Raw genomic sequence first — 120,633 nt, 5'->3', positions numbered from 1 at the left:
TATTTACTGTATAGATATGGATATTTTCAAAGTAAAGTCCAACATGTGTACAATCATATCAGTTCATTTCTGTATTTTTTCAGAGTACTATAAAAACACTTTGCTCAATAAGTTCAGAGAGAGACTGATATGCCTTCGTTCAGGACCTCTCTGAATACCTACATACTGAATATTAAACATATTTACTGTATAAATTTGGAGATTTTTCAAAGTAAAATCCAACATGTGTACAATCAAATCAGTTCATTCCTGGATATTTCAAAATACTATAAAAACACTTTGCTCAATAAGATCAGAGAGAGACTGATATGCCTGTGTTCAGGAGCTCTCTGACTACCTACATACTGAATATCAAACATATTTACTGTATAGATTTAGAGATTTTTCCAGCAAATGGACCATTCAGAGCGGTTTCATCTCAGGTTTCCTGTAGTTTTATTGTGTTGTTCTGTTTATATTCAGTCTCCCTCTTGCTGTCATCACTTGTTGATCCAGGCCAGGATGTTGTGAACTGTCCCTTTAACTGAGGGGCAGGGCCGCATCACTGACCGCGGCACCCGAACAGATCAGTGCGCCTGCGCTGCACACATAGTGGAGCGGCGGAGGAGGAGTGGAGCGGCCGTCGATGCGCATCTAGGACACAGAGAGAGGTGAGATAAACTTCACCTCCTTAACAACACATGGCTTTGAACGGAGTAAAGAACATGTCGGGTCCAACGGCACAGTCTCCATCCGCCTCTTTGTCCTTTAAACCGTGTGTCCTCGGTTAAACGGCTCCGGGAGGCGCTGATCCCACTAATCACTCCCCTCCCTCCGCGTGTCACTCCGCGGGGCGCTAACCAGCAGCAACTCCAGCCCGCGCACACACGCACGGATGAGGCCGGCTACCAGCAACATGGAGGCTGCAGCTAACGGTGTCTCCACTTGTTGGTGTGTGTGTGTGTGTCTGTGATGATGGTGTGTAACGGGGCGGAGGCGGCGCTTTGTTAGCCCTGGATCCGACTGCTGTGGATCTATTTCGGGTGGGGGGAGTGTTGCTTCCCAGTGGCCTGCGGACGCCATTGGTCACCACCAGCGACTCTGTGGTCGAGCAGGTTTCACGTTCCCAGCAGGAAGAACACAGATCATATCTTTTAATCGATTACTCTGTGCTCGTCAGATGTTCTTATTCTGACCCTCAGCTGACAGGTGATGCTTTCAAACCACACAGCTGCTGCTGATAAGCACTGGTTCCACTTTGTTTCCGTTTACGATCCAGCTCGAAAGGGAGTCTCCTAAATTTGTATTTACTATAAGGGATTTGTCTATTTAATAACCTGTTTTTAAAATGTATTGCCTTAATATGGTCCTTTCCATGTAAAGCACATTGAGCTGCATGCAAGGCTATGTGAATTGTCATATAAATGTTTGTTGTTGTCATTATTATCATAGACATTTTCACTGTTGTAGAGGCTCAAATAGTTCTTAAAAATGTGACATTAACCTTCTGTCCTATAGTTTTCAAGTTGCTTGTTGTTTGTTTGCTTTTTTAACTGCTTCCTATTGTTTGCTTTCTGTTTTTAAACTTGTAGAGCTCCTCGTTACGGTGCCATAGGAATACAGTTTATTATTATTACTACTTCTTACTTCGATCACTTGTGTTTATTAGTTTTAATAAGAGCACTCCGGTTACTATTGCATGACTCATATCCGCAGGTTGTACATTAAGGTGTGTTTGGTTTTCTGCAGAAAAATCGTCCCGAACAGATTCGCAGGAATCATGGGGAGCGGTAAGTTTGTGAACATTATTATTATTATTAATAATCTACCTGTGCCCACAAGCAAAGACACTTGCATGAACTTCATAGCTCAGATTCCTTAGAACTGGACCCTCCCACTTCCTTTCTTCCACTTTTTTCTTTTCTAATGTGTGTTTTCTCAACACCTTCAAACAAAAGTTAGTCGCTGAAATGTGAAAATCGCCTTTGGCACAAAAACCTTGCTCTTTTTCCGGAGTATGTCTCCATATCTGTTTATTTACTTGTTTATTTTGACCTTTCAAGTCTTGTGCTGATCACATCCCTGATCACACAGACTCCTTTGCTTGTTAATTCCCTCGCTCGTCAGACCTTCCCAGGGCAGTTTTATGTTCTTATTCTGGGAGTGTGGAACAGAGGAGCGCTCTGTCTCACTAACTTCATGGAGGATTTATATGCTGACATCAAAGAAACGTTTGTTTTTATGCTGAAATGTGGGCACTGGGCAGCGCTCAACTCTGCTCTACTGCCTTTGTTCTCCCAGTTTTGGCCTTTCTTCTGCGTGTCTATCCTCTTTTCCTCCCATTGCCTCACTGTTCTCTTTTTCAGTTCTCTATCTTTGCTTAATCCCTCTTTTGTTTCCTCCTCCTTACTTATACACACTTGCCCCTACTGTTGCAACGTTATCTGAATTCATGCATTTTTGGCGGACCATTTAAAAACTTGCATCCTTTCCCTCCTTGTCTGCCCTTGTCTTCTGTCTCCCCGGCCACTCCTCCGCTCTCGCCCTCCTCTCTCAGTGTTCCTGCCGGCGGACACAGCCCACTCCGTGCTGCGGCGGCTGCGCAGGGCCAACTTCATGCTGGAGGAGATGAAGCAGGGCGACATCCAGAGGGAGTGCCGCGAGGAGATCTGCACCTATGAGGAGGCCCGCGAAGCCTTCGAGAACGACGAGAAGACGGTGAGGGGGCGAGAGAAAGCATCACGTCAGAGCCTGCAACTTTTCCTCGCCAGAAAATGACATACACACCGGAAAATACACATTATTACACACCCGCTACACAAAACCCACCAAAGTGAGCTTTGTTAGTTAATCATTTGGTTGTTGAGTGACTCATCAGTTGTGATGTCTATACAGGGATATTAAATCCAGCAGGTAGTCATGAGATTTCCAGGCCAGCCTGTGACTGGGCACACAAATATTTGCCAGCGTGTGTGGTCATTAGACAATAACAGGCGCCAACACACCACTATCCACCGGAAAGTACAAATGCCCGATTCTACTGATTATTTCCTATTTTAATACTTAATCTGAACAGTTGCTGGAAATCTTGAAAAACGAGACCCCCAGCCAGGGCTGAATTACACAAATCAATATTACTACTGGTGCCGTGTAACTGACACCAACCGTCCTATGAAAGAAAATCCAAACTATCCCTTTAATGTGTCACGTATTAAATCCTCTGCCAAGAGTGGTAGCCTGTGGAATGTGGGTGTTTTTCAGGATGTGATGATTATCAGCAGGAAGAACCGCCAAGTACATGCTGGAGAGGGGGGCGTGTTTGTGAAACCATTGTGAGAGGCCAGAGAGCAAAGTCACGCAGATGGACGTGCACAATCATGTGGTCCCTGTGTGTATGGCTGTTGTTGTCTGCGGCCTTTCAGTTGCAGTTATCCACACAAAATGTATTGTATACTGTGAACTTGGCTTTTGGAAACAGTTTTGTGCATCCTGCATGAAAGTAGTTGAGATTTGCCTTGAGAAAAAATACATCTAAACTTGACTGTGTGTCTTTGTTCTGGCTGCAGAGACGGTTTTGGGAGGAATACGTGCGTGAGAGCAGTCCGTCCGGAGGGCTGGAGACGGTGGTCGGTGGAGTCCACTCTCTCTACCTGATTGTGCCGCTGATGCTCGTTGTGTTTGTCATCGCCGCCGTCGCCATCACCGTGTGGCGCTGCCACTCCCGCAAGCGCTCGCAGCGCAGCCCCAGCCTGGGACACTCGCATCACGACCACGTCCTGTCCGTGGTCTCGATGGACCATTGGGGGAGGGATTACCACCATGGTGACCAGTCAGAACTCAGTATCCACAGCAGCCCAGCTTATCCAGGCTCAGAGATCACATCGGGGAGAGGAAGTGCCGGAGATCCGCCGCCATCCTATGAGGAGGCTGTTGGCCACACAGACGTCCAGATAGAGACGGAGCCCCCCCCACAGTACGAGGACATCGTCACCAACAGCGCTTCTAGTGTCAACGGCCGTGGGAAGTAGACCTGCCTTTCACTACCACCCCAACAGAAGCCCTAACCTACACTAAGACTCTTATCCTCTAGCAATGCCAGTGTTGTGGCATCACCAGCCTTTCCCATTCTACACAAACAGAGAACACTAATGGTCAATGGATTAATGCAATCTTTGCCAGAGCTGCTGCAGTTTGCACTAACCTTTATTCAGTGAGGTGAAGTGATGGCAGGACGGATCGGGTGAGACTGCAATACCAAAACCTGGAGTGAAGATCCTGAAGTTGTATCTATGCTGTCACACTCTAGTAAATTAATTTAAATCTACAAACATAACAAATGTTGCATCTAGCGTGAAGGGGAAAACAGTGATAATTGCCATAATGAAGGAGCTGTTCTCAGTGTACAAAGGGATTGGGCCGATGCTTTATTGAAGATTAGTGCCAATTAACAGATGTTTTTAATGTTTAAATTTGACCAATTTGTTGTCAAAACAAGTACTGACTGTTTCCTCTTGCAGTTGTTTATATTGCAAAATTGTACTTTGCAAGATCCAGAACCAGCTTTTAATCTACACATCAATTTCAGTGAAACCCACACTAATTTAGATTTTTGTCCAGTAGGGGCAGAAAAAAAACAAATTCAATCAACCTCATGAACAAAATGTCTTTACACCTCCTTATTTTTCCCACATCCCGCCATCTAAAGAAAAGGACTGTTATCTTACCATCTAATACAGAACATCCCAGACAGTGTTTTCACAAGATAATCACTGTAAATTGTTTAATTTCGTGGTTATCTGCAATATTATTTTTGGGATTTAGACTAGATTCTAAATTGGATAATAATTTTGTGAATTACATGCTCTATTAATAATCGTGAAATGAGAAATTAGTATTGTCCCATTATGCTACACCTGCCGCTCTGGCAGAGAGTTTGGATATCGTGATTCTGTTGTCCTGTATCGTGATATCAAGTTGTTTGATTCGGTTTCAGGATCATTCCCCCCCTAACTAAGTCCCAACTTTTCCGCAAATTTGCTCAAGAACCGGAACAGTTCAGCTAAAGTTGCACAACTCGTGATCGCTCCACATTACTGTCTTTAATTTGATCCATTGAAACAATAAATATCACACAAGGTTAAAACCATCAAGTTGCCAAACTAATGAATTGGCCCAACCTCCTTTTACACTTGGGAATGTTTTTGAGTTCAAAGCAAGGCCATCGGTTGTCAGGGGGGTGCTTGAATACATTTTGTGAATGTGTGTCATGTGTGCGTTTCTTTTTGTCATGCATGCAGCTGGATCTGTACTCCTGAGGTTGGATCAGGCTCTGCACAGCTTGTTGTGATCTCTTGTTCATGTTTGTGCTGCTGACAGTTGCTCAGAGGCTGCTTTAACTGTGAAATATGTCCCCCCCCCCCCCCCACACACCTGTTCCCCTCAAGCAGTTGTAACTGTGTTGGATATGGCTATGTTGTCTTTTGCTAAACGTAAAGTGAAGATTCTACAAGTAGATTTGCAGCTAAATGGTTAATGGAAGTTTTGAAGTGACTTGCACAGGAATTTGGGACAGGCCGCAATAGAGACCGGCTCTAGGGTTTTCAGTTATCAGAGGAGTGAGGCTATTTAATGTCACTATGGACAGAGTCCATGTTTAGCATGTGTACTGTATCTGTATATGTATATTCTGTGTGTGCAAGTAAGTTACAGTGAGATTGTTGTACTCGACTGGAAAGCAGTGAGAGCGAAACCAATGGAAGGATTAAACACTCGGCTGTGAGTAAAGGAGGCACTTTGTGTTCAAGCTCAAAATGAGCTGCTGACTGAAACTGGGACAGCCAGACGAGCTCAGCGTGACTCTCAGCAATAAACAGGTCCCTGTAATCCTCTGGAAAACAAGTGCTCCTGATCTATATGCAATGCTGCTGCATAAAAACCAAATATATCTGACTTCCACCTGATACTGACGACTGTCACATTTCCTTTTCTGCACCTCACACACTTTGAGCACTGGTGGTTGTTATTTTACTTATTTTGTGAGTTGACCTTTGAACCTCAGCACTTGCTATGACGTTGCTATTTTAAGGTTGTGCTGGTAGAGGGTAGCCATTTTGGTAAGGTCAGTTGTACTATTACTTACAGAGCACTGTTTTTTTTACAATGCCTTATCAAACAAACAAAATATTGTATAACATGAAGTGCAAGGGAACTTGTTATAAATCCTTTATCTGCAAAAGCTTGAATTAATTTGTAATAAAACATTTAAAAATATGACTTGTAAATGTTTGTGTCTCAGGAGTGTGATCCAGTGTGTGAACATGTATTTGTGAGTTTTAAACAGCTCAAGTCCTCTGGAGTGGACTCTCACAATGATCATCATTTGACGAACTATTCTTTGATCCTGCTGAGTGCAGCCTGAACCATTTTATGGTAGACCAAGGAAAATTGGCCAATTTTCACAGAATCAAAGTTTATGTTTGCGGATATGAAAACTTTTATTTTACAAATATTGTATTTTGTTTTACAATAACTGTTGAAAAGATGTACATTTAAGTTTTTGCTTTAAGGAAGTTAACTGAGAAGCTTATAAAAACATTAATATAACTCAGTGGGAAAAGGATCTGAAATTTGATGTACTATTGCAGTATAAAACGTATTATAATTTTATCTATTAATTATTTGAAAAGATATGTCTCTCGATCATTTGTGTTTTAAAGACACTATTCTGTCTTCAGGGAACCACCTAACCTGTTTTCCCACATTCATCCTCTCTTTGGAACTCATTCCAGAAATCTAAGAACTGTTGCTGCTGTTTAAACAAAGCAGGAAATGACTTTACCACGAATGACCAGCCAGCCGCAGTGTGGGTGGGACTCGACGTGGTGCAGTTTAATTCCTCATATTCAGCTTGATGGTCAGAAATAACCCACCGTGGTTAGCAGATGCACTTGCACATCAAAAGCAGACTCATTTACAATTGATATTACTTTGAGGCACACGTACAAAACACTGTGGCTCAGTTTTTCCTTGTTTTCCCTTTCAGTGCCTTGATAAAGGAAAACAGTGTGTGGAGATAATTCTGCTTCAGGTAGAACAAGGCACAGAAAACACACAAGAGGCTAGTGTTTGACACAAACACGTCTTAAAAGCAGCTCAGTCGCTGTTTCCCAACACAAGGTCTCATTAATACAATATTTAAATCCCCTGTGAACAAGTGTTAACAAGGGTGACTCGACAAAAAGCAAAGAGAAATGTACCTTCAAGCTATTACAAATAAAGCTATTTTTTGGGGTTGAACAGCGTTAACTGCAGCTGATAAAGTCAAACAGGTGACGCCTTTGTCAAATACAGCAAAGAAAGTATTCTGCATGTTTTGTCAATATTGGAACGTGTGAACGCCGCGATCAGACCCAGTCCTTAGGGCTTCGTAACACCTCCAGCATCTCAGCCTCCCGGCTCCCTTTGGCAGGCTCGTGCATGTACTCCCACCTGAGGAGGAAAGGTGAGTTTGTTACCAGGCGACGCAGACGGAGATCATTACACCACACAGGCGCCAGGTAACCGCTGCCCTGGAGGAGTCTTACCTGGCGGTGAGGGGGAGCGACATGAGGATGCTCTCGATTCTGGAGCCGGGCGTGGCCAAGCCAAACTTCACCCCCCTGTCGTACACCAGGTTAAACTCCACATATCTACAACAGCAACACATACACACAAAACATGCTGTAGACACGTTGAGAGCAAACTATCAGAACATTCTGCTTTAAGGCATCAAAGACACATTTTACGGACTATTACTACCCACAATCCTTTTGGTTTACCTCATATTTGTGGATCAAATTATGTTCCACAGAAAATACACTGAATGTTCTAAAATTAAAACAAATTATAAAAATAAAAACAAAAACGAATTGATGTTCGGCCTGTTGCAGTTTATGCCTCTTACCAGTAGGAGGTGCAGCAGGCTCTTAGCACCCTGTCTTCCACTATCCTTGAATGTAATAACTCAGGTTTACTTTCCTGTTGGGTTAGGGTTAGTAGCTGTTTGGTGCGTTTAGGTTTTGCTAAATAGCGCTGATATATTAGTATAGCATCTACCTCTGTGTGGCTATTTCTAAAAAAAATTATGAACTTACAAAATCTTCTTTATAACACTTTCTCTAGCCGCAAGATATTTTCTTCCTCACCTTCCTCGTCGTACCTGCTGCCAGTCCTTCTCCTCGTCAGTGAAGGCATCACTGAGGTGCTTGTGTACGATAGGCAGGTAGCACGGCACCACAGTGCGAGCGCAGCTCTTCACAAAGTTGAACGCTTCCTCCTGACTTGGCGAGTCCAGGTCATCGAAGAAGATCCCTCCTATCCCCCGAGTCTCTCCTCTGTGGCCGATATAGAAGTATCTGTCACACCTAGAGGACAGAGGGGTTGGAATGTTAACTACTTTCACAGCTCAAAAGGAAACGTATTCTTAAATATGCTCATTCAACCAATCTCACATCTGTACATTCATTATATAGCTATAGTTAGCTTAGCTTAGCATTTACTGTGCATTCGCATGATGCTCGGAAAGTCCCAATTCCCAACTTATCAAGCTGTTGTTCAAAGTTCGGTCCAGTGTTCATGTGCTTTGAGGTTCGAATAGTGGAAAAAACATGGAAGCTGTTGTGTTCACGAGGTTTGAGCTTTTAAACAACCCGCCTCTTTACAATATATGCAGAATGAAAGAGAACAAAGACAAATAATGTGTGTGTGTGTGTGACCGATGCATAAATCATTTTAAACATGTACGTTGATAATAACAACATCTGTATTAGCAAAAAATGCATGGTGGTAGGTGCAGATGGCAAATGAAAAAAGAGTAAACGCTTGACAAGTGGACATTAGAAGCTCATATCTAGTAGTGGTGGGGGGAAAAATCGATTCTGTTCAGTATCGCGATATTTTGCGCCCGCGATTATATCGATACTGTAGCACAAAGTATTGCAATATTAAAAAAAATAATAATAATAATAATAATTTTTTTTTTAATATTTATTTACAATTATATATGTAACAGCCCCTGGCTGGCAAAGCATGACGAGGAGAGTTTCAGAGTTTAAAAGCTACCTAGTGTGTATGCGGAAAGGATGTTCTCCAATGCAGGAGATATAGTAACGGCCCAGAGGAGCACTTTAACGTATGAGCATGTTGACAAACTCCTTTTTCTGAACAAAAATGCTAATATTCCCAAATGAATTTAACATTTTGGGTCATGACCTTGCAGGTCTCAATTTGATTGAAGCTCTAGGTTACTCTTATTTATATGATTGAGCTCAGTGTTCATGTGAGAGGTCTCCTATTCAGAAAATAATTACAAAGGTCCTGTGTCCTGAATGTTCAAGGACAAAGTTTTTGCACTACCCCTTCTTAGTTTTTGCACTTCAGTTAAAGGGACTCTTACCTTTGTTGCATTTTTACACTTTTTTTGGATAAGGTTAAATTGGTATTAATAAGGTAATGACACTCTAAAATGCAAGACAGACCCACCAGGAGTAAAAACAAACAATTATTTCACTCTCATAATATTTAGTGAAAACTTCAACCAATAAAATTCTTCGGACCGAAGGACCTTATTAGCCGACAGACCTGTCTGTTTGCTGCATGGACATGCAGGTTTTCCGTCTGCTTCTTGTGGCGCATTCGGGCCCGCGTCATCAATGTATATAACTTACCGGTGCTTCTGAATCCGAATCCATTGCTTTGGTAAACAAAAACTCACGTGCGTGCGCGGAGACAGTAGGTTCTAAGTCTGCTTGTAAATAAAGTTTCTTCAAAAAAACACCGCGGATGGGAACGAGGGGGTGGGGCATTGGAGGAAGGCGGGATGATTTGAATGTGCTGTAATTCTCAAATGCAACAAAGGTAAGAGTCCCTTTAATGTGTAGAAGACAATGTTGTTCACAGAATTAAATGTGACATTTGAAGTGAGTTGAGCAGTCTTATTTTCCTCATTTTTTGTAATGCCTTTGAATAATATGGGGGACATGAATCGCAATATATCCAGAATCGAATCGCAATACTATTGAATTGTGGCCCAAATATTGCAATACTATTGAATCGTGGCCCAAATATTGCAATACTATTGAATCGTCACATTTTTGCCAATTCCCACCCCTAATATCTAGAGCTGATTGTAAAATTGTGTCGGTTTATAAGTGATGACATCAGGACCTTGTGTGTCAAAACTTTCACAGACTTTCGCGCGTTGTTCAAACTTGAGATGGCGTTCACATGAATTTTCCTAGTTGTGAACTAATATTTCAAATTATCTCGAAACAATATGAACACACAATCCCAGTGGAAACCAGAGGAATCCTCTGCCAGCTCCTCTAAAGCTCTGAAGCTGAGCCTGAACTAACTGGCTACTGGTGCAGCTTTACATTTACCAGACTAATGTGTAAGTGGTGTTGATCTTTCCATCTTCAGCAAGCAAGCAAAGCTGTGTATTTCTCACAATGTCACACTTTTTCTTTTTAAATATATTTCAAGTGAAGAGGACAACAACATTTACGTATTACAAGCCACATCAGATAAACCACACCCTTTCCCTTCATATCCTCAGAGGTCATTAAGTGGCTAACGTCGCGGCTCAACGGTTTTTCTGCAACTGCAAACTTTAGGCTCCTCTTATCATCATCTGACAGTGAGGTTACACCCACTGTATGGAGTGCAGATGTGTACGTGCTGAAACACACACACACGCACACACACTGGTGGAAGTGATCTTGTGTTGAACCGTACCATTTCTTGAAGTCGGTGTAGTACTGCGAGTGGTGCTTGTTGCAGGCCTCCTTCAGGGTGTTGTGGAAGTGAAAGGCATCGTCTTTATTCACATAGACTGGAGTCAGGTCTGTGCCTCCACCGAACCACCACTGCTTGTTGCCTGAAGAGCGCACACACGCACACACACAGATGAGGAAGTGAAAACAAGGGTAATCATTCATTCTTGTCATCAATCGTGTCACTGACACCAAGACCCAGCTGCTGTCATCTAGGAGCGGCAGTCTCACTCACCGTCTGCCTCCTCGATCTCGAAGTATCTGTAGTTGAAGTGCACGGTGGGTATGTGGGGGTTCTTGGGGTGGATGACGGAGCTCACACCCATGGCACAGAACGGCAGCTTCCCTGAGAGAAGACACCGTGCAGACGTGTTATGAGCCAGAACTCTGTGAGCGTGTGCAACGATCACTGAATATCTGAGTGTGCTGCACAACAAACGACGAGGTGGATGATTAACCAGGATGAAAGTACTCACCATCTTTCCCCTTCAGGACTTTGCCTCTGCTCCTCATCTGCTTGGCGGCCTCCTCGGTCAGGTTCCCAAACACCACTGACACGTTGACCCCCGCTTTCTCAAATAGCTTTCCATCCTGCATCACACAGCTGATTCCTCCACCACCTGAGAGACACACACACACACACACACACACACACACACACACACACACACACACACACACACACACACACACACACACACACACACACACACACACACACACACACACACACACACACACACACACACACACACACAGGGTCAAGACGGATACAAAAGAAGAAGTTGTGGACTGTCAGTTTCCACCAGTCCTTGTTATTATCAGGAACATAAATGATCAGCTGAGATCGGTTCCCCCTCCTCACCTTCCTTCCGGTCCCACCGGTCCACCTTGAAGGTCCCACCGTCCACCTCCTGCAGGGCTTTGCAGAACTCGGCCTGCGTCTCCATGATCAGCATCTCCATCCTCGTCCGCATCTCCTCCTTCCTCCCCTGCAGCACGTCGATGTCGCTCACCGGCGCGGACATGAAGCCCCGGCACCTCTCCAGGATGTCCCCCTCCACCTCCCGCTCCTCCTCGGCGGCCGGAGCCACTCGGGTCGCCATGTGTGCGCTGTGGAAGTGGCTGGCGTTGGCCACGAGTCCCGCTACAGCGGCTGTCACCGCGGCGGCTGCACCGAGCACCAGGGCTCCCCTCCTCCCGGTTCTCCCGGCTCCGGCTCTGCCTGCGCTCCCCTGGGACATGAACCTCAGCCCGGTGCCTCTGGACAGCCATCTCGGTCCCGGAAGCAGGGTTCCTGCCGGGCAGCGAGCGGAGGGACCCGGCCGCAGAGCCTCTCTAGCAGCGGGTAGAGCTTTTAACCGTGAACTCAAACACCGTCTGGCTGTTGTCTGCCCCGTGTACAGGACGATGGACGCCATTTGTAGGAGAAACTCTCGCTGCTTCCCGGTGAACCGGCTCCGGGGGGGGGGGCAGCTCACTTCTGCGGAGACTCGGACTTGATCTCCGGCTCGTACTCCCTGTCAGGCTTCAAGTCCGGGGGGGGGGGGGGGGGGGGGGCGTGTCGTACATTGGAAGTGACAGAGGCAACACGGGAATTGTAGTGTTCCGCCATTCATTGCGCCCCTGCGAACTCAAGACCCAGAAGGCAGTGCGGTTGAAATCAAATGTGGCGTTCAAGTGCTTCCTCTGTGCTCCGTCAATCGCGCTCACCACTGTCAATGAATCCTGTCCGAGCAAGACGTAGTTTTTATCTCAGTTAAATGTACTCAATTAATTTCATTACAGCATTCTGATACAACCGTAACTATAAATGTAACTGTAACTATAGTCATGTCGATAATGTTAACTATAACCATGACTGTAACTATAACTAACTATAACGATAACTATACTCAGAGCATAGTTTTACCACATTTGATATACATAATACTTGCATCATGGCACATCACATCATCACTCAAAGTAGAGAAAAAATTATTCTTAATCCATTTTAAATTATTCAGTAATTTCTTCTCATCTGTACAATACAGAATAAACTTATACTTAAATAAGAAAGATATATTTGAATAAATGCATAATAAAAAATCCAACTGACACATTTAATCTTTTTTTAATCCAAACCTATTGATTAAGTTTGTGTGACCCTTGTAATAAATAATACATCTTTAATTTCACATGATACTGTAACAGGCCTTAATATTTAATGTAATAGCTCCAGAGTTAGAGCTATGTTAGTCCCACATATTGTTGTTTGCTTGAGTTCCTTTAGGTAACATCTTGGGTTTTAAAGCGTTTAAATGAAGAATTTATTGTCTAGTCTGTAAAACGAGGTATTCGTGACCGCGCATGCGCAGCTCGTAAAGCGTGTTGTCGGTATCCATGACGACGGCTCCATTAAAAGCTGTCAGGGCTGCGGAGGGAGCAGCAGCGGATTATGTGCTCAGGTGTTGTCCTGCTCCGTGTGGCCCACATAGATGGAGAACTAGTCCCCAAACCAACCCGGCTGGAAGTCCTCTCTCTCCGGCCTCAGGTGGACAGGAACGCCGCTACGCAGGGACCAGCTGCTGGTGAGTTCAAGAGCCCCTGTGGGCGACCCCAGTTTATTACTGATACTTATTTCCAGCAGCCAAAACTCTGATTATTATGACTTTTACTTGAGGAAACTGTGTCTGCAGCTCAGCCTGTTTGTCTGTCTCTGTCCGGGTTATTTTTATGAACCTGAGAGCTGTAAAAATAAACCGGATTACAGAGTCTGTGTGTCACATGTTGTCTGGTAGCCTGTGAGTGTGGGTCTGAGTTGCAACACTAACACAATTACAAGAGCTGAAGTAAATACAAGCCACAGGATAACAGATGGGAGATCGTGTCTGTGTAGCCAAGGCAATAACAGTAGTTTACTACTAATTCTGCAGTACTGCTTTCTGTCCTGTAGGTGGAGACCAATCCCACTTGTATATAACTATATATTTACAAGTAACCTATAAAGTAAAATAAGATAAGATAGAATATATATATATATATATATATATATATATATATATATATACTGTGATGTGGTGGGATTGGTATGAGTATCATTTGCAGAGATGAACCACAACTATAGCTGGACTGATTTATGTGCTACTGATGAAACTATACTTCAACAGTCCCCTGATGATTTAAATTCTGGATTTTTGTTTGGATATTAAAAAAAAACAATACTGCACACCCTTATAATCATCAGTCCTCTTATTATGTCAGGTTTCTTTTCATAAAGATAAATTAATATTTATATGAGAAAACCGAAGCAAATTATTAAAGAAAATCCTGGATCTGCCTCATGAATATTCAGAACGTGATCCTTTATTTTCTGGCTGGTCGATCTAGCTCTTGACTTGAAGTTTTTACTTACAGCTCCAGCAGATGGTGTGACAACCAGTCCTTCAGATGTGTCTCTGATCTAGTCCCAGTATGAGTGAGGTGGTTTGTAAGTCCCAGGAGGAGTATGAGGACGACTTTGAGAAGGATCTGGACTGGCTGATCAGTGAGGGGCAGGTAAGAAACACCACTGGGCCGACTGATTCCATTTCCTCTCATTTTTATTTATTACATTGTGTCTTTGTTTCATCGCTTCTACTTTCTGCAGACTGAGATCTGAGCAGGTCCCTGACCCTGCTCTGTGAAAGTATGACAGGAGGCAGCATTGAGTTACCCGAGCTTGCACATCTCACTATTCGCATGTGAAACCTGCTCTGTGGACATATAGTGACACACTTTCTCTGTGCCGCTGCTGGATGCAATATTGATGAACACACTTACACGTGTCTGTTATCGCACCAGCGCACCTATTGACCTGCTGAGTATTGATGCCGCTCATTCATTTACAGTCAAACCTAATGAATGAATGCCTTTGTCCTTTCCACCACACAGGGTCCTGACATTGATGCCCCAGACATTGAGGACAAAATTGACAAAGAGCTGGAGGAGGATGAGAAACGGCAACGAAGGAAACGGAAGGAGAAGAAAGGCAACAAAACCGAGGCGGTGGAAGAGGATGAAGATAGGTGGCCCTCACCTATGGAGCCATTGGAGTACGACTCTGACAGAGACAGCCCCAATAAGTCATCACCTGTAGTACCACCCCCTCCAGGGGCGGATGAGCAGACAGACGAGGAGAAGAAGTACATCCTGGAGAAGATCCAGCAGGCAAACCGAGAGCTGCAGGACCAAGAAGCTCCAGATATTACCAGGCGCCGGCGACTGCATTTCAAAGAGACGCTGGTGGACATGGTGGTGCCTCCGCTGCAGTTTGAGAAAAATGGCAAAAGTGGTGAGGTGGAAGGGGGGAAGGAGAACAAGGACAAGAAGGATTCAGAGGCAGCGACTGTGTCAGGGAAGTTGTCTGAGCTCAAACTTTCCCCCCGGGAGGAGAATGTAAGGTCTGGAGGACCTGGCAGGGCTGTGGAGAGCAGTGATGGAGGGCAGGGGATGAAAGAGGGCAGAGTCCTTGTTGAAAAAGATGGGAAGTTTGACCTGGTCAGCTTGAAAGAGATGGAGAGTCAAGGACTTCTCCCTCCCATCACAAGCAACTACAGCGACTATTCACGTACTTCCCCACGCCTCCAGGAGCAGACTGTGAGCTCCAGGAAGAGCCACAGCTCCACCTCCTCCTCTCCTCGGTCTCATTCTGGCTCTTCCCCTTTCAAGAATGGCTTCGATCCCCTCCGGGCCCCGAGACCTCCAGTGCAGCCCCGGAGCAGGCCCAGCTCAGCCAACCACAGAGGCAGCCAGAGGAGAGGCATCAAGCGGCGGGTGCAGTCGGCCACCGGGACCCCCTGCCAGGCCACATACACCCTGTCCCCCCAGCAGAAAGAGCTGCTGCACAGGATCCAGGAGAGGAAGGAGACGCTGGCCAGAGAGGTAAGAGAGAAGTCCCACAGCTGAGCAAGTAGAGGTTCACACAAAGTTTTAATTATTTACTTAAAGGTTCAGTGTGTAAGATTAAGGTGAGAGGGATCTATTGGCAGAAATGTAATATCAAATAACCCTAGTGATGTTTTCACTAGTGTGTTTCATCTAAATGTACGAACTGTTGTTTTCATTACCCTAGAAAGGGCCCTTTATTTTTAAATACCTCTACTGAGGCCTCCACGTTTTTTATTTTTACAGTAGTACAAACTGGACAAACTAGTTTTTAGGACCACTGAAGGCTGCCACAGGTTCTGTCATTTTTGGAAGGGGAGGGTGAGGTCAGGGGTATTCAGCTGTAACATGCAAGTTCACCACTAGATATCACTAAATTCTACACATTGAACCTTTAAATCTTATTTCCCCGTCAGGCAGAGCAGAGGAAACGTGAGGAAGAGGAGCTGAAGAGGCAGGAGAACGAGCTGGCGTTCAAAGCCTGGTTACTGAGGAAAAGAGAGCAGCTCCAGGAGGAGAGAAGGATCCTCCGAGCTCAGGAGATGGAGAGGACCAATTCTAAGGTATGGCCACAAGGGGGCACACTAACCAACTGCACCACAATACATTGTAGATACTGGGTAGGTAGAGCTTTATGTGGGCTGAAGAAAAAGGTTCGGTTTTGTCTGGTCATTTTAACATTTTTGTTTTTATCAGGCATTATAGCCACTATCCTTTCAGTTTACCGACCCTTGTGTATTTCTATATGTTAACTATTTCAAATATGCTCGGCCTTTATTTCTTTAACCGATAGGAGCAAAGCTTTTCTTTAGTATATCAACATGAATAGAAATATTGATACTGAAAAAAACTTGCAGAGAAAGGAGAGGTCAATAAATGAAGCGCTGACAATAGTTTATTAATTATAACCAGATGAAGAGAGGTGGATATCCGTGCTGAATTATCATAAAGAGAAACCTACAAAAACCCAAACCTCAGTCACAGAAAATAACGAGATCCATTTTAAAACATTGCACAAAGACATCCCACGTTGTCACTCTCTTATTTTGGACTTCTTCACCCAGAAGGACTCCTCACAGGGCGACTCGGAGGAGGCGTTCAAGCTGTGGCTGCAGAGGAAGCAGGAGCAGCAGCAGAAAGAGAAGCAGCTGGTGGAGCTGAAGAAGCTGGAGGAGGACGATAGTTACCTCCTTCACAGCCGAGAGGAGTGTGAGCGTGCCTTTAAACTGTGAGTTCACCTTCATCTTTTTCTCCATTTTCAAGATAATAATCTGTTTTTCAAAGCCAGCCAATATTGAAGTATTACTGTCATCTGGATACTTTCCACCTATTAAAGCCTCTGGTCCAGACTCACTTGTTGCTGACTTGCTGGTAAAACTGCCTATTATCCTTGAGCAGGCAAATGGCTAGTGGGTGGAAATAACAGTCCACAGAGCACTGATGGAAAAATCACAACTGTCATCAGACTCCGTACCACAAAGAGTAATTTTCTGAATTATCGGTAGGGGTCAACAACATTTACTCACAGACATGTATTACTGAGCTGAGATTCTGGGGCACAGCAGGGCCTCAGTTTTAATCTGCCGCAAATTGCACACACTCATAAATATCAGTCATTATAATGTTGAAAAACGCCCTATTCCATAAGGTAATGGATCCACAACAAATTTGTATGGGTTCTTCCCTGACTCATAGCACACCCTTCCACCAAGTTATGTGGTAATCCGTCCAAATAAACCAACCAACAAACTGACAGGGGTGGAAAAACCTCCCTGGCAGAGGTAACCAGTAAGCAGAGAGAGCTCCCGGAATGATATATATATATATATATATATATATATATATATATATATATATATATATATATATATATTCTTTTAACTCAATAGTTCTCTTCATTCTCTATCATTAAAGTGTATCATCTGTCCTCTGCCATCAGGTGGGTGAGACGAAAGCGGGCGGAGAAGCGGGTGGAGCAGCAGGCAGCTCGGGAGCATTCTCGCAGGTTGGTGCTGGAGGGGCGGCGAGCACGACGCATCCGGGACCTGCAGTGCACCGTCAACGAATCCAAGTCCTTCAGATTCACAGAGCAGCTGGTTCACCACTTCTGACCCAAACGCACCTGGACAAGTTGGATTCACACATCCTGACATACAAGTGAACTCAACTCTGTTCTTACCAGGGCCGGGTCTAGGCAGGGGCAAGAGGGGGCCTGGCCCCCTCAAATAAATGTTGTGCCCCCTCAAACTAAATCCCAATTTATAATAATAATAATATAATAAAGCACAATGCCCCCTCAAGATTTGTGGCTGCCCCCTCATACATGCCTGTCTAGACCCGGCCCTGGTTCTTACAGTCATTCACCACAGACTGAACAACACAAGACCTGGTGTGGATCACAAGACATTATTGCTGGTTCAGTTGTTGCTTGGGTTTTGTTTGATTTTTTTCTGTTTTGCGTTAAAGCACATTTCTTGAAATAAGTTTACGGCAGTGACCTCGACTCAGTGCGTGTACAAATCATCCAGGTGAGATCAAATGAGGGTAATTTCCTCTATTTACAGACAGATGCACTTTACTTTATCTACACTGCAGTTCTGTGCATTAAATACAAGGACAGAACCAGTTGTTAGACTCCTGTAGGCCTCTTATTAGTATTTGGTTTACACACAGTGACTATTACAGGATACTTTAATGTAAGAGGTTATTTAGACGAACGGTAAAGGAATGAAGTCTTTATCAGTATGAACAAAGTAGTAAATTGGCCTGAAGTTCAAGGTCATGTAACAGACATTTTTAGTTAAACAAGACAAAATGATGTTGCATTTTATGCGGAAAACATAACATATGAATAAATAAAACAAATACAAACAAATAAATAAAGATGGGGAATATTATTTTTTAATTTATAGACATAGACACGTACATTTTTTGTGAACCACAGCATTTCAAAATAAAATATCAGTGAAACAAAAGTCACCGACAATATAAAACAACAGGATTAAGTTTCTGTAAATGTATTAAAAAAAAAAAAGCTACTCTTCATAAGTTTCTCTCCACTGGATTTACAGTGCACGACTCGGCCTCTCATCTGTATCATCAGAACAGATATAAGGACATAAAGGACCGTACAGGTATGTATTCCTTGAAACAGGAACGATTGACGTCTTTTATAGAAAAAGTTCCTCATATTAAAAGTAGACAGAAGCTGTCTCTTATTAAAAACACATAAATTAAAGTTAAACATAAACACGGACACGCAGATCATGTCCTCAGTCAGTGAACATGTAAACCTGTATCCTCTCTGTGTGCCCAGGAAGGAAAAACAAGAGGAGACAGTGGACAAAGTAGAACAGACAACATCTTCAGTTTCTGACTCAACACACAGAAGACAGAGTGCATGACCATTAAATATTCAGCATATTAAAAAATATCTCTTTGTTTCTTTTGAATGAGTGCTATTTGAGATTTATAAAAAAACAGTGCGCTGCCTACTTTTGAAAATAATAATTATTACTGGCACAGAAAAAATAAAATAACTATGTAAAAGTACCATTAGTACAAAAATCTAATATTATTTTTGGACAACTGACAACTCAAATTAATTACTTTCAAGAACTGTACATAGTGTTTTTGAATAAAAACCCACTGAAATAATTGTCCAGAATAAGAATAAGAACAACCCAGAACAAAACAAACAGTCGAGTGCCACTTTTCTCTGTGGCTTCTTCACAGTGAGACTTCCAGGTACGAGCAGTCCTCAAAAGAAACAGTCAACATCACAAACTCTACAGGTATGAAAACAATGAACTAAGTGAATCGGACTCTCTCTTTACTCAAGGCTGAAGAAAGACAAAATCCCAAATGTAATCTCAAGTACTGGTGTGCATAGAGAACATGAACAAAAAAAATACGTCTGACGACACAAATAAGATAAAACGACAACATTATTGATCTTGCACTTCAAACAGTACAAAAATAGAAATGATCTGATCCAAAAGTCATTCAATAAATAGTTAAAATATATAGAATGATTTGATTTTGGGAGGTGGGGGCAGCTCCTCTGTTTCTACAGTTCATCTTTAGGGTTGATGTTGAGGCCCTGACCCCCCACAGACTGTGTGTCCAGTGCCTGGATCACCTCATCTGCCTGGAGTCTTTCCTGGGGGAGATGAAGAAGAAATGAGATGGAGGCTCATCAGAACAACAGAGGAATATGATCAAGATAACAATACTGAAATTAAGACCTTACTTATCAAAGAAAATTAAGCTTAAATTAGAGCATGTGTGAATTCAAATTAGACAATTCCATTTGGAATAAAGTGTTCACACATAAGATCAGAATTTCATTTGGGCACACAGAGAATCTATGGCCTCTTATTTAAGTTTGAAGGAAATATAATGAGTTTATCATTTTAAAAGAAAAGGCTGAGATTATTTAAATACTTGTTTCTATTATTTATTTTTCTTATTATTATTATTATTCTTTATTCTTTATTTAAACAGGAATCTCCCATGGAGATACAGCATCTCATCTGTAGGGCAGCAAATTCAATAAAATGATTAAAATACAAGCAGGGCCAAAAAACACAGAAAACTGTTTAAAACAGTGCAGACACAGAAATGTTTGGGAATCAATGGCAAAGATGAATTATGGACAGTACAAAGCACAAGATAAAACAAATTACATTAATCTGAAAACTGATTTTAAAGATTCTTAAAATATTCTTACACATGGTAATAAAGTTTAAAACTGTCTGGTCTAGATGATTGAGATTCTGAATAGCTGTTGCCCTGGATGTTTTAGGAAATTAAGTAAGAAAAAGAGAAATTTCCTAAAGAAATCAAGAAAGTAATTGAGATAATAACAGATGTTTAATGCAAAATAACTTCTATATGTTTTATTTGACCTGTGATGGGAATCGAAATGTGGATGATTATTACTCAGAGACAATATGGCTGCCAAAAAACAACAAGCCCTTACCAGTTCTCTGAAGAGTGGATCCAGAGTGAACCACAGGGCCACAGCACACCTCTGCCCACTGGTGATGGCCTTCACACCGTGAGGGTTCTCCCCCCCTGACGAGAAACCCACCATCCTGCCGCACATGGGCTTCACTGAGGCCTGGAGAGGATGGAAGAGAGGGAGCAGGGTTGTTGTAATCTCTCATTAGTACACAGGAACTTCATTATTAGCTCTGCCAAGGAGGTCATGTTTCCACCATGTTGGACAAAAATAACTTTATGGATTACAATGAAACTTGGTGGAAGGATGTAATATGGGTCAGTGAATATGGGCGGATCCAGGATTTTTTGTTGTTGCTTTCTTTGACATCGCGACATAGTTTTATTTAACTTTTTCATGTTTTTCCAGGAAATAATTGATGGACATTGATGAACTTTTGGGTCTTGACAGAGATTATTTTGTTCCATTCTAGTTATAGGTTTCACTGATTTTGGTCAATTGGTTTGTCCTATACCGTGGAGAGTCGAATCGTAAGTGAAAAAAACATTATATCATAATATCTGTAAAAAAGAACAAGTGATATATGGAAATACATTCATCAAGGCTGCTCCCACTGAGTATCAAACCTCTGACTAACACAGAACATTTCATTTTGCAGTAAAGATCATTACTCACTGTGACTGTTTTGGCATCCATCTCTGTGAATATGAACTCCCCTCCTTCAAAATTTCCATTTAGATATAACAGTGCACTGAAAACAAAAGAAAAGTAAAGGTCAGATCAGACCCAACAGTGAGTGGGGGGATTAAACAGCCATATATAACTGAGCACAGCAGCATGGAAACAGACTTATTTCTGTCCTGTGTATTGACCTCAGTAGCCTGACACCGTACCTGTAGTCTCTGTAGGTGTAGGCCGGTGGTTCCTTCCAGCACTCATTGGCCTCAGGGTCCAGCAGACAGTTGTCAGCATGGATGGGATGGCTCAGGTCGTTTCTGTGGTCTTGTTGGCCTGAGAGCAAAAACACACAAAGGACGCAAAAAAAGCATAAACACAAAAAGCATCTTCACAGGAAATGACATAATGAATGAACACAGGAGATATTATTTTACATTAAATGTTTTCCTTCCTGGATATTAAATCTACCACTACCCTTTCGTACATGATGCAAGAAAGTTTCTTCAATCAACTCTGATGGTGTGTAGAGTCTCTGATTCCCAAATGCTTTTCACTGTTATTATTCAATTTAATTTATTTGAGCTCAGTCTACAGTTTAGCTCTTTAACCCTTGACAGGATTATCAGTTTAAGTCATGATATCAAGTGACAGTACATGTGTGTTTGGGTGTGTGTGTGAGTGTGTGAGACCTGTGATGGCCGTGCGGCACACTAGGTGTGTGTAGGAGAAGTGCAGCGTGGAGTTGAGCAGGAAGTAGGACTCTGTGATGCGTCTCGCTCGCTCGCTAATGTTGTAGAAGAGGCGAGCGCTTTTCATCGGCACTCTGCCCTCGTAGCCGTACTGCAGGGACGAGGAAACAACAGGAGACTGTAAGATGCACTCAAACTATGAACCAGGGAGAGAACACGTGCACAGTGGAGACATTTTACTGAATACTGTCTAAGATAAAGCTCCAGAGGTGGTAAACACGATCAGCTCAGTGGAATTTCGACTTCTAAGGTTTAGATTCAAAACTTTTCCTCAACTTAGGATCAACCACAGGCCCAAAATGTGCTTAGATAATATATAATTTATATTTAAGAATGAATTAACATGGATCGTGTTGACAGCTGAAAGGGGATTATGGTTACAACTAGAATTCTTAGATACACAATATGCGTTCTCACATATACTGCCATTACTGACAATTGATATTTTCACAGTTTTTCTAGGTACATTTGCTGCGTTTCGATAGAATTTAAGAGGATTACTGAACGTAGGTATACGCTCTACTGAGTGACACAAGTCAAACAAACTTTCCTTTCAGTAGTTATTGTACCTGTAGGGTTTTGAAAACAGTAGCTCCTTCGAATTTCTCGTTGGGAGTGTGTGGAGACATCTTCCCTCTGTAACCGTCTCCTGCCATGGTGACAGCCTGAGAGACGAGAAAACAGTTACACATACAAATTCAAACACTGAGCGTATCTGTACGAACAGGCTCAAACAATTATTCATCGGAAGCCAAGTGTAATTTTCCTAAATGAAGAGGTATTAAGAAAACTGCAGAGTAGGATTGATTGTTTTTCCTGACAGTTGCAGTGATTTAAAGCTCTCATTTCATTTAGATTGTGTAATGGCCTCACATGTGCCAGGTGTGTGAGCTCCGCACACTCATCCTCAGATATAACATGATCCAGCAGCACCCGCTGGGTCCCATTCAAGGCCGCAGAGTTCTGCACCAGCTGCACGCTGTCGTACACCAAGGGGCCACCTACACAGATCACAGAGCAGCAACGTGTTACCGCAATCATACTGGCCACAGAGGAGTTACATAAAAGCACATAAGCACTCAAATTCCCATTGGGCTCTGGATGCATTGGAGATCTAACCTTCTTTGAGTGGCTGCTGAACAACAAAAGAGAGGTTCCTCTTGTCCGAGAGGGGAACGTACTCCATCCAGCCGTCTGTACCAGAGGGAATCCTGAGAGGGCACACAACAGAAAATACATGTTGGTAATTGGTAAAATTAAAACTCCAGGAAGGGGAATACAAACTATGGGATGCATATTTGATCATTTATATCATATAAAATATGTCATCAATATTGTTTAAAATAATTTTTCAGTGTGTTTCCTGGAGAGATACGCTCGCGTCAAGCGCAAAAAATAGACTCGACGTCGAAACGATCGCTGCACGCCGCGAGGCAGCCTTGGCGCAGCGCGGCCCTTCAGTTTCTGGTGGGACCAGCACAAAGGATTAACATAGGAGTGGATGGGAGTCAGCTGTTATTTAAGGCTTGGCGCTGCGCTTATGCGATGCTTCAGCGCCCGGTGTAAACCCGGCGTAAGTTAATGTCACTGGCGAACGCGGATGTCACGTTATGGAAACCGTAGGTAAATGCAGGGGATTAGCTGTGTCCCAAGAGTTTTCCTGTGACAGTAATTCTGCTTTTCGTCTAGTGAACTGTCTGCTTGATGAGATCCTGACAACTCTCGTATATATCTGTGAAGAATTAGTGTTGTAAGATTAAATGTAAGAAGATTTTAATTATGTGAAATTCGTTTCACTTCTACGCGACATTGGGAAGAAAAACTCTGACCAACTTTTGGCCTCACAATTAAATATTTGTACGTTGATTTCTCAAACGACTCATGACTTTGTGCTAAACTGAGCTAAGCTAGTCAGTAGCATGGTTTACAGGAAAGCATTACTCACCTCATCAATGCCAAAAAGTCAATCTCCCATTGTGTTCAACTATTCCTCTGAAGTCTCTGTAGTTTTACTTTCAGATTCCGTCATTAACTGTGTGAACTTTAAAAAAAAAATGACCATAGCCCTTACCAGGTAAACAAGGGGATCGTCTGCATACGGACAGTGATATTCAGCCATGTCCTCGCTGTGTGCGTGTGTGTGTGCGTGTGTGTATTTCAGCAGTATTAACAGCTGGAACCTGGGATAGTAACACTTTGTGCCTGTGCAGTTCACTCATCTTAAGCAGTGCAGTAGACTCATTCATCAAAAAAAAGAGGTGCTTGGCTTTGTTTAAAATCACACGAGTGTTGTATTGACCTGGTTCAGACCCATCACTCCTCCACTGATCTGGAGCTGTCTGACGTTGCAACTTGTGTCAACACTTTAATGCATTTAAGGTCTGAAGCACCACAACCTGAATCTGTGACTTGTTTTAATCCTCAGAACTTTAAAGCGTGTCTGGCTGTAGTGTTTTAGGTGATTTTTAGCGAGTCGCCCACAGTGCCAACGTTTAACGTGAAAGATGAGATGTGAAGTTGTCTTTGCTGCACAGGTTCAGGCAGTATTTTAAAAGACTATTTACATAATCCTTTGATTTAACAGCTGAATATGGAAAAATATATATAGTTTTAAGTTTTACTGCATAAATTGTCAATATTGTAGGGAAAAAAAATCTTTGGACACCTCACAATATAATAATGCACTGCCCTTTGACTCTACAACCCACTGTTCTGACTTTTTCTTTTTTTGATTTTCTTTTAATTTATTGTTTCATGTTTTAAGCCAGTAAAGACCAGGGACTTGGTGCCATGATACTTCTCTTACAGTGGTATCGTGTGAAATTATAATCACTTGTTATGGAATAATTTTTATAGTCTTTTTCACACCAGACTTTTTTTTTGTATTTGTACAGTTGCTTGGTTATACTGATTTGTTGCCATGAGTTATTGTAACCAATAAAAAAAAGCTTTTAACCAAGAGTACAAATCCTGGTTCTCTTTATCTACATGTAGGTAGTGGTGAAAAATGTACATCGGAGACATTTCATTCAAGAAGCTTTCGAGGATGGAATTGACACTATACACACACAGTCCACTTATTTACATACCTGTTGCTTCTTAGAATAGTTCTGGACCAGCAGCTACTTTTACTGTTAACACGTCATTTTGACACTGACGATTCTGTCATTTAAGTCCAGAAAAAAAACTTAAAATAACTCACGTTTTGTGTTTTTAAACAAAAAGCTGAACTGTATTTTATATCCAACAATGGAGCATTTTATAAACCACATTAGAACAAGTGTAAAATGTAATTATTCTTTTTACCATTTTCTTTTTATTCAACAATAAGTACAACAGTACAAGTCATCAACAGCATCGACAACTCGAAACAAAAAACGAAAAATGAAAAACCTGCTGTCATGTCAAGTCTGTGTCAACTGCCATAGAGTCCACTTCCTCCATTTACTGTCCATTTGTGGTCCTGTCAGCCGTAGCCTGTGTGTCAGTCTTTCCATAATATTTATTTCCCCCACTGTGTCCACCCAATGGTTCTGAGTGGGAAGATCTTCCGTCCCCCATTTCCTTGTAATGGCCTTTTTACCTGCAACCATGAGTATCTTGAATAGATACAGGTCCCCATCATGAACATCATTCTCTGTGTACATACATACATACATCAGCTACGTCAGCTAGCAGTTATCCTATGGACCATTCCCCAAAACCCTATTATTTTGTGACAATTCCAGAATATATGGGCATGGTTGGCCTCAGATGACCCACAATTCCTCCAACATGACTTTCTTGTTTCAGAAGAGTTATTTGATACTTTAGGTGTGATAAAGATCCGTATCAGATTTTTCCAGGAAAACTCTCCAGGCTCGGGAACAGGTTGTTGTTTTATGTTTTTCCCACATCTTATCCCATTCATCTTCTGATATTTCCATGTCAAATTCTCTTTCCTATTTTTCTTTTATATACCCTGTTGTGTTTTTGCCATCCATCAACGCCTTATATAATGTAGTTATAGTCCTGACCCGTTTCCCTTTATATGTATCAATCATTACTTGTACCACCTTGTTCACTTCTAGAGAGAGCTCCTGTCCAATCCGTTTCCCATAATAATCCCGTATCTGTAAATATTTGTAAAATTCCCGCCAATCCAGGCTATATGTCGTTTTCAAGTCTTGAAAACTCATTATCTTCCCCTTATCCACCAGCATGCACCATGCCGTAATGCCCTTATCCGCCCACTGTCCGAATCCCCCACCTGGCCCAGCTGGTTAAAAGCTGCTATCTAATGCCACCCATTTCAATGAATTTGCGTCCTTCTCCGCCTTATTATGTCTACGTAATTTGAACCATAATTCCAAGGTAAATTTTGTGATCGAATCCATTTGATTTCTAACCTTCTTAAATGTTGTAAAATGTAATTTAATATATGAAAAAGGAAGTGAACTTAGTCCTAAACAGTCAAGTTAACATATTTTACAAATTAAACAAAAAAAAGGGCCATGTCTTGACTTTTGAAAAACTGTTGCCCGATGAATGATTAATGAACGATTAATCAATCAAACTTGTCAGCACCACGGCCCAGAGGATTACTGGTGTAGGGGGGCTGATGGGGAGGACCAGGGGCGATGAGGTGGCGCCTGAATGAGGAATGACTGGCTCTTCTCGAAACCAAGTGTGGAGCGATGAAGAGGAGCATCTTCACTGCGGAAGCTGCAGGTACGTGCTCGTGAACACCTCCAGCTGCCTCTCCAGGTCTGTGGCTTTGTGTCTGCAGAGGAAACAAACACGTCAAGTAAATCATGCAGTTTGTTTTATTTATTTTCAGAACTGCTCTTTCTTTGACAGCTGTTGGTCATCCAGTCAGGAGGAAGTCGGGTGGAGTTCTGCTGGACGTACTAGAGTATAATATATAAGCTTTGGAAGAAACTCCAACTACTGAGGCAGATCCTGTTAGTCTGACCCGAGTGTGGATGGAGAATTTGTTGATTGTTATATGGAATCATATCTAGTACATTAATTTTTCCTGTTTACCAGACAGTCATCCACTCTCTCTCCACTTCTACCCCCCCCCCCCCCCCCCCCCCCCAACAAGAGAAGGAGCTGCACAAACCGCAGGCTCTTCGAGTGGCTCTGGACAGTCTCCAGCTGATCTATCTTGACTGTCAGTTGGCGGATTTCTGCCTCCAGCTCTTTTTGCGTTTGCTCCACCTGCTGACAGAGCCGAGTAAAGGACGAAGTCATCTCCCTGGCAACAAAGAGGGCACAGTGTTGCACTGGTTATTTATTTAGCCCCACAACAGAGGGGAAGGCTGGGTGGGGACATGGCTGTGCAGAGTCAGGCTTTGTCAGAATCTTATCAACCAGGAAATTGAGGAAGGGTTCAGAAAAAAATAGTATTTGTAATTGTTAGGATGACCAGTTTATTGTGTCTCTCAGGCACCTGGCACAGGTCCTCCACCTCATGCAGCAACACAACCCCAGTCTGACAACAAAATGGCCCCTTATATAGGGGCCTAATTAAGGAGGGAGAAACCATTCCCCATGCCGCGAGGCTCTCCCCTTGACAACACCCCCCTGTTTATCACTATCCCCATCATTCTACTACATACCCACAAACAATCCTCCCACACCCACACTAATCACCACTTGGATGGCCCCGGAACTATAAATATGGTGCGTGTTTGCTGGGGAGGCCTTTTACCCGAACACCCTGGAGACAAGAGAACTGGTGAGTAACATTACACACACAAACACACACTATTGCACCTTAACTCATGTCCCTCTCTTTGAAGGTGCATGTGGCCACCACAGAACCCACCAGCACAGACCCACAAAGGACAACAAATGTAACACCAATCAATAACGGTTAACTGTTTTTTAAGTGTGCAAATATACCAATAAAGTGCACTGTTTACCAACGCCTGTGCAATTATTAAAGTGTATGGTGCAATATTCCCCCACCCCATCTCCAGCTCCAGGGAACGAAGTTCTCTTCGTTACAGTAACGTAACCTAAAACATTTTTGTGATGCTGTATGTAAAAGGAATAGTAGACTGAAAGAATTGTCCAAAAATAATCTTAAATTGGACCAGTGGTATCATTTTACTTATTAAATACAGGACTACCTAAATGAACTGCAGATGCAGCATCAGGACTTACTTTTGGACCTGGCGGCTGCAGCTGCTACTAGTGAAGCTGACAAAAAGCTGCAGCTTCTCTGTAGCGTAGTCCACAAACTGGCGCTTCAGCGTGCGCTCCTTTGCCTTTGTCGTCCAGGTGAGTCTCTGGTACAGGTACATCAAGCCGTACAGCGAGGACGAGATGGCAATCGGCATCCAGCCGACTGTTCTCCATACCTTAGGGAAAACCGACAGACAGAGGCTGAGTATGCACTCACAGGTTAAAACACGTGGATTAACATGGATGGTTTTCAATGTCAAGTGTTTGCGTCCACCATGTACAAAAACAACTAAGGAAACCACATACCACTCCTTGAACTATGAGAACGCAGGAGGTGAGGGAGGACACAGTTGTTGCCACGGCTACCGTCAGGTCCTCCTGGGTCATCAGGGCTGTCTCCTGGTTTGCTTGCGATGCTATGGAGGGCGGTCCTGAGGAAGGAGTCAGGGCCACGGGCAGTACTGGTCGAGAGCCCTGAGGGATAAGATGCTGAGTTTAGAAATCTGACACATCTTCTGTGTAGTGTCACCAGGAAGTTTAATTCTTCCTCAGCCTCGAAGCCCAAGTAACCAACTCTATTCTGAAGTCACCCTCCGTACCTGTAGGTTCCGATTCATCCGTCTGAGGGCTCTCAGTGCATTGACAGATCCCAGGAAGAGGTGGACCAACGCTGTCCAGTCCAACGTAAACTGAAACTCAATGTTCTCCTGGAAGTCGCTGCAGAGTGTGGCGCAGTTAAGGTCGTAACATAGGTCAAACTTCCTGCTGGGAACCAGCATGTTGATTTGGCTCTGGGCCGTCGAGGGGAGCAGAGAGATCATGCTCTCTGGAGAGAGGAGAAAGAGATTTAGACAAACAGGAATCACTGGAACTTCTGTAGCTTAGTTTGTATTTTAAACGTGTAATGATACACAGGTAACAACACACATTGATAGAACACAGTGTTGTTGTTTGAGGGATCAAACAACAATAAAATATCACACCACAATTTCACAACAGCAGCTGAAGCCTTTTCATCAGAGGGCACATTAACACCTTTGCAACATCAGTGTAACAGTGACGCATTTGTAGCAGGATGGGGTCTGTGATGATGGCATTCAGTGAGGAGGGTAAATATAACAGTGTATAGATATTTCAGATATTTGCCTTCTGCAGTTTATTTTTGAACCAGTATTTTTAAGCAGGAGGAAGCTCAAATCCTCTACTAGTGGTTTCTGTTCATTTCACTTGGATCATGACGAGGTGAATGACTCAGTGTAAACAAGTAACTGATTTTTCCCACACCACTGCAGACCCTCCACTGGAAGCTTAAGCCATTTTCAGATATGCAATCCGGAAAAGGCCTGGAGATTTTCCAGAGTTTGCCTTTCACATATGAGGATTTAACCCATCTGTCCATTCAGCAAAGATTATTCCCTTCTACTGGCACAGAAGCACTGAGACTAAAGGCTTACCTCAGTAATATGAGCGTGAATTGAACTGACAACAAGGATTTTGTTGCAGTTAAATTACCTATCATTTCTTTCTGAGGAACCTGGACAGATGCATTCACGGCGTCGGAGCAGCGGTTGGCCAGGTTCTTGCCCATTCCCTCCTCCACATGAGCCAGCAGCTCCTGTCAACAGCAACAGGGATCAGAGATCACATGGAACACAGTCAATGAAAGAGAGCAGAGGATGAACCAGGAAAGGTGACAAATTAACCAGGGCGGCTACTTACAGACTTGTAGATTTTGAGGATTTGAGGTGAGGGCTGGAAGTCGGAGTGGAACTCATCTACGATCACATGGAGACGGCAGATTTCCTCCCCCATTGCACCGGACACCTGGATAAACCACAGTCAGAGTCAGGGCCGGCCCTGGCAATGTTGGCGCCCTAGGCGGGGTTTCAGAATGGCGCCCCCCCCAACATACACACGCAAATTGTCATGCATCCCCAAGAACTTTTGGACTGTATACAGATGCACACACAGGCAGACAAAATTGTAAGCTATAAAAAATAATAAAAATATATAATAAAAATATAAAAAAGTCTGAACTCAGCTGTACTGACAGCATATCATGTCATGTCGACAAAAATAAACATTAATGATGAATTGGGGTGATTCTACCTCTAAATTGTTCTTTCTTCTCCTCCCCTACTTTGCTGCGCTTTCTGAATCGTGCACCTGATAATTTAATCCTTTTTTGACTCATCTTCAACTCTTACCACAGTCTAACACGCCTCCCCACACACACACACAAAAGAGAGTATGTGCTTGTGTGTTTCTGTCTGTTTAGACACAACTGACAAATGTGTGGATTAAGCAGTGTTTGGCAAGTTACTGAAAATTAGTAATTAGTAACAGTTACTAGTCACTTCTTTTAAAAGTAATTGATTTACCCCACCAGTTACTGTATATCAAAAGTAATTAGTTACTAGGGAAAGTAACTTTTAAGTTACCTTTATGTCTGCTTTTTAAATGTAATGAATATGAACAGTACTGAACAGTCAAACACAATACATATATTTTTTAGACCTATTTATTGTAATCAACAGGGCAACAGGCCCATTTGTGGGTCATTTGGTACCGGGCCGCACAGAAAGAATAAACATTTTACATGTTTTCTGTTTTATCTATTATCCGGTAGTTTTTCAAAATAAAACCGTTTTATTTTGAAAAATTACCGGATCCTCTGCGTTATGACTCATGCTTTATGCATGTCAAGACGCTCGTCTCGGTCACGTCACTTTTTCGCTGACCACAAACCAGCACGGTATTTGTCGGACCCATTTGTCAACAAACCAGGTGAATCCAGCAGGTCTGTTTAAGAAAAAGATCAGCTGCCCGAGATCGCAAATGACGGCGGCCCTTAAAGTATGTTTGAGAAAACAACTCTGCCGGTGTCCTGGATTAAAGTCACAGCAGAATACCCTGAGATCGCCACAACAGCACTTACAACACTGTTGCCATTTCCGACATCATATCTGTAATGACATGATAGATCGTTTGAAATATATCAATTTTCAGTGTGTTTTCCGGCCCGATTTGCTCGCAGCGAGCGAAAAAAATAGAACAGACCCCGGAACCCTCGCTGCAGATCGCGAGCCGGCCGCGGCGCTGCCCGCAGCTTCCCGGCACAACGCTGCCGGTGCGAACAGCCCAATTATTTAACATGGGCGCGGAAAGGAAGCGGACAGCTTTCGTGGCGCCTCGCTGCGCTTCTATCTCCGGTGCGTCCACGGGTTTAGAAGATGATGTTGTGATGTGAATGTTTTGGTTTATATTGCATGTGTCACGTCATGATAAATCAGTCCCTTGTGCCGCCCTCTCGGCATTTTGCGCCCTAGGCAACCGCCTACTTCGCCTATGCCAGGAGCCGCCCCTGGTCAGAGTCATGAGTCTCCCACAGCACAGGAGCAGCCTTCTGAGTATCGCTAGCAGCACTTAGTAGCTCAAACAAGCTGAAGATACACCACAGACTGGTTGTTTCTGATAGAACATCTACTGTGTGTGTGTAACAACATTGTGCGTTGCAATCACATTCTAGTGGGGATGTGGAAAAAAGGCTTTATAAAAGGCTGCACAACTCTAGAGCCACACGTTCAAACACAGTACTGACATGTGCACGTCAGAGGGTTAGAGACTCTCAAACCAGTTGTCACCTATGTTACCTTGGTTTCCACTTCTTCACTTATGGCTTTAATCTTTGTCTTGATGTCAGAAATCAGCAGGATGAGTTGATTCTTGACAAACTCCAGTCGGTCAATCTGATACTCTCGGTCCTTCAGCGCCGCCACCCTGAAGCCCCGCCCCACCAACAGGAAGAAATGTCACAAATACAAACCAGCAGCTGAACAATTTAGAAAAAAATAATAAACACAGTAAGGTAAAGATACACATGGACCACCGTAAGAAAAAGCATTTGAGAGAAATCCACTGACAGTTATAAAATCGAGTATCTTTTACCACAAAAGTTAAATTCACAGTAGTGACTAATGTTTTGTTGAATCCATAATTGTACCCCAGATTCATAGTTTACCTCAACAAGCCCTTCATGGCGTTGACGAGAAGACAATATCAGTTTGACATTATCATTGAAATCAGATTAGCATTAGCAATTCATCTCTAACAACACGCTCCTGACTACAAAAAAAAAATCCATATGGGTGGATACTCACCTTTTCTCCTCTGCCTTGATGTTGATGTCGTCCATGATGCTCTGGACTTTTTCTGTGATCTTCTTGGCCCTGATAGTGTGCTGCTCAAACTTTGTTTTCACTGCTGACTGCGAGATACACTCCTGCGAGGCCATAACACACAAGTTACTGTGACAGTTACAGGGGCTGCGGCTGGGCCGGGTGCGTGCATCACACACCACCGGGGACAAACAGGACAAGACAGACACCTGCTACTTTTAACTCAGGAGAAGAAAAGAAAAGGAAACTCAGGAGGGAAAATGAGAGCAGCAGGGTGTGCGTCTTGAGTCCCACAGCCCACAATCTGTTTTTAAGGTCACAGTAATGTGTTGGTGGCGCCACAGTAAAAATCCAAAACATATAAAAAGAATACAACCAAGAAAGTAAATGACAGAAAAAACTTAATTTTTTTTCCTTTAAAAACAGAAGCCACTAAAGTCAATGATCATTTAGGTTCTTAACTCAAATGTCGTAGGGACAAATTTAGTTTCTCCAAGTTAAAAGCAACAAAACACAGAAACACAAAGAAAACTCAACAGGTGGTACAGTTCAGACAGAACAAAATCAAAATGGAACAAAAGCAAACGGATGTCTCGCCGAAGTGAATCTAGACTTCAGCAATGAAGACGCAGGTTGATGGAAAAGGCACAGTGACAGGTCTACATGGCCTGTGGGGCGGCCGGCCGGAAACTGTGCGGTTAATGGTGAAACCTCACGAGTAGTTAATGTGCCAGCGGTTGACTGGTCAGGTGAGTGGTCACTGCTAGGAGACTAACTCCTGCAGCTAATGTCTTTGAATGCAAAATAACCTCAAACAGAACAGAGCTTGAACTGAATGAATTAGAAATACCATCCTCTACTCTGTCCTGTAGTAACTCACACCAACCAGCATTGACCAGGCATCAACCTGAGTGAACTTCTTTCAGCTGAGCCTGGTCAATTGTGCAACCTGCTGTTTTTGACTCGACTTCACACCTCAGGCTTGAACCCGCTGAGACGTCTTTCTGGTACTGTATTAACAGTTTTTCTCAGTTGTTAACACACAAAAAGCAAAAATTCAGCACAATTTGCACAACATTCACTTCATGTACCATTAGCTTGACCCAGTTTGGCACTACTTCACACTCCCTTATCTCATTAGACTCTGACTTTCCTTCTTTACACTCTGATTTCAATTACACATCACCTTGTTGTAAAAACACTACACACAATGTTCAGCTGTTGCACACACTTCTCAAGTAAAATATCAAAGCATCAACCTACAACACACAAATACTCAAATCTCTAAACATTCAGGTCTGTTGAGCAATTTGCAATCAGGACTGCAGCATAAAAGTGTCTTCAGCCTCTGTTTTGTTTGATGAACAATGGAATAGAATAGAATACAGTGTGCTCACAGTATTTATATTTTGCAGGACTGAAAGAGAACCACACCATGGAGGAAGAACACGCATTTTCACAGCCGGACAGGACACTGAAATTGTAGATATGGTTCTTGAGAACAACTCTATCACACTCAGACAAATAAAAACAAAGATCCTTGCTGACCATGCTACATTTAAGGCTCTTATATACTTCTACGTTCTCCGTTTCTCGGAGAGGGCTCCACGGTGGGCAATGGTCTTTTTGATTTTTACTAATCCGACCACTGTACGTCGAAAAAAATTCACCGCCAAACCCATAGGTGGCGCAACGGAAGACGAGCTCAGAGAAGCCTACCCCATTTGGGAAGAAGAAGTCCACGTGTGTCTGTTTATATCTATCGGCTCGTCCCCACACACTGAACCATGGCAACTAACAGAACCAAATAAAGTGACACCCAGCGGGTCAAGCTGCTGATGTTATCGTTTCTTAGCGCGGCGGTTCTCCGGTCTTGTTTCCGAACTGTGTTGCTGATTCCACAGCTTGAATCTGCTTGAGGCTACATGTAGCTAGCTAGCTCCCCTCCCAGCTAGCTTTCCCCCCCAGCTTCCACACACAGTCAGCAGGGAGTCCCGGCACTAACTACTACTATCCAGTGTTTGCTTCTAACCTGACGGTATTATAGAAACAGTGTCATGATAGAAGTGGAATTAAAGTCGTGACGGCGGGTTCTTGCACTGTTACCACCGCAGTGAGCATGGTGGCTAGCCTAGCCCGCTAGCGCCGTTTTGAAAGCTCGTTCTAACCGTCTGTGAGCGTGCACACATGCCGTCAGTGCTCGAACGAGCCACCGTCAGCCGGACAACTCCGCTGGATTAACACAAAAGTCACATTAATCGTAGAATCATAGTTGTGTTTGGGTTAGCTGTCAAGCAGGACGTTTGAGGGCGGAAATGACGTCGAACAGTATTGACGTCGTACGGAAATGACGTCATACGGAAATGATGTCGTTCGCGGACCAATCACAGCCAAGAGCTGTCCGTCGGGTCTCCAACATGAAGACGGAGAGTCAGAAAAATCAGACGTGTACGAAAAGCTCTCCGACACGCTCGGAGAGGGCGTTCCACGACGGATAGGGCGGTCTTATCTATCCGTTTTACAAAATACGCAAAAGCATAAATTGGCCTTTAGAAACGTCCATACCGTCAGTTCCTCTACATTGGACCGTATTCTTCATAGAAATGCCATGTGGATGAAACATGTGTACAGGGTCCCATTCGAACAGAACATTAGATAGATAGACGCATCAAGGAGTTACGGCGAGAGTTTGTGCTTGTTAGTACCAAACATTCAGCACTGACACATGCATGTATTGTTCCTGTAATCCAATATTGTTCCTTTTCTACAGTGTCTCACTGTAGCCCACTGTGTTGACCTCTCTGTGTCCATACTGTAACTTGCATTCTCATGCTGTCTGTGTCAGTACTGTACTGTTCTCTGTGTGTACTGAAATAAACCTTTTTTTGCTACATATTTGTGTGCTGTTTTATGTTTGACTATGAAAAAAGTAGGCCTACACTGAGACAGTTTACAAAAGGTGAAATGGCGTGATTGTCATTCATATGGTGTGTTCCATTTCGATGATTGTGTTTTCAATTTTGCACTTCAGTGTGCTGTAAATGCTTGGAAGTGTGCAAGCAAATGCTTAGTTGTGTGTACTCAATAAATGGTATGTGTGTGTCATTTGAAAATATGGCTGGGTGTACCAAATGAAAACACGAGTTCCATTTTGTGAACAGTGAAGAGATTTGATGGCAAAGAGCCATCTTGCAAAGGGAGTGTCAGGTTTAAGATTTTGTGTGTGAGGTTTTAAGTTTTCTGTGTGCATTTTTGAGAAAGCCGTTATTGTTTTGAAAAACGGGTATTAACAATTGTGAAAAACTGTAACAGTATCAGTGTTTTTATCAAATCTAATCCATTTACATTGAACAAATTATTGTGTAATTTTCCTGCAGCTCTGTCTCCTTTGGGATTCAAACACACCTCAAACTTCCTCTCAAAGCATTGGAACTCCTTCAGTCTCTCCTGGAAGCCCTCAGCCAGAGCGCCACCTATTGAATGAAATGAATATGCAAGTACTTGCCGTCACTGCAAACTAACCAAACAAAATATACATATAATACACATTTCTAATTACTTTTGGCTCATTTTCTATTACTGAAATTACTGTATCATTATCATTATCTGTTGCAATGCAAAAGCGTGTGTAATTTTCTATCCATTACACCAATTAAAAAGTGTAAAAGATAACAGACATTTTTTAGAGCCATAATTTGACTTTCCTGTTTATAAATTATATATAAACAAAGATTCAAGCCCTACACACACATTATCACCTTTCTGTTTCCCTCACCTAATTCCGGCATGCCCTGTGCACGTTGCATGCGGGAGTTCAGCACCTCTTTTGCGGAGACAAAGAAAATGCGGTCGGGTGCCTGCTCCCGGTCCACAACCTTCAACTCCTCCACAAGGAAGTTGACACACCGGTCTGTGTGCTGCTTCCTCACCTGGAGCAAGAGACTCACTTTCTTAGAGAGGCATCGGTGTTTGTAATTTAACCTCATGGAAATCATATATTAGAAAAAATAAAATAATAAAGATAAATGTTCATTAATATATATATTTAAATTGAATGTGTTCAGTTCAAACAAAGTATAAAAACAACACATTCCTTTTAAAAAATTATGACACATGTAAAACATTTTTATTAAAAAATAAAAGGTTTGTTTCTGAAATGAGGCGGAGACAAAGGGTTGACTCACATCCTCCATGTACTCCGGTTCATTTGCTGAGGCGTCCCAACGGTTGTTGAGAATGAAGATGTTCGGCTTTGACAGACGTTCATTAACTTTGTGGAAAAAGTGCTTTTCCTAGACGGGGGAAGAGCAAAAAGAGATGGAAACATGATGTCAGGGATATTACTGATAGCGATAAAATCATTATTTTATACCAACATTTTTCTTATTTTCTATTTAACAAGTTGAAATATTTCAATTAAATCGAAATATGTTAGTTTTTACATAATTTATTGTTGATGTTCGGTACCCACACTTAATTCACTCCAGACAGCATTATATGTATTTGAATCAACCATACATTGGATGTTCATCCAGGGATGGTATTATCCAGGAACATTAAATTAATTTGGTGAAGTTGGCATCACAACATGGATACAAATATTAATTGTTTCTTCAACCAGACAGAATTCAGGCTATCTTACATTATGCCTGGAGTTTTATTTCTATTAAATCACCCAGAGGGGAATGTGTGTTTGCCTATAAGAGAAGCCACCAGGTTAAAGAGCTCTGTGATTGACTTTGCATGAATGCCTCAACAGACAGTAACAAGAGTGGAGGTGTGAGACAGACACAGGCTCCACATTCCCTGCTCTGTAATCAGCTCAGCAGAGAACACGTCCACAATGGTCACATGTAAACGGTTACTTTAGTTCACATAAGTCACAAAACTGAAAACTTACTTCGCTTGCTATGATTAAATAGTATAATTAGTAACAGTATATGAGTGGTCATATTTCAGTACTTCAATCCCATTACCGTGTTCATGAGAGTGGATTCAGAGTTGGCCACCAGCACGAACACATCAGCATCAAGACAGAACTTGTCAATCCAGCTGTCCAGTTGTGTTGTGACATCTGTCCCGGGGCTAAAAGGTGTAAAATAAGTTCAATAGAGAGTTGGAATGCATGACATCTTCATATTATGTGAAGTAAAATGCAAATCTGGACACTAATGATGCATTCTGTTACCTGTCTACAAGCACCAGGTCATCTCGAAGCAGAGCACACTTGGTTTTTGGCCAGAAGACGCGTAAGAGACAGCCTGCGTCCAGACTCTCGTCCATGTGGAGAGCGTGAGCCAGCTGGTTTACTGTCTGCAGAGGGGGTGGACACGGAACGCCGTCACAGAGGTTAATGTAATGACTAACATTATAAACTAGTAGCTTTAGATTACTCTTGAAGTCATGAATTACAAATTGTTACAGCAATAACCTTTTTGCCACTATTCAATATTGATTAATCTGTCTTTTTGGCACAACTTTGATTTTGGTTTGTTTTCAGTGTTTAAAATAGCAGTTTTGATAGTGAAGATATTTATAGCCTTATCCACTAAACTATTTTATTTTCATCACTGAAAAGAGAATTTGTAAAATAATAAATCAATAATAACAATACTTTTTACAAAAATAATACACTACCAGTATCCACTGAGATTTTACAGAAAATGTAATGACGACTTTAGTAGTAGTTGATTTCACAATAAAACAGACATTAATTTCTAACAGTATGGACAGTGAAGCACTGACTGAAAGAAGAAACGCTTGACATCAAAAGCAGGATTCAACAGCTTCTACTGAACCCATGTCAACCTGTTTCAGTTCAGTGGAAGAGAGAGAGAAGTGAAGAGAGAGCAGCGTCTCCCACATCGGGCTCTCATGTCAGATACCTGACACCGCGGTAAACATCATGCACAGCCGTCACGCATCATATATGACAGCAGGTTCAAGTAGAAGTGGCTAGAGTCATACGTGTTTACTATGTTCTCTCAAAAACAAATAAATACCATTACTAAAGCTTTTAATTCAACATTTTGAGGAATCAGAATTAAGATACGAGCCTGGTGAGTAATAAACCTTGTCAGTTTGTATCCTCAGACTTGTGACTGTAAGTACAACAACAAGTCCTCAACAAGCCTAAATAAGGGGTCCTGTAGTTTTCAGTGGCTGAGAACATGTTGTACTAGGTATTTACATTTTTAAAATCTAAATCATAGTCACCTTGATGCTCTTCTCCTCATCAGAGCCCTCTGTCTTGAGGTAAGCCTTGTCTTCATTTATGCCCTCCACACTCAGGAAGCAGTTAGTGGTGTGGCCAATACCGCTGGGCAGCACGCGGTCCCTCAGCATGGCGTTGACCACTGTGCTTTTACCATTACTTGTCCTATGAGCATACAAAACAGTCAGAGATTATCTTTACTTACAATAATAATCATGAACCATTGATCAGGACTAAGTTATAATGTTCTTGTTTGATAGTAAAAAAAAAAAAAATCCAGCTACAGACAGTAAAATACCAGTAATATGTTCTCAATGCATTTTACTGCCTGCATAGTCGGCTGTTTCCCTGTGTTAGTTTGTACCTTTCTAGTTATATGTATGAAATCTCTCAGTCGCACCCTCTGATTTACAACACGGCTCGGTTAACATCAGATTAAACTATGCAGCAGAACGAGTTTTAACAATAGAAAGTGATTAAGTGGAAGAAACCGTGTCACCTCCATTACACTAGTAAAATAATGGAAAATAAAAGTGAAAGCAAAACAGCTACCTTGACGTTTGGAGGGACTGGTTTAACTAACACAAGTGGACTGTATATAAATGGAATTCCTATTAAAAAGACAGTTTTAGAATCATATCCAAAAAGCATTTACCTGCCAAAAAAGGCCACTTTCATGTGTCTGCGGGCCAACACGTCCTTAATGATGGCAAGTTTGTCAGCATACGCCTGGATCTCCAACTTCTGATCCTCAATGTTAATGTCCAAAGCTTTGTCCCCATAAGTTTCTGTTGAACAAACACAACAACCTCCACCATCATCATCATCCAGACACACAGCGAGAGCTGCCTGTCGGATGCTGACGGGCCTGGCAAACAAACACCACACAGATCAAACCACTCACCTTCTACAAAGTCTGAGGTCTCTTTCACATAAAAGAGTAGCTGTTGAAACACTTCGACGATCGTCTTCTTGGCCTCGACAAAGTGCTTGAGGGGAGAAAACTCCCCCTGAGCGGAGTCTGTCCTTCTGAGTGGGGGGGGCTGCAGCCATGGTTCCTCAGTCTGGAGACAGGCAGAAGGCGAGAGGGGTCAAAGAGGTCAAACACGGCTGTGACCGTGCAGGTAAACACTTCAGTCAAAAATGCCGGTCATAACACTGCACTTGTGGGTCGGTTGTGTTGATCTCATGAATGCAGGTGCACATCTTCGCGCCCTGTCAGGCTTCAAGTCCGGGGGCGTGTCTTACCTGGAAAGTGACAGAGGCAACACGGGAGTTGTAGTGTTCAGCCATTCACGGCATCATGATCCTTTATATTCTGGCTGGTTGATCTAGCTCTTGATTGATATTTTTTACTTGCAGCTCCAGCAGATGGTGTATATGGTAACTGGTAAATGGATTTGTATATATAGCGCTTTTCTAGTCTGATGATGACCACTCAAAGCGCTTTACAGTACAGTTTCACATTCACCCATGCTGTTATTCTATGGAGGCCATTCAGGGTTCAGCATCTTGCCCAAGGACACTTCGGCATGCAGATGGTTCAGACTGGGGATCGAACCGCCGACCTTCAGGTTGGAGGACGACCACTCTACCCCTCAGCCACAGCCGCCCTGGTGTGACAACCAGTCCTTCAGATGTGTCTCTGATCTAGTCCCAGTATGAGTGAGGTGGTTTGTAAGTCCCAGGAGGAGTATGAGGACGACTTTGAGAAGGATCAGTGAGGGGCAGGTAAGAAACACCACTGGGCCGACTGATTCCATTTCCTCTCATTTTTATTCATTACCCTGTGTCTTTGTTTCATCGCTTCTACTTTCTGCAGACTGAGATCTGAGCAGGTCCCTGACCCTGCTCTGTGAAAGTATGACAGGAGGCAGCATTGAGTTACCCGAGCTGGCACATCTATCACCGATAGGAGCAAAGCTTTTCTTTAGCATATCAACATGAATAGAAATATTGATACTGAAAAAAACTTTGCAGAGAAAGAAGTCAATAAATTAAGCGCTGACAATAGTTTATTAATTATAACCAGAGGAAGAGAGGTGGATATCCGTGCTGAGTTATCATAAAGAGAAACCTACAAAAACCCAAACCTCAGTCACAGAAAATAACGAGATCCATTTTAAAACATTGCACAAAGACATCCCACGTTGTCACTGTCTTGTTTTTGATTTCTTCACCCAGAAGGACTCCTCACAGGGCGACTCGGAGGAGGCGTTCAAGCTGTGGCTGCAGAGGAAGCAGGAGCAGCAGCAGAAAGAGAAGCAGCTGGTGGAGCTGAAGAAGCTGGAGGAGGACGATAGTTACCTCCTTCACAGCCGAGAGGAGTGTGAGCGTGCCTTTAAACTGTGAGTTCACCTTTGTCTTTTTCTCCATTTTTTAAAGATAATAATCTGTTTTTCAAAACCAGCCAATATTGAAGTATTACTGTCATCTATTAAAGTTGCAGTCTGGATACTTTCCACCTATTAAAGCCTCTGGTCCAGACTCACTTGTTGCTGACTTGCTGGTAAAACTGCCTATTATCCTTGAGCAGGCAAATGGCTAGTGGGTGGAAATAACAGTCCACAGAGCACTGAAAAATCACAACTGTCATCAGACGCCGTACCACAAAGAGTCATTTTCTGAATTATCGGTAGGGGTCAACAACATTTACTCACAGACATTTATTACTGAGCTGAGATTCTGGGGCACAGCAGGGCCTCAGTTTTAATCTGCCGCAAATTGCACACACTCATAAATATCAGTCATTATAATGTTGAAAAACGCCCTATTTTATAAGGTAATGGATCCACAACAAATTTGTATGGGTTCTTCCCTGACTCAAACCACACCCTTCCACCAAGTTATGTGGTAATCCGTCCAAATAAACCAACCATCAAACTGACAGGGGTGGAAAAAACCTCCCTGGCAGAGGTAACCAGTAAGCAGAGAGAGCTCCCGGAATGATATATATATATATATATATATTCTTTTTTTATTCATTATATTTATTCTTCATTCTCTTTCATTAAAGTGCATCATCGGTCCCCTTTGCCATCAGGTGGGTAAGACGAAAGCGGGCGGAGAAGCGGGTGGAGCAGCAGGCAGCTCGGGAGCATTCTCGCCGGTTGGTGCTGGAGGGGCGGCGAATACGACGCATGCGGGACCTGCAGTGCACCGTCAACGAATCCAAGTCCTTCAGATTCACAGAGCAGCTGGTTCACCACTTCTGACCCAAACGCACCTGGACAAGTTGGATTCACACATCCTCACATACAAGTGAACTCAACTCTGTTCTTACACACATTTCTTCAAATAAGTTTACGGCAGTGACCTCGACTCAGTGCGTGTACAAATCATCCAGGTGAGATCAAATGAGGGTAATTTCCTCTATTTACAGACAGATGCACTTTACTTTATCTACACTGCAGTTCTGTGCATTAAATACAAGGACAGAACCAGTTGTTAGACTCCTGTAGGCGTCTTATTAGTATTTGGTTTACACACAGTGACTATTACAGGATACTTTAATTTAAGAGGTTATTTAGATGAACGGTAAAGGAATGAAGTCTTTATCTTTATGAAGAAAGTAGTAAATTTGCCTGAAGTTCAAGGTCATGAAACAGACATTTTTAGTTAAACAAGACAAAATTATGTTGCATTTTATGCGGAAAACATAACATATGAATAAATAAAACAAATACAAACAAATAAATAAAGATGGGGAATATTATTTTTTAATTTATAGACATGGACACGTACATTTTTTGTGAACCACAGCATTTCAAAATAAAATATCAGTGAAACAAAAGTCACCGACAACATAAAACAACAGGATTAAGTTTCTGGTAAGCAGTTTAAATGTATTAAAAAAAAAAAAAGCTACTCTTCATAAGTTTCTCTCCACTGGATTTACAGTGCACGACTCGGCCTCTCATCTGTATCATCAGAACAGATATAAGGACATAAAGGACCGTACAGGTATGTATTCCTTGAAACAGGAACGATTGACGTCTTTTATAGAAAAAGTTCCTCATATTAAAAGTAGACAGAAGCTGTCTCTTATTAAAAACACATAAATTAAAGTTAAACATAAACACGGACACGCAGATCATGTCCTCAGTCAGTGAACATGTAAACCTGTATCCTCTGTGTGTGCCCAGGAAGGAAAAACAAGAGGAGACAGTGGACAAAGTAGAACAGACAACATCTTCAGTTTCTGACTCAACACACAGAAGACAGAGTGCATGACCATTAAATATTCAGCATATTAAAAAATATCTCTTTGTTTCTTTTGAATGAGTGCTATTTGAGATTATAAAAAAAACAGTGCGCTGCCTACTTTTGAAAATAATAATTATTACTGGCACAGAAAAAATAAAATAACTATGTAAAAGTACCATTAGTACAAAAATCTAATATTATTTTTGGACAACTGACAACTCAAATTAATTACTTTCAAGAACTGTACATAGTGTTTTTGAATAAAAACCCACTGAAATAATTGTCCAGAATAAGAATAAGAACAACCCAGAACAAAACAAACAGTCGAGTGCCACTTTTCTCTGTGGCTTCTTCACAGTGAGACTTCCAGGTACGAGCAGTCTTCAAAAGAAACAGTCAACATCACGAACTCTACAGGTACGAAAACAATGAACTAAGTGAATCGGACTCTCTCTTTACTCGAGGCTGTGAAGAAAGACAAAATCCCAAATGTAATCTCAAGTACTGGTGTGCGTAGAGAACATGAACAAAAAAATACGTCTGACGACACAAATAAGATAAAACAACAACATTATTGATCTTGCACTTCAAACAGTACAAAAATAGAAATTATCTGATCCAAAAGTCATTCAATAAATAGTTAAAATATATAGAATGATTTGATTTTGGGAGGTGTGGGCAGCTCCTCTGTTTCTACAGTTCATCTTTAGGGTTGATGTTGAGGCCCTGACCCCCCACAGACTGTGTGTCCAGTGCCTGGATCACCTCATCTGCCTGGAGTCTTTCCTGGGGGAGAAGAAGAAGAAATGAGATGGAGGCTCATCAGAACAACAGAGGAATATGATCAAGATAACAATACTGAAATTAAGACCTTACTTATCAAAGAAAATTAAGCTTAAATTAGAGCACGTGTGAATTCAAATTAGACAATTCCATTTGTAATAAAGTGTTCACACTTAACATAAGGATTTCATAAAAAACACAGAAAACTGTTTAAAACAGTGCAGATACATAAATGTTTGGGAATCAATGGCAAAGATGAATTATGGACAATAAAAATCACAAGATAAAAGAAATAACATTAATCTGAAAACTGATTTTAAAGATTCTTAAAATATTCTTACACATTGTAATAAAGGTTAAAACTGTCTGGTCTAGATGATTGAGACTCTGAGTGGCTGATGCCCTGGATGTTTTAGGAAATTGAGTAAGAAAAAACGTATTGGTTAAGAGAAATTTCCTAAAGAAATCAAGATAGTAATTGAGATAATAACGAATATTAATGCAAAATAACTTCTATATGTTTTATTTGACCCGTGATGGGAATCGAAATGTTGATGATTATTACTCAAAGAACAACAAGTCCTTACCAGTTCTCTGAAGAGTGGATCCAGAGTGAACCACAGGGCCACAGCACACCTCTGCCCACTGGTGATTGCCTTCACACCGTGAGGGTTCTCCCCCCCTGACGAGAAACCCACCATCCTGCCGCACATGGGCTTAACTGAGGCCTGGAGAGGATGGAAGAGAGGGAGCAGGGTTCAAACTGTTGTAATCTCTCGTTAGTACACAGGAACTTCATTATTAGCTCTGCCAAGGAGGTCATGTTTCCACCATGTTGGCTAGGAGACAACACAAAAATCACGTTATGGATTACAATTAAACTTGGTGGAAGGATGTCATATATTCAGTGCAGATTTGAATCAGGGGGCAGATCCAGGATTTTTTGTTGTTGCTTTCTTTGACATCGCAACATAGTTTTATTTAACTTTTTCATGGTTTTTCCAGGAAATAATTGATGGACACTGATGAATTTTTGGGTCTTGAGAGAGATTGTTTTGTTCCATTCTAGTTATAGGTTTCACTGATATTGGTCAATTGGTTTGTCCTGCGTCTGTGGAGAGTCGAATCGTAAGTGAAAAAAACATTGTAACTGTTATAAATTATATAATAATATCTGTAAAAGAGAACAAGTGATATATGGAAATACATTCATCAAGGCTGCTCCCACTGAGCATCAAACCCCTGACTAACAGGGAACATTTCATTTTGCAGTAAAGATCATTACTCACTGTGACTGTCTTGGCATCCATCTCTGTGAATATAAACTCCCCTCCTTCAAAATTTCCATTTAGATATAACAGTGCACTGAAAACAAAAGAAAAGTAAAGGTCGGATCAGACCCAACAGTGAGTGGGGGGATTAAACAGCCATATATAACTGACACAGCAGCATGGAAGCAGACTTATTTCTATTATCGACCTCAGTAGCCTGACACCGTACCTGTAGTCTCTGTAGGTGTAGGCCGGTGGTTCCTTCCAGCATTCATTGGCCTCAGGGTCCAGCAGACAGTTGTCAGCATGAATGGGATGGCTCAGGTCGTTTCTGTGGTCTTGTTGGCCTGAGAGCAAAAACACAAAAAGGACGCAAAAAAGCATAAACACAAAAAGCATCTTCACAGGAAATTACATAATGAATGAACACAGGAGATATTATTTTACATTAAATGTTTTCCTTCCTGGATATTAAATCTACCACTACCCTTTCGTACATGATGCAAGAAAGTTTCTTCAATCAACTCTGATGGTGTCGAGAGTCTCTGTTTCCCAAATGCTTTTCACTGTTATTATTCAATTTAATTTATTTGAGCTCAGTCTACAGTTTAGCTCTTTAACCCTTGACAGGATTATCAGTTTAAGTCATGATATCAAGTGACAGTACATGTGTGTTTGTGTGTGTGTGTGTGTGTGAGTGTGTGAGTGTGTGAGACCTGTGATGGCCGTGCGGCACACTAGGTGTGTGTAGGAGAAGTGCAGCGTGGAGTTGAGCAGGAAGTAGGACTCTGTGATGCGTCTCGCCCGCTCGCTGATGTTGTAGAAGAGGCGAGCGCTTTTCATCGGCACTCTGCCCTCATAGCCGTACTGCAGGGACGAGGAAACAACACGAGACTGTAACATGCACTCAAACTATGAACCAGGGAGAGAACACGTGCACAGTGGAGACATTTTATTGAATACTGTCTAAGATAAAGCTCCAGAGGTGGTAAACACGATCAGCTCAGTGGAATTTCGACTTCTAAGGTTTAGATTCAAAACTTTTCCTCAACTTAGGATCAACCACAGGCCCAAAATGTGCTTAGTTAATATATAATTTATATTTAAGAATGAATTAACATGGATCGTGTTGACAGCTGATCGGGGATTATGGTTACAACTAGAATTCTTAGATACACAATATGCGTTCTCACATATACTGCCATTACTGACAATTGATATTTTCACAGTTTTTCTAGGTTAATTTTCTGCGATTTGATTGAATTTAAGAGGATTATTGAACGTAGGTATACGCTCTACTGATTGACACAAGTCAAACAAAGTTTCCTTTCAGTAGTTATTGTACCTGCAGGGTTTTGAGAACAGTAGCTCCTTCGAATTTCTCGTTGGGAGTGTGTGGAGACATCTTCCCTCTGTAACCGTCTCCTGCCATGGTGACAGCCTGAGAGACGAGAAAACAGTTACACACACAAATTCAAACACTGAGCGTATCTGTACGAACAGGCTCAAACAATTATTCATCGGAAGCCAAGTGTAATTTTCCTTAATGAAGAGGTATTAAGAAAACTGCAGAGTAAGATTGATTGTTGTTCCTGACAGTTGCAGTGATTTAAAGCTCTCATTTCATTTAGATTGTGTAATGGCCTCACATGTGCCAGGTGTGTGAGCTCTGCACACTCCTCCTCAGATATAACATGATCCAGCAGCACCCGCTGGGTCCCATTCAAGGCCGCAGAGTTCTGCACCAGCTGCACGCTGTCGTACACCAAGGGGCCACCTACACAGATCACAGAGCAGCAACGTGTTACCGCAATCACACTGGCCACAGAGGAGTTACATAAAAGCACATAAGCACTCAAATTATCATTGGGCTCTGGATGCAGTGGAGATCTAACCTTCTTTGAGTGGCTGCTGAACAACAAAAGAGAGGTTCCTCTTGTCCGAGAGGGGAACGTACTCCATCCAGCCGTCTGTACCAGAGGGAATCCTGAGAGGGCACACAACAGAAAATACATGTTACTAACTCTAAAGGAAACATCTGGCTCTTTAGCAGCCCCGTGCTTCACTATGTGTTCACCCGCTCCTACAACTCTGTCTACAGTTTGGGTGCTTGTGCTTTTTTTTTTTAACTGACAACAGCTGCAGTGAGGGTGAACCCAGACCAATGAAAACCAGAAAACCAAAACAAGAGCTTAAGGATGCCGTAAATCTCGTGGATGGAAGACATCAGAGTTTGGATATAGTTCTCTGCATGGTCATCAGTACGAGCGACTCCCCCCACAGAGCTATTTGATCTGTTGTTGCTATAAATTGATTGATGATAGCTTCTTTAAAGTTTAAACAGTTTCCAATGCAGCTGTTGCTACAGAGGAAACATCTTTTACAGTTTTACAGCTGCAGTGATTTTTTTTCTTCACCTGTTTGAGTCGTCTCTTCCACCCGGGCTGCTCCAGTAATTCTACAAAAAAGACAAAGGGAAATGATTAATTTTCAGTTTTCAAGGTAAATCATTACAACAAGAATAGCTCCGGGCTAACGATTCGCCTAATTTGTCAGATTATTTGGGACAGAATCAATTTTCTACAAAGAAATGTGGTATGTGGCATGAGAGAATATAGCCAGTAGGTGTCGCTGTTTAATGAGAAGACAGTGGTGGAGGGCAGCGGTGCCAGACACCTGTTACCCTGCCTGGACTCAGCTGGCAGCGGCCACACATTAAGACTGTTTACACACAGATCTGCTCTGCATCAGACACATGTGGACTGGATCACCAGTAACTGACTGTTAAATTACTAAGTCACTGAGAATCAAAAAGAGAATTAAAGGACGCTGGTCTGACTATAAGTGCTCACAGGCTAAGTTAGGGTTTTAGTTAATAGTCGATAATAAACAGTAACATGGGGATTGAGTATTCTGCTAACTCACCCCTTCAGTGAATTCCACACCCATGGTATTGCTGCCGATCAGCAGCAGCTCCAGTTCCTGTTTGTGCCTCCTCAGGTACCAGGCAGCTTTCTGTCAACACACACACAAGCACACCACAGACATGAGTTATTATTGGGATACACGTAAACTCAGCTTAAGTCTTTGACAGATATTGGCAGCAGGAAAACCACTAAAAATAGAAATAAACATCTCACATATTTTGCAGTAGCCTACCATAAGGAGAAGGTTGCATAATGAGTAAATGTTTGGCTAAGACAACATCATCTTCATCTCACAACATCACCAGTTGTACTGTTTGAAGAAGAGTCACCAACGTTCTAATTGTCTTATTTTTCTTTGAATACCTGAACATGAAATGTTACATTTTCTGTAATCCCTCTCAAATAGAACTAAAGGGCCTTGTTCATGTTAATTGACACAATCGCTGCATTGTTTCTGAGCTCAAAGTTACATTAGCAATCACATTAACAATGAGTGCTTTTTGACTTTGACAGAGGAAGTGTGTTTGTTTTAGATTACTGATACAGTTTCTACAGTTTCTAAACTGTATCAGTATTTGGCATCTTAAGTGTTTTGTATTTTATTTCTTATAATGTGGAAAGAAGCTATATCAAGATAAGAATATCATATCATATCAGTTGATTTCGATAATAATGATAAATGTCCCAATATTATTTCTTTTAGGTTTGAGGACTGATGCTCTTGAGTGAAAAAAAACAAGACATTTTACAAATCTGATGTAGATCAAGTATGTGCTATGCATCTTTACAATGAATTTTAGCAATATATCGATATATATTAAACCTTTGTTGTATTGCTATTTATGAAAATCATTATATTTTGCAAACATTACTGATATTGATCTGTTGCCTTCAATGAATGACATCAGTGTTCTCTATGTGTGTTTGTTTTTATATTGTAATGGGCCTGACCTAAAGTGTACATCTATTTACTGTAAATGATACTACACACAACCTGTCAAGTGCATTTCAATCTGTTTGTGAGAAGGAGGCTGGAGTTGAGGAGGGAGGCCGAGATGAAACTTGGAGCCAATAACAATTTGGTTGTTGTGGTTTGAAAAGGAAAAGTCTTCTCTTGCATTACTCTTAATACCGGCAGCTACCATATTGTTCCAGGGACTTCTGTGGGCACTGGGACTTTTTCCTCCTGAAAGGCAGGATTCTTTGGCAGCGAGGCAGCTCGGGCCTGGCACTGAGATCTAGGGCTCTGTAAATGAGCTCCCCCAGGCTGCAGGGTGTGAGGACGCTGAGAAGAGAGGCAGACTGTGGGCCAACAACTGTACTGTAAACTGACGGGACTGGAAAGACATGAGGGCGACAAAAATCCGAGCAATTAGTACAAAAAAACTAAAAAAACATAAGCATGAGCTGCAGCGTTTCAGCTCTCAGCTTCTGATCTCACATTCAGTGTCAACCCCACTCCCACAGTCACTGTCCTGGTGGGAGCCCTGTTTGCTCTCTCTAATGACTACCAGGCTTTCTAGGCAAAGGAGGTTGTGTAATTGGGACTTAAACAAGACACTGTTTGACTCTTCAAAGCAGCTGATCAGAGTTTAGGAAAAGGACCAATTCTCAGTTCTGAAGTTTCTGACAACTTCGCTAATTCAATTTTCTCAAACACTAAATTACTCAAGAGTTAGGAACACAAGGAGATAAAGAAATAGTAATGAGCAATCCCTGAGGAGAACACCAACATGTTGTTGTAAACACATCAAGTAGCAGGGCTTGCCTCCCGACACCAGCTGGAGGGAGAGCATCCATCCACAAGTGAAAAGCAAACTTTATGAGGCAACTCCTGCCAAACAGCGAGTAACAAGTTCATCCAAGAAACACAGCAAACAGCTCGGCTGCCTCCCGTTTCCACACTTTTCCTCTCCAGCCTCTCCACTCATCCCGTCTTTTTTTTCTTCTGGAGTCTCTCCACACATTCCTTGTTGTACGGCTATAATTCTTTTTCCTCCTGTTTTTAATTTTTCAATTAATCATCCACAGCTTGGTCGAGATTCTGCTGCCAGACGCCAGAAATGTGGTCACACTGTTCCAGTTTTATTAACATGGGGTGGAAATAGTATTTAAATTGTTGTTATTTCCAACATGAACACGAGTCTAACCTGCTAAAACTAGTCCAAACTGGTCATCTGAACAAGTGAAGTTGATGTTGTGGCCCGTGATATGAAGCAGCTTTCTATAAAAGGCAACATTAAATAATAATTTCTCACGGTTCATGCTCTAAATATGTTTCAAATTATCTATTTTCTATCCTCAAATAAGCCTTTTAAATATTGTAAATCACGCTCTATTGCTGTATTGCAGTTTTAGCTTTTTAACCATTTTGTAAAACTAACATTCAAAACACAATAACCTGTTCTCCGACATGTGCTTCGAAGAAAAGTTAGTGGACAAGAACCCCCCCCACACACACACACAAAGCAGATCCTGACCTCTCGTGGTTTGCCATCGTGTCCCAGCACCTCCCCGTAGTACTCCACATTTTCTGTCATGAACTCCTCTCTCTCGTGGAACAGCAGGTAGGTCAGAGCGCACTGTAACGCCTCCTCCGTTCGGTCCACTGTGGATAGAGAGCGAGACAGAAAGCATTTTAAGGGGATTGCCATACAAAATGAAATAGCTGTTGTCACACACACAAAGATCTCGCCAGGTGTAGCCGAGCACCCGTCTTATATTTATGTAACCACCAGACTTCTTATTTACTGGCTTGTAAAGATGCAGGGTTAACTGGTGGTGAAACCAAGGTGTTACCAGGTCAGTGAGAGTCTGCAGATTTGAACTTAGTCGAAGAGAGAAACATCACCAAGGATGTATTTATGAAACTAAAGCAGCTAAAGAACAATAGGAGGCAAAGAGTGGGGAAGAGGTGAAGAGCAGGGTCACTGTGTAGCCGCGTGTGTAACTTATATTACTAAATAGGGTTAGGGTTTAAAGTTGAATGTCTTTAAAGTTCACAGCAACGTTGACCTTTGACCTTTTGGATATTATTGTAATGACCTTGTCATTTGATCCTGTTGAACATTTGTGTGTTTGTGAGATCATCGGGACCTTAACCTTTGGCCAACAAAATCTAACCATTCATCCGTAATGGTGAAAGTGAATGTTTGTGCCACATTTGAAAGAACTCCCTCAACACATTCCTGAGATAGCACAGTCACAAGACCAGAAACATGACCTTCACCTTTGACCTTTGACCACCAGATCCAAACACTGTATCTCAAGCGTCCAAGTAAATGGAAGTTTGAGGAAATTCTCTCAAGACGTTACTGACATACAGTGTTCGGACGGACGGACCACCCACCCAAAAACATGCTGCCACTGCTGCAGCTGTCTCCAGCACAGACACAAACAAAATATTCATATAAACAAACATGCTCAGTATCAAAATGATAAGCAGTCTAGTCTTAGCAATTTAAAACACGAGTGTCAACATACACGTATCACATAATGCTTAATGATAAGTTAACATACACAGTTTAATAAGATGGAGGAAGGAAAAGAAAATGAAATATTCAATTTGATAGAACATCCAAGAAGTCGTTTCTATGCAGCAAAAGAAAACAGTCGAGAGCAGCTTTTTGAAAGTTTTTGACTGTTTTCATTTAAAGCGCGTAGTCCTTCATCCCGTGTTCCTGACCATTTTGTTCCTCACTGATTTGATGTGATCTGCACTTTTCGGGGAATAACGGATCAAATAATGATCAAATGTAACATGCACCTGTGAATCCCTTGAGTGAAGGATTGTATTTTGGATCTCAAAAAGGAACGACTGCCAGTGACAATGTATTGTGTGATGTAATGTAATGTGAAAAGGTAATGAAATGAGGGGTTAGAGAGTCATTAAAGAGTCATTTCCACTTTCACAACATTACAGCAGAATCACAGAGACACTCTTTCATCAACTCAGGTAAAGAGATCTTTTCAGGCTCACAGACAGACACACACACACACAGACAAACACACACACACACACACACACACACACACACACACACACACACACACACACACACACACACACACACACACACACACACACACACACACACACACACACACACACACACACACACACACACACACACACACACACACACACAAAGACACACCCATCAGCTGTTAAGAATCAAAGCCTGATCTCTGTGTGTTTGCACAGATCAACTTTATTTTATGAGAGCCACATGGTAATGGATCATTAAGTGTAATCTGGTGATCTCACAGCCACTCAGTGCACCGTCCTTTCCAACGAGGCTTTGTTATCGAGCCAAAACTCTTGCCAATAGAAGAGCTTTTCATTAATCCATCAACAATAGGGAACTTGAGGCAATCTTTTCTTTCACGTACACACACAGACACACACACACAGAGACACACATACTTGATACACTCCTATAAAAGGCATCCAGACAAACACACAACAGATAATATCAGTAATACTTGAAGTGAAACCAAGGTCTACTTCTAAACTTCTAACAGCAGGGTGTGACTGACTCGACCTGCCTTTACTTCTTTGTGGTCACCATGAGTTCATGTACGTGCATGTGTGTACGTGTGTGTGTGTGTGTGTGTGTGTGTGTGTGTGTGTGTGTGTGTGTGTGTGTGTGTGTGTGTGTGTGTGTGTGTGTGTGTTCAGGTGTATGACCTGTGGGTGTATCCATCTGCTTTGTTCATAATTACACAATGTGCAGCCAGATAGTCTTCATGTTTGGAACAATAATAACTGAACTCTTAATCATCTACCTGTTGTTTCCTCTGCTGCTACAGAAAGAGGGATGATGATGATGATGATGATGAAAAGACAAAAAGGGGTGACACTTACACTGGAAGTAGGCGAACTGAAGGTAGTCGTAGTGCAGGGGCAGGTAGTTCTCCATGGGCGAGAGGCGGCCTGGCCGAGTGGCGAGATCTCTGACGCACTCGTGTTCACAGTGCAGCACCTGAGTGAAGTGATCTGAAACAAAATAGTTAAAAATATTTAAGCTTTAGTGTTTTGCTTCTACTTTAAGCTGATATACAGTTGTCACAGCTTAAAAAGTCCCCCTTATATATTGATTACTGTCTATTTCATTTTTTTGCAAGATGATTGCATGTCGTCAAATATATATTCCAAAAATATTGAGCATATTCATCTATTGCCAGTAAAAACTCAATGTATAGTGTATAAACAATATACATCCTTTGGAGTTATGTCTGAAAATGATTATACTGTAGTTATCCTCGCTGAACATGAGAGCATATAATAATGTGTGCATTGAAATAAAAAGAGTTGTGTTGAAAATTGATCATTGGTACATGTGTCTTGTACCAGTTCTGTCTCAGGGGGTTTGTAGTTTTCATAAAATAGCAAGAAAAAAAGCAGCCCAGCATCATATCATTCCTTGTTGCTGTGATTTATCAAATAAACGCTGTTGTCTCCTCCAAACAGGAACGATGCTTTCATGTCTCTGTTGTTGCTCATGTGGTGTTAAATCCTGGTGTGTGTTGATGCTTCAGGGAGGACAGATTTCACTGGGTGCCAGATATCAGTTCCTTATGTCAGGCCCTGTGAGGACCGGCAGCAGAGTGGAAGACGTGTTTGTGTGTTGTGAGCGTGTATGTACAGTGAGGTCACTGTTGAGCAGCTGCAGCTCTACTTCTCCTCACTCTCAAAACAACAGAGCTCTGGTCAATTTCAATTTCTTCAACATCCTAAGCAGAGCAGGGATCTGAGTTGTGTCAGGATAGAATAGCGGAGAAACGCAAAGCTGTTTCTGGGTCAGTGGAGCCTGAACATGAAAATGTCACTCTGTGAAATCCTTTTACACAAATAAACATCATAATCACAGTCGCCACTTTAGTGTCGCTGTGGAAAACAATCCTCTGATTGTTAGTAAAACAAAGCTGGGCCAAAAGTAATTCCCTGTCTTTTCAGTGTTTTTGCAACTGTGCCGTACTGAGACAAAGCACACTTGTCAGCAATTAAGCTGCGGCTTCTGCACACAACTGGTTTCCAGAGCGAGGCCTGACTTATGTCAACACGAGCACCTCGGACCAAAGTTGCTGTGTAAGTGTGACCTCGTAATTATCATCTGGTGCCAAAGTGTTTCCCTGTGGATACGAGCATCTCTCCACATCAAACGTGCAGGAAGACAGTTTAAAACCACAGACACCTACAGCGCTGACTCCATACCATGTTCCCAACATAATAAAATAACACACCCGTTAAAATGTGAGATTAGTGCTAGTTATCTATGAAGAGCGAGAGAAAGAGAAAGAGAGAGAGAGAGTTATAAAAACTTTTATTACAAAGACTTAAAATGCATTTAATGTTACATATCACATACAAATATCATTTTGTGAAAATGTCATTTTCAAGACTCAAGTCCGATGTGTTTTTGTTTGTTTGTTATATTGCAACATACTCTACACATTTTTGTATTATTCTACTCATATATAAAAAGTAACTTCAGGACTGCTTAATTCATATTCATATAGTTCATCATAGCGTGCGTGGAGGACAGAAATTAAACACACCTCTGGATATGATTCAATCCAATGGAACGCAGCACTTATTATAACCTCAATTCTAAAACACAAGTATAAATTGACTTAACACGTCTATGTTAGAGCCAAGACAAAAAGCAACTGAACATTAAAGGCATCGTAAAAGTAATGGTTGTGATTTGTTTCCTATTGCCTGCAGTGCTGTACCTATTAAACTGTACACTGAGTTTTAATCTACATGACTAGATGTCAGAAAGACAACTTTGAAAAACCTAGAAAATGAGTGAACATACACAGAGAGACATCAAAAATACTGTAGAACTAATTACAGGCTGGAGTTTTCAAAGCGTTTTTATTTGTAGCTGGAACAACTTAATTCATGTCATTTGTAGTAAATGAAGTGAAAAAGCCCTTCAGTTGCTCCATGGCAGTGACAGAACAAGGCTATGTGAGGTTCAAAAGAGCCAAGGAGGAGAAGAGACACAAGTGGCAGTGACTCCTCTGGTGACTCATGGGATTTCGGCTGCTCTCAGGCTGCTTCCCTGGCTCTGAATCAGGATGTTTTCCTGGACTGTCGAGTATGGTAATAGAGCATGTCTACCGAATCCCACAGCACACAGCTCAGCTAATAGTTTTAAACAACAGAGGATACAACTCAACACATCGGCGCCAACTGGGGCTTGGCCAAACTTTCTCAGTGTTATTTCCTATTTTTTTATGATATGATTTATTTCCAAGAGACTGTGTAAAACAAATTAAGTTTCCGTGCTCCATCTGCACTTAATGTATTCTCGAGAGTTTGTTAGAACATGCAGTGTAAGTTCAGTACTCCCAAAGTAAATGGGTTCGGGCAGCGAGATAGATCAGCTGGCAGTGGTACGTACCAAAAGTCATAGAAACTATCCATAGTGTTTGTATTGTCTGTGTTTGTCTCTTTACCAACCATTTCTTTGTGCCTGGTATCGGGGGTGGCCATCAGAGCGTGCTGGGACTGAACTCACTGGCAAATCATAACACGTAACCAACCCTCACCCAAGTTCCTGCTGTGTCAGGCCGAGATCTGTACCAACGAATCTGCACTGAAGCTTTTAGTGCGAGTCGTTTATTTGCACCTTTTTATCACCAGGAATTTCTAGGTCAGTGTTGACACATAAATCTCTGTGTTTCAACATATGGAGAGCCAGGAGAAGCTTGGCGACTGACAAACAAATATTGAGCAAATCGTTTTAAGCTCGACTGGTGATATATCAATATAATGACCTATTGATGAAACAGATGATTACCCCAACATATATCATATTCAAATAAAAATAAAAAGTAGTTACTGGATGTTACTGCAGTCCTATCAGTATGTGTGTAGCTCTGTGAAAGGCCTTAGTTTAGCATTTCATGAGCTTTCCTGGCAGGTATGTGTTCTCAGGAACCGGAGGCAGTGGGTGTCTATGCTGTGGGACTATAGGCTTGTGAGCTGGGGTCCAACTGGAATAGCTCAGTCCCTAACATCAGTTTACTTTGATGGAAAACCAATTGCAAAGTCTTAAGTGACCCAGGGGTGAATGAGACCTATCGCTTACCAATTCCATACTTCAGGTTCTATAGAAAGACATGCCCTGTGCTGACTGATTTCTATTTAATTCTAACTCTGGAGTTCTTACCTGATACGAGTTCATGGAGGCTGTAACGGTAGCGGAGGTGATCGTGGCCCTCAAACCTCTGTGGCCCTTGGCACAGGGCCCGACACTCCACGTCTGCTGTATAATACTCCACCAGAGCCTCCTCAAACAAAGCGATGGCGCCCTCATAGTCACCACTGCCATACAACCTCACTGCTGCTGTGAATGACTGCTGCAGGTGGACGAGAGGAGAAGAAGATGACGAAACTTGGAATCATAATTTATGATCTTATTTATGACCTAGTTATTATCTTTTGGTTTTGGGTAAATAAAAGTTTATTGTTCTCTAACACGTTTAAAATACTGTGCACAAACCTATTACCACCTCATAAAAGCTTTTATAAATCCTCCAAGTCTTTTGTTTAGAATCAACAGGAGGACAGAAAACAGTTGCCAGAGAGGAAATGTATTGAAAGTATTGTTTCCAGAGGGTTATTGCACACCAGCTAACTGCAGTGACAAAATATAAAGAAGCTGAGTAAAAGCTGAAAGGTGCAGAGTTGCAAATTTATATTATCAGTCATGTTACGATTGTGAATTTAAGTACAGGAGATTTAAATATAGCTTAAAATCCCTTCAAGGTAGATTTGGACAGAGAGAGTATCAACTGTCCTCCTGGAGGTAGAAGCCCATACACAGAATGGAACGAATGAGAGAAAGAGAAACAGGAGCAGACAAGGGATTCAAAACTCTTTAGCATTTAGGGCTCAACCACAACCAGCACTAAAAGGCCTAAATGAGTTTTCAGTTATTAAACTACATGGGCCATTATTATAAAGGGTGGGGACGTCTGCACTTTTACCCTCTATGAAAGAATTGAAGTAGAAAAACACAGAAGCACTGGCAGAGACATTTTGGCAAAGGCTGACAAGAGATGGCTTAAATGGCAACAGGTTTTTTAACAAGAGGCCTGACGAAGAGAAAGAAAAGAAAAGAGAAGAAAGAGAGAAGTAAGGACATAGGGAACTTGCTGTATCAATATCAAAACTCACTAACTCATATTTTCTGGCTTACCTGGTGAGGCCGGGCCTCTCGGTCTACAAAGTGATCCTCCTCGACGCCCTGCAGGTCCTTGTACTGCTCCAGGTTCTGACCCATCTCCACGTGTTCTGGATTGGCCTGGAAGTAGGTGTGTGCGGCCGCTGCTGCTTTTTCAGGCTGCTTCAGCTACAGACACAGAGAGAGAGAAGGAAAGAGAGATGTGAATACTTTTGCTTGGTTTTCTTTACTCTGCAATGCAACATAACTGTGTTTATCTGTGATGCAAATCTTTCATTACCAAGGAGGTTATGTTTTTATCAGTGTTTGTTTGTTTGTTAGCTCAATAATTTTGACTCCACTTGAAATCACTGATATTGCTGAATTTGGTTCATCAGACCGAAGGAAAGAATGAGAAGCTTTAAAGCGACAGACTGTTCACACGCATGTTGTGTCATTAGGAAGAGCTCTCATCATTACAGCTAATATGATAGATGAGGTCTCTGAACCTTATGAGTGGTGGGAGTATTAGAATGAAGAAATCATAAGAATGCTTTCCACTTCCTGAGAAACACATCCATCACAGACACGAGAAAAAAGAAAAAAAAAAAGAAAAAGTCGACTAGAACAGAACATGTTTGACACTGATTCACTGCAGACCACGTCCTGAGTGAACGGCTTCAAGGTTAGAAAGATAAAAACCAGCAGCTGTTGTTTTTCAGCAGCTGGAAAACTAACCTAAACAGATAATAAGTACATGTTCATAAAATATACATGACTAATAAACAATAGTACAATATAGAATATGTTTGCAAGGATTTTTTATATAAAAAAAAAGGATAGTGCCTCAAGAATTTGTTTAAAAATAAGAGATAATATGCTCTGAAAGATTTCCTTCCTTGAAGCATTGGGCCAATTGTACACATTGAGCACATACAACTCAAACATAAAAATGTTGTTCTGTTAGAAAAAATGCCTGGCTCCATTCAGATAAGATCCTAATCGTTGTCTACCCTGGACACAGAGAGGTAACACAATCACCTGAACCAACGCACACCACACAACAGATTGCTCTTTTCTCAATTGTTCTCAATCCAAGATCCCGACTGTTCTATCAGCCGCCAAATAAAAATGGCTGATATTAGCTTTTTACAGACATACCAGTGTTAGTGTTTATGTCTACGGATATAAAAACATATTTATCAGAGTAAAACATACAGAAACAAATGTGCATTTGTGTTTATATTTCATAAATATCCTACTATATTTTATGTATTACTGTTTGTATTAAAAGTTCATTATAATTTAGTTTATGGCTAAACTGTAAAATATGAAGCTTCAATTACATTCGTTCAAAGTAGGAAAGAGAGCGATGAAGCAAGCAGGGAACAATGGAGGGTTAAGGAGAATTGAGAGAGAGAATAAAAGACAGATAAAAAGAGGTAAAAGCAGCAAAACAGTCCCCTCCCTCTTATGAACGATTGAATACCTCAACCTTAACTCAGTTTAGATCTGCAGGTGCAAACTTTCATCAAAGTGTCACAGCCTCTCTCCTGAGTCTGTCTGGCCCGGCCCTTCTGTTAAACCACTCAGCAATGAGTCACATGTGATGGGAATAACACTTGTTACGACAAAAACCTTTGTTCTCTTTGTGTTATTTTCAAGGAGGATGAATTAGCAAAAACAAAATGTGGGAATACCCTCATTCATCTGAGTTTCCCATCCAGATGCAGCAACCTTGTGTTCTCTATGGGGGAGGCTCATTATTTCCACAAAGTCTGCACAATGCATCATAAATCGGAAACTGGACTGCTGGGATAAAAGAAGCAGAAGTTCTTCCTCCCCACTCCTTCTGGAGAATGACTCCCTGTGAGTCTTTTTCATGTGGTGACAGGGGAGGCAGGAGAAAAGAGCCCATGCAGAACATGGACATGCTTGGTTTCACTAGAAAAGGCCCCAGACTGAGAGGAGGCGACGGGCACATTCCTGGTCCCATCACCTGGCTGAAGCCACTGGGACACACCCAGCATCAACCACTCACCAACCACCAGGGGATGAAGAGAGCTACGGTCTAGTTTCTGATGATTTCACGTGAGCTTCCTGGCATGCTTTATGAAATACTGTATGTAAGACGTCACAAATGCCGCTGGGAGCTAGAGAACGGATTGAAATAGATGAGTGGAGAATGATGCACCCCATCTAAACATGAGGATAAATATGTGTAATATACTCTTAGTCCTTAAAGGCAAAATCTCTTTTGTTTAACACATTTGATTTGTGTTTTGTTGAAAATGTATAAAAACAAGGAAAATACAAAGCATAGAAAATAAGTGAAAAAACTTTGACCACATGCCAATAAAAAGCTCAACCTGAATTAGTCAGCCATGCTCAAATGTCTCGAATCAGACAATCGAGCAACATGAAATTATCTCCTGATTAATCAATCAGCAGAATCAACAGGAAAACAAACTGAACACACCAGATGTAAATGTAACCCATATTAATATCTCCCATATTATAAAAGTGATAATATAGATATACTTGAAATATATAAATATGCATTGCAATGTATACTAAATAAATAAATAGTCCACGTTAAATATCAATCATTAAATAGTTACAATATAGATAAATGTGATATAAATAAATATAAAAATGTATTGTAAATGTATAGATAGATAAATAGTCCATTAAATTAATAAATAAGTAAAACTGGTTAAAGTCAGTTAAAACCCATGTTAAAGATCATTTAATGGAGAAATATTAAAAGTCTTCTGACTAAAAACGCTTTCCCTTTAAGACAGGTGAGAGTGCTTTCCCCTTTAAGAGATTTTCCCTCTGTGGAGGTGACAGGAAGGGGAGGCACATAATAGAGTATAAAAGGGAAGTGAGGGAGGAGACTCGAGAGAAGCAAAAGGACAAACAAAAGGAAAGAGGAGAGCGAAGATGTTTGGCTGCTAAAAACCATGTGTTACAAAGATATGTTAAGACTTAAAAGCAATACCCAGAGTTTGTTGAAAAGTGCTTTACATGCTTGAAGAGGTTCCACGATCAGGGAACCTGTGAGGAGACGCGTGTGTGTGTTGGAGGATACACACATGCAACCGAGACAAGATGGCGAGCGAGAAGATCGGCGGACTCCGGTCGTAAGGGCTGAATCAACCATCCCTTTCAACCTGGACTGGACTTCTGCCACTGCCCGGATTGGACTTTACTCACTGCCAGAGTGGTAGGAGTATCAACATTTTCTTTTTTTTGAATTGAACTAAATAAGGATTTCGAACGGAACTTTATTTTGAAAAGACTATCACACCGAACAAGAGAATACAGGGAAGAAGAGTGAAGAGCTCCACTCGTCTAACCCCTCCTTTATTGTTTGAATTATGTGTGTATATGTTTATTAAGTTTATTATGTTTATGATATATACTTTATTTATTATGTTATTTGTTAAGTGTGTTCAGTAAAGTGCCGGCTTTGAATTTAAAGTACCTGATCTCTGGCTTATTATTATGCTTTCACCCCACTCCTTAAAACCCAGAACCTAGAACTAGTCCAGTATTTGGCCCATTAGAGGTAAATGCTACATTTGGCGAACTAGCCAGGAGTGGCCAAAGCATAGATTAATAATCAGAGACCAGATAACCGCTTTAACTTAATTAATTCATGATGGAAGTAATTCAAACTTTGGATGTTAAAATTACAAACTCTCTACTAGTCAGTGGTTTAACAGATACAGAGACTGATGAAGAACTTTATGACTTTTTAAAATTATATGGCTCGATTCAAAGAAGAATCCACGTAGACTTGCCCCAATCTGAAAAGCAGATCATTATAGAGTTTACGTATGATACAGCCCTAGAGTCACTCTTACCCTTACTACCATATAAACTGATAAGCAAGACTCAGACAGACGTGACTTACTTCATCCAGGCCTTAGCAAGTGCCTACACACCTGCAGATACTAAGTCAGCCACCAGGATGTTTCTGAAAGGACTGAAGGAGATTGCAAAGCAGAGCGGCAAGGACTTTGCAGATGTGCTCAAAGGAGAGCTCTCTCGCATTAGCGAGACTGTTCATCAGGAGTTCTTGGATGACCAAGATGAAGACACAGATTCAGATGACGCCCAGAGACATCCTCTTGTGACTGCAGCACAGGTGAACCCTCAGCCCAGTGTTATTTTCCCAGAAAATATTTATGACTCTAAATCTGATGTGAAATTTGATCCAACTCAGTATCAACATCCCCCAAAAGAAAAGACACAGGCCACCCTGAGCTTTTCTAATCTCTGCCCACCTGAAATGCAAAAGGTTGTCGTTGAGCACATAGTCAAGCACGAAGATTTAACAATGCAAACACATGCTTCATTTAGACTCCGACCCTTCTCTGGACGCAGCCCCCGTCCAAACCATGAAGTGGACTATGAGACATGGCGTTCCAACGCAGACTTTTTACTGAGAGACACACAACAATCAGACCTACACAAATCCAGAAAAATACATGAAAGCATTTTTTCACCTGCGGTTGACATAGTGAAACATCTGACACCTCACTCATCCCCCTCAATGTATTTGATCATTCTGGATTCAGCTTTTGGCACAGTTGAAGATGGAGATGACCTTTACGCAAAGTTTCTCAACACACTGCAAAACTATGGTGAGAAATCCTCAGAATATCTCCAACGACTGCAAGTGATGCTGAACACCACCCTCAGGAGAGGAGGAGTAACTGCAACCGATCTGGACAGCCAGCTTCTGAAACAATTCTGCAGAGGCTGTTGGGACAACACTCTGATATCTGAGCTAAAGCTAGAACAAAAGAAACAGAACCCACCCACCTTTGCAGAACTCTTGTTGCTACTTCGCACTACAGAGGGAAAACGTGACTCCAAAGACTCCCGCATGAAGCAGTACTTCGGTGCCTCAAAGCAGAAGGTGTCCTCACACTTCCAAGGTTCCTATGCTCAGTATGATGAAGACTATACTACATCACCTCACAGACGCAGTGACCCTCACTCTGAGATACAGGGCCTGAAAAGACAGATAGCTGAGTTACAGTCTCAACTCTCACAAATCAAACAAAAAGACAATAAATCGTTTTCAAACAAACCATCCTTCAAAGCTACAACCACACAGTCCCCAGCTCAGAGTCACAGACCACAGCAATTACGGTCCAACAACTCTGATGTGAACAATAACTACACAAACAAACCAAGACCCTGGTACTGTTTCAGGTGCGGTGAAGATGGACACATCAAACCTCAGTGTGAAGCTGAACCAAACCCTACACTAGTGGCTGCAAAGAGGCAGCTGCTGAAGAAAAGACAACTAGAGTGGGAACAGAAAACCGGTTCCTCCACATCCAATCAGTTAAACTGGCATCAGTCACTATTGAGGGACAAATAGGGATTGGACTACAGGAAAAGTGTCCCAAAAGGAAATGGTGCGCCACCTCAGGATACTCACACTCAAGACAACAGACAGTAACCCTACCAAAGGGGCTCATCGGAGCAAAAACAACTGCAGAAGTCATCATTGCAGAAAAAGCCTGTAACTGCTTGTTGGACACAGGTTCACAAGTGACAACGATACCAAATTCATTCTACAAACAAAACCTCTCGCATTTACCTATAGAATCCCTGGACAACCTGCTTGAAGTGGAGGCTGCTAACGGCCAGGATGTCCCCTACTTAGGATATGTCAAAATAGATATCATATTCCCCAAGAGTTCCCTTGGCATAGATGTTGAAGTCCCCACTTTGGCCTTAATTGTGCCTGACATGCGCTCAACCATGTCAAATGTTTTAATAGGCACCAACACTCTAGACATCCTGTACGAGCAGTACTCAGAGGCTGCACCTCATTACCACCAATATATGTCATATGGATACAAAGTTGTCCTCAAAACCCTTGAAATGAGACGAAGACAGAAAGTTGACCCCAGAGTAGGAGTTGTAAGACTGCTCAGCCATGATCCTGAGACCATCAGGCCTGGTGAAACCAGAGTTGTGGAAGGATTGATCAGTTGCAAAGCACCAGATGCTGGAAAGTGGGTCACGGTGGAGACTTCAAAAGCCTCTTTTCTACCAGGTGGCATAATGGTATCAAATGGCCTAGCAAGTCTCTCATCCAAATCACCCCGCCACATACCAGTGATCCTCAAAAATGAATCGGATCATGACATCACCATCCTTCCAGAGACTGTGATAGCGGAAGTGAATGCTATTGAAAGAGTTCAGCTCATCACAACCAAAAACTCAGACCCTGACCAAGTGACTAAGATAAACTTCAACTTTGGAGACTCTCCAATATCTAATGAGTGGAAGGAGCGACTCACAGAAAAGCTGAAGTCAATGCCAGATGTGTTCGCTCAGCGGGATCTTGACTTTGGACGCACTGAAAGAATGAAACATCACATAAAGCTCAGTGACGAGACACCATTTAAACACAGAGCGAGACCGATACATCCAGAAGACATTGAGGCTGTGCGTAGCCATCTTCGAGAACTCCTAGATGCAGAAATCATCCGCGAATCGGAGTCACCTTTCTCCTCACCGATTGTAGTCGTCAAAAAGAAGAATGGTGACATCAGGCTCTGCATAGACTACAGGAAGCTTAACCTCCAGACTGTAAAGGACTCATATGCCCTACCCAATGTGGAAGAGTCATTCTCAGCTTTAAATGGATCCAAGTGGTTTTCTGTTTTGGATCTGAAGTCTGGCTTTTACCAGATCGAAATGGAGGAGTCAGATAAACACAAGACGGCATTTGTCTGCCCACTTGGATTTTTTGAATTCAACAGGATGCCTCAGGGAATAACAAATGCCCCAAGCACATTCCAAAGACTCATGGAGCGTTGCATGGGAGAGCTAAACCTGAAGCAAGTTCTGGTTTTCATCGACGACCTCATCATTTTTTCTTCAACTTTGGAGGAACATGAGGAAAGGCTTCTAAATGTTCTCAACAGATTGAGGGAGTATGGCCTGAAGTTGTCTCCTGAAAAATGCAGATTCTTTCAAACCTCAGTCAAATATCTAGGGCACGTTGTGTCAGAAAAAGGCATCGAAACAGACACTGACAAGATAGCTGCCCTTAAAACCTGGCCAAAGCCAAAAAACCTGAAGGAACTTAGAACCTTCTTGGGATTTTGCGGTTATTACCGACGGTTTATCAAAGATTATGCAAAGATTGTGAAACCTCTCAATACTCTAACTGCTGGATACCCACCCCTGCGGAAACGCAGTAACTCCAGAGTTAACACAGAGAAATACCACAACCCTAAAGATATCTTCGGAGACAGATGGACAACAAATTGTCAAAGAGCATTTGAAACCATCACCGAAAAGTTGACAACTGCCCCCATCCTTGGATTTGCAGACCCCAAGTTACCCTACATCTTGCATACAGATGCAAGCACAGTCGGGTTAGGTGCTGCTCTGTACCAGGAGCAGCAAGGACAGAGACGTGTTATCGCTTATGCAAGCCGTGGCCTCTCACCGTGTGAAGCCAGATACCCAGCACACAAATTAGAATTTCTTGCCCTTAAATGGGTAGTGACAGAAAAATTCCAAGACTATTTGTATGGAAGTTCATTCCTTGCTGTTACCGACAGTAACCCATTAACCTACATACTCACCTCTGCAAAGCTAGATGCTACAAGCTACAGGTGGCTAGCTGCCTTGTCAACATTCAACTTTCAGCTCCAGTACAGAGCAGGAAAGCAAAACCAAGATGCAGATGGCCTTTCCAGACGTCCACACCCTGTATTGACTGATGACTTCACATCACAAAAAGAGGTCGAAAGGATACAGCAGTTTGCAAAGAAACACATGTCTCAGCCCGAATACTCTAACCTAATGACTGAGGGCACAGTCAAAGCAATTTGTGAGAAACACTTTGTCCATCACATCGTGGAGGATGAAATTGCAGCGACACAGCCTGTTTCCACCTTAGTCATGTCTCTCGCCCATAACCCAAAAGCCATACCTACAACCTTTGCCGATGAAAATCAGTGTGGGGGTTTGCCCATCATCCCGTATCTCACAGCTGCTGAGCTGATGGAAAAACAGAGAGCTGATGCAACTATCCGAGAGGTGATACACCAGATGGAGTCAGGAGAGAAACCTCCACCAACTGTGAGGAAGGAACTCCCTGAACTCTGGCTGATACTAAGAGAATGGAGCAGACTGGAAATGTTGGATGGCATTTTATATCGAAAACGACAAGAAGGAGCACAGGTGTCCTACCAGCTTGTACTGCCAGAAGAGCTGAGGCCCCTGGCCTTGAAGAGCCTACATGATGATGTTGGTCACATGGGCATGGAGCGCACAATAGACCTTGTCAGAGCGCGGTTTTATTGGCCCAAAATGTCCACAGATGTGGAAAACAAGATCCGAACCTGCAATCGTTGCATACGACGCAAATCTTTACCCGAGAAAGCTGCACCACTTGTTAACATCACAGCTACAAGACCACTTGAGCTTGTGTGCATGGACTTTCTCTCACTAGAACCAGATTCAAGTAACACCAAAGACATTCTGGTCATCACTGACCACTTTACTAAGTACGCAGTTGCCATCCCTACATCAAACCAAAAGGCTAAGACAGTGGCTAAGTGCTTATGGGATCACTTCCTTGTCCACTATGGCATCCCTGAGAGACTTCATAGCGATCAAGGTCCCGACTTTGAGTCCCGTACAATTAAAGAGTTGTGTGACCTTATTGGCACCCAGAAAATAAGGACCACCCCCTATCATCCTAGAGGGAATCCCGTTGAACGTTTCAACAGAACCCTGCTAAACATATTGGGAACCCTTGAGAACAAGAAAAAGAGTCATTGGCGTAATTACGTCAAGCCTTTGGTACACGCCTATAACTGTACAAAAAACGAAGTGACAGGCTTTACCCCTTATGAGCTGATGTTTGGGCGACAGCCTAGATTGCCCATAGACCTTGCCTTTGGTCTACCAGTCCACCACCAACCAGGATCACATTCTCAATACATTCAGAACCTGAAATCTCATCTTGAGACCAGTTATCGAGTTGCTGCTGAAAATGCAAAGAAAACAGCTGCACGCAACAAAACAAGATTTGACAAGTGCATTGTTGAGTCCACCTTGAGAGTAGGCGACCGAGTTTTAGTAAAAAATGTCCGCCTAAGAGGCAAACACAAGTTAGCTGACAAGTGGGAGTCAGACGTGTATGTTGTCCTAAAACAATGTGGAGACGTTCCAGTGTATGTTGTCAGACCTGAGACCAGAGAGGGTCCACAGAGAACCCTTCACCGTGACCTTTTGCTGTCATGTGGTTTCCTCCCGATGACCTCGGCAGAGAGTGAAACTGACACAATAAAGACGGCCAGGCGGCCAAGAACCCGACAACATCCGAGAGACAACTCAGATACGGCAGATGGGAGTGAATCTCAATCCGACTCTGAAGAGTACTATTATGACGGTCATAGAAACCAACGAGTGGAGACCCTGGGTTTCAACCAAGTCCCAGAACCCGCAGAACAAGTTCCAGACAGGACTATCCCTCAAGATGCTCCAGCAGAAACTTGTGACTTATACCCACCTGATCCTGATGAAATCTGTTTTCCGCACCAAGATGAGAGTTGCTTACCTGATCTTGGAGGAATCATCGTATCTGATGCTGCAGACATTGACAGACTTGAACCTGAGGAATGTAACTCATCTCTACCTGAGAGCATCTTACCTGAGGAACAGAATACTCAAGACCTCCCAAAAGAGGACCTGAACATTCCCTCATCCCCTAATCAAGCCACTGAAGAAGGGAATGACATTGAAACTTCTCAAAAACAACCTGACACTGAGACAGAACCCCCAAGACGATCCACCAGAGACAGAAAGCCTATTGATCGACTGACTTACCCTGAATTAGGAAATCCATTAGTGACAATAGTCCAGTCTCTGTTGCAGAGTTTGACTGACGTATTCACAGACTCAAAACCACATAGAATTATGATAGTATAGTATAGATTCAGTATTTTGCACAGGGACGTGCAAAAGGTAAAGTGGGGAGGATGTAACCCATATTAATATCTCCCATATTATAAAAGTGATAATATAGATATACTTGAAATATATAAATATGCATTGCAATGTATACTAAATAAATAAATAGTCCACGTTAAATATCAATCATTAAATAGTTACAATATAGATAAATGTGATATAAATAAATATAAAAATGTATTGTAAATGTATAGATAGATAAATAGTCCATTAAATTAATAAATAAGTAAAACTGGTTAAAGTCAGTTAAAACCCATGTTAAAGATCATTTAATGGAGAAATATTAAAAGTCTTCTGACTAAAAACGCTTTCCCTTTAAGACAGGTGAGAGTGCTTTCCCCTTTAAGAGATTTTCCCTCTGTGGAGGTGACAGGAAGGGGAGGCACATAATAGAGTATAAAAGGGAAGTGAGGGAGGAGACTCGAGAGAAGCAAAAGGACAAACAAAAGGAAAGAGGAGAGCGAAGATGTTTGGCTGCTAAAAACCATGTGTTACAAAGATATGTTAAGACTTAAAAGCAATACCCAGAGTTTGTTGAAAAGTGCTTTACATGCTTGAAGAGGTTCCACGATCAGGGAACCTGTGAGGAGACGCGTGTGTGTGTTGGAGGATACACACATGCAACCGAGACAAGATGGCGAGCGAGAAGATCGGCGGACTCCGGTCGTAAGGGCTGAATCAACCATCCCTTTCAACCTGGACTGGACTTCTGCCACTGCCCGGATTGGACTTTACTCACTGCCAGAGTGGTAGGAGTATCAACATTTTCTTTTTTTTGAATTGAACTAAATAAGGATTTCGAACGGAACTTTATTTTGAAAAGACTATCACACCGAACAAGAGAATACAGGGAAGAAGAGTGAAGAGCTCCACTCGTCTAACCCCTCCTTTATTGTTTGAATTATGTGTGTATATGTTTATTAAGTTTATTATGTTTATGATATATACTTTATTTATTATGTTATTTGTTAAGTGTGTTCAGTAAAGTGCCGGCTTTGAATTTAAAGTACCTGATCTCTGGCTTATTATTTATGCTTTCACCCCACTCCTTAAAACCCAGAACCTAGAACTAGTCCAGTATTTGGCCCATTAGAGGTAAATGCTACATAAATGCACCAAGTAAAAAGCCATTAGCAACAGGTCTTAGGAAAGATGTGCACATAAATCACTCACTAATGCAGACACAGTAAAACCTGGAATGCATTAGACTGATTAAATCAGTGATTGTGTATCTGAGGGTGGATTTTTTCCCTTCTAACTGATGTTGCAACATCCAGCCCACAACTCCGCTGTGTCATGTCTCCTCTGCTGCTGCTGCATTCCTCACAAAGTCTCCCCCTCATCATTCAGGGAGAAAAATCCTCTTAGCACAGCTATTGTCCACATGGCTTTGCTGGATGATATAGTCATCTGTTGATACTGTATGTTTCGTCCTGACTAAACAGCAAAGATCGCACAGGCTGAGGAGGAAGGAGGTGAAGGGGAAGTTATTCTGCAGTCTGCTCTCACCTGCCTCCCCCTCCTCCTCCTCCTCCAGCCCCGGCTGCCCTCAGTCCCCCGGGGACGGCCTGGCTCAGTTCAGAGAATCAGCTGGAGGAAGGGGGAGGAAAATAACTACAGTTCACCACACCAGCACAAGCAGCTGTGGTAAGCCTCTGCCAAATCTATTGTCCTGAGACGAGAAACTCACAACGAGGGGAAGCCTTCAACACAGGAGACTCATGCAATGATGTGTGAGAATAATTATCATATGTTCAGGAACAGTTGAGTCAGAAGCAAAAGACAAATCTAGTGTCTGGTTCATGGCAATGACGACACCAGATGAGCATTTTAGCTCTGCATCAGTATAACCATTGTACATTGTCTGGACATTGTGAACAGGAAGCAGATTGTCTGCAGTTGGTTGTTAAGTTGCTGAAAAATACCACAAATGAGGAAAAGTGATTGCTAACAAGTAAAACGTTTTAGGGCTTGAAACCTGTGAGGACACCAGGTGAAAACCTAACAAAAAGTATGTGTTGGAAACTAGAAATTATGGATTTACAGCAGCCGAGCTCACACACACAAGAACATAACTGTTACTTTATGGAGACAGATAATTCAACCTGGAGGAGTTCTGAGTGTCTGACTACTCCATCAACTTGTCAAAAACAACAACTCGGAGATTCTGAATTAAAAACACATGCTCATAAATCAAGGTGCAAGGTTACAACACCTCAGCAGAAATCCATCATGGCTTTGAAAGGAGTTTGCCATTACAGTGAATGTTGTAATGGAAAACAATTCAGCCAAGAAACAACCATGCATGGGTAAATCAAAATGACTTCCCTTGTGTGTGTGAGGAGAAAAACAGGATGATAAGAAAGTAAGTCATTTTCCAAGAAACGCCTGAAATGCTGCAGCCGTTCAATCATTAGCCACGGTGTGCCTCTATAGGAGCAGGTGGTGTGAATAGATAGTTTATAAAACTGAATGTTGCAGCATCAATATATTGTGATGTAGCAGAATTTCAGAAAAATCTTTGGATAAATAATTTGACTTCATGACATTGTGAGCTCATGATGATGTCATTAGAGGCGGTGGACTAGTGGCATAAACTTGGACTATGGGCAGAAAAGGTCTCTGGTTCGTCTCTGGTTCGACTCCACGGACAAACAACAAAAAGACGAACCTGGATTGATCTGTCCAAAAATCCAAGAGAATTCTCCCTACCCTGTCTAGTGCCCCTGAGCAAGGCACCTTACTCCCCAAACATCTGCTCCCCGGGCGCCGTACATGGCTGCCCACTGCTCTGTGTGTCCTGCACCAGATGGGTTAAAAGCAGAGGTTAAATTTCCCTCCTTGCATGAGTGTGCTTGTGCATGTGTGTGCATGTGTTTGGGACAAATAAATGTATCTTAATCTTAATCTTTTGTTATGAGAGCTGAAAAATGTGCTGATAACGCACGGTGGCGCTAGAGATAGGAGGGAGAGGGACAGAGAAACATCTAAAATAAAACATGTACAGATTTTAGAGATTTTAAACACTTGAAGATGCCAGTGTGGCACTGGTGTAGTTTAAAGTGTCAAAGTAACTATTGGAAAGCTTCTGTTTTATATAATGCTTTGTGTTTGTAAGTTACTCCACACACAAACAGAGAAGAACTTCTACACAACAGAAATACTTCATCTAAACTCTGACGTTAAATTTTCACATGAAACACGACAGGATTAAAAATCATAGCAACGCTAAAACGTTGGCATGAAAAGCAAATCTTCATCCAGAGGGGCACGTCTTGCACCAGATGAGGACATTTTTCCTCCCACATGAATTTCCCGGCCGCACCTGCGGAGATGAAAAACACTAGCACTCAGTCTGAGCCCTCGGTTTGCCCTCCTCGCTAAAGAGCAACCTGTGTCCGAGCTGCTGGACCGCCGTGCCACGCTCTTGATGTGGGAACTGAGTGGTGCCAAGCCAAATGTACATTTGCATGCCTTTCTCCTCCGGGCCTCCTGCCTGAGTCACAGGTATGTTAATGGGGCTGGTCTGGCGCCACAGATGCAGAGATGATGTTTGTGACAAAAAGCATTGAAAGTACCTCAGTGCTACTAACAGGCCCGCTGAGTCGTATACAGACTGACTGACCACCCAAAATATGACTGTGAGCTGGCAACAAGTGGTCAAACCTGGCAACCGCAGAGCTGAATACTCAGGAGACAAGCTGTTTGAAGGCGTTTCTACAATTCTCAAGAGGTTAGGAAAGTCGAGCGAAGTAGACAGAGGGTAGCGTTCAAGTGTTGGTCCAAGAGGTGCAGCAGTTCAACACGTCCACATGTGGAGGAGTACAAGAGACAGACAAGACAGACAAGAGAGAAACACATAGAGCTCTCTCCTCTGTGTCCTCAAACTCCACGTTCTTAAAATACTGTCCCAATGTCCTAAAATGCTGTACTGTGTTTTCGAACTCTAATAATCCTTGGACCTGCACCATTCTTGCTATTTTCAGACTGAACTCCAGTGATAATTGTTTGTAAAGTTATATTTTTAGCAGTGGTTAAAAATACAATTTAACCGGCTAATACCTGAGCAACCTCTCCTGACAAGGTGCATGAAAGGGCTCATGATTTCCAGGTTTTCATTTTCTTCATATATAGCTCATACTGCTTTGTTTGGGCACGTTAAAGGTCTGTTAAGTAAAAAAGGTCATTCTGCAGGAAAGGGAGTCCTTCTCTCCCACACAAAACTTTGGCCCTGAAGAGGCTGAAATGTTTGCATTACTGGATCTTTTTCAATTCTTCACCAAGTAACATAACTTTGGCTCAAATCAGTTCAGCAGACCCAACGCCATGGTTTCCAAGGCTACAGCACAGCTGATCAGAAAGCCTCCAAGCAAGGGGCGTGACATTTCAGGCAAGCTCTTAGTGGCTGACCATTCACAAAGGAGAGGGCCAGCTGACCAATGAGTGGAGACTGAGCTTGGTGGGAGACTGGACAGGGGCAGAGGGTGAAAAAAGGAGCTGAATCAATATGTGGTAAAAGACAAATCATGAATATTTTCAGTCAAACTACTGCAGCGCCTGTGTCTCTTTGGAACGGGCTGTTTGCTCTGCCTGTGGTGATGCTGGCTACAGCTTTCTTTATGAAACTGTAAAAGAGACCTGCAGTAATTGAGCCGTGCTGAGTAAAGTCCAGCTGCAGGACTCAGTTCACAGAACCTTGAAGCAGCAGCACTGCTGTGGCACAAAGAGCTGTTCGCCTGATTATTCAAAGTTCAGTGAAGCTGGACTGGAAAATCAGTTGTCATTGCCATGAAAGTGTCTCTTAAATTGGCCACCGCTGTGATAGAGCACTAGTCGCCTGTTTATTAAAATTGTTTTATTATTAAACGTATCCAAATCGTACCAAGTTCAACACTGCATTTTCTTAGGCCCTTGATAAAACACATGCCGAGTGCAAAGACGATAAAATGAACGATTCTCTCACGTTCTACACACAGAGACACAGACACACAGACAGCGATTTCTGGAATTAGAGAATAGACAAAAAGGCCCAAATATGGACAATGTAAATCATTACAGATTACCTACGGTGCTGTTGGGCGCACTGCCAGTTTACATTGAATTTATTCCAGCAGGAACATCTGCAAACGTGATAACAGTGACAACCACAGCCAATAATGGTTTGAGGCCTGTGAAGGAGAGAAGTGTCTGCGTGTAAAGGTCAGTGTGATACGGTTGTTTAGGAATGTGATGTCACATCAACGCGAACCTGCCTGTTACAGCAGGAGATGCTGAGGCCTTGTGTTTACATGTCACCAGACATCAACAACCAGATGATTCAGATGCCGTCTACATAACAAAAATATTTTCAACTACACTTGAACCCTTGGAAAAAAAGATGTAAGAAAGTAAATCTCATCCATAAAGTGCATGGAAATCTGCTCTGTTTTTAAAAAATAGACGGACAATGTTCAACTGCCAAGAGCTGTGAACAGGTTACTCCTAAAACTGTGGACCTATAAACACAAACACACTTTCCTACACTGCTGGGACCAAACCACTCCAGGCAACTGTCTGAGGAGCACTAGTCTGTACTTACCGACCCAGTCTGTGTTTTAATGGGAATAATATTTACTCCTCTGTAAACAAAGGAGTCATTTTTCAGACCAAACCCATAGAAAGTTTACTGTCACTAAACCAATATTTGTGTCACTAGGTGGAGGGTTTGGAGCATATTGTTCTCGACATATTTATCCAGCAGGCCACCGACATGATATCCGTCTTCGGTTCGGCAGCAAATCTTGAGTGTAGATGTGTTTAAGGAAAACCAGGCAAAGACAAACATTTTAACAGTTCCAACCCAACTTGAGGTGAAAAGAATGGAAAGAGAGGAAATGAACAGATCCAAAAGAAATGTATTCAGCCAACTTTGGTTTCAGTCATTTTTTTAAGAAAGAATTCTCAAACGTTTGGTTCTCAAATGTGAATATTGTTTGCTCTTCATGCTATAACATCATAATAAAGTCAAGGGGTTTCGGAATGTTGGTTACATCACAGAATGTTTTAAACTTTTCATTGTGTTCTGAAAGATCTAAAGATAAAACAATTAATCAGGTCATTGACACGTTAATCATGTGAAAAGATTTTTATGAAAACAGTATGTGTTATTCCTGGCATTGATGTATCAAATATATTCAGAAAAGTTGGTGAATACAGACAGGAAATGCCCAGCAGACTTCAGTAAGGTCCATTAAATTAACAATTTTCAAGGTTGAGACGTGAAAACATGTGGCGCTTTAAGAGGCTGGCACTTGGAATCAAACATCGGGTTGGAGAGAGGATCGAGAAAATTTCACAATACTCTGTAATCATAAATGAAATGGGATTCATGTGGGATCCTACACGCTTTGTGAGGAACGCTGAATACACCCCGTTTATCAGAGCTCCTTGTTGCCAGTGCTGCAGCAGCTGCAGAGTGAAGGTCCTGGCTCCGATGCCTGGCATGAGGAACTCACTGTAGGATATTTTGACTAAATGGCTGATTAGCTCCCTGTGAAGCGAGCGACCCACTTCCCTCCACCCGGGATTGTTTCTGAGTCTCACAGGGAGCACTTTGACTGATGATTCAAGAAGCTGCAGAAATTCCAAGAAGCCTGGAAAACCACTTTCAATGCTTACACTGAAAGGCCCCCCCAAGACGTACATAGACCCTTATCCAATCGGAGTGAAGTAGGATTTGACAGGATGGAGATAAAACATATGATTGGACAGACATACTTGCACATGTGTTAACACGCAAACATTCAAACAGGAAAATATGCAGAGGGGACAGCGCTTATGATATATGTGTGGCGCTTAATTGGACGGGGAAAAAAAAATCACGACCTCTGCAAATTGACCTCTCCTTCATGCAGCCTTAAATCTTTCATCACGTTAAGTCGACAACTTTGATGGACAAAAAACTGCTTCAGCACATGCTTACTGTCCACACCGGCCACATAATGTCTTTACTGTACACTGAGGGTATGAATAAGTTGCTTGATATTCGCAGCTAAATGAACCCGACAAGGGTTTGTTTTTGCTCCGCTGCAAAATCAAATAACACTTTCACACCAGAGCTGGACAGAAACCTGTGCCAAGCTTGTCAGGAAACCAGCCGGCCAGTCAAAGTGTACATTACATGCAGTACTGCTAATGTGTTAAGCACATGCAGGGGTAGGGGAGGGGGGACAGCGTTTCCTCTTAGTGATGTCATGGGTAAACGCTGTCTACCTTGATGTCCGTCCCTTCGTCTCTCCATCCCACCCCCCGTCTTCCTCTCATCTGTGAAGCCCCGCTGACAGCTTCGCACAGGGGCTTCTTTCTGCCTGTCCTCGCCCCACCCCGGGCCAGAGTATGCACCTCCTATAAGGTCATGTCAAAGGAATGTCTGAAAAACCTCAAAACAGTCGCTACTAAAAAGCCTCTTTCATTACCGTGAAGTCACGAGAGGCATGACGAGCCGGGAAAAGCTGACCCTCCGCTCCCTCCTTCATCTGGCCTCCATCCCTCAGCTTTCCTTAAAATCCTTACATCAAAAACATAACAGATTTAGAATAATAATAATGCCACCGTGCAAAGGAGCGAGCCATGACTCTGGCTTTGTGCTGCATGGCCGACCCGTGGGTTTGAAAACTGCTGGCTTTGATTAGAAGGAGAAAGGAGTGAACATACTTGACCGTAGCGGCATGAACTCGCTGCGAGTCCAGAATGTGGAACAGACGCTCACGATACAGAACCGATTACTTATCCAAACACAGTTCATGTCCATTAGACGCTAATCTGGGTGGCTGTACATCTGAAGCAGTGTCTGCCCTGTCGCTGACATCATTTGGCCGTTGAGGGAAATGACTGCTTCCATTATCCTCTCCAGTGACAGTCCAGGTACATTTTGTGAGGGTTAACACTGAGAGACTACTCAACCTTTTCCTCTCAGCTGTCTTGCGGCCACCCGGCACCCCCATTGGCTACTGTATCCTAAGTCAACCATCACACCCTTTCCCGTGTCTGATCTCGCTTCCTGGGCAGTTTCAGGACACACAAGGGCCTGCTTTGTGTGGAGACCTCGAAAACACAAGGTGTGTACGGTTTAAGTAGTGCAGACGGGGTGGAAAATCACCTATAATGTCTTCCTCCTCCTCCTCCTCCCAACACTTTCTCTCACATTCCCTCCTGCCTCAAATACACACACACACATTTACTTTTCGCTGAGGAACTTCTAAAAACAGGCCTGGTTAGCCCACATCTTATTTTTATAATATCCTCTGATCCCACACTCCAACACTTTCCACTCACAAAGGCACCTTTTTCGAAGATGGAAAAACACACTGGTCACAAACACACCTGAAATGTGGCTCACAGTTGTGTTTTGTCTCTGTTGCCTTCTGGATGAGGAGGTGATGTGTCTGTTGAATTATAAGTGTATAATAAAATAAGCTGCTATAGGCATTATGTTAAACGTGGATAAACCTGCTAAAAAAGGCGATAGACTCCTTTACCCCTGCCAGTAGAAGAGTTTTTCCCCCGTGCGTCATATTCACCGCAACGGGAGAGAATTCTGATTGAATTATTGCAGACACAACTCTGATGTTGATTGCAGTTAGTGTCTTTTTTTGACCAGTGCAAAAGGGGCTAACCAGCATTCAAGCTTTCCTCAGTGACCTCTGCTTTCCTTTCAACTATGGTTTGCTACATGTGAAGCATCACTTCAGCTCAACCCTCGTCATGAAAGCATTTTCCCATAATGTTGAACTTTTCCTTGAGCACCATGAAAAAAAAAAGCTCAAAAGCCCCAACAATCTCAGAGGAGATGACACGAAACCAACCACTTCAGAAATGTTGTAGACCTTTCCCCCATAAAGCCCCAGAGACTGGGGGATTTTCCCTTCTGAGAGTTACGTTACGAGGAAAAGAACATTCAAAGGAAACGTTTACGGGTACGCCACTCACAGACAGGGGTCAGGGGTCGCCCTTTCACACGAGCATGGCCACTTTTCCACTGCGGCTGCAAAGACAGACCAGGCAGGGACAAAAATAAGACAAGGCGTGATGTGGTGTTTAAGTGTTAAATCTAAAGTATACAAATGTTTCGCTCACACACAACAAGGTCTTCAGGAGAAGCACAAACCATGTGTGTGCGTGTGTGTGTGTGTGTGTGTGTGTGTGTGTGGCAGTGAGCCTGGGCAGACAATGCAAGCATTCATCCAGCCACTTGGTTCTCAACCTTTATAGGCCTCACTGTACCCCAGAGAAAAATTAAATATATTTGTTCAGTGTGACGTTAATCTAGTGTTGCATTGAGCAGACAAAGGGTGTCGCTACATGACTCCTGAAACAGTCAATTTCAACTGGTGAGAGACGGAAACACATCTGAGGACCAGTGATGGGTGTTAACTTATAATAGGGGAGTTGATGGACGCCATTAAATGTTGAAAATTTGGAAACAATGTCAAGGAAGCAGGACTTAGGGAGCAACTTCCCATGTCAGTGAAAAATGTTAATCAGTCAGCTGTCAAGACAGAAACATCATCCTTCCCCTCCAAGATTAGTGCTTGTAAGGTTCAAGTACCCTGAAGGAGTATTTCCTGCTTCAAGCTTCAGTCTCTCTCCCTCTCTCTCTCTGATGAGGTAATGGATCCACATTTTTTGGAGTGGGGGCCTAAATCAAACAATGACAGAGCAGTTCTGTTCACTGTTTCATCACAAACTCAGTTCATCAATCAAGCCGCCGCCGCCCCCTGAGCACCACAACCTCCCCAGGCGTACTTCAGACAGTTGCATGGAAAAGGACGACAAGGAAACGAGCTAAAACACTGAAGTCCGTGTGATTTAAGGATTACCTCAAGGAGAGAGGAATGCAATCCCTTCAGCCCCTTCCCTAAAGCTGCTGGTGGTATGGGAGCTGAAAGTAAGCTATCCACAGCCAACAACCACAAGAGACCAGGAGTCCATTATAAATAGATTGTAATGCGTCCATTGGCTGTAAAATAAACTTCATCTCCTTTTGCACTGAACAGGTCGGCTGGAGTAGAACTAAGGCTCATCTATTCGCAACATTAAATATAGAAAGAGACGGAGCCTGCTGTTCACTCTCTGTCTTTAGTCCTCTGAAATCCTACAGAAACGGATGAAACTGAGGAAACGCAGCAGTACCAGTGGCAGTGTTGCCAACATTCCTTATAAGACGTTATTTGCTCCAAAGTTATAGCAGAGGCGGGCAAAGCCACTGGTAAAGCAGATAAGATGCAATTACCAGGAAACGCTCATTTGTGTTATCTTGAATGAAATTGGGGATTTATCTGGGTTTAAACATGATTGGAAACATTATGGATAATGTAAGTACGCAAGTTAAAAAAATATATGACAAAGGTCTAGTTGTTTACATATCATATCTTTTATTCATGATTTTCAGTGCCTCCCATAGAAATACAAATGATACATGAAGGATGCAACTGGATATCCTCCCTCTAGGGTCAAACAGTTAGATTTTATGGGTAGAGAAGGCAGTGTGTGTGTGTGTGTGTGTGTGTGTGTGTGTGTGTGTGTGTGTGTGTGTGTTTGTGTGTGTGTGATTTGTCCAGTTTGGCCTGGATTCCAGCCAGCATGCTGTGTGTCAAGAATGCTAGAGTTGTGTAATGTGACAGCAGCACCAGGACCATGTTGTGTTTATGAAGGGAGCACAAGGCTCTGTAGATGTCTGCAGAGACATGTACCTTTAGTGTTTGATGCTTTCCACACTTCCACTGGATATGTATTTGCTCTCTGTTTCGTCTCATTACATATTTTGAGTGTTATAAGGCTCTTACAATAAATTTGAGTTGTCGCTGGCGCTGCAGCCTGAGCCAAGATCTCCTAGCGGGTGAACATAAAAGTTTGTGTCTGGTGTGTGTGTGTGTGTGTGTGTGTGCGAACATACTCAGTTCTAACCTCAATCAATCCTCAGTTGTTTGTTTGGCTTCCAGCTATGTCAAGAATTTCTTACATCTACAATAATGGTTCCATACTGTCAGTACAATTAACACCCAACATTTTGTTCTTATTTGAAGCTTTTCTTTCTTAAATGGCCCCTCTGAATTTATTACACACTGATTAATTCAGTCTCATATTTTGTTTCTATTAATTTGACACTGGTCTGTATGGGTTTTTTTTTTTTATCCAGTTTTTCCTTGAGTTATTAAATAATAAAACACACTCCCCCTATTGTGTCAGATAGTGTTTCCCCTGTAACTAAAAGAACAAGCTAAAACATAATCATGTTTTCTGCAAACGTTCATTGTTTTAGCGGGTTTCCACCGCTGAATAATTTTGACACCACTGCTCCAGGATCAGGGCAGACGCTGGTTGAAGTTCCGATTGTTCTGTGTGTGAGTCTCTGTCTGTGCTTCCTCCTCACTCCCTCTGACCTGCGCTCAGTTAACACTTTAACAATACACACTATCACTCAGGAGGGACAGAGACAAGCGGACACACACTCCTACAGACAGAGGTTCCTTCCGCAGATTACGACGTAACGCTGTGTTTGAATTTCTTTGTTGCAGAAGAAACGACGCCCCGTTTATCCAGAACCATAAATATGAATTCGGCAGCTTTTTATATAGAACAGTCGCAACTGTGATGATTAGAAAAAAGGAGCGGAGTCAGTTCTTGACCAGCTGAGTAATGCCAGTAGGTGGCGCCATCAGTACTATTACATACAGACTAATAGATCTGTTCAAGTAGGGGCTCTGATGTAGCTTGAGCAATTTTGTGTCAATTGGACAATGTTACAACAACTTCATTTTGACACTGATTAGTACGTGGCACTATGACACTGAGGAAATATTGAAACATAGAGCTGTTAAGGATTGGACTCTGATCATGAGACATAAGTTTGGTGGGGATAGGACAATGCACAGTGGAGTTATGACAACATCGTGTCCTTTGGCGAAGAGTGAACCTACGCTGCACCTCAATGTTTACACGGTTTGAGGAAAGTCCCAATTCTGAGAGAGAGAGAGACACATCACCTTTAAAGATTCCTTTGATCTATGACCACTATCTATGCAGGAGTGGAGTTGTTTGTTTATGGCACAGCATCAAGATTCAAGGATTCATGGTCCATGTATGTCCGCGATACAGAACATCGTGTTTTAATGACTTTGATGCCACGCCACGGTCACACTGTGTGACGAAAAATCGATCTTTGAGTTAGTTTGTATCTCCATCTTGTTGTGATGACACTCATCTCAATTTGAAGTTGATCTGATGTAAGCCCTGGTACAGGTATCTCAAAGCAAAAATGTGGAATATGGCCAAAATGGAAACTAAATGCAAAAAAGCAGGCTTCCTGTTGCGTTTTTCAAATTGCACCCATATATTTTTTTGTTTGTCTGGTCATGATACACCTGTGTATCAGTTTTTGGGAAGATCGGTCAATGTGAATGTGTTCCAGGGGTCTCAGGGGGGCACCATTGAGCCATTTTGCCATGCCCATTGAAAATTCCGTCAAAATACTTACATTTTCACCACTTTTTTCTGCAAATTTTGGTAATTTGAGCATGTTAAAGCCCTCAAAAAGCCCATTCATTTGCCTGAAAAATACTAATAATCCTTACAATTTCAATAGGGCCTTACCCTATCTCAGCTGTCAAGGGATGCCATCGTTCTCAACAGAGAACAGCTGAAATGACCTGCAGACATTCACTGGGACATGATTTAACTCAAATAAAAAAAAGATAAAAGAGAGAAAGGAATTAAAAAGTTTAACACACAGACGCACACACGCACACACGCACGCACACACACACAATGCTGCTGTAAGAATTAGCTGCTGTTTTTTATCTTATGTGATAATTTCAATATTTGATTAGATGTTAAGATGTTCTGATGTCACTTTGAGCTTAAGGATATTTATTATTCAAATTGACCACAAGTTTCAGTTGTTTTATGGATAAACTCTTTAATTCTATAGACCTATAAGTAGCACCTTTATAGCAGATATGTAAAAGACACAGAACGATACATTCCCACAGCCCCCCCCCCCCTTTTTTCCACCTTGCCTGTGTTTAAAAGTTCAAACTTTACAACGATGAGAGGAAGTGAGGAGGAGGAGGAGGAGAGAATGTTTCTCTTCTCTTCGGGGATAAGATGACAGGAGCTACATATAGATGGGATGAAATTAATTATTCATTAATTCATTAATAACAAAGAGCAGATACCATACAAGTTGAGATCTGGACACGCCAGTTCAGTTTTGTTTAAATTGACGCTTTCTAACAGGCAAGTTCCACCTTTCTACAGACTTCTTCTTTCTCTTCCAACAGCATGTTTTGTTTAACACAACACCCGCCTCCCCGTCCCTGATCTTATTCTCGCAGCAGATAACTCGGGTCGAGCTGGACTGGCCGGCTTCAGAGTTGTTGATGGCTTTGACCATGTCTGTCAGCTCTTGTTTGAGTGTCATCTTCCTCTTATTCCTTAAGGGCTTGTCATCTGATGTTGGACCATCCTTCTTTCTCTTCATCTGTGAGTTTGGAGGGTTGGCAGTTCTGTCGGACTCCTTCTTTAGGGACTTTGGCAGGATCTTCTGGTCTCCATCTACTACATCATCAAACCTTGTATCCTGGCAGATGCTCATCGCATCCATACATGATTTCACACTGGAAGACAAATTACACTGATGAGCCAAAGAACTTAATCTACATATATCTCATATTATTATCTTTATATCTCTGCACAGACATACACACTTACTAGAGGCAGTTTTTCAATGGACCCTCAAGGTGGCGCATAGCGATGAACGGATGCTCAAGGATTCCTCTGGGGGTAATTCTTTCAAAAGGATTAAATGTCAGCATCTTCTCCAAAAGGTCCATAAAACACACCAGGTCAACCCATTCGGCAGAGTCATCTACTCCATTGAGTCTATGAAACGTCAAGAATCTCCATTCCATCCAGTATTTCGGCCAGAAATTATGTTGTGCAAACAGTCGCTTCCCAGCCATGAATACAATCTGATTCCACTGTGGAGAAAACACAATGTTTTGAGAATATGTTTACTTCAAGTTTGCAAATTCATTGGTGATCAAGTAACTTAAATTACTCAGACATATGGATGAAGTCTCGTTAGTTTGTCTCATTAATAAAATTATAGAAATCACTTGTCCTGAAAACTCACTATATTAATCAAGTTTGTGGATTTAAAAATAAACAGATTGGTTGTGTTTTGAGTGCAGATACTTACCAAATCAGTCTCATCGTAGGCGGGGAACAGTGGTGCGCCCATAAACAATTGAGCAGCAATGCAGCCTAGAGACCATACGTCGATGGCCTCTCTGAAAGGATATCCAGCCAGGATCTCAGGGGATCTTAAGAGAAGACGAGAAACCCAAACGTATTACTGAGGTTTTAAAAACTAAGAGTTGTTTAATTTGTTACAGCAAACACAGCTGTCCCAGGTATAGAGATGTGCTGTCAGTAACTTACCTGTACCACAAGGTCTGGAGGGTGAGACCTCTCCGCTGCTCAGGATAATTGAAGGCTAAGCCAAAGTCAATGACTTTAACTTTCAGTGGCTGCCTGACATGATCCACTATCATGATGTTATCTGGCTTCAAATCTGTATGAATGATCCCTGCGCTTTTCAGAAAGACCAAGGATGAAGCCAGCTGAAATCAAATAAAACACAATAATAAACATGAGCTACAGAGTTCATTTCATCAACAGCAACTGTTCATTGATGGCAGCAAACAGAAACAGCTGAGTATTAGTCAGATATTCCAGACTCGTACAGTCGACTATAGGAGGTTACAGGTTAACAAGATGGTTTAGACCAACATACACAGCACTAGTGATTGTAAACAATAAATATGATGATTGGAAGAACTGAAGGTGTCCATGTATCCACCACAAGTCACCACCACTAGTCTTCAAGGACATTATTTAACTTGACATTTCATTTGTCGTTTCTGAAACAAAAATATCTAGATTTTTATCTTTAAGATAGATGCACACTGATGGAAATTACAACTGGAATTTTGACAGAACCTGTAACACATTTTAGAGACCAGGTTTACCGTTCACCCTAGAAAGCAGTTAGTGTAAGAGCTTGTGTTTAAAAAACAAACCTGCTGCAGAATGGGGCGGATCTGCTTCAGCTGAAGATGTTGACCCGGGTTGATCTCCATGAATTTTTTCAGATCCATATCAAGGTGCTCAAACACAAGACAGCAATGTGCCTTGTAGGTGAATGACTCGTTCAATCGGACGATGTTGAATCTGTCTGAGTGGAGCTCCTGCATGATTTGATGGGTGCTCAACTCTGCCTTCGCACACTCAAGGTTTTCCGTGCCTTTAGTCATTTTTAATGCCACCGTTTCATTGGTGGTCAAATTCCTGCATTGGATGACGACTCCATAGGTGCCACTGCCGAGGTATTTCTGAACCCGGTAAAGTGTAGTGGGGGAGGGGATAAGTTCTCCCCTGCGGATTATAAAATCTACATTTTGAGACATGATGAAAGTATTGTTTTTCTGTTGATTTCTCGCACCTGTCAGGACAATAGAAAAGAAGGAAGTAAGACACAAAGCCACGTTTGCTCTCACACAAACAAGATGTCTTCCCAAGTATATAGCAGAAAGGTTTATAGACAGTTCATCAAGCTAAATCATTTTAATCTTGAAAATCCACCAATAGTACATATTTATTGTTCATGATTCAAAATGAGCCCACATTGTACACTAAGTAAAATATATATATGAAGATAACTACTAATGACACATGAAATTATCTTTTCTGAATCTTTTACTCCCACCAAGCTCAAATTTCCCTGCTTTGGATTCGTACTTTTACAGTAAATACACACTTGTTCTGCATAAAGTGTCAGGTGTAAAATATTCAACTTACCAAGAGTGTTTATCCAGGGAAGGTGATGTCCTGGTAAGTCGTTAAAATCTTAAGAAATAAAGATCTGATCCCTTGAATGCAAAGTTCAAGTGAATATGACTGAAGCGATGACACTTAAAGACCTCCCACTGCAACATCAAACAATTATAGAATTGCCATTATTCTATGTCCTTAGATGTTTCCGAGATGAAAGGAACAAATGTTTTACCTTAAGTGTCTTTATTGTGTGCATCTGTTTTCTTTCATGTTTTTGATATGAATCTTTATCAACCTATCCTTTGTTACCAAAACACTGTAACACAACTGGAGACCCACATAAACTCAACTTTTGCTAAGGGTCTAATTAAACAGGGTTTCTGTCAGTCTGGAGGGACTGTTCAACAAAGTGTTATTTATCTCTTCATACAGTGAAAGTTGCACTTCTGACATACACACAGTTCACTCAACTACTTAACAGTTTATTAGGTTATCATTATGCTACTGTTCACCCTTTTTCTACCAGTGAAGGTGGGGGAAGTGAAACACTGCTCAGTGTAATCAGAGATGCTCAAAAATCCATCAAAATGTATTTTGATACAAAATACAAAGTACCCCTCAAATAAATGTATTAAAATAAAATACAAAATACTGGTGAAAGAAAATGTAAAAAATAGGAAATTCTTTTGGATTGGATTGGATTCAATTCATTGTCATTACACAGAGTACAGGTACAGAGGCAACGAAATGTAAAGAAAGGTTGAAAGATTACAGCATAACATGAGGGGAGGGAGGAGAGAAAAAGAACCCCCAGACTATGCTCCTAGAGGAGTACAGTGTGGGAACAGGAAAAAAAAACACCTCAGCACATAAGCGCATACATTTTAAACATGACTTGCAACGGGGAGGGGGGAGGGGGGATGGAGGTAAGCCAGTGACTGGGTGTTCTGAGCCCAGCCAGTTGGGGGATGGAGGTAAGCCAGCACAGACAAGCAGCCATCCGGTCCTGCAGCCTCGAGGCGCTGGTCACAGACCCGCCTGTCACACTGGGGGTACGAAGCAGGCGAAGGCGTGGGATGGGGGGTGTGGGGGATGCATATCTGTGTGTAATATGTACGTGTGTATGTATGTAAAGTTCGTGTATAAGTAGGCCCGGGTTGTCGCCTTCCCCAAGGCCACAATCAGACAGATTCTCAGTTTGCAAGATTGTCGTTGCCATGGAGACAGCCTTGATAAGGTCCTAGACAGGGACAACAACCCACAGGTGTCTGTGGGAACGGGGAAGGGACTGCAGCGCTCTTCAGGGGAGTTGATGTTCCAGCAACTGCCTTGTCCAGGCCCGTGCTGGTTGGTCGGGCCGAAAGCAGATAAGATTGGGATTGTTTGGACTTGCAAGTAGCCGCATTCCAATTTGCGCGTCTAGTTTTTCTCCACTTTCTCCAACAGGTCTCCGAATCGATCCAATTTCCTTTGCAGAGCTGTGAGCTTCTCCATGTTGTTATCCATCTGGCGGTTAAAAGCCGCAGTCTGAGTGCCAACAGCTCTGCCCAGCGCATCAATCATGAGGGCCAGCCTTAGGGGGCTTTTGACAGCTGTCACCGTTTCAATTATTTTTCGATAAACCAGGGCAGCGCCTAATCCAATCAGCAGAAAGCCTGTAATCATGGTTCCGAATAGGTAGATGTCTTCAACGTCCTCCAAGGAAAGGGCCGCTAGGCACACGACAAGCCACTTCTCCCACGCGTCCATCAAGTAACCAGCTGCGAACGTCCCGGCAGGACAGACAGGTTACCCCGAACCTGAGTTTCTCGTCGAGAAGATGGTGTCAGTTGCGTTGAGAGACCAACTGATCAAATCCATGATTTTTAGTTCGTAGAGCGGTGCGGAGAGAGTCTCTCAAGTATAGGACCAGACAAGACAAGACGAAAGGAGCCAAGCAGGGAAGGTTAGGGGGAGGAGAGGGAGAGAAAAATGCGACCGCCTTCGAAGAGAGCCAAACGAAAAATATAGGAAATTATTTTTCTGGATTTGGTATAGCAGAGCATTCAGATTTGGGCTATATAATGTACACAAAGCTGAGTCACAGTCATGTCAGTGTAACTAAGCAATGCTATTAAAAGACACAACTTGATTGATTATGTATATATATATATATTTTTATTAATGGGACTTAACAGCCTATAAACTTTGGCTTTGTATCAACAAGAAAATATTCATCACATATGAAAAGCATCACACATTAGTCCTATGTAATACTATAAAAGCTTAATATAGAATTAAACCAGTTGTACACAGGTAAAGAGCCTAAATTAATTACTTTACATCAAGTTCTGCACAGAAAAATGAATAAAAATAAAAGGTAAATAGTAAATCAATACAAAAGTGGGCAGGTAACTTCAAACAAACTGAACCCAATTTTCCAGGGTTCATGTCTGAAAACAGCTATGCTTCCTGCTTACACACTAACCAGGAAGCATTTCTGTAATATTTACAGGTTTTTACAATTAAGACAAACGTCTGACTTTCAGACTCTTTAATGGTAACAGATGAAGTTATCACAGCCTCAGAATCCACTGCAGAGCAGACTGTTGACAACTTCTCTCATTCACTTCTACTTTGGTGGGATTTACTACTACACCCTATGAATGGATGTAAAGGAGATGTGATTTAACAGCCTGAGATGGGATGACGCAGCCTGGCTTCATAAGAGACTGTGTGTTAGGGAAAGTGTTTATAACAGGGCAGGGTAGGAGAACTTGACTGCACCATGTAATCAAGGCTGTGGTTTTGTACGACATGAATGAAACAGCGATGAGCTGAGGCCTGCTTATAAGGTCAGTTTGTGTGAAGGTAACTAGGCTGAAATCTCAGAGAAACACCATCTTCAAAAGTTTACCTAGAAATAAAAACAAGTACCACTACAGCCATGCTTATCTCTTACAATCATAGATCGAGACGTGGCAATAACATGCTCCATGTGGTTTTTCCTTGAGACATTACACACAGTCCCAGCTAGGATTTCCATCCTCCTATATGAGAAGCTGTTTCCACTTGTGCTCTCAATTGTTCTTTGTTAAAAGGGAAAGCCCTACATGCCTCTACGGCTGGAGGTTTGGGATACACTAACATTGCGGGTGCCGGCTAATGGAAACCAACTGAGTCTGAGTGTGTCCATTTGGTTTTTATTTTAAGCCAAATTAAAGAAAGAGTAAAGGTCTGTGTCCCTTGTTAGACAAGCTGAGCTCATAAGTCTTGGTCTGGATCCTCCACGGTGTGTCAGGTAGGAAAAATGAGCATGAGGGACTGTAGTGTGAGAGCTGGCTTGTTTATTATCTCACACTATTTGTTTGTCCGTTTATAACATTGTTAACATTCTAGTTCCTGTTGTAGCAAACCCAGCGTGGCCACACACAGACTCCTACAGTATCCTCACCTGTCTCTGTGTGTCTGTAAATATACTCAACACTGTAGACTCAACACCATGCACTTAAATCAGTGAGACTTAGAGAGAATATTGTTTGGCATCAAGGCATTAAAAACAAATATAATTTAAGTTACACAGAAAATAAATAACCGTCTTGCGTTGAAAATAGCCACATTTAAAGATGTTTATCTCAGTTGCTATAAATCTCAGAGGCTGTTAAAAACACTTAAAATCCCAGGGAACTGTTTCATGAAAAAAAAAACACCATCCCAAAATAACACGAGCCCCTGAGGCTTCTGTCAGAGTAAAGCCCTGTGTGAGACTGAAACAATCACCTCCATCTCTCTGCAGAAGAGCTCATATCCTGTGAGAGCCCTGAACGTCTCTTGGGAATATTTTTTACATAAAAGGAGGCACATGATTGAGCCCAGACATGATAAACAGATCCAATTTGTCCGCACAGGTCACACATTTCTGATATGTATAATTAACCCACATAGACTTTCTTCTCACATGTTATGTTTAACACAAGTTATTAACATCTCCATGAGGCACAGACCATAGACCGTATATAAAGATGGACAACTAGCCCGGGATGAAGCTATGGTTGCAAGGTCCCGCCAACTTTCGGATTTAATCCATGTCCTGTCAACTAATATGGACGAGGCAGGGTTTATGAACTGTACTGCAAAGTCAGACACCAGGGGGCGATGGAGGTGCTTTGGCTTCACTTTTATATCATTGATCTTCATTGGATTGCTGTGAATCCTACAGATTATCTCCTGCTGTATTCTCACATGGTCTCAAGTTGTCACTTGCAGGAGAGACTCCAGAAAATCACATACAGCCCCTGTGGATAATTTCAGGAGATCATCAGTGCATGTCTTACAGCAGTGTTGGATGTTTGTGAATAGTTGTTGATCAGAGAGGTCACCATGTAAACAGTTCAAAAAAAGTTGAAAGAACTTGACTGCCCGTAGTTTGAATACAGCCGCCTGGTAACAGTTTACCGACCCACCAGAAGCACCGGCCATTTGGACTAAGTGTTTTTGTATGTGCTTATGAGAACTTTTTCGTGAGAGTGATTGAATGACAGTATGAGCATCCTGAAACACTTGACAGACAGAGATGTCCTTCAGCACCCCTCAGTGTGCCTCTCAGAGCACCTGGTAATGGTTTCTGCTGCAGTCAGGCCGGGTCACAGGCAATGAAATCAATACACAATCGAAGCTGAGATTAAACCTGTCCAGGTGAAACAAGAGTCACTGTGTGTGATATCAGTTTGGAGAAAGAAACTTATCTCACTATGAGATCAGCTTGGCGAAAGGTGGAGGAGAGGCGTGTCGGCATGAGGAGGATACATGTGTCGAGTTATTCCTTTGCTTGTGTGTCCCACCTGCATCGACTCCCCCGCCTGTGTGTGCGGTCTCATGTGTGTATACTTTAGGCCCAGAGTTGTTTGAGCGTGTGTGTGCTCATGCATGAGTGTGTGCATCCGCACGTCCACCGATGTGTGCTGCAATCTCCCTGCTGGGGTTGAGAGCTTACAGACTCTTCGCTCTAATTGAGCACAGAGAACAAACAATGACAAGTGTTGACCTCTGAAAAAAAAGGGCCTCACAGATGGTCTCTCTAAAATGTATTTTGCACAACCTCCCGTCTCAACCTCCCCAGCAGTGTGACAGCAGGAAGAGACAGAGAGGCCTGGTTGTCTTCTGCCAAACACCATAACACAAGCTAATGGAATCTCCTCTTCCAAGAATCCTGAACATTCAGACTCTGGCAGCTCGGACTCCGCTCCACTTACAAGCTTATTTTCAGGGCTGTGACTTTGGCAGGAAACAATGCCAGCTGCCACTTCAAATAGTTAACAGAGAGGCTTCTGGACCTTGGTGACTATTAAACCCTGGTGAGTATTTTGAGACGTTAGCTGGATGGATGTCTGGACTATGGAGGTGAGAGTCTGAAAGGGCTCAGCCTCAGCTGGGCTGTGTGCTGGTACACTGCTGTGAGGAAGTGGTTTGGCATATGAGGGCCCACAGGAGGTCTGGAATTAGACACGTGTTCGTTATACGAAGCCTGCATCTCCTCTGCAGAGAAATCCTGGTGGTAGCTGGCAGACTGCGGTCAACCGAACCCCACTAACATCTGACTCTGTTTCACTAACACCTTGATCCTGAAGATAGAATTATGAAAATTAGGTCAGTATAACATCTGGAAATTCTGCTAATCCGATTGGGCAGAAAAGAAAACACAAGGTAGAGAAATATCTCCAAATGTCTATAAAAGCTAGTTTTGATAGCACATGGCTCAGTGATCACATACTGTACATATCCAGTCAAATTAAATGTAAAACAGAAACCATTTGAAAGTATAGTCGCTGGTATATACAACAGTGTGGTCATGGTAAAACATTCAGAATCATGTCAGAGTTCATGTTCGCTGGATTGTGCCTTAAATTTATTTCTTCAGCAATTCATCTCCACTTTATCTAGTCAGCAAGCAACACTTTCAAACGAACAACAGCAGAGAAGTCTCCATTTAGTTTGTTTTATCAATAATTAATCATTATCAGTCGCAAGCATTTACTGTATACAAAATGAATGACGCATCTTCATATCTGTCCACTATCTGGATATGAAGCCAAAATATCCCGATGTGAACACTGCTCTGTTGAGACAGTGACTTAATTTGGAGTCTGTGCAGCAGTGATCGTGCTCTGGAGCCTCAGTACAGATGTCCTGCAAGTTCCTACTGTGCATTGGAAATGTTTATTTGACAAAAAACAATCTTTAAATGTAGAAATAAACTTGTTTTCCACAGTTTGTGCTGCGGTGCTGCTCATATTTACATATCTACGACAGGTCGGGCTGTTCCTGCTGCTCTCTCTCCTCTCGTCTCTCTGTCGCAAGCGCAATGCATGATGGTATATATTGCACGGTTAGTGACCATCGGTTGTACACTACTTTTCACGGTGCTCTATATAGGATATCAAGAATTTCCCCAACTAATTAAAACTCCACCACAAAATGGCGAACTCGCACTATTTGGTGATCAGTGAGTGATTTTGGACACAGCCTTTGTCTTCACTTTTACAGAGCTGTCCTGTCATTCATCTTTATACACAGTCTATTATCTGCATACACTCTACGTTCTCAAGTCTGAAAATGTAGATGTCAATCAATCATCAATAAATCAATCAATCAATACTTTGTTTTCAATGGCTTCTTTGTAATTGGATAAACTCTTCAGTCGGCCATTATACGAACATGTCTCATGGTGAGACAATATGGAAAAACATCTGCATTAGATATAAGGAGTGAAATCATGAAAACAAAATGTAAGCTTCCAGGATCACTGCTGATATTCAGTTCCTTAAGATGAAAACTAACGCAGGCTTACAGTGGGGGACGTTGAAGCTGAGCAAACCCCCACTGTGGCGAGAAAAGACCACATGATGAAAAAAAATATCACCTGAAGAATGTGTTTGCCTGAGTTCAGCAAACTCTCTGCTGACTGAATGTATGCGTCTCCCGACTCAGTCTTCCCACACACTATGGTCTCAACATCTGAGACGTTGATGCCATGTAATACTTCCTTTACTACAGACATAAAGTGAGATCACCGTGCAGAGGCTAAAGGAAAGAGGAAATGAAGAGGGGAAAATGTCTGATACTAAAACTGGACCAGACTCAAGCTGTGATTCAGGAGGCCCTGGAGCATACGTTTACTCATAAACCAAGGGTCTTCAGCAGAGATGTTCCGTTACCATTTTTCCGATAACGTTACCGATACCTTTTTATTGTCTACTTTGACAGTCATATCTGAAAATAAAAAAAACTCAAATAGATAAATAAATCAAGGAAAACAGCTGCTAAAGTGAAGTTTATGCCAGCCCTATTGGAACATCTCTAGTTTTTTTGGAAAAGCAGAACAAAGGAAACAAGGTATAGAGCGAACAGCTAACTTTGAGATGTTTTGGTCTCACACCATTATGATCTGAGAAAAAGCTCCACCCACCAGATTTGGGTGTAACTCTGCAGGAATAGCATTATTAGGAGTCCTTCTAGGGAGAAGAAAATGACCAACTGACATGTTCACTAAAGTACGGGCCATTGAGGCCAGAGTTCACCCCACCCAGCTGTTTAACAGCAGGCCCCTTGGGCACAACTGGCCGATATGTCTATCCATCTCCCTCCCTCTGCGATGCTAATTACTGTTTGGAGGAACCCTGTGTGACACACAGCAGGCTCGGCCAAACTTGACGTTTAATTAATCAGCTCAGAGGTGGAAACAGAGATTTACATTGAAGGAATGACGGACTGCTTCACTTCGCTTTGCTTTGAGGGGAAACAAGAGAAATCCCAGAAGACGGGTTTTTAACTGCATGACATCATTCAGGAGAGGTTGTGTAAAAGCCATCCGACTTAGTGTCTGAACAGAGCTTGCATATTCAATCTAAATGAGTTGGTGCATTACCAATGACACGCGAGTACGAAAACTGAGATGTATTGCTCCTTTGTTTTCCCACAGCTGCTCGGTAATTGGTGCTCAGCTATGCTCTTGTCAGTGTCTGTGCTTTCACTTGGGTCTATTTCATTTGAATGCATCTTGAACAAAGTGAGTTTGTCTTCAGGTTTCTTTCCCAGTCGTCCCTGACAAGGCAGTGAATTAAGAACTGACTGCATTTCCTAAAGGACAACACTTTTTCTCCCAAACCCAGAGCTCATCCAAACTGTTAAAAGTACGAGCTGAATGGAATCTGACATTAACATTTCTGTCAAAGTAAAGCAAGAATTCATTTGAGTTCATTTTGGAGGCCTGCAAGAGAAACTTAAGAATTCAACATTGTAATTTTTAGCCTGTTGATTGGACTGTGTATTTTTGTTTCCCAAATACATCCAACAGTTGTCCAGATGTTTGGCAGGTCTGTTTGACAGTGGGTCAGCCCTGTAACTTTGACTGTCTGTTGCTGACTGACCTAACACATCACTGGTTGGTTGAGTGCCACTTGATCGTGGTGCGAACAGTTTCTATTCCGTGATCAGGCGCCTTTGTGGGCATCGGGCCAGGTTATAGTATCTATTTGCTGGATTTAGCCTCTTATGTGACTCCATAGAGCATTTTTTTAAACACCCACCAGCACACCACTACCTTTTAGTTTTAAAACGGATCACTGCTGCTATTTTTACACCTGTCGTCCACATGATATAGATTTCCAGGTGTGTTAGTCTGTGCAGTGAATATTACTGATGCAGAGATAAAACTCTCATCTGGACTGAGATGAGGCTATTTCTACTCTGTTCAGTGAGTGACAGTTTGTTACCAGGCGGTGTCTGTGCAGTATGTGACAGATGATATAATAAAGATATTCTGTCTCTTCTAACTCTGACTGATTACATGTTGCTGAAATCCCAACAGCGCTGTCATCTCAGGCAACATTTGCACTGTTACTTAAAGATGGCTTGGAGGTGACTGCTGGGTATTTATTGAGAATTTGGCTGTTTGACAATATTGTACACGTGAGCACAGAGAGTAAAAGAGCAGTAAACAGATAAAGGCTCACACCAGCCAGCTCCAGGCAAAATGCTAATATATGTTATACTGAAGTTCCACAATGGTTTTCTTTGACTTTACCTGCTCCATTATACATATTGACTCTATGTCATGGTCCAGCCATATCAGCACATTCCTCCAGTGTCCATCACTTGATCTCATTGATAAAAAAGAGAAGAAACAGATTTTGAAAATGTAAGTACTAAAATTGAAATTCAACCAGGTTCTCATATATCGAGAATGATTTAAAAAAGAAAGGGAAAAAGAGAGTTACAGCCGTTATATTAGTTTACCCTCTTCCCCAGACCCAAGTCATCCCACACACAGCTGATAGTTATAGGAGAGAATGACTGATTTTCAGGATGTTTCCCTTTCTTTTCCTTTTGCAAAGTGGCAGTGAGCCAGTCGTAATAGTCTGCTGTGTAACCTAATGAAACGCTAAATCAGTTCTGCATAATGGATCCAGGGTTTTTAAATCTAGGGTTCTTGATTAGAAAAAAAACACTACTTGCATCCATCAAATGTAAAAAATCTACAAGGAAGAAGAAGTTCCAGTCACTGGAATGAGATCTTTCCGCTGAGTCACAGCTCTGATAACAGGATGTCCTCAGGGGAGCAGAGGAAATCCCCGGCAATGTGGAGGAAAAAAAACACACAAGCAGACCTCCCAAAACAAAACTTTATGGAGAGCGCGACCACCGACCGCATTAAGAGGGAACCAGTTGGCGTCTCATCAGGACAAATGCCCCATTAAAACATACTTCAATATTGGGAAGTGGGGAGATGATGACAAAGGAAAGAAATGCATAGTTATTATTGGTGGTCTGTGTGTTTGTGTGTGTATGTGTGTGTGTGTGTGTGTGTGTGTGTGTTTGTGTGTGTGACCTCATTTCTTCTCTGTTCACAGCTACCTCATACTGAGTCACTGAGAACGAAACCAGCCATATCTTAGCTGTGCTTGTCTCGTCTCCCTGCCTCCGTCCATCCGGCCTGGAGATGACATGGTGTCCGACCACGCAGCCTCCAGCCGCAACTGCTGTTCCCATTAACTTCATCAGCCGCCAGCCACAATCCACAGACAACATACTCAAATGACAGCTCTTTTGTTTTGGTTTCATTGGCCTGCAAAGACCAGGAATCTGCTGGGATCCATTACGTGTGGTGCGGGGAGGAAGACTAATAGCTTGAAACTGGCATCAAATTAAATAATCACATGAAACCTCATAAAACCTGCACGTTGCACACCGCGCCTCGTCACTGTGGAAAAAACGCTCTCACCTGACGGCTGCGATCGCCTCAGGACGTGCGGAGGCTACTGTTAGAATCAGAAATCATCATAATGACATGCTTGCAAAACAGGGGTAATTTCCAGAACACCATCCCTAAATTACAAAGTAGGGAGTGACGAGTATGCGTCTAAACTTTCTCTGAGCATTCCACAAAGGTAAACAAACATCTGCATGGGCTGGAAGAAGCCACTTGTGAGAAGTTAATAACATGTACTGTTGTCTTTCTGAGGCCTGAAGGATCTAAAGGATTCTTTTGAGTGGGAATATATACATTAAGCCATGACAGCTGTAACCGTGTGTGTGCGTGTGTGTGTGCATGCATATTTTCCTATGTGTGTGTTTCTCTGTCTACATTACAGAATGAGGGGTATAAAGAATGTTGTGTGTGTGTGTGTCTGTGTGTCTGCCTTAGGCCCATAAACAATCAGTTGAAACAAAGGTGAGAAGGGGGGTCTGAGAGAGAGTTGTCATGATTGAAAACACACAAGGCCGAGGTTTCTTTCCAACCGCTTCACTTTGAACTGCTGATCCACCAAACAGACCATTTTAACCAGGAGACGTTATGATGGATCTGGAGCAAAATTCACAGTAGCTCGAATCAACCTAAAACAATCCAGAGCCGACACACGGGACCCTATGACACAGTTAATGGACCGGAGGTATATATATTGGACATTAGATTACTACAGATAATATAATTCAGTGTATAGGTCTACTCCAAGACTGTGATCAGAAAGTATACATTCTGAAAATATCCTTTAAATAATGTTTCTACGTGTGTCTTGATGTAAAAACATTGTTATATAATGATCACATATTTGTATTTCTAAAATCCACTACTGATAAGGATATAATGGTCTTTATACCTATGAAAATATGTTGAATGATTCTTGGTGAGAGTCACATACATGTTGATATAGTTTAATGCCTCATCAGCTCCACCAAGGAGGTCGTGTTTTCAACGTGGCTGTTTGTGTGTTTCTGGTTTATTTGTGAGCAGGATTACGAAACAACTCCTAAAACCTTTCCCACTTAACCCATTATTTCCAGAACCCTTTATATTTTGGTTTTGATTCAGCTTAAGGGACAAATCTTGGATTTTTTCTTCAAACTTTCTTGTGTTAAAATATCAATAAGTGTTATAAGAATTCAGAACTTTCTACTATAAGAATTGACAATCATGTGCTAAATATATCTGTTTTCTCATCAAGATTATTGTTCTCTAAGAAATCATCAGACCTGTTGTAACCCCCCATCTGCATCAAAATTGTATGTGTTCTTCGCTGACTCATATAGCATCCTTTGTTTCGTGGAAATCTTCAATAATTTTGGTGTAATCCTAACCCAGACAAGAATATCACCTCCGTCGCGAAGGTAATAAGGGACCCAGTGTTTGAATATTTCTGACGCGTTTGGTATAAATGTGAAGAGCACTGATCGCAGACAGAACCCATGTTGGAAAATTTCGAACACGATGCATCATCCATTCCACATTTAAATTAAGTCACATGAGCTCATCTCGGCCTGGCAGCGATACCATGTCTGAGGCCAAGTTAGTGCCTGTGCATCCCATTACTGAGCCTCTCAGCTATTCCCCTCACACCACACATACAGCCCGGCAGCCTCCTATGGGTTGACGGTGCATTAAAACCACCACTGTCTCCGCTATAAACCACAGCCAGACTGTACAGTCGAAGCATGGAAAACATGAAACACGGAGGCTTGACTGTATATGTATGACACACTTACACTTCACTGACAACCACACTGCAGCCAGTGAGCGAGAAGACAATCTCTGTTATTGTTGGCTGAGATAGAGCAGCTGTGCGAGAGCAGCAGACCCACAGAGCTGTGGACGAGGAGGAGATGAGGAGTCCACATCAAACTGAGAACATCCTCATGAGAAACTTAATTAAACTGCACTGCTGAGCAATTCGGAAAGATCCCTTTAATAAAAATGTCTGTTTTCATGACAAACTCGTACCAGCAGTGTCCTGGTGCTCAGCATATTAAAAGCTGTCAAGACAGGGTGACACACTGCCCCCGTGAAACCAATAAAACCTCCCACCAGAGAAACTACACTATGAAATTCTAATAACCTAGATTTTTCCCACTCAAAACTCTGTATATAACAGAGGACGGTTGTTTACTGTCCAAGATCGACATGATGTCATAAAGTAATGTATTCTCAGCACTACAATGACTCTACTGTACAGAGAGTCATATTCCATTCTCTCTCACGTCCCAATCTGACTCAATTACAGACTCTCTTGGGGAATCAACCGCTCATTTTCCTCAGAGTGACACACTCCAACATCCAGCTTTCAGCCCCAAAATCATGGTCAAATTCCTCATTGATGAAGGGATGCAGTAAGTCACCACATCACAGAGCAGCAGCCCTCTCATTCAGTCTGTTTGTATCGCTGCTTGGAAACCAACCCTCAAGGTGAGTTACTGCCCTGGATGTCATTTATTAAGGCTCAGCACTTTATCCAGAGTCTCTCCAGCTGGGCCCCTTGTTAAAACAGTGTCCGAATGAGCCCATGTGAGAACACAGCAGGAGATCCTCAGCGAGCATGTGAGCGTGTTGATGAGGTTTCAAACACGAGATGGACTCAAAACTGGGAACGACTTAAAACAATATAAATATCCCGAAGATAAGACGGCAGTGTCATTCACGTAAAACACAGGGACAAAGATATCAGGAGAGCTTTTGGTGAGAAGAGCGGAGCCAGTGTCGATGTGTTGTAAACAAATATGAGATCTCCACAGCAGATTCCTGTGTTGTTGTGAACGTTTTTGAGCGAAGAATCTCCTGCTGTGTTGTTCACGTGGGAAAGTCAAACTCCGGAAAAATTCCAGATCCAATTCTGCGGACAGTCTCCGGCGTTTATGTCTTAAAACTGTTAATGAGACCTGGTTCCGTTTGCGTGCACAGTTGAAAAGGAAGGAATTAATTTAATTAGACTGTACAGTTTATGATTCATTTAGCTCCACCAAAGGGCACAAAACACCACACTCTCGCAAACATATGCCGTAAACACGTGAGATATTTTTAGAGCTTTAACGTCTATAATCATCTGAAACCACTTTAACTACCACGCAGAACTTTATTTAGAGCATTAAATGCAAACACACTGTGCCTTTACAAGGACGATGGGTTTGCCAGTAAAGCAACATGAAACGGAAATTTCTTGAGTCCTGTGAATTTCTAATACGTCAGCACTTCAGGGCTCCACAGAAAAACATACCGTCCTTTTAGGAGGCCGTCTAAAGCTGTATGCATTTCATTTCACTGAGAAGAAGCCACTTGGATATTTGTGTTATTTCAAACTCCGGGGACTCATGCACATGTCAAGAAATAGCAGGACAAAGAGGAACTGAGATGGTTGTTTCACAGATGTTTTCACAGCCACAACGTTTGTATATGTCAGGAAGCCCTGTTGTCAGATATTAAAAACCGTCCCAGCTGGACAGCCCCATCATCCACACTGTTACCTGCTGCACCACTTGACCTTCTTCTTTTAAGTGGAAGAAAACAATGGTAAACATTGCCAGCAGCACATTGTATGGAGCCTGTAACTGTAAATACGATTAAAAGTTCAATGTCTCTTTGGAATGCGCTGGTGTAATTGTTATTAGAAGATGAAATAGATAGAGTGAGGTTTATAATTGATACAAATTTATACACAGCTGTGATTACAAAGTGACAAACTTAATCACAGCTTTAATACGCCAATGTATAAGCATTACCTCACATACAAAATAAATACAACTAGAGTGATACTCAGTGGAGCCCGTACTTCTGCCAAGGCCCAACAGTCCCCATGACACTACATTTAAATTCACTAAATTTATATTTTATATCTGCAACATCTGCATTTGTAGTAATTTTATTTTCAGTTTTAAACCTAACCCTCCATTTTGCTGTTTTCTTGCCTAAAATTCTCCACATTCGAAGGAAATACCTTCGCCATCGTCCAACAAACCCCTTAAATACAAATAAGTTGCACCAACACCTGATTTTGTTCATCCTCAGAATGTTTAAAAGAGTCAAAGTTAAGAAAGTTGTTTTTGTGTAATCTTGCATACAAACAAACAAGCAAACAAATGCAACACAACCACCTTGGCAGATGTAATAATAAACATGAATCAGTTTGTAAATGTTTAAAGATTGTTTTCTAAAGTCCTGTTGGGTGTAACATGCAAATAAAATGTGTTAGAGGTTTTGTGATGGGCTGCTGTGGACGGTGTGTAGGACCTTCTCACATTCTGTAAATACCTCCGAGCTGGGCCTAAAGCAACCCAAGTATTTTAGTCTGCTAAATGAAGAAGCCTATACAAGCTTTTACGGGTCACATTTGCATACCACAGGATAATCCTGTTTATATTAAATTCCTACCAAAAAAAAACCTAGGCAATCATGGCAGAAACAAAGCCGTTCATCTTCCTCCATAAAAGACAGATTCCACTTTGTTTCAGTGGCACAGATAGTTTTTTTTACTGAACCGCAGGCAAATATTCCCCCAGATAAGGTTTCTTCACCATCAGTCATTACTGACTTTCTGTCATCAATAAACAAGTGATCCTTCACTTTTAAAACCTTCACCAGATAAATCACTAATCTACATTATTCCAAATGACTTAGAGCAATCCTCGACAACGTATTAGGCATACAGGTTTTGAGAATATATATCTCTAATTTTTGTAAATAAGTAAGTATTAAGGCCACAAACAACGTACAACTGTTCACTAAACACAAGGATCAATTACATCAAGGAATTATTTTCCTCATGTTTTATATTTTGTACACTTAACACCATGTCATACATTTTCCATTGCCTTCTTTCTGAGGAACCCTTCAGTGAACGCTAATAATCACTTTATAACAACAGGTTTAACAAGTCTTTAATAAACAGAAACCAGAGACAACAGAACTGCTTCAAGGATAAAACAATAAATGATTGTAAACATGCCACCACATTAAACAAAGCACATATGTTCAGGGTGACACTAGATACTCTGAGCATGGACAACAAACAGTCTGTGAACCCCCACAAATCTCTTTTCTCCAGAGCTGAACGTGTCTATGGCCTTGTCTGTGTCATAGTGCTTGTGATCACAGCCGGAGGAAGCCTTTATCTTCAAGTTATATGGTGACTGCTGCCCTGGAGACATTTAAAAAGGCTGATGCCTTCCCATGTGCACGTGATCACAGGGTGATACAGTGTGTTGAAGTTGCAACTTGTTTGTTTTATCTCAAAATCCCAACTGGAGCCAAAACAGTTGAAATGTACTGTGTGGGGACCTACACACTGTGATCTGATGAGACTCAGTGATATATTGTTCGACTACACCATGAATATTTGCGGTTTATTATAAAGACAATACACCTACTTTTAAAACCTGAGTACAACATGCCTGTGGTCCTCATCTTCTTCTAAATGCTTAACACTGTCTGATTATAAAAACAATTGACTAGTGCCAAACATGCAACACCTGTAATCTGATGTAAAACAGTTAAAGTTTACAACTTGCAGTGTCGTGACTTTCCAGGCCTGGAAGGGGATGTATATAAAATTACATATTCAATAATCATTTTGACAATTTAAAAGCCGGAAATTTTTTTCAGCACTTATTGAGTTGCCACAGGCTGGTTTTTCTTCAACTAGGCACCAGTAATAAAACTCATGGCAACACCGGTGTTACCGATTACACATACAAGAGAAGAGTGCGCTCAATTTCCCAGCTTCACTGTTCTACTGCACTTAATTACAGACTATGTTGCACACTAAAGAAGTTTTGTGTTGTTGCTTAATTGAAGAGTTATCAGCGCTCTGCATGGCTGTCTCTCTCTCTCTGTCTCTCTCTCTGTCTCTCTCTCTCCCTGTCTCTCTCTCTATCTAACACTTTAACCTGTCGGTCAGTGAGATCGTGGACCTCAAAAACATCCATAATTATTCCTATCTTTCAGAACCAAATCCGGTCAACTGTAAGGATAGAATTTAGGTTATTTTTTATATGATGAATACACAAAAAGGATACATATAGGTTTAATGTAGATGCTACAAAATGGGGGGGTTATGTGCCCGAACACTGGTAACTCGGACTACCGTGGCAACTCTATTTGTAACAGCTAAATGTGTAACTAAGCCACTCTATGCTAACAAGATCACCACATCAACTTACAAAGTTAGAAACTGCATGCATCAATACCGTCTTCAAAAAGTGTTTTTCTGCCCTAAAAGTGGCCAGAAACTCTACTTTATTTTAAACTCTATAATAACAACAATTTTCCAGTTACTCCTTCTGTTTAACTGTTCACCCCATTCATCAGTGAAGCTCATCTTTATAACAGGACAGGAGATACCAGGAGCTGACATGAAACTCTTCACAGGTGATACGTAGTCCTGCCGCTTCTCAGGGCAAAATCCTGTATTTACTTTTTTAAAGGCTCTGTAAGGACATTTGGCTCAGGTTGCTTTTGAGTAAAGATTTACACATGCACACCTTTCAGTTATATCCTGTTTACCACCTCCTGAAAGCTGTAAGACACATGTCGGAAGTGTAAAACTACTTTCTAGAGGACACAGTTAAGAAACAGATGATTTTTTTTTCTAAATAACTGCCTCAGTTCAGTTTAAGCAGCATGGATAATTGTAGAAACAACAATCACAAGGCAGTTTGAGGCTATAAAGCAGCTCTGTGAAACAAAAAAACACTGTTAATGTGTAGACGGCTTTACTTCCAAAATTGAGACCAGTAGTATGTTGACGGCCAATGTCACAGCCTCATCACCTGACCTGCAGGAGGGAGCTCTAATTGGCTGAAGATGACATAAGTGCTACCAAATAAACACGTACTTCAGCGCACATTCCAGCCTCCCCCTCACTTTCTCCCTCTGCTGTCACACCACTTTGATAAAGTCGACAAGCCTGCGGCTCCTCGTGCCGCCGTGCTGTTTAGCACTGTTATTAGCTGTGATTCACAGAGAACTAAACCAGATGTGGAGATGCTGCAGGGTCAGTGTCGGCTACGTGTCAGGTCAACATGAGATCATGAAAAACCGCTCTCCCCCTGTTCTCTGTTGGCGTAATACTACCTGCCTCCCTGCAGGGAATCTACTGGCAGCTCGTGTCAGGGAGGCGAGACGCTGAGATCCGACAACAAAGCAGCTCACAAGCAGGCGTAATAGTTGGAAATCCTGGGAAGATGAATTATTCTTTGGCAGCCATAAGTTGGAGGGGGGGGGGGGGGTTGCTTAATGGAAATTCACTGTAATTCACATTTGAGAAGCTGGAATCAGGTAATGTTTGGCTTTGGTTAACTCATAATATCAGCTGTAGTGTATTCTAAGAACCTAAGAAATAATTTATAAGTGAAAATACACTGAACTACAAGGACACCTAGAGCACAAACCTCTGCCAAGGCCTAACAGATTCCTGAAAGACCCATGAAATCTGTGAAAATAACCAAAAACGCACGATCTCGCAATGTTGAATAAAGTGTAAAACCTTTCCCGGATCCGTACCAAAATGTAATGTGTCTTTTCTTGGCCCCCGTCCCGTCATTCTTCCCATTATAATGGAAATTTGTTCAGTTTTTGCGTAATCCTCCTGACAAACAACCAAATGACAGGGGGGCATACCACATAACCTTCCCGGTCAAGGTAATTACATTCTTGCTGCAACAAATCAAAAATGTACAAGCATATAAGAGATGTAATACTCAACATGTAAACTATATCCTAGTTAATTCCATTCCAGTATGTTGACATTAACACTGGAGAAAGGCGTAAACAGCGATACAGCTGCATCCCATCATGCATCCTTTTACTGAATTGTGGCGAGACCCAGACTCACTGATCCGGTCAGTGTCAACAGAGCGTGGTCGAGGAGGTGGAGACTCATACTGTTTGGCTCCTCTACCGAGCACAAATATCAGAACAATATCATTTACCATCTGCTGTCAGGGGGCAGTGGAAACGCATGCGATCACATTGCGGCGGGCCGTGGCTAAAGCATGCTTCAACAAGCCAGTGGAAAAAAAAGCCTTAAGAGAGAACGTGACTTTGGCAGATCTGTCCTCCGATCATCAGTGGCCATGCAAGGTCTCCGTTTCTGGGACCACATACCAAAACTACACAAACCTCCTGCCAGGGAGGATTTAAATGAAATTTCACCCAGCTCATAGAGCAGCTTACAGCTCAATATATGACTCAGACATGGGCTTCACAGATTAAACTCTTTATTTAAATTCATACAACACTGTTGTTAGGATCTGTGTCAGAAGTGATGAAAGGCAGCACGGGAAGAATCATGTGTACCTGAAGTGAAAAGAAGAAAACTGAAGAAAATTGCCTCATTTTCCAGTGTTTTCCAGAACAGATTTCACTTCCTGTACCCCTCCACCCTCTGTGTGGTTTCCACCCCCGAGTTTCCAACCCCCTCTCCGATTCGTAGAAACGATCAGCCCAGGACAGACGCAATTTGAGCACAATTTATACAGAAGCTCAAGGTTGTGCAGAACAAGCTGTGAGGTGGATATAGGATACTTCAGAAAAACTGAGGAACATTTGACTCTTTGTGTGGAATAAGAGGTTGGATTAAATCTGGGCCAACAGTCCTTTCATAGCCAAGTACTGTATGTGTTTAGTCTGTGGACTCTAGATCCTATACTATAAAAGACCAAAATAGTCAGTGTATTCAGGAACCTTTCCACTTTGTTTTAACAGCTATATTTCCAGCATTAAACACACCCATGGTTGAATAAATAACTCAACCCATGGACTGTATATAAACATGGACGACGCAACTCCAACATATTCCGTAAACATATAACACTTCACTCTCACGCGTTTGAAGCCAAAGTCTGTGCAGTAGCAATCGGGAGATGGAGAAGGAGTAACAAGGTCCAAACAATCGTGAGACAGTCTCAGCTGTCAATCGTGATGCCTCACTCCATTTTTATGGCATCAAATAACTTATAAAAACCAAATTTAATGGAATCATAAACACCGGAACATAAGTCAGTGTGATAAGTACAACCTAAAATGACAAACCATCTTTGAGAAAAACAGATTTGATGTGTACTTAGAGTTTTTAGTTTGCTCCATGTCCAATCCACCAACATGGAGGAGGCGGGACTTTTGAACTATACTGAAGCCAGTGATGCAAACGCATCCCTGTGTTTTGTTCAGCTGAGGTGCTAGAGCTTAAAGAAAAAGTTCTCTGACCAGATATTTTCCCAGAATTTGGTGTGCAGATACCTTTCTTTTCTCATTCAAGAAGACGAAATACAAAACTGTTCCATGTGCAGATAAAATACAAAATGAGAACATGAGATAAAGAGGCAGTTTGTCTGTTTGTACCCTATAGCAGCCAACACATAGTTCAAGTCACTAGTGAGACTGAGCAGATGCCTGGCAAACCCTTGATTTTCCATCCCAGCCCCGATTTCTACACACAGACACCCACGAGTCTTTGGCCAGATTGATAATCACCAAACACACTGAGTAAGCCACACACACACACACAGAGAGACATAAGGAATCTGTAGTAGCCAAACAAGTATACTGAAACACTCAAAAATGAATGCTGCTCTCCAGCTGGTTGGATCTCAAAACTGAATCCTGGTCCAAATCCTCCCTTTGTGTGACCTGGAATGTTTGTGATCTTCCATAAATTAAAAGAAAACTGTGGTCAGAATACGGTCACTGTGATAAATATCTCACTTAATTTCAAAAGTGAAGGTTTGGAGCCTGAATCAGAAATGTCTTGACTGTCATCAGCTCCCACTTCTGGCTGATCTGCTGTTCTGCTCACACTTTGCAAAGATGCCAGTGCTTCTCAAAGTCACCTTCAAGCCAAGTCCCACAACCAGCAGCCGTCTCATCCCAGCTCACGACCCACTGTAGTGTTTTCAGGATTGATCCTTAATCAGGCTCCTCCTCCCCGTCGCCAGTTAATTGTTAATCAGGGCGAGAACAATATCGGTGTGTTACGCCACAGCATGCCCCCACATTCCTGTGGTGCGTTATCCCATCAAATCCAATCATGCAGAAGACCTTTGGCACAACCAAGTGCCACAATGTCTGGCCGTCTGGGCAAAGCTCAGTGGTGAGCGCCAGAGGAGCAGCCGCAGGGCACGACAGGTGTGTGGAGAGGAGAAAGGGATGCAGAGAAATATTCGTATTTGTAACATCCAGTAGTGCAAAGCTCTGCATCTCCATTTTCCATCATTAATATGATTTATAGTATAAAGTTTTTAATGACTGAGAACTTGGAGGCATTTTAATATTGTAGCCCTTTTTCTGTATTTTAGCCACAGGCAGTAAAATAAACAGATGTGTCTTTGATAGTCATTACTTGTCATTTGGCAGACAGTTTTATCCAAAGCGTCTTACAATTAGTGCATTCAACATCTATGAGGGGCCATTTAGGGGTTCAGTATCTTGCCCAAAGACACTTCGGCATGCAGATCGGGTAGAGTGAGGATTGAACCACCAACCTTCTTGTTGGGGGACGACCACTCTACCCCCTAGGCCACGCCGTCCCCGATTGGGCTGAATCTGTTACCAACGATTAGTGTCAATCAACACATGAGCACCAGGTTAAAGGTCAGATATATTACTGTCCTGAAAGCTTTGTTAGCTTTATCATGCAGATAATCTATGTCCATGGTGCTGAGCTGCTTTACGCATCACAAATGCTTTGTAGAACTTTTCATTGAGTCCCTCTTGCGTAACAAATCTAAGTTTCAAAGTCATTTCTACTGTCTTCTCGTCTAATATGTCTCGTCTCCTTCAGACACTTTGTCAAGAGGATGACTTCATAACGACCCTGTGGATTCATAAAAAAACAAAAAACATCAACAAATCTGACTTGGAAGCCTCTGAGCGACTGGGAGCGCTTTCTGCTTAGCTTTAACCAATCACTCTCCCTGCGTCTGGACCCTTCCATCAGATACAGATGACAACAACATGTGATTCTCATCTACAGCACAAACACCCACTCACTCACTCTCAACAATGTCAATACAAAATCTGCTCATTGTTTCCACTCAAATGTTCACAATGTTTAAAATTCCTTACTGGGGGCTCAAGTTGACCTTAACTGGAAGCAGAGGGAGTAAAAGGGAAAATGCCAGCGATGGATCACAACACGAGTCGCCCTCAAAGACTGTCGTGACTCACCCTCACCTTCCACATTGTGCTGGGAGCCCCGGGACTGTTGTTCTCATAACAAAGCGATGATGGGATGGTTATTGAATCATGTGTCCTGATTCCCGAGACAAATCAAGTCATGAGAAAGCTGCTCTTCATTGTATGACTCAATTAGAAGTAAAAAAAATGACCAGAGTGTTAAATAACAGTCGGCTCACATTCTGCAGTTGTTGCCAACTCTCCATAAACTCTCAGCACACAGGATGAGCATGTCAACAGGATCGTTACGGAGCGTCATCACTCCCACTTAATCACTGGGAATTGCCGTCCCGAGCCCTCAAACCTGAGAGGAGCCGGATCATGATCAGAAATGATATTTTTGCTGGCAGCCTTGTAAGACAGAGTGTGTGGTTATAACAGTCTGGTTATAATGAGACACATTTCACTATGACATCAGCACATTCACAAACACAAGATGACAACAGTGTGTATCTCACTCTTAATTTTTTGCTGTGTTGAATATTTCAAAGGACAGAATTTTGACAAAGACGGCAAAGCTGAAAGTTTAGCAATAAGATGGATGACATGCTGCTTTCTTTCCTCGCCTTGTGAGGTTAGATTGTATAGATTGTGAAGTCACTTTTTCAACTGGTCGAACACAACTTGCTTTTGTCTGCAATGAGAATGGATACAACCTGCATTCACTCCCAGGTCAAATGACACAGGTCTTTAATTCAGCTCCAGCTGCAATCGACACTGATGAAAATACACCTGAGTGACAGCTAGTTCCTTCTTCTGCTTCTTAATATTTGCAGTCTAGACACTGACGCTGCACGTAGGACACGTACTGGACTTCCTGCCATTGGCGTAAAAGTAGCCATTTGTTATTGGTACTTAATGTGTATTCTAAAGTTGGGAACAACATGCAACAGTGATTTTTTCTTCTTCTCCTACAAGAATTAACACTGGCAAGAAAGCGAGGTGACAAGACACCTGCTAGTTTTTATATAAAAGAGGTATAAGATTGTTTCACACAAACGTGTTATGTCAATACTTTGAAAGACATGTTTTACTGAGAAGATCTTTTTTCCTCTCTCCCACAGTATCATACATTTTATTAATTCTTCACCGTGTGGTTCCAGCTCTTCACTGAAGCTACAAGTTTACACTGAGTGAAACTTTCAAGCCCAAAACTCTCTTATTATATACACATTCAAAATTCACTGTGACATATTTGGCATTGTGGGAAACTTTGGGACCTTGCGACAAATTATAATAAAGTTATGTGGTTTTGACGAACGCTTGGTTGCACAGCTTGAGTTTGTAATGACTGACAAGAAGAGAGTTGGTAGATTCATGTCTCTGCTTTGCCTCTTGTAACTAAAGCTGATCAGTTTAAACAGATTTTCTGGAATAAAATGTGTAATATCATAACAGGATTTGACTGTTTCCACAGATTTTGAGCATGTTATGTCTCCGTGCAGCCAAAAGAAAATAGGAAATAGAGAATGTCTGCAGCAATAAAAGGTGAAGCAATGAAAATAGTTTTTTATTATTCGGATATTGCCTTAATAGTTTTTATCTGATTTTCATTTATTTCTAATAAGAAAAAACTGATATATTCATAGCTTGTTAAGCCCTTAAACAATCTTGAAATAGCAGCTCTGTCAGATCACAGAACCAGCAGCTGGAGACACAATCTCTCCCCTCCCCTGAGGCCAGTTCATGGCCTCTGATCACTCAGCAGTTGGGCGACTGCAGTGAGAGCCGTGCGGACAGCGGCAGGGATCAGCGGAGGTCATCGAGGTCCCGCCCATGTGCAGGCAGCCACAAAAGCCTCCCTTTAATACCTGCAAAAGGTGGCGTGTCTCCCCTTTTTTTAGCAAAGCAAACAGACGACAACAGGAAAATAAAATATTTGCCAGGCTAAACGATGGGCGAGCTGGGGACATGCGCAGCCGCCTGAGCGAAGGAGAACAGTTGGTGACTGTGGAGCCGAACTCTGACAGACCCAATGGCAGCATTGTGCCAGAGGCTGTCAGCGAGAGGGCGTGTGACGCAGGAATGTTAAATACTGCAGGAATGTTATTTATTTTCACAAACACCACCAAACACTCCCATATCAACACACATGTGAGGGTCCGTGCACACATACACACACAGGAGAGCCACACACTAATACAGATGTGTACACACCGATTGGTGTGATGCAGTCTAAGGGGCTTGGCCAATAGGAACGCTCCGTCTCGGCCTCTCCTTGCCCATGTTAAGATCAACATGACCGTCCTTAATCTGCTGCCATGTCCTCACTTTGTAAAGACGTCAACACGCCAGGAAGTGCAGAGCAACACAGGGAGAGGCCGAAATACACGGACCAGCGCCAACATTTATTCAAGAAAAACACAAATGTGCCACTTTTCCTCCACACAGATGTTATGGAGGAATCATAAATTGTCTGCACAATAAATGAGCAACATCTTTGACAGATGCGTGAGCTTCTCTGTGTGAGGCCGTGTCTGCGCTCGTGTCTAGACAGGAGCGGGCACTTTGATGTGAGGATAACATCAGCTCTTAGTCTTTTTCTGCTGATTCAGGAAAAAAAGAGAATTGAGGAACCATTTGCCCGCAGACAGGGCCGATTAACTCCCCCGCCACTTTCTGAGCAGTGGAAGCTGTGTGTCATCGCCCGCACATTGGAAGCTGGTGTGTAGTCACCGACAGGACTGGGTCTCAGGTTCATGTGAAGAGATGCTGCCAGCGCACCAGCTCCAACTGGGTCAATCATCACCTGCTCACTTTTGCCAAGGTGAGAAAAGAAATGAATAAAATACATCCACAGCTTGAGTGAATTATTTTTATACTAACAGGTCACTGTTGTATCAAAGCTTTACTTCAAGACACTGAGAGTACCACCTCCAACCCTCACCCCCAACAGGTGACCCGAGGGTGACCCTGACTGTGCTGTTCAGGGACAGAAAGACGATTCCCCAGCAGGAATCACTGTATCATTGTTGCACACATCTCACTGTACACCTGCATGACGAATGTAAAGTTGTTTGAAGAGATCAAGTTACACTTTCCATCAGTTGGCAGTCTGATTCAACAGTCTGCAGGCAAAGACATTGGGAAATCTGTCACACTCCCAAACCATGGAAACAAATCCCTGCAAATAGATGCAGGATCAAACCAAAACAACAGAGTTTTCCGACTTGAAAAAAAAAAAACATCCATCAAATGGATGATGTTCGTACTTTATGCACAAACCTGAAAGCAAATATTCTTAGAATGGAAACATCAGAATGTCTTGCTCCTGAGGGACTGGTGCAGTATAAAGATGCAGAGGGTCTGAATAAGTGATTACATTTGAATCTGTCTCTCAGTGTGTTCCCACGCACAGTCCTCAGCAATGTCCTTGCCAAAAAAAGGGCTTGATGGGAAAACGCTGTTTTTGTGTAAATGCAAAGCCAACAACAAATACTTCTAGTGAGTAGAGACTGAGAAATGTGTGGCAGATTAGGACAAACTGGATCTAATACCTAACTGCACTTTGCAGATGATCTGTGGATTAGAGACGAGGCTGGAAAGGGAAAGAAAAGAAAAAGCTGGAGCTGCCAAAGCAGACAAAAGCCCAACCAAGGTATGTTCAAACAGAGCATCGCACACAGAGGAGCCGTAAATCACAAAGGACTGAAACAAGTGTACAGACATCTGTAGACAGAGGCAGCTCCGACCGGATGACTGAGCCTGAAAATAAGTCTAATCAACACAATATTCTTTACAATTAAACAAGTTAAACAAACTCCCTCAACCTAAAAATAACATTTGTTGTACGAATGTGAAACATCCTGTTTAACTCTCCGATTACAGCAACTATTCCTAATCGATCTGGTTTTAGACTAGAAATTGGGAAAGATTAAGGACATAAGTTTCCGTTAAATTTTTACAGAAAACGTACCAGTCATGTTTGCAATATATGACTCAGCTTCAGATATTATACATTTGTTGTTTAACCCTAAAACAACCTGTAAAGTATCAGCAATGTGCTCGTCGTCATCAATCTGACTTTACAGTTATTGTAGAGTAAAGTATGTATTTCAATAAATATCAGAATCAACAGAAGCCAACATTCACTCAGCTTCAGTCTTGCGAGGTGAAGCGGTAGCTGTGTGCCAACCGCAGGCTGACGCAGCAGTTTCTCAACTTGCACATGTGTGTATCAACTTGTTTTCTGACACACACACACACACACAATCGCTCTACATGTGTGAATCAACGTGTTTTCTGACACACACACTCTGCATGTGTGTATCAACTTGTTTTCTGACACACACACACAATCGCTCTACATGTGTGTATCAACGTGTTTTCTGACAATCACACTCTACATGTGTGTATCAACGTGTTTTCTGACACACACACACACACTCTACATGTGTGTATCAACTTGTTTTCTGACACACACACACACACACACACACAATCGCTCTACATGTGTGAATCAACGTGTTTTCTGACACACACACTCTACATGTGTGTATCAACATGGTTTCTGACACACACACACACTCTACATGTGTGTATCAATGTGTTTTCTGACACACACACTCTACAGGTGTGTATCAACATGCTTTCTGACACACACACACACACTCTACATGTGTGTATCAATGTGTTTTCTGACACACACACTCTACAGGTGTGTATCAACATGCTTTCTGACACACACACACACACTCTACATGTGTGTATCAACATGTTTTCTGACACACACACACACACTCTATATGTGTGTATCAACGTGTTTTCTGACACAGACACTCTACATGTGTGTATCAACATGTTTTCTGACACACACACACACACACACACACACACTACATGTGTGTATCAACGTGTTTTCTGACACAGACACTCTACAGGTGTCTGTTAATCCGCCTCTCTCTCCCTGTGCACTCCAGGTGAAGGAGCAGCAGCAGGTTTCCTCTCATCCCTCTCAGTCTGGTGATGAAGCAGATGATGAAGACTGGAGCAGAGCGGAACCGCCGCCCCCCCACCCCTGGACCCCCCGCTGAGAGGACAACAATGGAGCTCATTCACACGTGTACCTTCCACCACCACCTACCTTCTGGTACGCCAGCTGCAGGTAGTTGTAGGGGATCCTCCTGCGGAAGTCCTGCACCACATCCTCGCTGACTTTGTGCACGGACTGCGCGCCCAGCTTCTCCTCGATGCACTCGTCCATGCAGGCGGCTCTGCGGAGCACCGCGTCGAGGAGGCTCAGGTCCGAGCAGCTCCCGTCCAGCGGCTGCTCGTCCTGGCACCGCAGCCGGCAGCGGACCCTGGTGCTCCGGGCGTCCGAGTAGCTGCTCAGCGCCGCCTCCATGAACCGCACCACGCCGCCGTAGTCCCCGGAGGTGAACGCCTGCACCGCGGACTCGTACAGGAGGTCGCAGGGCTCCAGGAAGGAGGAGGCGGAGGAGGAGGAGGACGCCAGGGAGAAGAGCAGGAGCACGGAGCACAGTGCAGCAGCACCCGGGGAGAAGGTCACCTCCATCCTCTGCGGAGGGTCAGGCCGTGAGGAGCAGCGGGCTGTCAGTCACCAGGGGGGGCTCCACGGTCAGTCCATTTAAAAGTCCCTCTCTCTCTCTCTCTCTCTCTTCCTCTCTCTCTCTTCTCTCTCTCTTCCTCTCTTTCTCACTCTCTCTTCTCTCTCTCTCTGTCCCTCTCTCTGTCTCTCTCTCTCTCAGGGCGGAAATAACGCTGCTTCAGTCGGGGACACACATTTTCTTATGACCCTTCTTCGCTTTCCCCTAACTCCTCCCCTCAAGTGTCCGGAGCTTCTCCTGCGGGGCTGACATCACAGAGAGGGGGGGGGGGGTCCTTCAGGGAACCCCGCAGGAAGCCGCCTCCACACGGTCAGCTGAGCCACCCCCCCTCGACATGTATTCATAATGAAGGTCTCAAACTTTGTTAACTTCTGTTACAAAGTACAGATTTATAATCCATGTTTATTGTTAACGTGTCTGTGATGAGTCGTTTTATATTCTTTGTAACTTTGTTTTCAAACTGAGGAACTTCATGAATAACTGTGTGTTTTGATTAACGGACTCAATTAACTAATTAACTAACTAACCAACTAACTAACCAACTAACATCTGTCCAGGGACTAAAGATGACAAATTGTTAACTAATGAACATGTATTATTGGACACCATCCATGTTAAATAAACTGGAAGGCTAGATAGGAGTTTAAATAAACAAGTTTCAAATATTTGAGTTGCTTGGTAGATACTTTTGTTTCGTAAGATGTTAAAAGCTCCAGATGTGAGGAAAATGGGGGGGGGGGAAGTTTGGTTTCCTCCCTCAAATAAAGTGACCTGAGATGTGCCTGAAAAACAAATGAGCCTTAGAAAAATACAATAACAACCACAAGATAGAGTTAGATAAATTAATGTGTGACTGTTATATGAACTACTATTTATTTTACTTCTATATTAAATCCGTATTTATAGTTTTTGTGTGGAAAGTTATTTTATATTCTTTATAACTTTGTTTTCATACTATGCTGAGGAATCTTAGGCATAATTTTATGTTTCTATTAACTAACTAACTAACTAGCATCTGTCCTGGGAATTAAGATGAAAAACCTAATTGTTAACTTGCTGCATTTGGTTAAGTATATTTAATAATGAGCATTTATTACTGAGACTAAGTAAAAATAAATATGATTCAAATATGTGAGTTGCGTGGTAGATATTTCTGAAAGATGGTAGTATTTTAATTTATAATGACACAGTTGTATATTAATACTGGCAGTCTTGTCTTCTGGACGTTTTATTTTTCTCAGGAGGTTCAGTCAGATTCTGTCCACTGTAATACACTGTCTCCCTCTTGAGGAAATGTTTGGTAACAGCATGAAAACATCCAGGACAACGCTGAATCTTTGAAGTTGAATAAATAAACCCTATCAACCTGTTAAACAGCCTCTTTGAAAGAATAGAATGAATAGAAGCTACAGGTATGTGGTCCAGCAGGTGTAACGCACCTCTGTGAATCAATAAGGAGTGTTTGTGTTGTTTCATTCTTCATGAGTGTGTGTGTGTGTGTGTGTGTGTGTGTGTGTGTGTGTGTGTGTGTGTGTGTGTGTGTGTGTGTGTGTGAGTGAGAGTTAAGTCTGAGTCCAAACTTTAATCAGCCCCAAAAACTGCCTGAAACACGTCTGTGTGATTGTTTAAAAGATCGTATTAAGCAAATGTTTTAACACATGTGACCTAACGAGAAACTGTGATTCCACCACTAGAGAGCAGAAAACATAGGAGACATGTTTTATGTGGAGGAAGTTTCCTGAAGTTGCGGTCTCAGAGAAAACCCACTAACTTTTCTCTTTACTGTCATCATTCACCTGAAAGAGTCTTAACCCTCTCCTTAATGTGCAGTGCGTTGTTTGAAATCTTACCATCTTATATTAGAAATAAAGTGAATTTGTGGAATAATGTGGCCGAATCACAAATAGGCCTCCTGGAAAAGATTCACATCTACTGAGGTGTTTCTCTGATACAGATGAGTTAAGTTTGTAAGTACTTTATTTGTATTTGTGCACTGTAAACAAAATTTACAGAATGGACATGTGAGCTGTTTACGAGACTGACACAGAGATTGTAGAACTTTTACAGAAATACTTATTTTATTAGTTAAATGTGTTTGACCTCAATTATCATTAATTGCAAAAAGACACTAAAAACATAAGAGACAAAGAAGTTAATTCGAACAAATCTGCTTGTTTGTACAAAGTTTGTAAAATACATAGATTGTTATATTAGAAATGTAATAACTAAATCAATACAAGCCAACAAACAGAAGAGACTATAGTGCCTCAAGAAATGAGAGCAGTGTTGCATCAATAACTTTAATCAATCAATAATGCTTATGATACTGTTGGTGTTGCTGTGCTGGATTGCATCATTTCTGTTTGCATGTAAGTACAGTAACTCCAGGCAAGTCCAACTATTCAGGCTAAACTACTTTCCTCAAGGAGGAGGAGGAACGGTTTAATTAAAATGTTCAATAAAGTTTAAAACAGGGTGGAATCAATCCAAATGCTCAGAGTATGAAAACCAGCATCAAAACAGTTGAAAGTTGAATTGACCAGGATGTTGACTGGTTACTTTACATAGCACCACTGCCACAAATACCTCCATCGCACAGTTTACCATTCTCTCCAGTTTTATTGTCACTTCTTGTCTGAGGATTCAGGAAGTGAGTCACTCCCATGAGAGATTCTAACATGATACTTATCTTCATTCTTTCCTCTTGATTATACATTTGTTTTTGTTGTTTCACTTTCAACTTGATGTGAGAAGTACTGCAAAGTTTTATCGTTCACTATTTAAGAAGGAGTAGTGATACTCATGATATTTTTCTAAGCTTGAATTATTCAGAAATCCTTTCCCCTTCTCCAATAAATTCTCTATTTGAGTGCACAGTGGTTACAGTTGTAACAGATACCATTGAATACCTTGTGTTGTGTACAAAGATACATATAAAAGTGTACTTAATCTTATTTAAAATCATTTATAATAGTAAATCTTTATCTAGAATCAAAATGTGTTTGTCAGTAATTTGCTGAGTTATACACAGATTTCTATGCAATCTGAAAACAAGGTCAACAACATTATTGAAAACAAATTCATTTTATTTTTTCTTCTCAAAATCTACAAACTGTGATCTTTGTAGTTTCCATAGTATGTAGAAAAACAACTTGATGAGTTACGGGACTAAAGATGTGAAACCATGAAACGAACAACATAAACAAACATTCAATCTGTGTAAAACTGAAGAGGTAAGAGGAAATGACCTGTTTAGAAAAGTACACTGTAAAAAAAGTACAGAAGTCCTGCTACACAGTGAAAAACTTGACAGCTCCACTGCAAAACTATTCAAACAAGTGTTCTTCCCTGTGAAGAGAAACATCATGATTTCATATGAATTCAAACAAGCCGACGGAGTTCAACGTGTTTAAAATGGACACGACTAAAAAAAACAAACAAGGAAATGACTGGCTGGATGAACGTGTATATTTACAACAATCAAGTTGTCCCCTGGATGGACTGTGTCGCCTCCCGGCTCCCCCGCGACTACACGTAGTTGGACTTGGAGTTAGTGGTGGGCAGGTGGAGGATGGAGTTTCCGGACTCAGGTGATTCAGACCGTGAGCATCGACGACAGCTCAGGAAGGTGCCACCGGCCATAGTGAGGAGGCCCCCGACCCAGCTGACAAACACCGCCTTACCAAACTCAAAGCTGGAAAAAAAAAGACCCAGATACACGCTCATTTAAATGGATGTGCATGTTTACAAGATCAGTGTGTATGTGTGTGTGTTCGTGTGTGCTGAAGGCTTCTCTTCACAGCTGTACCTTTGCAGGTGATTGGATGAATGGAACTTCTGGACGATCATTTTAACGTACCAGGAAGTGATGATCAGAGTCAATAAACCTGAAGAAGAAGACATTGTTCATCAAAGCCCAAATCCTCATCAGTTCAGATTGCAAATAACAGGAGAATCTACTGATCTTCTTGTAGGAAAATGTTAATTATTCCACCCCAGTTTCTTAAAAAACATGTGGGATAATGCTGTTGGGTTATGTTTTAGCACATTGATCAGAGAAAATAATCTGTAAAATAATTAATTAATAAATTATTATTATTTTGCTATCAATTCATTGATTTAATTGTTCCAGGTCTATAAGTCAAGCTCCGCTTTATTATCTTAGTCGTTAACTTTAACTGGGAGGCCAAACAAAAACAAGAGTACAAAGGTTCAAAGACATCAACTTAATACATTTAAAAGACAGCAAATTAGAGTAGAAAATCTCTAATCAAGGACAGCAAATAAATTAGTACAACCTCATTTCAAATTCCCGGCGAAGGAAATTGACATTGAAGTTTCCAGCTCGAGCTCCTCAGGTCAACTAACCCACTCCGAACTGGTAAGCACTGAACACACACCTGAGATCATGAGCATGATTCCTCCGATCATGGCTGTAGTGGATTTGCTCTCGTTCTTTCCGTTCATGAATCGTGTGCACTTCATCCCCACGGTGGAGACCAGCAGGGCCACAGCAGAGAGGAAGATGCTGAGCAGCATCACGGCCCTGGTCGCCTGCACCTCGGCTGCAGAGGAGGACAGATGTGAACAGATGTGTGAGCTTCAAACTGACACAGTCTCAGATTGTTGGACATAATCTCTGTTTGGGTCTCTTTCTAAAACAGCATGTTACTCATAGTTAAGCCATGGAATAAGTTTAACCTTTGTCAAGAGCAAACGAGATAAAGGGGAAATAAAAATGTAATTGTACAAAATAGAAAAGGAGGAGATTGGCAGCAGTAGGGTAAAAAACAAATATTCCTGTATAAATCATTAGAAATGCATCAATAGTACAAAGAAAACTCTTTCCACAGAAAACATCAGGACGAGTGCAATGCAGCATTTCAATATAAGTTTCTGAAATAAAAAGCACTTTGTAAAACAAATAAAATCATTATAATTCATAACCAAGATCAACTTTGAGCATGTCATGCAAATCCAGTGAGTGAAAGAGTCCAACAAAGAGAACATTTTATGATAAGTAATTCAGGATTAAAACATTTTTATCTTTTAACAAACATTAGGCTTGATGGCATCACAAGCTCGACCCAAACACTTGAGTCTAATTATAGAAACGTGTTGTCTGTGGAAGGCATCTCAACGAGCAGCGCCTGGTTTCTGGAGGAGATTTTGTAAAAAAATAAAAACTCACTGGGAAGCTTCAGGAGCGACTCGTGGGATTCACAGGTCGTTCTCTCGTTGCCGCTGCAGCTCATCCACAAACCCTCGTACACCCTGTGCGCCTTCCCCTGCGCCTGCTTCTTCCACTGCACCATCAGGGTGGCGGCCACGGTGGTAGCGACGCCGACCAGAGAGAGGAGGAACCCCAGGAGCTGGATGCCCGAGCTGGCCATCGTGTACCCCGGCTACAGCAAGGGAAACGAGTCCGAGAACTTTGGTTGGAAATTGCTTTTAAAAAAAAATCAAAAAAAGGAGAAAGAGATGCGAGGAGAGTGAAGTTAAAAGTTTCTTCCAAGTGACTCCTCTCACCTCCTCAGACCGTTATAAACGCGCTCCGCTGCAGAGTCTATTTAAGGTCCAGGGCTGTGACGCACAGGGGGTCTGTCCTCCACCTGCAGAGGATGATGGGAAGTTCATGTGAAGTCTTATCAGACCATGTTGGTAAATACAGACCACGTTTAAAAGTGCAGCCTCCTCCTCTGAGTCATGCAAACTTCTCAGCAGCCCTCAGGTTTTCATTTCAAACATACTAAAAATAAAAATAAGTATCAATATATGTACGTGCACTGTGATCAAATGAACTTTAACAACACATGCTCAAAATAAATAAATACTTGCTTGTATATTTCAAGAAAACATATCGTGTGAAATGCTTCATCCTAAACAGCTCAGTCACAATCAGACAATCAAATAGCAAATAAACATTCATGACTCAGCGACGGCTGATAAAGACAATTAAAGCAAACAAAGCATTTAAACGACCTAGACCCTGGCTCACATCCCCTCCACATCACCCAGATCAGGTCTATTCACCATACTGGTTTTAAAGATCTGATAGAATTTATGCAATATGGGACATGTTTTCGTTTTGTTCCCACAGTTGTCCCCAGAGTTACACCTTTGATTGTTATACTATGACTTTTGGTATCCAGCCTCCTCCTAGTTAGTGGATGGGACATGGACCAAACTGAAAGATAGATAGCTCTTTTCACACTTTGTATTTAACCTTTGAGGATTGTGGTCCCAGAGAGGCTGGTCATACAGAGACGAACAACCATTCAGTCATTTCATGATTTAGAAGCTTCAAAACACAATTGGTCAAGTTCATGTATCGCCTGGACCTTAGCTACCTCAGCTCCATCGCCCCGAACCCTGCTGCTCAGACTGTGGCTCCAGATGTGCAAGATGATGGCGTTTGAATCCTGGATATTTTAGCTTCATTTCTGGATGGAGAGAGGAAGTAGAGACACATCGTCCATCTTTATTTACATTTTTTTTTTCTCCACATGGTTAGTGATGGCCTAAACTCTTTCTGCATTATATCATCTTATAGTCCACCTTAACCCCACTTGTGTACCATGAGCCACAAAGAAAAGTGTCAGTCAGTGACGTGGTACCCACACAGACAAGTTGACAGGAATAATAAACATGATCAAGATCAGAGATTCAGATTCATTTAGTTTTTATTTGCATGTGCAGTTGCACTTACAGCACCGAGCCTTGTTCAAATGGTTCCTGGGAGATCGGAGGCAAACCAACAACAACAACAAGAAGCGAAGGAGCAAAAACAGGAGTGAAAGATGTGGCCTTTCATCCAACTAAGTGATGGTCAACATGCCCAATTGTCGTTCCCTTTCCTCAGGAATTAACTGCAGCAACCTCTTGTTTATGTGAACAAATAGTCTTGGTTTTACTCAGACAATTACCAAACGATTTGACCATATTTGGTGAAGGGGGATGTCAGTTTGTAAACACCCTGCGTTGGTCTATCAGATCGGATCAGGGTCACACCCATTCCTGAGCTGAGCCTCAAACAAAACATTTTGCTGCTCGCCCAAAGCAAGTTGTTGTGTGTCCCCCCCTGACAAGAACTCCCTTCATTTATTTATTTACCTCACACCCACTGTAAAAAGGTCCATCCAGGACAAACTTTATTTTTAAGGAATTGTTGTGTATGTTTGCAGCCCACAGGCAATACCAAATGGTAAATGACAAAAAATAAATCCCCACTCAAAAAGTAACACATGTACAATTACAAATAATCACAACACGGGTCTGAATATAAACAGACTTCCTCATCACTGACGGTTCAAAGTGAAGGTGAATTGGAGAAGGAAAAAATGTGTCATCGCTCATCCCGACATTCCTCCCACGGACATAATGACAGCTGAACCCTGCCCAGTACATGTCATAACTGACTCATATCATGGGACGATTTGATGAGAATGGTAAAGTGTAACAAAGTGATCAACATGGAGACTAAGTGTAACAATTGAAGGCAAGAAAAAGGAAAATAAAATAACTCAAATGAAACTGAAACTCAGTAGAGCATATACCTCAACCAAGACCCAACAATCCTCTTAAATTCAACCAAGCCGCACAAAATTTCATAGATATCAGTTCTCTTAATATGCCTGATTCTATTCATCAAGATCCATGAATTGTTCCTTGGAAATCACTGAAAACGAGACAACGAGACTCTTTTGCACAGTGTTAAAGAAAGTGGAAAAAGTCTACCGATATATTGATTTTCCCTTTAGTTGAATCTATGGAGGAGAAAAATAGTGTGAGGTGTTTTGGACCTTTATCAACAAAAGCAAGCACAAGGGGAAGTTAAAAAAAACAAAAAAAAAACGACTTGTTTAGGTAAACATCAGGAGTGATGTAAAATCACAACATCTGGAAGGCCGAAACTTTCCTCCAATCACACAGATGTTTGCAACCGAAAATAAATCATAGACCCTAAAACCTCCTTGTTAGCTTTCAAAAAAGTTGATTCCCGTTGATCCACAGAACAGATATCATGTGCTTTCAAGAGGGGAAGAGGTAAGTGTGTGTGTGTGTGTGCGTGTGACAGATGAGACTATGTGCTGATCAGCAGATACAAACACTTACATCACGTCACATACAGAGTCAGGGTCAGAGATGAAGACACATGGGAGTAAAAAGTACCTCAGATACTTCTCATAAGGGTCAAAATACACTTGCAATGACTGCAAGACGTTTCTGACACACAGATATACATCTGTACTTTTAGAAAAGATTACCTTAGAAAATGTGGATGATTCTTTTTATCATACTTATTAATTATTCATTTTATCATAAAAATATTGATGAAACCTTACAAACTACCTGACCCAGCACCCAATAAATGATTGATCTGAATATGTATTAGTCGTTACACAACTTTTTTTGTATGCAGGGAAAAAAAAAATCAGCAGATTTAGTAAAGTAAAGTAAATGTAGTAAATTTCGATTTCGATTGTGCGTTTCCATCCGGATGTTTTTAATACACATTTTCAAGTTTTCACATCAAAAACAATTCAAAACTAAATATTTAGATGAGGGCTTTATTAATATAAAATGTATTTTTTACAAGGGAAAACCGGCTCTTCATGTCATTGAGGCCAAATGACAAAACCTCCTCACACACAGAGACGTGACCCTCCACATAAAGAAAGAGGAAGTGACTTCAGTCTTTATCAAAGATCAGCAGGCTGAGATTGTTTCCTCTTAAAGTCTGTGGATATAAAAACGTGAAATGACGAGAAAGTGCAAATGCTGTGTTTAAAATGAACAGCGCAGGGTGTTTTGCTCAGGAAACCGAGGTCCTTTGAGATCAGTTGTAAACTCTTCATTGTGTTCTATAAAATATTTGTTATTGGGGCCATGTTGGTGTCAGCAGGTTTATTCTGCTGCACAGGATCCACTGCATATTCCAGGAGTATGTGCATGCACAGAGCTTCTCCAAATCTGTACGAGGTGCTGATCATGCACATGTGATCAAACTAGTTTCCCCTTTTCATTTATCTGCTCCACCAGCTACACAGCACCGCAGCTCTTCTTGAAACATGCTCAGCACAGACACACTCCATCTCTTACATCCTATTTGTAATGTGGACGTCCTGTGAACTGGAGCATGACTTTTCAACTTTGATTCCTGTTAAGCAATCGAGCTGTTTACAGAGAACTGATTCGATTAAATGGAGCAGATTTGAACAAGCATAATAAGATGGTGACTGCCTCAGGGAATAAGAACGGAGATCTGTCACACTCCCAGGATTCCAGTGAAGGCCGCATGGCTTCCAGCAACACGCTGCCTAACGCTGCCCAGCATCACACAAAAGGAGGAAGCACACATCAGGGAGGAACTGTAGCGTAATGTCACTTCGGGGAATAACAGCGAGACACTGGAGTGAATTACACCCAAATATTTATTATGCTGAGGTGTTGAGTAGAGAGGAGGGAATAGAGAGTAAGTTAAAGGCATGTGTCGTTCTATAAGATCTCCAGAATGTGATAAAAAAGTCAAACAGTTTCACATTGTTTCAGGATATCTCACAGGGGAGTGAAGGTGACACAGTGCCACAACACTGAATACAACTTTCGAAAATAAAATAAAAGTAGCTCAGTGAGTCAGAAAGATGGGGCATCGCCCACTGTGACATACACTGTGTGAGGAAGACGTCCTCTAGTGGCCACCCTGAGCAAGACAAGCACCAAGAGCAGCTGAGGACAAACTGAGACACTTGTTACAGCGACATGATCCTGAAGCTGACACAGAATCCACTGCTCACAAGTAACATGACAACCTGATGATACTGAGATCATAAATTTTACTGTGATCACAAGGTAATTTATATAAGTTAGACGTATATAACATATTTGATAATACTCTAAATCTCTACTCTTTTACATCTTAATGCAACAGAACCTGGCAAATCTTCTGAGCTACACCTTTTTCTGCTCGATATGAGAGTTTGTCTGACAGACCTCCTCATTTAAACTGCTCCCATATGGACAACCTCATTCCCCCTCCACTTACACTGGAACAGACCAAAATGTAATTTATTCCACAAACTGTCCAGTATTTAAACACAATCTAGACATCCGGCTGGTCTGGAATGAATGTCTGTCAATCAAGAGCTGCTAAAGGTGCAGCGTAAGTGTTGGTTTTGTCTGTTGATGCTTGTGTTGGTGTGTGGGGGTGGGGAAAATAACCTGTGATTGTTCCTGCAAACCAGTTTCCATACTGGTACGAATAAAGAATCTGTCTGTCTATCTGTCTGTCTGTCTAACTCTCAACTTTGCCTCTTTTTTCCATTGACGTTTTATGAATATTTACTTTGCCTGTCTCTCTTTTCCATCACTCAGGTAAAAGATTCACTAAAATGCACAACAAATTCACCAAATGTTTTACGAACCTTCTTGTCATGTTAGTTCTGTGAGAGGAAGCAGTAAGGAGGAGAAAAATAGTGTGAGGTGTTTTGGACCTTTATCAACAAAAGCAAGCACAAGGGGAAAAAAAACAAAAAACTACTTGTTTAGGTAAACACCAGGAGTGACGTAAAATCACAACATCCGGAAAGGGTGATACTTTCCTCCAATCACACAGATGTTTGCAACCGAAAATAAATCATAGACCCTAAAACCTCCTTGTTAG

The 120,633-nt window shown here is 42.1% G+C and overlaps 7 protein-coding genes across 10 annotated transcripts; 2 read left to right on the top strand and 5 right to left on the bottom strand.

Moving 5' to 3' along the window:
• The first annotated feature begins 589 nt into the window (after positions 1-589).
• Positions 590-6,249, top strand: prrg1 (proline rich Gla (G-carboxyglutamic acid) 1). Of its 4 annotated transcripts, none has more exons than XM_061077635.1 (4): positions 590-650; positions 1,729-1,769; positions 2,537-2,697; positions 3,546-6,249. In XM_061077635.1, exons 2-4 carry the CDS (start codon positions 1,760-1,762, stop codon positions 4,005-4,007), a joined length of 633 nt encoding a protein of 210 aa, XP_060933618.1. In that variant the 5' UTR covers positions 590-650; positions 1,729-1,759; the 3' UTR covers positions 4,008-6,249. The 4 variants fall into 4 exon arrangements, with proteins under 4 accessions (XP_060933618.1, XP_060933621.1, XP_060933620.1 ...); XM_061077638.1 differs by lacking the exon at positions 590-650 and adding an exon at positions 863-930; XM_061077637.1 differs by lacking the exon at positions 590-650 and adding an exon at positions 945-1,022.
• A 591-nt stretch (positions 6,250-6,840) lies between these two features.
• cpox (coproporphyrinogen oxidase) lies at positions 6,841-12,319 on the bottom strand. The gene is made up of 7 exons (XM_061077634.1): positions 11,656-12,319; positions 11,267-11,410; positions 11,026-11,136; positions 10,753-10,894; positions 8,163-8,381; positions 7,563-7,667; positions 6,841-7,467 (listed from the first exon to the last, which is right to left on the bottom strand). Exons 1-7 carry the CDS (start codon positions 12,209-12,211, stop codon positions 7,383-7,385), a joined length of 1,362 nt encoding a protein of 453 aa, XP_060933617.1. The 5' UTR covers positions 12,212-12,319; the 3' UTR covers positions 6,841-7,382.
• A 1,924-nt stretch (positions 12,320-14,243) lies between these two features.
• Positions 14,244-17,806, top strand: ccdc181 (coiled-coil domain containing 181). The gene is made up of 5 exons (XM_061078868.1): positions 14,244-14,327; positions 14,703-15,692; positions 16,112-16,258; positions 16,760-16,923; positions 17,635-17,806. Exons 1-5 carry the CDS (start codon positions 14,244-14,246, stop codon positions 17,804-17,806), a joined length of 1,557 nt encoding a protein of 518 aa, XP_060934851.1.
• Positions 17,807-19,643: 1,837 nt separating this feature from the next.
• Positions 19,644-26,778, bottom strand: LOC133011175 (prolyl 3-hydroxylase 2-like). The gene is made up of 9 exons (XM_061078881.1): positions 26,645-26,778; positions 23,208-23,299; positions 22,962-23,089; positions 22,658-22,753; positions 22,029-22,179; positions 21,555-21,672; positions 21,337-21,412; positions 20,680-20,820; positions 19,644-19,857 (listed from the first exon to the last, which is right to left on the bottom strand). The coding sequence occupies exons 1-9, from the start codon at positions 26,776-26,778 to the stop codon at positions 19,765-19,767; spliced, it is 1,029 nt and encodes a 342-aa protein (XP_060934864.1). The 3' UTR covers positions 19,644-19,764.
• LOC133011174 (mitofusin-1-like) lies at positions 26,705-39,947 on the bottom strand. Its single transcript, XM_061078880.1, has 18 exons — positions 39,903-39,947; positions 39,559-39,718; positions 39,310-39,442; positions 38,657-38,819; positions 37,629-37,753; positions 37,417-37,525; positions 36,625-36,732; positions 36,216-36,369; positions 35,846-35,913; positions 32,423-32,544; positions 31,916-32,042; positions 29,982-30,086; positions 29,775-29,877; positions 28,862-29,088; positions 28,569-28,736; positions 28,242-28,438; positions 27,193-27,327; positions 26,705-26,850 (listed from the first exon to the last, which is right to left on the bottom strand). Exons 1-18 carry the CDS (start codon positions 39,945-39,947, stop codon positions 26,781-26,783), a joined length of 2,319 nt encoding a protein of 772 aa, XP_060934863.1. The 3' UTR covers positions 26,705-26,780.
• A 2,404-nt stretch (positions 39,948-42,351) lies between these two features.
• p3h2 (prolyl 3-hydroxylase 2) lies at positions 42,352-110,133 on the bottom strand. The gene is made up of 15 exons (XM_061078575.1): positions 109,487-110,133; positions 57,060-57,212; positions 56,028-56,217; positions 52,709-52,840; positions 50,322-50,449; positions 47,840-47,929; positions 47,332-47,372; positions 46,810-46,901; positions 46,564-46,691; positions 46,260-46,355; positions 45,631-45,781; positions 45,144-45,261; positions 44,933-45,008; positions 44,231-44,371; positions 42,352-43,646 (listed from the first exon to the last, which is right to left on the bottom strand). Exons 1-15 carry the CDS (start codon positions 109,916-109,918, stop codon positions 43,554-43,556), a joined length of 2,061 nt encoding a protein of 686 aa, XP_060934558.1. The 5' UTR covers positions 109,919-110,133; the 3' UTR covers positions 42,352-43,553.
• Positions 110,134-113,118: 2,985 nt separating this feature from the next.
• LOC133010811 (claudin-1) lies at positions 113,119-115,484 on the bottom strand. Its single transcript, XM_061078451.1, has 4 exons — positions 115,162-115,484; positions 114,371-114,535; positions 113,779-113,857; positions 113,119-113,664 (listed from the first exon to the last, which is right to left on the bottom strand). Exons 1-4 carry the CDS (start codon positions 115,361-115,363, stop codon positions 113,499-113,501), a joined length of 612 nt encoding a protein of 203 aa, XP_060934434.1. The 5' UTR covers positions 115,364-115,484; the 3' UTR covers positions 113,119-113,498.
• Between the last annotated feature and the right edge of the window lie 5,149 nt (positions 115,485-120,633).

Source organism: Limanda limanda, chromosome 9 (genome assembly GCF_963576545.1).
Source record: "Limanda limanda chromosome 9, fLimLim1.1, whole genome shotgun sequence".
Classification (NCBI taxonomy): domain Eukaryota; kingdom Metazoa; phylum Chordata; class Actinopteri; order Pleuronectiformes; family Pleuronectidae; genus Limanda; species Limanda limanda.
The sequence above is the reverse complement of the archived record's forward strand: the minus strand, read 5'-3'. Positions and strand labels throughout refer to the sequence as shown.

What these genes read in the sequence shown, in the direction of transcription:
- prrg1 (XM_061077635.1), top strand. An exon ending in TCGAGAACGACGAGAAGACG is followed by an intron (nt 2,698 to 3,545) that starts GTGAGGGGGCGA and finishes TTCTGGCTGCAG; the next exon opens with AGACGGTTTTGGGAGGAATA.
- cpox (XM_061077634.1), bottom strand. Translation starts at nt 12,211, where the DNA reads ATGGCGTCCATCGTCCTGTACACGGGGCAGACAACAGCCAGACGGTGT. An exon ending in AGTCCTGAAGGGGAAAGATG is followed by an intron (nt 11,137 to 11,266) that starts GTGAGTACTTTC and finishes GTCTTCTCTCAG; the next exon opens with GGAAGCTGCCGTTCTGTGCC. An exon ending in TCGCTCCCCCTCACCGCCAG is followed by an intron (nt 7,468 to 7,562) that starts GTAAGACTCCTC and finishes TTTCCTCCTCAG; the next exon opens with GTGGGAGTACATGCACGAGC.
- ccdc181 (XM_061078868.1), top strand. Translation starts at nt 14,244, where the DNA reads ATGAGTGAGGTGGTTTGTAAGTCCCAGGAGGAGTATGAGGACGACTTT. An exon ending in TGGAGAGGACCAATTCTAAG is followed by an intron (nt 16,259 to 16,759) that starts GTATGGCCACAA and finishes TTCTTCACCCAG; the next exon opens with AAGGACTCCTCACAGGGCGA. An exon ending in TGTGAGCGTGCCTTTAAACT is followed by an intron (nt 16,924 to 17,634) that starts GTGAGTTCACCT and finishes CTCTGCCATCAG; the next exon opens with GTGGGTGAGACGAAAGCGGG.
- LOC133011175 (XM_061078881.1), bottom strand. Translation starts at nt 26,778, where the DNA reads ATGCTCCTCTTCATCGCTCCACACTTGGTTTCGAGAAGAGCCAGTCAT. An exon ending in TCAGCAGCCACTCAAAGAAG is followed by an intron (nt 23,090 to 23,207) that starts GTTAGATCTCCA and finishes TGATCTGTGTAG; the next exon opens with GTGGCCCCTTGGTGTACGAC. An exon ending in GTGCCGCACGGCCATCACAG is followed by an intron (nt 21,673 to 22,028) that starts GTCTCACACACT and finishes TTTTGCTCTCAG; the next exon opens with GCCAACAAGACCACAGAAAC.
- LOC133011174 (XM_061078880.1), bottom strand. Translation starts at nt 39,947, where the DNA reads ATGGCTGAACACTACAACTCCCGTGTTGCCTCTGTCACTTTCCAG. An exon ending in TTGCCTCTGTCACTTTCCAG is followed by an intron (nt 39,719 to 39,902) that starts GTAAGACACGCC and finishes GCCTGTCTCCAG; the next exon opens with ACTGAGGAACCATGGCTGCA. An exon ending in TCCTCAGAAAGAAATGATAG is followed by an intron (nt 29,089 to 29,774) that starts GTAATTTAACTG and finishes TCCTCTCTCCAG; the next exon opens with AGAGCATGATCTCTCTGCTC.
- p3h2 (XM_061078575.1), bottom strand. Translation starts at nt 109,918, where the DNA reads ATGGAGGTGACCTTCTCCCCGGGTGCTGCTGCACTGTGCTCCGTGCTC. An exon ending in TCAGCAGCCACTCAAAGAAG is followed by an intron (nt 46,692 to 46,809) that starts GTTAGATCTCCA and finishes TGATCTGTGTAG; the next exon opens with GTGGCCCCTTGGTGTACGAC. An exon ending in AGCTCACACACCTGGCACAT is followed by an intron (nt 46,356 to 46,563) that starts GTGAGGCCATTA and finishes CTCGTCTCTCAG; the next exon opens with GCTGTCACCATGGCAGGAGA.
- LOC133010811 (XM_061078451.1), bottom strand. Translation starts at nt 115,363, where the DNA reads ATGGCCAGCTCGGGCATCCAGCTCCTGGGGTTCCTCCTCTCTCTGGTC. An exon ending in GTCGCTCCTGAAGCTTCCCA is followed by an intron (nt 114,536 to 115,161) that starts GTGAGTTTTTAT and finishes CCTCCTCTGCAG; the next exon opens with CCGAGGTGCAGGCGACCAGG. An exon ending in TCATCCAATCACCTGCAAAG is followed by an intron (nt 113,665 to 113,778) that starts GTACAGCTGTGA and finishes TTTTTTTTCCAG; the next exon opens with CTTTGAGTTTGGTAAGGCGG.